The sequence below is a fragment of the Asterias rubens genome, chromosome 6 (assembly GCF_902459465.1).
Source record: "Asterias rubens chromosome 6, eAstRub1.3, whole genome shotgun sequence".
NCBI lineage: Eukaryota > Metazoa > Echinodermata > Asteroidea > Forcipulatida > Asteriidae > Asterias > Asterias rubens.
The window spans coordinates 10,687,935-10,800,739 of NC_047067.1; the positions used below are offsets into that span (position 1 = coordinate 10,687,935).

General features: G+C 38.3%; 3 protein-coding genes across 10 annotated transcripts; all 3 read right to left on the reverse strand.

The window, feature by feature from the left end:
- Window positions 1–2,639: 2,639 nt before the first annotated feature.
- LOC117291487 (bcl-2 homologous antagonist/killer-like) lies at window positions 2,640–23,882 on the reverse strand. Of its 3 annotated transcripts, none has more exons than XM_033773222.1 (5): window positions 23,756–23,882; window positions 5,801–6,146; window positions 4,784–4,927; window positions 4,432–4,609; window positions 2,640–3,704 (listed from the first exon to the last, which is right to left on the reverse strand). In XM_033773222.1, exons 2-5 carry the CDS (start codon window positions 6,082–6,084, stop codon window positions 3,594–3,596), a joined length of 717 nt encoding a protein of 238 aa, XP_033629113.1. In that variant the 5' UTR covers window positions 6,085–6,146; window positions 23,756–23,882; the 3' UTR covers window positions 2,640–3,593. The 3 variants fall into 3 exon arrangements, with proteins under 3 accessions (XP_033629113.1, XP_033629114.1, XP_033629112.1); XM_033773223.1 differs by lacking the exon at window positions 23,756–23,882 and adding an exon at window positions 18,516–18,537; XM_033773221.1 differs by lacking the exon at window positions 23,756–23,882 and adding an exon at window positions 9,806–10,634.
- A 5,190-nt stretch (window positions 23,883–29,072) lies between these two features.
- LOC117291577 (titin-like) lies at window positions 29,073–77,214 on the reverse strand. Of its 6 annotated transcripts, XM_033773384.1 has the most exons (19): window positions 76,792–77,214; window positions 74,317–74,610; window positions 67,893–67,964; window positions 65,322–65,505; window positions 62,932–63,129; window positions 57,555–57,611; window positions 53,671–53,718; window positions 43,790–43,822; window positions 41,622–41,894; window positions 40,842–41,036; window positions 39,556–39,795; window positions 39,059–39,115; window positions 35,671–35,715; window positions 34,178–34,465; window positions 33,257–33,327; window positions 32,649–32,759; window positions 31,739–31,833; window positions 30,944–31,013; window positions 29,073–30,456 (listed from the first exon to the last, which is right to left on the reverse strand). In XM_033773384.1, the coding sequence occupies exons 1-19, from the start codon at window positions 77,008–77,010 to the stop codon at window positions 30,226–30,228; spliced, it is 2,781 nt and encodes a 926-aa protein (XP_033629275.1). In that variant the 5' UTR covers window positions 77,011–77,214; the 3' UTR covers window positions 29,073–30,225. The 6 variants fall into 6 exon arrangements, with proteins under 6 accessions (XP_033629275.1, XP_033629277.1, XP_033629276.1 ...); XM_033773386.1 differs by lacking the exon at window positions 57,555–57,611; XM_033773385.1 differs by lacking the exon at window positions 43,790–43,822.
- Window positions 77,215–80,781: 3,567 nt separating this feature from the next.
- On the reverse strand, window positions 80,782–90,841 carry LOC117291807 (ubiquitin carboxyl-terminal hydrolase 37-like). The gene is made up of 6 exons (XM_033773720.1): window positions 90,750–90,841; window positions 89,976–90,104; window positions 85,267–85,398; window positions 83,925–84,235; window positions 81,714–81,868; window positions 80,782–80,850 (listed from the first exon to the last, which is right to left on the reverse strand). Exons 2-4 carry the CDS (start codon window positions 90,074–90,076, stop codon window positions 83,941–83,943), a joined length of 528 nt encoding a protein of 175 aa, XP_033629611.1. The 5' UTR covers window positions 90,077–90,104; window positions 90,750–90,841; the 3' UTR covers window positions 80,782–80,850; window positions 81,714–81,868; window positions 83,925–83,940.
- Window positions 90,842–112,805: the final 21,964 nt, after the last annotated feature.

The window sequence follows — 112,805 nt, forward strand, 5'->3', positions numbered from 1 at the left end:
TTTTGTATATTAAAAGAAAACAGTTTTACAGTCGTCTCAGACTCAATTTTTTTTTTCAAGTACAATTTAAACCTAATTTCCATGTTGGCACCATCCATGCCTCAAATATTTGTAGACATAATTAGGAATTCCAGTTAGTCATATGTATGCAAGGCATCTGATGCATAACCACAGTACTAGTAGTGTAAATATCATATATACAAATATATACACACCACTCAAGCACAAGACAGGTAGAACTACAATAATTGGAAACAACAAAAAAGTTGACATACAATTAATTGACTCAATTGAACTTCACACACATTTCATCAATCCGTAGACCTAGACTTGTTTCCAACTCAATACAAAAAGCAGCATAGTCATTTTAAAAATAAGATCAAGTTTAAAAAAAAAAATCGTCCGTGGTTACACTTGATAGTCACAATCTTACCAGATATCAGTTCATATTGAAGTTTAAAGCCTTAAGAATTGTTGTGAAAAAAACTAAAAGTGTACACAAATTCAATGGATGGTGCTGTATAAACGGCTGTTAAGTGGGATACAAACACTGATCAAGGTAGTGTGGGTATACAATCAGTTTAAATGGCAGGTACACCCCAAGCGGTTCAGACTACACGGCAGAGACATAATTAGCAGCTATGGCCGGCTATGACTTTATCGCCACGTGAACATGTGTTGAAGCACAACACCCCTTAGAAACAGCCTAATCAACAGCTGTAGCCACAGCCGCCAACTTGTACACTTCCGAATGCTCTAAATTCCAAAACTTTAAAGTCATGTCATTCAATCAGACATTTGTATTTCACCTTTTGCACGTGAAGATATTGGCCAGACAAATCATTTCTTTGTAATCAGTGTTCGCATCAAGGAAATCTCGTTCGAAATAGAAACTTTTTTGCTTTGTGCTTAAGTACATGTGTGTGATGTTATGCGTCTATTGCAGAGATGTGACGGCGAGAGATGCAACAACCTGCGATTAGAAGCTGTTTACGGTCCCCAAAACGCAAGTGCCAACACAGGGTGCTTGAATAGACTGCACATCGAGTTGTGCTACATTTGGACCAGATAAGGCATTTAGCAACCATATGACAAGAGAAAACTGGTCCCTCCATGTTGAAAGGCATGGTCTATTAAGCAACAAGTACTTGCAAATAGCCTTAAATTTAAGCAAAGTAAATGTTAAATGGGTTAATAAAGACTGCACTTTCTGGAATAAATGGAGGTTTACTGCCTATGATGTGTAAATATTAACACATAAACTTATAAAATTAGCCCCGTGTTTTTCAATACTCTGTTTGGAAGTTAGAATTGTTCACGGGTTGATCTAGTTGTGTTGAATATTGAAAAGTAAATATACTGCGTACAGGGATGTGATTAGATGAATGTACTAATCAGGGGGGTTACAGACCTTAAACATCACTCGAAATACAGCACTACATGTTTGGATTCAATGTGGACTAGTACTTTCTCCCTTAGGTGACTGTTTCACTTCTTTCAAGAAAAAATGTTAAAGCTCAAGGTGTTTTTTCCTGAGAAATCACATATTCTTCAAAATGGACAGCAAGATCCCATTCAGATTTACTTTATTTAAGCTTTGATTCACGAGTAATAATAATGGGTGGTAGCTCTCTCTTCCCCCCACCCCCTCCCCCAGGTCCGTATGCTGATGAACAGATATGTTGCTGCATGCAACAATTGGGTTGCCTGGCTAAGCAGTTTCACAAATCACTTGTGTAGGCTGCCATTGCTGAGATCAAACAATGGCAACGCACAGGCAACGCACAGGCATTTATGTGCCGTGCAAAGCTTTCAGCCAATGATAGCTTGTCACTTATCTCAGTGAGGGCGCTGTTTGGGTCTTGCGACATCCTAAGCAAGGGGCCTTTTAACTCCAAAAATGAACTTGCGATCGACTTAAAAGAATTAAAGTTAGTTGATGTTCAACATATCTGCAATGATCATTTTTACATTTTGTGTTTTTATTTATTTAAATATTTATCACACACACATAACCTTAATCAAATAAATATGAATATTCGTATGAACCTTGGGGTAGCTTTTTCCAAACATGGAGTATATATAAAAACAAGTGACATACAATGTATCCAAAGCCAACAAAGACAATACAATTTTCACATGACTATTGTTGCACAATTCACTTACTCTTACCCGACAAAAACTTTTAGTGCTGTTGTGATAAATACCAGTAGTATGTTAATGCTAACGCCTATGCTTTCCACACTTTGTTTTCCCTTGCAAAGAGAAACAAATCCCAATTGGAATGTAAATGCACATTGCCAGCCCAGCTTCAGAGCAATCAAGCACCGTTTTGCAGAATCAGTCTTAGAACCATACCACGTCCACAAATACAGGGGGTACATGAAAATGAAATAAATTTACACAACAGGAAAAACACAAGTCTATAATTAAAAGCTGCAGAAAAGTAAAGATATACAAAAAACAAAAAAACAACAACAACAATGAAACAAAGTTATAGTTATTCAAAATTTCACACTTTAAAATACGAGGGCACGCTCATCAATCTTACCACAATCAAACTTCTTTCATGTGGCCTTTGAAAAGCTTAAAGATAATTTACGCTACAGAGTGCAGGATATCACGGGACAGTTCCCCCCCCCCCTCCCTCAAAGTCATTTCAATGTCAAGCTTCAAGTTCTTCTGCGATTGCAAATCTATTCTGTTTAAATATTTTTGTTTAAAACCGACAACATGTCAACTTTTCGTATTGCATGAAAATTTACTTGACGATTAGTTTCGAGAGAACGTCAGTTAATTAAAAACATTTGCAATAGATTATTACTGAATATGACAGAGGCATGCCCACTTCATTTACCAGCAGTGTACACAAAATTAATGGCAAAGTTTTCAACTCCCGGAGCTGCATGTTGTAAAGACGCTAATCGATTGACAAGTATTCTTCCTGCTGTTTATTCCCCTTAAAAGAACAGAGTATCAGGCCTGAGCACATATAAAAGCAAACAGTAAATTTCAGATTTGTTTTTCTTCAAGATTTCACAACATAATAATCAGGAAGTTTCATACATTAGAGCCTGTACATATGTAGGGAGTCACTTAACTATTTTACAGACAGAAGGAAAAAGTAAGTATAGCCAATCTTTTGTTATAAAGGACCGTGGATATTTGGTTTGCAATCAAAGACCGATGTTAAGATTTTGGTGCAAACGTGCTGCTATATAAAAATCCTTAAAAAACTACTGCCCTCCGATTTCATTTCTTACATTTTCACATATTTGACACTTCTAGCTGGTTCTCCAATGGGATCTGAACTGATCTGGCTGTCGTAATACATTGCTTTTGTAGCACTGTGGTTGATCCACACTCTTAAGTCAAGTAGTCGGTACATTCCTTCCAGTTTTGCGGTTCATTGTGGCTCACACGAAGACAACGGAAATCCTCTCAATCATTCTCAAATGTCTTTAAACCCAAACAGTGTCCCTCTTGCAAGTTGTCCATCATTGCACTACACTTTCCTTGGATGTCACTTGAAGTACGTCGGCGTGTTTATTCACTTTTATGTCAAAGTCTTTTTTCTCTTTACAAGAGTTTATTTATTTCCTGAACCAATAGAGGATTCCTGCGGTGGCTGCTGCTGTCACACTGATGACGACAAACAGACGAAAGCTCTCTGATGTTTCCATTTGGTAAGTGAGGGCCGATCTCTGGAAAATACAAACGATTTAAAATGACGATGAATATTTTGGGAAAAAAGTATGCAGGGGTGAGAGTCATTGCTGACTAATAAAAAAAAGGCTGAAACTTTGATCCAGATCTTAGGAGGTATGTTGAAACAATTGGCATTTCCACCTTTCGATAGCCACTGGAGTTATAAATTTCAAGGAACTGGTATGGAAACAGTTTCCACAGTGCTAGGGAAATAGTATAAAGCGCAGGATTTTATTTTTACGAGAAATTATCACAATTTGCCAGGCACACATGAAGAAGTCTAATCACCAGTTATAAGTCTGACAATCTGAGATTTATGCTTTAAGCATTTTTCTCCTAAGCAAAAATAAGCAGGATACCAGTCACAGATTGCACAGTATGTTACATGGTACTTTGGCTGATAACTTTATTCTGGTTAGCATCATTTTGTTGTGCTTAGCTACTTCAGCTCTACGAAGTTGGAGCCAGCAGCCTTCCAATGGCAGACTTCTCAGTTTTTAATTAAACAATGTGACTTTCCCCGTTCAAATGGGGCTTAAAGACACTGGACACTATTAGTAATTACTAAAAAATAATTATTGATGACCAATTAAGCTCAAATTTTCACAGGTTTGTTATTTTATGTATATGTTGAGATACACCAAGTGAGAAGACTAGAATCTTTGACAGTTACCAATAGTGTCCATTGTCTTTCAATAACCGAAATGTATCAAGATTTCTTACCCATCCTCCCTGCTCTGAAATCCACTGTGCAATCCTTTCACTAGCAATGAATCGGACAATACTGCTGATGATGTTGCTGAAGAACTCCCCAATACCGGCCTTGATGCTGATAGCCAACTGGTAGCCGAAGGAGAGTAGTGCTGCGATCCGACCCCAGTTGATGCCTTGCGTGAATAATCTAAGAAGAAAGAAACCAAAACAAAAGTTGTAAAGATGTGGCACAGTATTTAGGCATAGTATTTTAGGCCTGATACTTCACGGGGGAAACGAAGGCCATTGCCTGTACGAAAATAGCCACAAAAATTGTCTAACTATGGAAGGGCAATTCCAGTTTACGAGGGAGTCCTCTTACCTTCTTGCAACTCCAGCGAATGCTTCGTAGGCTGTGGCGGGTGTTATTCGTAGGTTGGTTATCATTTCTCGGAATTCGCATTCATATTGTGAGTTGATTTGGTCGCCTATTTGGGCAAGACGTCTGCCGATTTGTGAAGTGGGACTGTCAAAATGAAAGAGAAACAATCATTTATTATTTAATCAATACATTTAATACATTTGGGAATTGTATCATTGAATTATATGGAAGAAACAAGAAAAGAAAAAAACCCAAGAATTTGGAAAGGCGTGTGTTGCAAAATGTACACATTTACATACATACCTGCTAAAAATATACAATATGTACAGTACATTCCAATGCAATCACAGTGTACGCTAATGTATGTAAGTGGCCCATTACTAAAAATTTGCTTGCATTGAAGTCTCTCTGCATACTTGGTGGCTGCTCTACTGTACATGTACTGACAACCAAATACACTCTACAGCATGTATAGTTGGGGTTAGGGTTAGGGTTAGGAAAATACATTCAGGGTGTCAGAAAATATGCAGTGACTGATTTCCCTTGCATTAGCAAAATGCTACACACCAATTGCTACTATAAAAAAAAATTGCTATTCTGTATTAGCATTCAGTGTGTAACTTTTTCAGTTATTAGGGGACCAGTAATGTTGTCATTTCACAAGTTCGCCAGTTTGTTCACCTGTCCATGATTTATGGTTCCCTCTCAACTCTGTGGGACTTATAAGTTGAAGCATTTTGAACCATCACTGATTTACATTGATAACTCAAACTTCACTAGCCGGCCGAACTACTCGGACAGAACTGTGAGTGGTCCTTCGATCTTTTAACTGGCAGTTTAGCCAGCGCCCAATTTCACAGTAATATTGCTTAACAATTTTTGGCTGGTAACCTTTTTCTAGTTATCAAATTTTTGTTGTGCTTAGCTAATTTTGTGTGTGCTCAAGCAGCTCTATGAAATTGGGCCCAGGGGATCACCGTTATTAGGGAGAACACTGAACTACATCTACACTCTTACCTGAGAGGATTGTCCGTGAAGCACTGGAAGTCAGGAATTCTGGGGGTGGCTATGGCCAGCTCACTGTCCTCCGATTGCAAATCAGTCTGGTACCTCTGGTACATATAATTCCGCACAATGGATTCAGTCTGTTCGGTCACACTCTCCTCATTGTGTGGGGATAGAGTCTCTTGCTGGGTCTCCGTCAGGGAGGACCGATAACTGGCCATGTCTGGGGCCGTCGTTGATGTCCTACTCAATCTCCTTTTGGCTAGGTCTGCTGTAGGGGTGTCATCCAGTCTCATAACAGGGTGGGCGGAAGGCAATGGATGCTGCTCTTGTTGTTGTGTGTTCTCCTCGTCGGTTTCTGAGATAATGAGATCAAGAAGGAGTATGAGAGTTACACGAAGCTCTTCTGGTACGATGGGTAGTGCCATGTCTGATGTCGAGTTAATACGCCAAGAATTCAGCACTCTTTGGAAATACAGTAAAAAGATTTTAGTTCTTTCAAGTTGAATTCTTATACTACGTACAGGAGCACAGTCTGTGATCAAAACTGGACGAGTAGATGAGGTAACCCGTCTGCAATGACAACAAAATATTTGATGTCTTGCTTCGTGTATGCGTACATTCCTGGTATCAGCTTAATGTGTTCATTAGACAATAGGTGCTTGACATGTACACAATGTCTGGTTCCCAACACAGAAGCCCAAGATAACTGGCAATGATTATAATCTTCAAACAAGCGACATGTGTAATCATCAAAATGGTAATCCCATTCACTCGCCGTCTCTTTAAATAGGCGAGGAGCGGGGAACTAACGAGTTCAGCTAGTATGCCAACTGGTCACGGACACCTGCTACGGGCCAGCCACAAGCACTTCATAGCCACACTGGCGTGGCTAACAACGTCCTAATGAGCATGCTCAGATCACCCCGTAGCAAGCACATCCGGCTAAGCGAAAGTTTAAGGACTTATTTACTGACCGGCCAACATTGATTACATGCCTACCTACATAGGTTAGTGTCCTTGCCGGAGCACACCGAGTGGCGAGATGCAATTTGCCATCCACACATGTTCAACATTCTTAATGAGATATGGATCGGAATAAGTTGATTGTTTTGGACTAAGAGCCACTGGACGGACAAATCAAGGACGGCTAAATGAGATTGGACCCTTGATCCTGGAGTCTAACTCGGAGGAGGGCCAAGGTTGGGTCAGGAGGAAGTTAAGACTACATGAGATGTAAACATTGTGTCATTAATTGGAAATTGTTAAGGTGAAGGTTGGGATCATTCAGCGGTCTCTGTGTTGTTGTTACACTTGGTGACTAAAATTGATTACACGTTTGATAAGAGTATGGCAGCTTATGATTGGAGTTATGGTCAATTAACTCATCAAAGGAAGTCGTTGGGAAATATAATAACATCGATACCTGAATTTTTAATAACTTTACATGAACCTTATCAATAGATGAACTCCTTATGACCTCACATGGACTTTATCAATACATGGACTCCTATAAAAAGGTCACACGGACCTTATCTTCACATGGACCTTATCACAACATGGACTACTAATGAAGTCACATGGACCGTATCAATACATGGACTCCTAATAACTTCACATGGACTTTATCAAAACATGGACTCCTAATAACTGTTCATGGGCCTTATCTCTCACATGGACCGTATCAATACTTGGACTGTTACATGGGTCTTTTTCATATGAAGTCATCAGCTGCATGAAATCATTTTGAGCATCACAAGACAAGGTTTGAAATTGGCGGTCGCCTGGTCGCCAAAAGTGTCACAATAAATGAGGGGTACCAAGTATTGATGTGCTAGATTTAAAGTTGCCGTGATCGCAATCGTTTACCACGATCAATTATCAAGATCGTTCATTTCAGGATACAAAATTTAAACATGCATGCACATACATTATAGAGCTTGCTCTCTGTTCCATATAACAATACGCAGGCAATTTTTTATTAAATTATAACCTCTTACTAATATACACATTACTCATGTCGCATAACTTTTTTCCCAATTGGCAATGTGCGTGGTCACCAGATCATTCAGATTTTATTTCAAAAGAGTTCTCTAAAACCTATCCTCAAGTCATGAACCCACAAAAGTGTTACTAAATGGCAAAAATAAGGGGATAAGATCGTCAAAAAACACAAGTTTGCGAACGCGCATTGGTTAATATATCAAATTGGTAAAACAGATAAGTCTGTTTGTTTTGACGATGCCTGTAAATTATAATGTATACATTTGTACTTAATTTATTTAATAGTCTGTATTTATTAACTGCTTATCAATATTCTGTAATTACGTTGCACAAGGTTGTAAAATAACAATGATGCAACGAAGCAAGCAGACCCCCCCTCAATACAAAATCCAAAACAAATAAACAAACAAACAAACAAACAATCAAACAAAATTAACAAACAAATTCAAAAAGTAAGTACCATTTAACAAATTGTTTGCACTAACACTGCCATATATAAAAAAATCATAATTTCACCCAATGCCAACACCCCGCATTTAAAATAAAATCTAACCGAAAACAAATAGCATCACAAAACAAATACAATCCTCTGGTTGCAAATCTACATCTATGCCACCAACCAGTCTGCAAGCTTCCATTACATGTATAAACACAAGTGTCCAACCACCCAAAAAAAAGAAATACAGTAATTGTTTTCGCTCCGCAATTATCATGCAAATTGCAGTCAGTAGAAATCTCATTAAAAAAGAGAGAATGGAAATCAGTGAGTTCAGGGTGAGGCCACGAGGTGACACAGATGTCAGCAAGATACAAAGTGCGGCTTACCCCCTAGGGGCAATGTGATGGCTTCATTGTTATGGTAATGAGTTACTCTACCAAATGGAGGATGATCTCATACCACATTGTTTTGCTAACGAGGGTGTCAACCATCAACAACTACGCTCCAGCCAAGATGGTTGGAGATAGGAAGTTGACTTATGGATGACCCTCAAATTGGATGATCAGCATGCCAAGACAAACAATTTTAATATGGGGACGAAAAACTATTACTGCTTGCCGAGAAGATTTCTAAAAAGCAGGGTCCAATTTCGTGTTTTTCAGTTTTCTGCTAAGATGAAGCAGGATACGAGTTACAGATTGTACATGCGACATGATATTTTGGCTGGTTACGTTATTCTGGTAAATGAAATTATTGGGCCCAGAGTGGCAACAATAAATTATAGCTTCATTTGAGATGCACTATTAAATTAAATTTCAATTTCAATTCAATTCAAGTTTGGTTCATTTTAAAAATACATCACCAAATAAAAAGTCACAGACTAAGAGAATTTGGTTTACAAAATTACATTAAAAATATATATAATTTATGTATGATAATATTAGGTTAATTACAATATTTATACTTCATTGTGGTATAGTAAATGTATTAAAAAAGGATTGTACAGTAGTGCAAAGGGACCCGCAATCTACAGTCTAAAGTCCGCAGCAAACTTCAACGCATGTAGTTGTGTTTAACATTTGAGGGAACTACTCAGTGCCAAGGTTGGAGCAATTCCAAGTCACTGATCACTATGCAACAGATTGCTGCAGGGTTTTTATTTCAACTGTGATTGCGTTTTGGGTGCCTTGAGGATCACCTACATTACATCTGTACATATAGTACATGTGTTCATGGTGTATTTTTGTAAATTGTTGTTTACATACTGTAATTTATGTGCAAAAGTAAAGATTTCCTTCACCTTGTTCTCTAATACATGAAGGACAGTATAAAAATTGGCATTTCAGCCACAATTATGGCTGCGATTGTAGCTAAGGGCATCAATTGACACACATGCATTTCAACACAGGACTACACGGCAATCCAGCCGTTACCCGTAAATTAGGACTTTGCTTTTATTCAGTGCAGTCTCAATGATTACACTTAACATACACTGTACATGCAGGTTGTATTGATTTGAATGAGTAAGTACATGTATTATGATTCATGTTTTATAGACACAAGGATAAACTTACCCTGATGTCCACTTAAAACAAGCCGTGCACTCGCACTCACAGGTGATGAACACAGACACACACACTGGGGTGAAAAGTGACCCATGGTTTGTTTCATTATCGTTTGAGTTTGACGACCACAGGTTACAGCTTCCTCCTCACGACCTCAGCCAAAGATGAGGTTCACCTTAATTCTCAGCAAATTGAGAACAGGTTTGACTGATTTCCAGTGATTTCCAGAACTCCAGTGAGCCGAAAGGGAGTTGGATTTCTCTTGACAGATGGTAGAGATTCAAAACTCCCACTACTATCGGAACTCAAGGTTCTGTTCAATTGTTCAAGTGCTGTTAAATGTAGTTTCTAACAACAGGTGACAACAAGTGTTATGCTGGAAAAAGGATGGGCGGTGGAAAAGGAAATCCACAAACACTTCACCAGGGATGTCAACTGTCCTGGGAATACCAAGAAAGAGGCACAAGTTCTGTGTAAAAACTTAAAACACGTCTTGTGACGAACTGGAAGACAGTAAACTAACCACAAGATCTCGACAAGTTCACTTGAAAATATGTTTAAACTGCCAAGGTTGACCACGATCTTTCTTCAGTTCATGCGAATAATATAATCCAGAAACTGTAGAATTTCTTCAGAGATCTGCAAATGGGTGCAGGAACTTTATGGGATTCTATGTTGTCAAAAAGTACTGCTTGATTTCAATGTATTCATGGGCTGTAGTAAGGCTACTGCACCCTTGATAGTGCTGCACATGTGCTGCCAGAATAAGTACTGAAGTGAGAAGTTGTAAACACGGATTATTATGTTATGCCTTCGGCTGGTGCAGTGTTGGCAAGATCAAAGTCATCCCTATTCTTAAGTGTGGTGACACATTGCACCACTAGACGAACGAACAAAGGACCACTGGATCCTATTTTGGGCGCCGACTCATCTGTTGTTGTGACTGGTGAGGTTAATGCTCATGAATTATGCAAGAGGTTCAGTGGTGGATGATGAATAATGCATTGACTCACTTGACTAGCCTGTTGGTTTGATATGGTTGGTACAATAGCCTTTGCTCTATGGTGGAACAGTGAAACCACTGAACTCTGAATCTGTTTACTCGGGGAATTCCTGTGGCAAGCAAAATACAAACCCTCATGACTAAATATTATTATGAATGCTTTCCAAGTGTACACACTTGAAGAATAGTCAAAAACAGAGCACAGAAGTCTAATGTAGTTTATCTGGGGAAATTCCTGAGATAAAGTAAAATAGCTCATGGCTAAATATTATTATGAATACTCTTCAAGTGTAGAATTAGTAAACACCGATGAACCACTGAACTCTGACGTGGGGTATTTTGGGAAAATTCCTGTCTTGCAAAATAAAAATTTTCACGGCTAAACAATGCTCTTCAAGTACACTGCACATAAGAGGCATCCCTATTGTCCTTCAATTTGTCAGGTTTTTTATACTGTAAATATATTAAATATAAGCATTTTGGGTAGGTGAAAATTGCTTTTTTTTTAAGACAACATTTTTCAACACTGATTAACCCAGGCTTGCTGAAAAACTATGTGTTAAAGTAAATAAACCTAGGTGGAAACTAATTCACGTCTTAACAATCACAGTTTCTGCACAAGTTATTCTGCCCCAAAATAACAGAATTAATCTAAAATAAAAAACACTGGTCAGTGAGTCCACTTTTAGAAACTAATCATCATGGTTTAGACTTCAACTTGCGCTTGTGTCGGGTACGCTGACAGACATGCCACATAACCGATTCCATCATCACTGTCCTGAGTTTATCAGCAGTTGACCGCACTGTCAGGCCTGATTCTTTACGGAGATAACGCAGACGATATGCTTTATGCCCATGAAATACTCCAGTAGAAGTTTACAATTTTTTTTCTAAAGTGTGCAGGGTGTCCTTTACCAAGGAAAAAATGCCTTGGTGCCCATGTCCTTTCAAAAACAAATTATATAGGCCTGCACTGTATGGCACTACTCAGGGTCTTAAAGTCAGTGGCACTATTGGTAATTACTCAAAATAATTATTAGCATAAAACCATACTTGGTAATACAACATTGTGAGAAACGGCTTCCTCTGAAGAAATATAGTTTTCGAGAAGAAGTAATTTTCCACAAATTTGATTTCGAGACCTCAGATGTAGAATTTGAGGTCTCGAAATCAAGCATATGACAGCACACAACTTCGTGTGACAAGGGTGTTTTTTCTTTCATTATTATCTCACAACTTTGATGACCGATTGAGCTCAAATTTTCACAGGTTTGTTATTTCATGCATATGAGATACACCAAGTGAGAAGACTATTCTTTGACAATTACCAATAGTGTCCACTGTCTTTAAACCATGAATTTGCATACCTGTTTGAGTTGAGGAGTATGTGCGGTTTCTTTCCATTCGACAAAACATGTAACAGTGTATCACAGCTTGAAGTAATCAAACAGAAACAAACTTCTCTGGTAATTTTTAGCTTTAGTCTTAGTTTTTTATACATTTTTAGCAGCCTACATACGTATACAGGAAGTACACAAACAAATGCAGACCAAATTTTCTGGAAATTCAAAAACGCAATCACATACAGAAAATTTTGAAATACGAGAAGTGAAAACCCAAACAATCGATTTTGATGTCAGTTTATTATTAGAACTGTAATCTGGCATGGAACCATGGGAACAATCTGTTCTGATGTGTACCACTCATTGAGGTTTTGCGTTTTGAGGAAGTTGGAAAGCACTGGTCACTCAAGATTGGAACAAGGGCCTTCCCCTTTTAACATCATGTACAGACACGCTCAGTAACAAAGAGTATTCCAAAATTGGTAGGCCAATCAGGGGAATTTCATTATTTCAAATATTAAGGGGATTCAACAGCATATGGTTACATCATGAAAGTACCAGATATGGTGACATCACGAAAATACCGATATCCCTAACAATTTAATATTTTACCGACGGACACGCCTGTACTTGTCCAATGCATTGTCAGTGTTTTGAGTGTACTGTACTACTACTACTACCAGGCCTGGAATTACACAGGCACTATTGAACCCAGTCTTGGCCTTTGTGCCCCTTGGAAAGTTCTCCATAGACTAATGTATATCCAATGCAAGTGCCCTTTGTAAAATGAAAATGGCCTTGCACACTCAAAGATGGAATCCTAGGCATGTACTACTACTCAATGTGGGTGACACCCAAGTCAGATATCTGGGTATTTTCAGTTAAAGTGATGTCATTAATATTGGCTCTGGTTCAAAAATATTGGCTGTGTTCCAAGCTGGACTCTAAAATGTGTTTTCAAAAAGAGAAGGTATTACCCCCAACCACTCCCAACACAAACAAGTTATCTTGTGCCAAGATAAACAAACATCACAATTGTGTTGCTTTGTTTACTACATGGAGGATTTTTTTCATGGTACTTTTTCTTCTTCTGTAACAACAACATGAACAATTCTGTAACAACATTAAAATGAACAGAAAACCTCCTTAACTAAGGCCTAAAGGTTTTCCCTTTTTTTATACTAGAATTGTGATTTTATGAATATTTTATGCTCACAAAATGGTAGATTTGACACAAATATTTATTTTCGGCCGACTACTTACTGTCGACAACAATAATTATCCAGTGCAACCATGGTGCAACACTGTCGTGGTATTCAACGTTCACAAAAGCGCAACGGATATCGATTTCCCTCTCACACATATCAAACCGCACGCCCGTTTATCCGATGTCACAGGGAACCAGTCTAACAATCGATTGAACAACAGAGGGCGCTGTTGCCAGTAATGCCCTTATATGGTATCGCTCGTTTATTGAATGGACGAAAAACATGGCGAATGAAATGACTCTCGGAAATATTTGTTGAAGGATTTTGCCAAAATAAAGACGCAAAAAGAGCGCTTGAAGCGAGAAGATGAAATACCTTGCTTGTTTGACAAACGGATCTTTCATAAAATGTTTATGCAGTTTTGGCAGGGCATTCTTTGACATCTCAAAAAAAAAAAATATATATATCCTGAGGGACCCAAGCAAAAAATCGGGTGAAAGGGCAATCCAACATATTTTTTTTTCGGGGGGGGGGGGGGGGGGGGGGCCTAATTGTCATGCCTTTTTTCCTACAAGTTGTCAATCATTAAACAAACTTTTCTACTAAACAAAGGAAGCCAGCAGTTTAAGTTATCCATAGAGCAAGGTCTCAGATGCTATGAGAATGATTGACACTCCTATTGAGATCCAATTACTTCTTATCTTAATCCTCTGTTGATTGTTATACATTGTTTCAGTTTGTTATATATTTGTAACACTTTTTTGTTTCACATTGTTTCAGTTTAGTATACATTTGGAATACTTTTGCTGTCTCTATGGTTTGATGACCTGGTTTTGTGACCTAACATGGGAAGTGTATTAAATTTGACAGCTGTTGATATGTATTAATTTCATGCATTTTCTATTTAATACATTTTTGGCATTGGTGTTATAAAATAAATTAGTATCCAATATTGAAATGAGATGAGTCCTTTTGATAAAAATAGTGACAAAGTGGTACTGATAATGCTTTGCAAAACAAATAATAATTTAAGTCTCAGGACACCCATACAAATAATCCAATAGTAGCAAACCCATATTTGGACCCCAGTTCCTGAAAAAGCAACGCTCTATTTTTATTTTCATAAATTAGCCGGCACTCGGAACTTTCTAGCTACATGTATTTTGTAGCTAGTGAGAGTGATGAATACTCTACACTCAAATGAGAGAACAATTATTGATGTTGTTGTCTACACGCATGTCATGAAATGAATCCCTGAAGTACACAATAATAACTGCAACCAAAGCATGTGCCCTCTGTATTCATAATTCAATTCATTTAATTAATAAATTCTGGTTGTAAAAAATTTGACTCTCAGAAAAGCAAAATTATGTACTACTGCACAAGCCAAGAACTCTATGGAGAGAAGACAAGGAAGGAAGTTCCTGTTTAAGATGCTGGAGGAAAACCCCAAAGAACTATTCAAGGGAAAACCTTCGCAGTCAAAATTTAGGGACTAAAACCCAATCCACAGCGCCCCAAATTGCTGAATTCATCAAGCTGCTGTGGTCTTTCCCCATTTTGTTTTGTCTTAAATGGAGGGGATGAGAAACGTTGAGTTTAAAAAAGGTAAACAATCATGAATTATTTAGCATTTCATATTTTAAACGTTGCCGAAATCACCCTCTATGATGTTGTAATTTTACACGTTGGCAACCAGTATACAATTGTGCCCCTTCTTTTAAAATACGTTCAGTCAGTGACGCAGAAACGTAAATTCGATCTTGAATACCACTTTAAAGGGCTTCCTTTCCCTTCCATTTAATGCATCACTGCCTGTTAGAAATAACAATACCCTACAGGCTGGTAGTATTATAGAGTATGGTAGTATTTCCTGCAGGCACAGTATCCTGGTGATTAGCAAAGATCACCCCAGATCCTGTTGAGTTGGGATTACCCAGTTTCCAATGTGTACTGCGAAGTCACACAAAAGGAAAAAAAGCTTCCGAATCTTCGTACACGTGTTCCGTGTTCCGGCAAGTTGGACACAAAGGAAAACACTTCACAGAAAACGGAAAGAAACTCGGGTTTATGTTGAGCATTTAAAAATGTTGGTATTACAAATTTGGAATATGATGATTAATAGCAGGCAGCCCATTTTTTTACTTTGGGTTGTTTAGATAATTTGTCAGACATGTGGTGCAATTTTTATAAGGAGGTTTCTAGAAACGCTTTGCTTTCAGGCATTGCTCATAGATACAATACACACAATGTGTAAACAATGGTGTAGACTATAAACAGATCTTGCTGAATTTATTCATGAAATTGCAAATTTGATAAAATCCCCTCGTTCAAACTTTGTATTGCAACAGAAAAACAAATAAATACAGGGCCCATCCCAGGTGCTTTTTTTTACTTTTACTGGGGGCCTTCCGAAACCAAATTTTTTCAAAACAAGCTTTATTAAAACAAGGTCCTTGGAAAATGTTCTATGTGATGTTTATGTAAGTTTTTTTTTTTAACTCTAACTTTACAATTTAGAACACTTCTATACTCAACGTACATGTATTTTATTTCATAATTTTGTGAATTTGATCTTATAAAGAATAAAAAAACAGCTTTATTTGCTTCAATTACAATGCTACGCATGTAATTTGCAATGTGCATACATGTAGTCTAAGAATATGTAGAGCTTTGACAAATTGTTCACTGAACTAACTGGCTTCTAGTATTTCAGTGAAAATCACTGTCAATAACAAACATCTTTGAATGACAAATGAACAATTATACACAACTATTTTATTTGTTTGAAATTAAAACTCCTAAAAAAGAACTAAATTTATTTTTATCACAAGTAAAATCTTCTACACACATACATGAACTGTATGTCAATGTAATGTGCAAAACCAAATCTTGCGTCAGATTCTAAATCCCACTAAATATTTCACACAAAAACGTGAAATAGGCCTCAATGCTCTCGCGCCACCGAAAAAAAACAATTCACTGAACGCTTTATTTGTAACGGCACCAAATTACTAAGTCGGTAAAAAATTGCACTTGACCAATGACGTCACTTGCACAAGTCATATATTTCTAGACACACACACAATGTACATGTTACATGTGTACACGCAGAACAATGGATGTGCATGTACATGTACAAGTCTACCATGTACAATCGTAGTTCCCTTACTAATAAGTGATGATGTCATCAAACACAGCATCATCACTGACTGTACCAGCTCTCAGCCACTAGCCAATATTGACTTATTTGGGCGTTCCCTGTCAAAAAATTCTCATGGTCAATTGTAATGATGAAATTAATTTCCATCACTTACTTAAGAATGTGACACACACTAAAAACGTGTAGTAATTTCGAAAGTAGCATTGTGTATGTGTAAGTACAAATAGAGGCATGCACAAAAGAATGCAGCTCACCCAAAAGAGGAAAGTGCCAGACACAGCAAGACTTTGTAAAACTGTACTGTGTTTTGAGACTTTTAATGGCTCGGCTGAGCAAACAAAAAACAAGGAAATCACCTGATCAGTTTAAAATTTGCATACTTGTGTTCATGATTGTATCCGTATGGCATGCAGTGTTCTCCCTTAAAGGCAGTGGATACTATTGGTAATTATTCAAAATAATTATAGCATAAAACCTCACTTGGTAACAAGTAAAGGGGAGAGGTTGATAGTATAAAACATTGTGAGAAACAGCTCCTTCTGAAGTGACGTAGTTTTCGAGAAATAAGTAATTTTCCACGAATTTGATTTCGAGACCTCAGATTTAGAATTTGAGGTCTCAAAATCAAGCATCTGAAATCACACAACTTTGTGTGACCATGGTGCGACAAGGGTGTTTTTTCTTTCATTAATATCTCACAACTTCGACGACTGATTGAGCTCAAATTCTCACAGGTTTGTTATTTTATGCATATGTTGAGATACACCAACTGTGAAGACTAGTCTTTCACAATTACCAATAGTGTCCAGTGTCTTTAACAGTGGTCTGCGGCTGGCCAAATGCCAGTAAAAACACCTGAAGACCTGTCCAATTCTCTCCAAGTAGTCCAGCTGGCAAGTACACTGTTGAAAAGCTTCCCTATTTAACATGAAATGGTTACTTACATGTATGGCCTAGTCAAAAAGCTGGTGGCCCTTGTAAAATAACAAGTTGGTTAGTCCTGCTGGCTAGTCACTAGAAAGGTTAGGGAAAAACCCTGACATGCACTTTGCAAATTGACTTACATGTATGTATACACAAGTTCATTATTAGAGAAATTTGACAATTTGTTTTCATAATTACCAGTTACCACACATGTACATGTACAAATGTATGTACAGGTGAATGTAATGTATTCTAGTACAGTAGCCTTCAACTTCATACCACATAATTAAAGTGTTTCTGTTATAGAAAATTCTTGTCAACACAAAAACACTTGAAAGACCTTGAACCAAGTGCTTTTGTTTGGAATGGAATAAAAAAAACAAATCTTTTCCTGTAGTGCGTCAACAAAACACCGGGTAATTGTTATCGTATACAACATGGCCAGGGTTTACGACGTTTACATGTTTATTGTGTGAAAAGGAAAGTATCATTTCTGAAGAACAGATTCATTCAAAAACTTTGTTTTCAGCTAACATCCCTCCTACCAAAAATTTCAGCAAATTTGGTCCTAATGTCATGGCAAAAAAATATTTATAAAAAATTAATAATAAACAAACCACAAAAATAAGTAATGTTTCGAGATAACCTCAATGCATGTTTTATTAGTCCATTTTGCATTTCTGCAGTCACAGTGTGAATTTTGGTCAAATGTGACTTCCGACAGTATTTCAGATTGCTCAACAAGTTAACATTGGCAGATTGGTAAAGGGGTTACACCCCTAAAACTATGTTTCAAATCCCCTTAAATCCGACTCACTCCTTTACAATGTATGTTCCGACACTCCATTTTTTGGGGGTATTTAATCCTAAACCTTACCCTAGTCCTAACCATGAATGTATCCCAAGCGTGAACAAAGGGGGGTTATGTGTCGGAACAAACAGCAGTCACATACGATCTTTTCAGATCATTTTTTTTATGACTACCAACTAACTTCAATGAAAAGATTGCATACAATTGCACAAATGAAAAGGTAATTTTCCCTCTTTTTTTCTGTCTAATTTGTCCCGCAATTCTTACCTCTGGTACTCTAGCAAGCTTCCCCCACCATCCAACTCAACACTCATCAGCCTACTAACTCGGCAACTTTTTTTTCTTCAAAATCATCAAACATGCCAAAAGAGGCAGAATGTTAAAACTAGAGAGAGAGAGAGAGGCCCAACCAACCTATTCAAAAACAAGTCCCAACATGTTTTTCTAACAAACTCCAAGTGCAAGGTGCTGGTTGGGAGGGAGGGAGGGAGAAATGGACGTGATGCAAAAAAAAAAAATGAATGGAATATTTTCTTTGTTCACAATTCCTCTAATAAAAAGATGCCAGGAAAACATTAAAAATAATCAATACTAAACGCGCAACATCCTCAACACAGTTTTTAAAACCAACGTTTATGATAAATACATGGGAGGAGTTAAATACACATTTGTGCACAACATGTAACAATCCATGTTATAGCTACATGTATACACATTCTCTATAGTAATTAAAATACAATGGTTGTTGATGTTAGAGGCTTTTGCATTGCAGTCTGATTAGCCTTTTGTCAAGGCCTTCGTGGCTTTGACAGCTTCATAGAGCCGCTATCCCAAGCGACTGGAAGGGGAGACCACGCACCGAGTGGCGCAGCACGAGGGCCTTTTTCAATCTTGATTCCGGTTTCTGATGTATTTCTATTATAAATCTCAACTTTTGCTACCACCAATCGGAAGCAACAGGGTTCAGTGGGTCAACACACGTTAATTATGCACACTGCCTGGGAAAACAACAATCATCCACCTTGGATTCGTTCGTTAATAAAACGTTTTGGGGAAAGTCCACATTTTGATTGGTTTCAGGGTCCAAAGGGTTCGATCAGCAGGCCTGTATGCTTTGTTTTGAAAGGGCAAGGGCACCAAGGCATTTTCTACTTGGTACAGGGCAACCTATGAAGAAATTGTAAATTTCTACCGGGGTATTTCAAGGGCACCGAGGCCTTCATTGCCTCCCTGCAGTATCAGGCCTGCAGCTACATGTATGACATCATCACTACATATGATGACTCATCATTGTTTGGGCTCTTCCAGTGCACACACTCAAGTATGTGTGGCAAATGCAATTGGAATGTTCAACCATAGCTCCATGGTTCAACCATTGAGAAAGGCCGGTCAAACTGTCTGACAGTTCAGAAGAGAGAACTTGGTCATGGAGGTGGCCTGGTTTTCTCAGAAATATTTATAACCCTGGAAGTTTATCTATACATACATCATGTAGGCCTACACATTGTAAATGCCTTTAGGAAACTGGCATACAAATTGCATGTATAAAGCCACAGCAAGGACTCTGTCTACTCTTTGATTGCAGGCCTTGAACTTGGCTCATGAAGGGGCACAGCAATTTTCATCTCATAGATCATACATGGAAGGAAAGTTTAACATCCATGGGTAGTTCTTAACAAAACAAACATGGTGTCGCTATTTTTATCGAGCTTAAAAATAATACTTTTCAATGTTTGACTGACCATGGACTGGCTACCAACCTGCAATGTCTCTAATCCAAATGAATTGTGTCATGTGTGAAATAGGTTTGTCTCTTTTTATTAATGACAGTATAGACACAAAAGCACTTTCTTTCTTCTAAACAAACAGTAATAAAACTATTTCAAACCATTGGTTTTGCTTGAACCAGAACTCCCCCAGGTCATTCGTATTGAAATGATGTCATTAGTTTGGAACTTTTTATCCACACACCCTCATTTGTAAACAAGTTACGGGGGCTTTCTATTGTAGTTCTATTATTAGGCATGTCTTCTTAAGTCTTTGAGTTGTATGCATTCTATACAATACAGTTTAAAAATTAAAAATAACAAGTTTTTATTAATAATTAAAGTGTAACCCCTCCCCCACCCGCTTCCCCAAAATAAAAATAAAAAATTAACAATGAGGAAGAAAACAAAACAAGAATCAGGCCTGAAAACAACTGAGGAGAAACCAGTGTGCAAGCCTGTATGCTTCATTCTTGAAAGGGCAAGGGCACAGGGCATTTTCTCCTTGGTAAAGGACACCCTATGAGGAAATTGTAAATTTCTACTGTAGCATTTCAAGGGCACCAAGGCAATGACCTGGGGGCAGCTGCCTGGGGGGCGTCAAGGCAATCGCCTTCGTTGCCTCCGTGAAGTATCAGGCCTGAGTGTGAAGAACTCCTTAAATGTGTCCTTTTAGCACAAAAAGGGCAAAATAATATTTGATTCAATAGTGATGTAAACACTGTGTAATACATGTAGTTGCAGCTGGTCTGTGTTCAAACGCAGCACATGTTACAAGCAACTCGTTTGCATCACAATAACAGTAAAGGTCACTTGTTTCTTGGACAGAGTCCAAAAATGAGAGCATCACCTGCAACAGCGTGGGGCTTGATTTCACTTGGCAACCGTGGTTGACAACCATGGGTTTGAGAACTGAGAGGGAAGTACGGGCAAGTCCTAACATGTCCTGAAATTTACCGTGCTATTATTTTAACTGGAAGCAGGAGCCAGGAATTTTGTACTATGCGAATCGGGTGCCTAAAACGTTGTGGATTTCCTCTTAACAATTTGTTTACATCATGTGTTTGCATTGTATGCATATTATATGAACAAGAAAATGAGCATGATTGTGCAATAAAAACAAATTAATTGGCAATTTGCCCAATAGTGATGAGTTTTCTAATTTGTTGAATGATTCTAATACATGTGTACACATGACTAATCTGGATAAATTGAACAATTACATGTACAAACATGTGCAACACACACAAACATATTAACAATGAATAAATCAACAATTTGAATAAAAATTATAATATTGCCAACATTTAAAAATCTTTATGGTTTGAAGATCTTAAAATAGTATTTTGGGGCAGATGTCTGAAGTGTCGTGGCCGAGCGGTTATGAGCACCGAATTCAAGTTCTGGTGTTTCTGATCAGCAGAGTGTGGGTTTGAATCCCCAGCCGTGACACTTGTGTCCTTAAGCAAGACACTAAACCATTGCTTCGTCCTTCGGATGGGACGTTAAGCCATTGGTCCCATGTGTTACGTTACGCATGTAAAAGAACCCAGTGCACTTAACGAAAAGAGAAGGGGTTCGCCCTGGTGTTCCTGGTCCAATCGGCAGCAAATTGCGCCACAGCACCTTGTAAAGCATGACATGGCGCTAGCAGATTAGGTCTCATAATTCAAACGTTTATGTAGTCCCACATCTGGCAGGAAATATTGTACGTACAGCGCCAGGAGCATCACTGGGTGACGGACTGACGGACATGTGCACTATATAAGAAGCCACATTTATTAGATATTTTGAAAACAAAATCAAGAGTTAGGCCTATTTTTTTTTAAATATTGTTTTTAGTATTCCTGTAGGCCCACAGTTTACACGTACTGTCATACTCCAAACGTAGTCTCCTAAGTCTAAACAACATGTGATCAAGGTTGCACTTGCAATTTGCATGTAATCAGTTATTATCAATCATGCATCAGTGTTTTCCTCATACATACATGTAATTTGGATGAGAAATTCCGTCTACGATGTACGTGCATCAAACGTTCAGTGCAAATGTGATAACTCAACATCTAGGTTCTTCCAGGCCCCATGCACAAGCTAGCATTATCGGGCCAATATGCGCAACTTGTGAGCCGATACTCAAAAAGTTTGGCTGGTACAGAATTATTTATTATATTATAATTCCACAAAAAACACCAAGAGAAAACCAAATACGTAGGGCACCTGGCCTCCTATATACATGTATAGAATGCTCCAATTTGCACACATAAGGGCTTATAAAACCAAGATCACCAAGTTGAAAAAATAATTCCAAAGACTCTCGTTTCAATTCAGTGTAGTACATGTACACTTCAACCAAACATTCATAGAATGCCCCCTCCCCCACCCCAGTTCTGAAAAAGCCTTGGGGAACCCTTATATACAAACAGTTACATGTAATTTACATCCATGGTGGTACATGTTGCTTCGCCCCATGAAAAACACTCTGTCTATCAATGCCTCATTTCTCGAATAAAGGATATTTACCAGTAGGTCTATGGTACTGAACTTACAGACTAGGCAGTTTGGCTGTACAATGTAGCACAGTAGCTTCGGCATAGTTATGATTTAATACATTTCGTTCTTTTTTTTTTGGGGGGGGGGGGCTGTGTGTGCGTGTGTGTGTGTGTTGGTACACAGGAAATAAACTTGATGAAACTGCCTTCTCTATGTCTAATGGATCCTTTCCTAACACCATTGAGAAAATATTTGTAATAAAAGGACAAAAACTTACCAGATCCCGGAGCGAAACAGTCACAAATTTAAAACTTATCAGATCCCGCAGCGAAACAGTCTGTTTCGCTGCGGGATCTGGTAAGTTTTTGTCCTTTTTATTCAAAATATTTTCTCAATTGTGTTTTTGAGTGTTATTTATTACACATTGAGGATTAAGTTCGTGTTCCCAGAATTTGTGTCATGATTTTTGAAAGTGGTAAAGTTGAGCAAATCTGTTGACTAGCCCTGTTTGTTATGAGCATGGGTCTTTTTTTGTTGACTAGCCCTGTTCGTTATATGAGCATGGGTCGTAACCCTCCGGCTTCGCCATCAGGCGAGGAGGGTTACATTCGTGAATGGTTGCAATACGTTTGCGCAAGTGAAACACACCCCACCCAGGTCTGATGATTGTTACGTCTCCTGTGTAAGTAAAATATCTACTGCCAAATCAAAAATCGTTCGGAAAATGTTCCGTAGTGCGCCACCACTTTCTTACTCATTTTTACAAAAAGAGATATCTCATTGTTTGAGGTAAATTAGATACTTTATTATTTCACATCGAATGAAAAAGTGGTGGCGCCATATGGAAACTTTTCCAATGGTTCTCCCATCAAAATGTGTTATTTTTATTTAAAAAAAAAAAACAATTTGTGGGAAAGAAAATATCCTTTTTTGGTAATTCTATACAAAATACAACGGTGGCAGTCGGCATCACTCCATCAGCTCCTTTTCTGAAAGTGTTTCACCAACTGCATCAAACTGGATGCATTTTAATACCAAACACCAAAAAGTAAACTTTGACCTGGGAACAATGGTCGAGTTGTCTTCCGTACGTAGCACGTATAATACAGAATTAGGAGAGCACGCAAACATGTATCCACGGCGAAGCAAGTTCATGATCACTTTTTTTTGTGTAAAAACAAACTGGGAAGAGATCACGAGTAACACATTCAATTTTTCACACAACAGTAGCATAAATAAAACAAAACTTACCAAAACAATGCACTTGTAAATGGATCACTATCTGTAATTAGGGGAATTCCTTGATCATCATGGTGTAACTTTCAATCACATTTTTCGTAGTCCTCGTTAACATTCATACAAAAATGGCGTCAAGCAAAATGACGTCATGATCAATGTATTGTACCTAGAAGAATTATACAAGTACTGCACAGTATAAATGTTACGCGCACTTAGTACCAGACTATTATTATATTTTGAGTTTCACTCCTGACGACGACTGTTTGATGGCTGGCTAATCAAACCACGAAATTTAGGGGCGTGTCCTTGGGTACTTTTTGTCAAAATAAAATGATGTAACTGCTATTTGTATCCGTCAAACTTTTAAAATTCACCATTTACCAGTTTACTATCTCCTGGCATGGGTCAGTAAATTAAGTGGAAAGGGGTAAACAGCCCAGGCCCAAGTGCACCAGCGCCAATAGGCATTTTTATATATGCTGACGTAGAGGGCACGCACACGATAGTTGCAGCTAGCTGGGCGGAACGGCCGCAAAAAACACTACAACAAAATTCAAAGTTTGCTGTAAGAATTGAGCGAACCACAGGGAGGAGGCATACCCCGCAGTGGGCATAGCCGTTTCTACCTTGACTCTGGGCCGCGCCCGCGAGTAGATATATAGGCCTACTCTTTGCTTAGGTCAGCCAATCCCACTCCATCCAAACCTAAAACGCTACCTCACAGTCACAGTCCGGCCCCTCGTCCGTCCGCAAACTTATTCATCAGTAGTCTGCATCATGCTATGTGTAAAAAAAAAAAACGGTTTTAACTTTATTTATTGAAACAAAATAATAAACGGTTTTGCACGGGGGCGGACACAACTGCATATGCACATGTGTCCGGGCGGACACAAATTGCATGCAGCAGCGTCCGGGCGGACACGATTGCATAATGCAAAACCGTCCGGCGGACATTATTGCATATGCATAGTAATGCATAGAGAACATAACTGAATGTGACACCGGCCCAAACACGTGCATTTTTTTTTTTATCGAAGTTGAATTAAGTGCGCGATTTTCCTCCACCACACGTTCGCGCCAGAAGTTATAGGGTGCTCGAGAGAGACTTTCCCGTTTGGAGTTCTTGGGCGGCTCCCATAGCAATATATTATATTTAGTTTCCGGTAATACAACCATGTGTGCATATTGCCAGGTATCTTCTTTTGAGAACTTGGGGAACATGGATTTGTATTCTATTGTAACGCGGAGTAGTGGATGATTCGGGAGCTCTGAGACCTCACACATTTATGTGCTGAAGTCCTGAGTTGGAACATAAGCTGCAACGGGCCGGGAGGTGCCAGGTGCCATGGGATGATTTTGGTTGTGGAGGATTGATTTATCTTTACGGCCCAGACCACCTGAGATGGAGCATTTTGAAAGTGGCGGCTGTGCGGTTTGAATTTGCATTCGGGTCTTAAAGGTAAAAAACAAAAACAAAACATGTGTGAGCAAATGTCTCTCATGAGCAGCTTTTTGTTGATAGAGTGAAGGATAATTTCCCAAGTCAACCTATGCGGGGCCCCACGACCGCTGGTATCTGTAATGTATGTGTGTCCAAAATTGTTTTTTTATCTGCCACATTTGGGGAAAAAATCCACAGAAAATGGCTCCCGGTCACCGTGACAAAATAGAAACAACAACTGATTATTACTTCCATTAGTAAGTAGACAGGTATCTCTCAAACCAGAAGTGTCAAGTTTCTCATCCAACTCTTTTGTCCTCATCACCTGCATCTAAGGGTTTCAATTCACAGTTATTGCCAGGCTAGTTCTTTACACTGTTTAACAATCAATTGTTTGAGGCTGCTGCGTATTTGCTGCGTTTTTCCAGCCTGACAAAGACAAAGCGGTGGATTTCTTTAGGAAGAATCTTAAAAAGCCAGAATTTCTGCCATAGAAAGAAAAAAAAAACTGGTATCCCTGAATAAAAAAAAAAAAATAAAAAAAAAAAAAAATCCACTGGCCATGCTATTTCAGTTTAGCCTGTACCGAGGCATCTGTCAACACCTCAAAGTGGAACCGAAGACTTTGGCGCCCAATTTAGCCTGGGGTTAGGAAACTAAAGCTAGTTAGTCTATAAGTGCGGGTCTTGGAGGTTGCTGTCACTATACAGTTTTTGTATGGTAACAAAAATACCACCCACATCTATTCAGGATTTTTATAGCATCCATAGAAAGTTAGAAAAGGCATACACAAATTAATTTTTCATATTTCTGAACTAAATTATTATAATGCGCAAAACTCACTGAGCCACTCTTGCGCGTTGAATTAAATGGAAGGAGCAGATTCGAGGGCAGGGTTCTTGGATAAAACTATGGATCATATCAATAGTAGTTGAACTGTCTTTAGTTAAGTGGTCTCAATAATTATTTGAATGTACTGGACGAAGCCTTTATAATATGAGGGTATACCAAATTATCAAGTTTGGCAGAACAAAAGCTACAGACATGTCCCAGGTAAACTACCGATTTGTTGACATGTTGTCAACCGGTTCGTCTTCTCTTCTTTGTGGTCGTCAACTACTCCTGCTGTCGACCCGACAATACTACGAATAATACCCACACCCTACCCAGAAAACTTGCAACTTTGTTTTGTTTTACAGTTTTGTGTTAATCTCAAGTTAACAGTGTGGGAGCGTCACTGAATGGGACAGCGCCATCAATTATTATCGGTAAATTAATTGTGTAACTAAAGACGCTAAGATAACCAAAAACAAAGCGAGGCATGGCAATATAACAAATTATTTTTATGTTTCGGTATGTACTTTATTTATCCAAATTGCTTTTATATTTACATATTGCAGAATGTGACATAAGAAAACTGTAGTATAAAACAACCCATTATAAATAAAAGCTTTCATCAGCAGTTAAAAAAAAAGCTTACAATAATGATGCAATGGCACATTATTGACGTCATATTGCTTCATATTATGTGCTTTTATAAACTACATATGTGAATGTGGCAGCGTGTTAAATATTGGCCATTGTCTCATAATGATTTCATAAAACTTCAACGTATATGAAAACGTGAATATAAAGAAAAGCACAAACAGTGCTTTGCAAGCTGAAATTTAAAGTAAAGAACATGTTAATTAAATATGCAAATAAAGGGAACTTTATTAAACCGTAAAGCAAGGAAGAGCCTTGCTCTATGATTAAACAATCTGGTGGACCATTTTATATGGGCACCAAAGTGAAAAAAAGAGGCAAAGTTCATGTTCAAAATGTTATTTTTTAGGTAACATGCATACCTCTGAAAAGTCATAATATTAGTATGTTGTGGTTCTATAGACGTCTGGTGTAACCATTTCGATCACTTTTAGTAGAAAATATTGCAAAATTTTCACGCTTAGTGTTTTAAACCAACTAGTAATGTAGACATGGCATTTTCTGGCAGGCAATAAGACACTACACCAGTCACAATGAGAAATTCTACATTCATATGTCATGCTACCACCATCAAAAATAAAATAGTGCTAGAAACAATGTAAAAGCTGAACCAGTTTCGAGTTTTGCCCCCTTCCCGGAAAAAAACGGTAACTCTATAAAAGTAATATTCATTTTGGTTTTACCCATATACACCGATGTGTGTTGGCACTGTATACAAAAAACAAAGGCATATTACTCGGGTGGGATTCGAACCCACGACCTTTGCATCTAGAGCAGTGTCAAAAGTAATTTATTGTCTTCTTCCATTGAACTGTGTACAGATTGTGACTGAAGTAAGACAACGCTCTTTTGTGACATTTTTTGTACCCACATACAACAGGGTTACAAGTAAATGTTCTTCAACTAAGCAAAAAATCCCCTTTAATGTGTGAAGAACTTGCTGGAGTCTCAAATTTTAAATCCATACCTATACCCCAAAACAAGTCTGTGTATAGTGTAGTCAGAAGAGAGAAAAAAGTATTACAACATTCTATTCAAATATTGGATGCATTTGTCCCAGAATATAATCATGAGGTGAAATCTAGAATATTCTTTTTCACAAGACAAAGTTTGGTATAATAAAAATAGAAGACTTCGGTAGTGCTTATATTCTTTGAGCCGAGCGAGAGCAAGCTCAACATGATGATGGTTATATTCTGCGATAGGAATTAAATGCATTCAATATTGTTTTTGTTTGTATAACTCACACATAGATCTTTGTCTTTTGATTTCCCCCAACTTTGGCCAAACTTTGTAAAAAACTCCAGTGCTTCACAAGCTGAATATTTTAATAAATACTACATAAAACTTGTATTCTCAGAATAATGCAAAGCCAAATTTGGCACATAAAATCGTGTGTGAGAGGCATTTGCCAATTTGATAAACACTCTATTGTGAGCAAAGATCCCCTTATAGAAACTGGCTTTGATTAAAAAACTAATCAACAACATTTCTGGTCATAAACATGGACTTCTGGACTTTCATTTTTGAGGGGGAAGGCATTTTCATTTCGCAAAGGGCACTTCTATCAGACAAGCTGAGCAAGTCTGTGTGAAAGTTTTGAAGCAACAAAGGCCATTACAACATTTCATGTACTGTATCTCTTTGGAACTTCTTTCCTTCATCCTACAATCTAGACTGTTTTAAGAAGAATATCAATTCCTAACTTCAGCTCCCCTGAGTTATTTTATTCTTTAATATTTACCCTCTTGTAGGAAGTGGCTTTTAGGCTTGTTTTTGGCAAGCTCGCCTAAACAAATTTATAAAAATTTCTTTAGTGTAATTCCAGGCCCAAGAACAAGTCAACCCTCCCCCACTTTCTGATGCTCATTCTAAGCATGATAAAATTAAAATAACACATAATTAGTTTCACTCTACACTTTATATTTCTCCTTAATAAAAGTCCCGTTTTCTTTTAAATTCTTTATGTTTGAAGAGATTAGATTAACATGTAAGTTTAAAACATTAATATGGCCACAACTCTCCACCACTCCAGAAACAAATCTCAGGAATTTACAAAATTTGCAAAATATACTTTCTGAATTTCTTAGAATTGATGCTGTACACTATAAATTATCATTTACACCATTATTATACATCAATTTACATTCATAATACAGATGCTTCAAACTCATTGTTCAATGGGCCATATTTTTGACCGTGTGAGGGCGCTCTCAATCACTTCCGGGGGTATATTCATTCATACCCAAAACAGTTTTTAAAGATTGGAACACATTACCACCACAGACATCTAATCCATCACAGACAATAAGACTTTTAAAGGAGCCGTTATAATCCACCTCTAAAGCAAATTGAAACTACGGCGCAACAAAAGTGACAGAACGCCTATTAATTTGTGCAGGGCGAATCGCGTGTACCCCGGAAGTGATAAAAATACTATTTATAGCGCCCTCGCGCTGTCAAAAATAAGGGGCATTGGCAAAAACTCTCATGGTAAATTTCATAGTTCTTGAACTTGTTTTAGGGTAAACCACTGCTCAAAGAAAGCATTGAAAAGGAGTAAGGGTGTCTGGGTTCCAGACTTCAACCCCTGACCTCCTCCCACTGGATCCCATGTGTCATTCTTAGTTAGTATAGGTGAGGAAGTCTCTTTTGAGTAGTGTTGGTTTTGGGTTCTAAAAAGAAATGGTGGTTGACAACTCAACGTTCCGATCAGTATATAATCTGATCGTCTTCAATAGGTTTCAATCTCAGCGACTAAGATCCGTAGGGTCATGATGTGTCCATACCACATTCTTTCACACTATCTCTTATCTCTTGGTCCATCCATTCTAAAGATCTTATCGACCTTCAAAGATTTTGGCCCAGGCTTGGACAGTTCAAGGTTCATTTATTTTCTTAAGGTTTGCTTCAGCTACCATATAGATTATTTCAGACTTCTCCTTTGGCTGTGTATAGATTTTGCAGTGGCTGTGGCTATCATTGCCATGTAGCGACAAGTAGACAAACACAGCAATGTAGATATACATTTTAGCTGTAGCCAAAGTCAACCAATCAGAAACTCAACTGGCTGTTTAAACGAAGATTCATTTTATGTGCTTGGCACAAAATTGTTAATAAAATTGTCTGTTGAAGCTGCTCTATGAAATTGGGCATCATTTATAAGTATGACATGCCCACATCATCGGTTACTAAGGTGAACAGAAGCCTATTGAAAATGCTTGGCGGGAACTATCTTTTGGTGCTTTATGCAAGAATCTATAGGATGACTGTCAGCATGTCTGGCAAACCCTTCAACAACCAGAGGGATACCAATCAAGAACATGGTGAAAACGCTGAAAGAAGATACAGGGTTAGAGACTAGCTGGCTGCATGATGGATTGTGATGTGTGGTGTGTGTATCATCGTGCTCCTCTCAAGTAACTTGGGTCAACGGAGCGGTTTCAGGAAGTTTGCTCATTGAGAAATTGATGCCACTCCGTTGTGAATTACATCTAAGTGCAGTCACAGCCAAAAACATCCCCCGACGGCCTCAAAGGAATGACACAGAGTGTGATCATTTATCTCTGATATTGTTCAAGGGATTGAACACCACCGCCTCGTGCGACATAATAAACAGTGGAAGATACGCCAAGAAGTCCAGAAGGTCCAGCGTCCCGTGCTCTCCAAACTTCTCCTTGACTTCCTCCAGATGTTCATCACTGACTCCTCCTGCTCTCAGTTCAATCAGGAGGCGGGGAACGGAGATACGATTTGTTGATTCATCCACACACCACTTGAACAGCTCCTGGGAAATAATAATAGTTAACAGTTTTCATATAGCGCAAAATTACAGTGAAGTCTCAAAAGCTTTTTTGGAAAGTCAAGAGAGAAAAACCAGGACAAAAATTACGACCAATATAGAAAGACACACAAAATGCATACAATGAAAAATATAAATTATTTCACAAAGAAGATGCGTCTTCAAAAAACACTTAAACTGTTCCAGAGAGTAGCTTTCTTTTATAATATTTGGGAGTGAAACTAGTAATATTTCTAATGTGCCATTTCTGTCATAAATGACACACCCTAGGATTCAACAAGCCTTTTGCAAGTTAGCTTTGAGTAAAGTCTTGTATTATGACATGCTCAATCACAAGTTACTGCTTACATTCAAATTCATCAGAATATAGAGACGGTTGCATCTTATCAGATGGTTGAAATTGTTTGAAAGGGAGTGTCAGCATGTGCATAGATTCCCTGATGTCGACAAGGGTTTTAATTAAATTGCTCACCTTGGCGCGATACATCTTCCAGTCCAACATCTGAAGATCAAACTTCTTAATGAGATTTCGAACCCATTTGCTATAAAAGAAACCGAAGTTATTGTTTATTAATAAAAACTGGTCATTGTAGCTGGCACAGGTTGAATTAAAAAGAGTTTACATACAAAATAAATATCAGGATTAAAACTGGATTTTTGAATTAATAGTGAATAATAATGTAGAGACATGGGAAGGAATCCTGTCCTCTAATTAAAAAAGACGAGCATTCGCCAAAATACAATTTAAAAAAATGCAATTTTAAGCCTAAAAAGTCTAAAATATAAAATAATCTCTTGTGTACAGGTACTGATTTTAATATACTCCAATACAAATACACTAAATACTCTGTACACAAAAAGTCATCATAAGGTCAGCACACATGAGACCCTGAATGTCATTACACATAGTTTACAACAATTTCATCCAAATAGAGCCCTACAAATCACAGTATTGCAGGTATACAATGATATTTTAAATATAAAACAATACTTACAGATATATCAAATGACCCTACTGCTCCCATATGATTTTGGAACATGGCCAGATCCATGATCCCTACAAATAATTATAGCAAAATACAGGGAGAACTTACGGTGCTCTCTCATGTATATAAAGCTACAATGGAAAAAGAGCATTATCTACATGTGATGACCCCAAAGTAATTCTTTTACAATGAATTCGACAGTTGAACACTGAGGGCGCTCTTGTGCTCTCTACAATTTTAATAATTATAGTGCATTTGTCAAACTTTTATACAATACTTACTCAATGGATGTGAGTTTCTGGGACAAAGCAGCCATCACTGAGAAGACTCTGAAGTCTGAGCCTTCCAGTATGTTGTAATTCGCAATCTCAAGAATCTACAAAACAAGAACAACCATATTGTTCACAAGAGTGACGTAATTCCACTAGAGGCCACACCACTTCACACAAACTGGCTCGACCATAGAGTTATATATAAGAACTAGAGGGCGCACTGGCCTGTATACGAGCCGGCATGCGCGCAGGCGGCCATTGTCTAAGTTGACAAAACAGCCATCTCACAGCGTGTGTTTGTGCGGCCATTTTGTAAGTTGAACAAACAGCATCGCGTGAGCGTTAAATAAAAAAAACCTCAAACGTGTATTTCATATTCAATGCGCGTACAGAATGGCATGCTTGTCATCTTGCGGTCCCGTCGCGTTTGTGCAAGCAGCATATCCAGTGCGCCCTTTAGTTCTTATATATAACTCTATGGGCTCCACTGATTACCAGAACCAGACTAAAACAAAACTAACATCTATTAAGTCGTTAGTCAGTACCTACTGCTAAAACATAAGATTGGAACTGTCTCTAGCCATTGGGCTAGCTTGGTTGTCTTGTGGTAAGACATCTTGTAATTTTTAACATTTGTATTTTTTATGAATCTCTGTATTTTAAACTTAATTCAGCTTGTAGCTGCGATGTTTGAAAGTGTTTTAATAAACCAATAAAAATAATTTAACAAAATTAAAAATCTGCTCTAGCAAGGCAATAAACGCGAGTTCTAATCCCTGTGTTTTTTTTCACAGAACATGGAAAGGACCGAACACGCAGTGGTAAAAACGCATCAATGTTAGGGTAAAAACAAATTTTGTTTATCCCTTACGCAAAACTAACATATTATATTAAAACAGAACTTGTTAAAAACACTTACCCTACAGATGTATTCTTCTTCTTTTTCAGTTAAGTTTTGAGTTCCAGTTATTCCTTTCAAAGCGATGAGTGTATCAAAGCATGATAGCAGTCCATCCCCATCCTCATCAACCTGTCAACAGAAAATCAGTTTAAACCTCAATTCTAAAAAAAAATTGTTTTGTTATATCTCATGGCAGACGCTTTTTATTATGCTATAGTGACCAACATCAGTTCTTTCAGGACTCTTTTACCACTACATTGTGTAAGTAATTTATTCTGGTGATGAAGCCAATGACTATCAGAAAAGCAAACTTAGGCCGTGTCCGAAACGACGACTTCGGCTACAGCTACGTCTAGATCAGCGCGTCTACCAGTGTTGAAGAATAGGCAGACGCGCGCGATCTAGCCGTAGCTGTAGCCGAAGTCGCCGTTTCGGACACGGCCTTAATCACTGTACTCCCAAATGGGGAGAAGACCAGGAAGGAAGTTTCAGTTTCAGATGTGGGAGAAAAACCCGAAATATTTATTCCAGGGACAACCACGTAGTCAGGTAGGAACTGAAAATACAATTCACATAGTGCCACAAAGTAATTGGAACCCGGGTCCAAGAGTTGGAAGCCTACTCACCGTATCAAATGCAAGTCTGTACATCTTTAACTTGTCTGGTTTAAGGATACAAAATTGAGCTAACCATCCATCTGTAAAAAAAACGAGACAAGGACGCAGGTGATAACAAATACAAATGTTGGCAATATTGTGCATCATCATGTCGGTTTTAAGGCCATTGTCCAGTCTGTTCTGGGTTGGCCTGCTTGCTCCATATGGCTATCCGCCACTTGACCCTGCCCGTCGCGTCCCTTGCATCAACTCCAAGCAGTTGCATGTCATTCGACAAACAGCTCTGCCACCTCTTGCGCAGTCGGCCAACCGGTGTGGGCCAACCCACAATTATGTACAAATAAGTGCATTTCAAACCAGATTTCTTTATATTCTGCCACAGTACATGAACCAAATGTATTCAATATTTATCTCTTAACTCACACACAGATCCTCAGTTGAATCAAAATTTCCATGTGGGAGTATGCAGGTTAGGTTTGCAGAAGCACTATTTGTAAATCTCTTTTGAGTTGGTTCTGAGTGTTGGTTCTGAGAAGAACTGGTGGTTGACAACTCAACTTTTCAATCAGTATGCTCTGATCGTAACATTGGGTCGTAAACAAACGGTTCTTTTAAGGACCAACACTACTCAAAACTGGTGTACACATGGTGTTACCGCAATCCAGCCACTTATCACAGATCCTTGTCGAATTTCAACAGGCATATTATTTTTTACATTTCTTACGTACCCTGAGGGAACCTTTCAGTCAGTGAGAATACTTATTTTCAAAGGTGCCCAGTTTTAAAACACCCATTAATTTTGTTTATATATAGTAACAATAAAAACCTGAGAAAAATAATTCAAGTTACACGAACGCAATAAAAGTTATTGCAATCTGGAACAGCCAGTGCATGCGAGATCTGCAAAGATTGCTTTTCGCTTATACTTACATTCCTTGAAGCTGTCCGCCTGTTCTAGTTTGGCCACAGGTATCGGCTGTCTGCTTCTCAACTTCTCATACATCAAGAGAGCTTTCCTCTGCCTCTCATCAGCAAGTCTCTGTCTCTCAAGCTCCAGGGCATAAGACATGTCTTTCTCGATGGGCGACCTCCGCAAAGGGGGCGAGGAAGGAGAGGCTGGAATGGGGCTGGAAGGCGGGGTGGATTCGGCGGGCTCTGGGGTTGCTTGGTCTGGCTCCGGGGAGTCTGCAGGAGGAGCTTCACTTATCTCAGATTCAGCTGAGGGGAAATATCAACAAAATTTAATACTTCAACTCCATTTTATTCAGAGATAATATTCAGATTTAAATTTGGTTGGTTTAAATTTATCTTTGCTAATGAAATACTACAATGGGAGTTTTGCCCACTGCCATAATGATTTAATTTAAAAGTCAAAAGTATTAATTTTATATAAATTGTAACAAGTTACTCTTTTTTTCTTGTGAAGTGTGCAGGAAATGGGTGGGACCCGGGTTTGATCCTGGTTTGGGTTTCAATTTTGTTCTTCCAAAAATTATTATAAAAACTTGCAAAAATAACAAACAGTTACTTTTTTTTTTTTTGAGAATTTTGTTTTAGTCATGTATTTGATTCTAGGAAAAAAATAGGAGCATCTATCCAGCTCAGACCTAACCTACATTTACATATGTTGTAGGATTTAATAGAATTTTCAGGTTATTTAATCACATTTTTTTCTGAAAACAATCATAAATCAGCAAGAAAGAATTTCATGCCTGTTGTTACCAAATCCCCTTTAAACTATCTGTGACTTAAATAATTCAAATTTGAACAATATTTATAGAGGTGGCCCACTTTTCGACACAAGGACAATGATAAACATCATCTCACTAGATGATATCTCTGTTCCTAGCACAATATTTCTTTGACAATAATTTTTTTTAAATGACTTTACTGTAAGAAGTAACAATAAATACTAAAAAAATAGTAAACTTGCGGGTATAACCATGTATAAGATCTCTTTTGAGGGAGTGTTGGCTCTGAAAAGAGCTGCTGTGGTCTCACGCAAGATGTAAATGCGCATGACAAGTAGAATAGCTCCCCAGGAGCTTTTCTACTTGTCATGCACTTTACGATTGTGGTACTGTTTGTACACACACAAGAACACAGCTCTCTTTACTAGGGGCATCCCACACATAAACAAACGTGTACCATGTGTATCATGTACATTTTTTCACAGTTGTCATTTTCTCTTGCTCCAAATCATGTTCTGGTAACTGAATATGTATGAAGTATAGTAAAACAAATATAGCATGGTTTATTTCGAATGACTAGTCGCTCTGAAACCATGTTATATTTGTATATTACATCCGACATAAAAAGGGGAAAAGTATCCACGAAGGGAGTTTTTTTCCAATTTGTTCATCAGAACATGAAAAGAGTTGGCAGCTCTGCAAGATGGCTATTGTAAGTAAACACTTTCTTACATTCTTCGGGCTCCGGTTCTGAGACAACTGGAAGGGGTGGTAGCTCTAAAAAGTTGAGAAAAAAAAATGACATTCACTAGACAGTTCAAAACAAACTATACTACTTAGAAAATGATGTGCAAACTGTGGGTGAAAAAACCTCTCTTCAGCGTGCTTCATTCTTGTACACTTAAAGGAACGTTACAGAATTGGTACGAAACAAAAATCGTAAAGATCACAGATTTACATAAAACTTACACGGTCTAATGATGATGATAGTAGAAAACATCCCTTGAAATATTTCTGTCTGAAATTTCATATTTGATGAGAAATAAGTAATATAATTTCGCGCTTGAAGTTTATCGCTAAGTGAGCGTTTTGTTCATTTTTGTTTTGGCATCAATGCAATGCAAAATTTGTTATCGGTTTTTCACTATTCTTTTGTGACCCAGATGGCCGATCGATCTAAAATTTCTACAGGTTTGTCAGTTAATGTATATGGTGGATTACATAAAATGCTTATGCATGCCAGCAACTTTTTTTGCTAGCAAAACCAATTCTGTAATGTTCCTTTAAGCCGTATCCAAATTGGCGGCTACAGCTACAGCTAAGACTGTTGCTAAGGATATCCCATACTTCAATGCATGATGATGCGGTGAACCAGCCAAAGCCATAGCTGTAGCCGCATATTCAAACATGGCCTTAGACCCTTCTCAAGCTGTGACCATAACCATAACTAGTTGAGCATTGTACAACCCAAATGTCTTTAGCATGATAAGGGTCTGCTACAAATTCAAACAAAAAAAACCACTGCAAAGCAAGGTAAACATATTTCAATACGACAGCAATTTACAATCCGTGCATCAAATACATGCATAGCATGACGTTCCGGGACCAATCTCATAAAGCCAGTGGTTTGGATGCAATCCTTTCCTGCTTTTGGAACGGCTCTGAGCAAAGTTTCTTCTTCAACCCCTGCTTACCATAAGCAAGTAACTTTCCATGCCAGTGGTTCTTGTAACGCAACAATGCAAATCTATTGTGTGCCCACACATTCGCTACCAGAATTAGTACCAATAAACGCTGTCCTTCAGTTAGCAGAAAACTTCTGCTTAAAGGCTTTTATAAAATTGGCCCCTGGGGTCTCTTCTGGTTGCTGTTAACGCTCAAGCAGAATCTTAGTTACTTATCCTGTCCTTCCATAAGGATGACAACGAGTTAGGATTATGCAAAACACCCTCAACAATTTTTTTTAAAGATGCTATGTCAGATTTTTGACCCTAAACATTAAAAAATTGATTTCTTTTGAGTGAATAGTATTTCAACTTTTACTTTTAATGGTCAGGAACCATGACAATTTTTTTTAAACGTTTCTTATAAAACACATAAGAATTGGTCACGTGATATATTGTCAGGATCCCGACAAAAACTAATTTTGAGCACTTTATTTCACTGCTACTCATAATTGGCGGACTTTTTCGAGCAATGGCTCAAATGAAAGCTTGTAACTTTCTCGACCCCCATCAAAATACCTATTGAATTTTAAATCAAAATTTTGGGTCAAATCGGCCAAAAATCTGACATAGCATCTTTAAGCACTAATACTCTAAAAAACTGGACCCTATGTTTTTGTTATCAAGTTAATGCCCACAAAGTAGTTCGGTTTTAAAAACATATACATGTATAATCTATTAACTCTTTGAAGCCAGAGTCTTAGCTCAGGCAAACCATCATCCTAAAATGCAGTCGCCGATTGGTTTGGTCATCGCAAGGTCAACTTGAGGACTGCTTTTGGTGTAGTTAATTAGCTTTATTATTTGTTAATTAGATCATTATTTTATTAATCGATGGCTCTTAGGTTTAATGATTACTTACATGCTGACAAAAATGAGTAATACAACAATTATTTGATCAAAGTGCAAACAGTTTCACCCCACCATGATTTTGAATGCGAAAATATGGCGGACAGGAGAGGCGTGTGAAAGTGTGCTGGGCATTGTGCATGGGTTCATGATCATGATAGTCCTTTGAAATGTCATGTTGTTTTAAAACATTTCAAATATTTTAAAGGCAGGTCGCCTGATTCAGAAGGCTTGAAGGCCACTTCAAGGTATGGGCTACAATCAACTTTTTTTCCAGGGGCCGTTGCCACCTACTCTTTGGGCTGAAACAGGGATACCTCCTTTACAGTCCACGCGGATGTAGGCTTGGGTACCATCCATCAGAAGCCTGACTCGTAGAACAGAAAGCACTACCTTCCCAAATTTACAAGGCAATCATGGTTTTAAGTGTCTTGCTTAAGTACACAAGTGTCACGACCGGGACTCGAACCCACACTCTGCTGTGATCAAACACCAGAGCTCGAATCCGGTGCATCCGGTGATCTTAACCGCTGGGCCATGACACGCCACATGTAATTCTGAGGCGAGCTCAATTCATTGAGGGCATTTAACCCTTCTGAAGGTTAGATAATATCAGTGGTTTTGATTGGCAGTAACTTGAATTGAGGTTAATCACCTGTTAACCTGTTTTGAGCTGTTTTGTAAAAATGTGTTATTTATGCAATCAATATTGAACTATGGGTAATACAAACAGGAGTTAATGGGATACTTTGGCACTTAGTGGCAGCAGACATACATGTACCAGGGCCCAATTTCATTAGCCCTGCAAGATCAAAAACTTGCTAAGCACATACACAAATTGCTAAGCAGAAAAATGTTACCAGCCGAAATTCCATTAAGTTTACATTTGTTTTCACTTGGGTTAACTCATTTTTAGGTATGCAGTATTTTCTGCTAAGCAGCATTTCTGCTAACCAGCTTTATGAACTTGGGTCCTGGTCAATTTATGTCACTTAGGTATAATTCTGAGCATATTTCCGAGAGCAACGGATTTACCCAAGTCTGCTGCCATCTATTGTTCCCATTAATCTCACATTAAAGTGACACACTGCCTTGGATCGGTCGAGTTGGTCTATGAAAAGCGTTTGAAACCGGTTGTTATATATGATCCAAACATATGCCTCGAAAATGCATGTTTTCCTTAACACGGCACGCCATTTTGTGGAGCCAAGTTTTTGACTTCATAAAATGGGCGACTGTGTTAGTTCGCAAAGTAAAAGGAAACCCACGCAATTTCGAAGCCTAGTTGAGTTGATCATTATATTCTACTTTTTAAACATCTTTCTAACCATATGCTTTTCATAACAAATGGTTTAAATGCTTTTCATGGACCAACTCGACAGATACAAGGATCCCTTTAATAGCAGAATCAAAAATTATAGACAACACATCAATAATTAAAATGATAGTCGTGCTGATACAACTGTAAGGTTAACTCCAACCGGGTGGTCATGCTGTGGGTTATATTACCAAAGGTCATGCTTAGGGTCAAAGGTCAGCTGACTTACCGATAACCCGCTTGGGTCGGATTGGTTCTGGGGTCGGGGCTTTAATCACCTCTGGTTCTGATGAGCGATCATCCGCAGCAGAAAAAAGGGGATTATTTTGACAAATTTATTTCAATGATTTATTTTAATGCTGTATTTAATTAGACGAGTGCAAACAATAAGTGACTGATTCTGTTTCACTGAAAAATTGTTTCAGTAAATTTTAGATTAATAAAACTGTTGCTTTTTATCACATTTCCGAATTAATATTGCATAATCAGAACTGAGCCAATGTCAAAGCAAAAGGTGCTCTTTTATAATGGTAAGCTTGTGAACGAAAATTGACAAAAGCTGCTCAAGGCTGTTTCTGCCCATAAACAAAAAAGCTGGCAGTGGTTTATTTTGATGCTGTTTGCGTTTGTATTTTTGTGGAGTTACAAAAAACCTAGATTTCCGATGAAAAAAATGGAGAAATCACATCCCTGCACATATTTTGTGTAACTGCAACTTAGACTTACCAGGTGGAGTTGGAGGTGGGGGTGTAGGTGGCAGGACAACAGGAGGGGGTTCTGGTACTGGTGTGGGCTCCTTCACTGGGGTTCGGACCTTTTTCTGCACCTTCATCTTCTCCTTCTTTGGAGGTCTCTTGGGCTTGCCGGGCTTCTTCTTGGGCATTTCGATGGGGGGAGGGGTGGGTGTCTTAGGTGGAGGGGGTGTGGGCTCCATGGGCGGTGGTGGAGTGGGAGTAGGGGTGGGCACTGTCAGTAAATAATGGAACGGAATGAATGTAAATCTGTTTAGGTGAACTGTTTCACTAATTAATTCAAAACCATTTTTGTTGCAGAAAGTTTAACATTAGCAGAGTCAAGGGCTAATTAAATTGGCTCATTTTCCCCCCAGAAATTGTGACGCTAAGAAAGTTTGGGATGTCACCTTAGAACAATTGTAGTCATTGTTTCTAGGATTGTTATTTGCAATTTCTAAAACAGAGATGTAGTAAGTGCAGGACAATGCTAGGATTAATAACATAAAATGTCCATATGTAGCCAAGCACCTAATTTCTTCTGTGTGATTAAATTCAATTCCAAAACTTTGAAACTATTTCTGTGTAACACTGTATTGATAAAAGTGTGGATTATTGTTTTGTTTTTTATCTATGCTCAACTGTTGATTTGTTGTGAAGCTACACTCAACTGTTGATAATTGTTACAAACAAAAATGAATTGTTCAACTGGAAACATGAGTACATCAAACACAGCTTGAAATCATGTTCTTTTTTAATTTACAGGAACATTTTCCAGTTAAAATATTCACTTAATATAAGTATAACACAAACTGTAAAACTGTTCAAAACATTGAACTTGATAATGTTACAAGCATACATGTAGGTATGCATTCAAGTTTTGCAAGATAAGTTTGACCAAATGTCGTTTTACAAAGTACAAAAATTAAGCAAATTTGTATAAAAATGTTTAAAGCACCCTAGAAAAACAATTTCTTTCTGGCTTTGGGGAAGTAGTCCGAGAAAAGTCAGAGAATAGACTCTAAAGTGAGATTCCTGACTACAATTACTCGCCTTTGGCTTGTACTTTTGACTCTTGAATCTACACATTTCTTGTTCGTTCTCCTTGATTGTATCGATCTTATCAATAATTAACTCTATATTTCATAGTTTATAGGGAGGGGGGAACCCAGACAATCATGCAGGTACATGAAACTTAGGGACTGAAATCTGGACCCACAGAGGTTAAAGGCAGGCACAAGTCAAACATAGAGGGTTATAACAAAATATAAATTGACAAACCTTTAGGAGGAGGTGGAGTGGGCAGGCTTGGTCTCTCGCATATAGACGACTGTTGGACAGCAACTCTATCCACATCTGCAACGTCTGGTCTTAACGGCTCTTCTAAAGGGTAGGGATCCACCAATGTGCGTAGGCACCCGGGCACTCTTATAGCCTCCATTAATTTAGACATGTCCTCTATGGGTTCACAACTCTCTGAGGGTAGTAAGAAGCGTATGGAATACACATAGGTCATAGAGGTCAAGTGGATAGACTGCAGGATCTGCAACCACAAGGTTGTGGGTTCAAATCCCCAGCTAACTGCTAATTTCACAGTGACTAGCATCTAGTTACTGAATCACAATTTCTTGATTATGTGCAATTCATAATCGTAGACGACCAATGTTTGTGAGAGAGATTGGCTATGGCCAGCTTGGTATTTATATCCCCCTGTGGGAGTTTGCTGAGTTCCCTTGATGGGAAACAAATCAATACTGGGCCCAATTTCATAGCTCTGCGAACTGCTGAGGTCTGCGCTTGCAATCACAACCACCAGCTTACTGTCCAAGCGTCAAATTTCTGCGCTAGCTGTGCAAGGAAAATATTTATAATAATGTAAAGCCCAGTTCATACGAATGCAAAAGCAGAGCAAATTTTCACATCACATAGCTGTTTTCTCGGTGAATGTTTCGAAGCAGTTGAGCACAAGTCAACTAATGCAAATTATTCGTTGTGAATTTGTGAAGTCAAAACTTGCAGGAAGCCTATGAAGCGGGCTTTATCCTCGGAACAATCACCTACCAAAGACAACAGGCTCCAAAAACACAACATGGTCATTGTACATGTAGCCAGACTGGTCTACTTTACTGCTCTCCAGCGGACCCATGGCAATCTCCTTGTACTTCCTCCTCAGACGGCCGTCTTCATCGTCGTCAGTGTCGCCATGACCACGATCGACATCATCCTCAACATCCCCGCCAACGTCTTCAAAGTCTGCCAAGAAGCTGTGCATGTCCCAATCAGGGATGGACGGAGGACAGGGAGGATTCTCTAGCTTGTGAAGCTTCAGGGGTACTGTTGGAAGTACAAATTGATCAATCATTACTGAAAAGCATGAACAGTTTAAGTGTCGCACAGAGCAATTTGTTTATAGCGCCCTCCCGCAAATTGTTTACTTGTTAAATAATTAATTCTCTTATTCCTCTTTTTTCAATTACTGCTTTTGGGTCTAAATGTTTAACTTTTTGTTATGCTCTTGTATGCTATAATTTTGTTTTTGATTTCATGTTTAATTTCTACGCGTTAATGTTTAACTGATTAATTCCTGTTCACGTGTGCAGTTCAGTTTTTAACTGTCTGTGGACATTGTGTTTTGTGTTACAAAAAGTACCCAAATCTATGAAATTGGGCCCCATACAGGTATATTGACCACAGATACTTTTTCAATACTTTGTATATTGACCACAAATACATTTTTGTGCTTAACGCCAACAGTACATGTAAGACCATTTTAAGCTGTAAATTAATACCTTTGTTGTTTCTTTTCTGAAACTGCAAATAAAAATCAAAAAAAACTGCAGTCAAGCAGTTCACTCTTAAAAAAACATTGGTTCTAAAAGAGGAATGAGCTTATTAGATATTAAGCATGATATTTAATATGTATGTTAATTGATTAAAATGAAAATTAGCTGTTAATGAATTAGACACATAACAGAAGGATGAATAACATTCAAGGAAGTTAGTAAAACAAAACAAACATGAAACATGAAAACAAATAAAATGGTTCATGAAATTATGTATTTCATGATGCCACAAAAAATGCAAATACCACTTATAAAGTTCATGTGTTATACGTTTTCCCAGTCATTTCAATACAAATAAATTAAGTTGCCCTAACAAATAGTTCATCTTGTGCAAGATTCCCTATTACCAATATACAAAAAAACTGCAATCATCTATTATGTATGTCTAGGTTTTCCCAGTCAATTTCAATACAAATAAATTTATTTTGTGCCAGTTTCCCTATTTAAAACAATCAAACTTGGGTTTATAGTTTAACTACCCATTGTATACAATCTCGTTTTTCTGTTGTCTTTCTTGAGTTTTCTTGAAGACAGCAAAAGGTTCTCAAAGATGATCAGAACCGGTGACAAGATTAAACCCCTCAGGTTAATGAGAGACTCAAGATCAAAAATAGATAAAATTGTTAGGAACAAAAGAAAAAAGTTACACGTCTCCATAACCTCACAATCAAATGGTGTAAAGAGGACCATTTTAGAAATTCGGATGTTTACATTTTTTATACAGCGGCGGTCCGAAGGTTTACAATGCATATATATCCAAATTCTGCTTGCAGAAAAATGAAATGAACTTTTCAGTCCAAAGCCAATGTCCATTTTCGCTTTCCATAGTAAAATGGCACCGTGTTTTATATACCCTTCAAGTGTCAACATAAATAAAATGTTCAATGATATTATAAAATAAAAATATACCTAGCGAGTCATATAAAACGCAGTCATTGGATGGGAGCTATTATTTTAAGAACAAAATATTTCAAAAACAATATCCATTTCTAAGTACATGTACATGTAGGTCAATAGACCTTTATCACACTGTCACCATCTTGGTCATGTTCCCTGTTTCCAATAACAGCAAGGAATGCTAACATTCATTACGCATGGCACCAGATTATTCTTTTGTCCAGCCTCTGTTTGGTTACAATGAGTTGGAATGGAGTCAAATTAAGATGACCACACCGTGATAAAGGTCTATGGTGAAGGAATGGGGATGATTGATGAAGGCGTTCCTAGAGATATTTCAATGAAGTGTTTTTATGCCATCCAAGTTGAAATAAGCATGAACACCTTCATCAATCATTAATAAACATCATTAATGTGTTTATTTGAAAAGAAAAGAAAACAAAAAAGTGCATTCCTAAAGCCATAATGTGCGTATCACAGCAACCTTACCCCGTAGAGGCTCTGTATCCAAGGACTCGATGCCTGATGGTTGTGAGGCATTGAGGGTACAAACAAAATCACAAACAGTAATCAGTCAATGTTGCATAAAAGGTCACCTCTTGCAGTACACCATAGACCTTTTCCGCAAACAACCCATTGCACAAGTGCAAACTGTCGAATGAGGTTAATATCGGTCTACCCAGCTTAGCTACAAGCTAGCTAGGAATTTGATAAAATTCCCGCCTGTTGCACAGAGCTACACACAACCAATAGTTGCTAATTCAAAAATGAATTTCTCATTGCCTTTAAGATGGTTGACTTTACTATTTGTGGTATCCAGTATATCTATTCTTGTAATAATCATAACAACTTTTTATATATAGTGCTTTTCACACCGGAAGGGTGCTCAAAGGGCCTACAACATTATTACCCCTGCAGCCAATTTCACGAAACTTTACGCAACTGCGTAAGTCCACTTGCGCACTGATTATGGCGCAACTTACGCCATAAACGTTGCGCAAGTGGACTTCCACAGTTGCAAAAAGTTTCGTGTAAATCGGCTGCTGGTCTCTGGGCCATTTAATTCATTCCCTTAAACCATCTCAGCTCCCTGTGCAATATTATATTATTGGCTACTCTGCTTAATCAATTACAAGAACCATTTCTGCCCCACTCCTGGGTGGAGAGAAGCATGTAGTTAAGTGTCCTCCTTTTGGACACAAGTATCATGACTCTCGAACCCACACTCTACTGAACAGAATCATAAGAGCTTGAGTTGGGTGCTCTCCTCTCTTGTACCACCCACGTATGAAATTAAACAAGAAACATTGCACTACATGTATAGACCAATCCGACGAAACAAAATGGGTACTCCCTCTATTGAAAATTACCAACTGTGGTGTCTTTTTGTGCACAATCTAGGCATTGAAGACACCGCAGCAAATGGCGCGCGGTGCTCAACACTTGCGTGCCCTGCTGCGCGTCGGATTGGTTTATAGGAACTTGTACCAACTGTCAGCTTACAAGGAGTCAAGTTCACTGGCTGGTACAAGAATATGGCACTGTAAACTTGAGCTATCAATGTTTTAACCTTGAGTCATGGTAAATATGAATTTTAAAGGAACATCACAGAATTGGTTTTGCTAACAAAACAGTTGCTGGCAGTGTAATCACTCTATGTTATCCACCATATACATAAACTGACAAACCTGTAGAAGTTTGAAATCGTTTTCTTTCCAATTCTGTAATGTTCCTTTAAATTAATGAACAGTTGATTGAATTTGCCGACCAGCTCAAGATAACCTTTTGCCATGGTAACATATCTCATTAAAAGATGCTGCAATACTAATAATGTAATTAACAATAAAAAAACCCATAAAAAAACAAAAACAACAAGAATACAAAACGGGAAAAAATTAATAGGCATTTTGGCCCTCTCCTAATTATGAAACCACTAAGCAAGTCATCATCAAACCAAGACCAATTGAGAAGTTATCGATCAACATCCCCAATATTTTATTAACGGTCATCAGATAATGAGTTAGCTGGTAAAAAAAATTAAACACAGCTCACAGCCAGTATTTTTTTTTTTTTTTTAACTTGTATAGAAAGGCACAGACACAGTTCGGTAAACATCATCGACATTAATTCTCAGCTACATGAAGCTCTGCTTTTACGTAGAAAGAAACATCTGAGATTTTGGGAAAGTATTTTTACATTTCTAAAAATAATCTCCACCATGCATTACAAGTCAATTGATAATTTGGTGGCTGGGTGTCTGTTTGTGATGCTTAGTCATTCGGTGGTCAGAGCAATTCGCTCCCTCGGCTGTCGCTACGGTTGGAGGCAGTTTGATTAGTCATGCTACAAGTGGATCACTGATACACCACTCAACTGGTATCAAGCCCGTCAGGTATGCCTGGATGCTGGAAGTGAACTTGCTGTACCAAACTCAAAAACCGAAAACGATTTTGCTTGGAATTTACAAAAGAAAACCATGATGAATAATATGTGGTTGGGCTGCACTTATGGCATAGAGGTTCCTGGACAGTTGAAACGTTACAATGATGATCAGAATGAGTACCAGAACTGGAACCTGAATAATGAGGAAACAAGAAACAACACATGCATAACCATCAAGAAACTAGCTGGATATTGGGGTAATGCAAAGTGTAATGAGAAGAAGCCTTTCATGTGTGAGGGTAACATTTGCCTTAGTCGTCTTAGCTGCTTCGATGTCAACATCAAGGATTCAGATCATCAAGAGACACTCTACTGTCTGCTCGGCCACACCTTCAAGGAAACCATCATACAAAACCCCATACAGTGCTGCCTGGCCTGCTCCAAGGATCCCAACTGCCACTCCTTCAACCTGTCTGGGAAGATGTGTCAACTCAACAATGTCACCATCTCCCAGGTTGATGCTGACAAGTACTCGAAGCAGAACTGCGTCTACTATGAATACCAGTGAGTTACAGATTGTTATCTCTGGTTGATTGCTTCATTGTCTTCTGTTTTGCATGAAAAATACCTGAACCTACAAACTGACAGTCCAAAAAGCAATGTCTCTCTAGTAGATAAACAGTCCCATAAGAACACTTTCTTAAATCTCAAAATCGTTACAGTCTTGCTCACGACGAGACAATGAAAATGTTTTTTTCTTTTTTTTTCTTCTTCAGTTTTGTGAAATTTGAAAAAATGTTTCTTTACCAATTATTTATACAATGAACACCCAGCAGGGTGGATATGTGCGCATTACAAGTCTTATTATTATTATTATTATTAATGTTGAGAGGGTCTAGCACACTGTAGGTAGCGCTAACGTGGTGAAGGGGGGGGGGGGGCCCTTTGGCAGACATAAATATCAAATATCCTTGTGTCACTGCAGACCGGCGACGCTAATACCAACATACATTTTCAACCCTACCCCTCACCCCCACTGAAACAAGTTCGCCCAGGATTATCATTAACCACAGTTCGACAAAGTTTGCCCGAACTTTGTCTAGTCGACAAATAAGCTACATGTTATCAACTATATGGAACCAGCTAACTAGGCATTGCTGTGTTAATACACCATTTGTGTTGACAAGGCTTGACTAGAGTCGTTCAAACTACAACTTCTGTGCGCATTGCCTACAATGTAACTCAAACAGTCAATCATTAACTATTGTCCTTGCTCTTGGTTGTAATAAGGCGGACCTAAAATGAGGGTAATTTATCAAAAATTGGAGTATTGATCCTCACACATTTACCTTCCTTCAAAATAACAACCATAACAATAAAAATGCATGATATAACCAATGGTCTGCATATTAGGCATGATTACTATATCAAGGTTATAGTGAAGTTAGCTGCAGAAAATTTCACACAACTCATACCTACCAAGTTGGTATTTATTACAATTGTATACAACTCCACAGACAACGTTCATCATCTACATTTTATTCTCAGCTACATCAAGCTCTGCTATTGCTTGTATAGATACATCTAAGATTTCAGGAGAAAATATTTCAAAATCTTAAAATAATCACAGCCATGAATTTCAAAACATTTTATATGTTGGTGGCTGGGTGTCTGTTTGTGATGCTGAGTCAATCGGTCGTCAGAGCAATTTGCTCCCATGGCTGGAAGCAGTTTTGTCATTCATGCTACATGAAGGTCACTGATACACCACTCAACTGGTATCAAGCTCGTCAGGTATGCCTTGATGCTGGAAGTGACCTGGCTGTACCAAACTCAAAATCCGAAAACGATTTCATTTGGAATTTTCACAAGGAAATTCTGCAGAATTATGATAAAACAGTCAACATGTGGTTGGGCTGCACTTTTGGCAAGGAGGTTCCTGGACAGTCGAAATGCTACAATGATGATCAGAATGAGTACCACAACTGGAACCTGAATCTTGAAGACCCCAATAACAACACATGCATAACCATCAAGCAACTAGCTGGGTATTGGGGTGATGCAAACTGCTATGAGGAGAAGCTTTTCTTATGTGAACGTAACATTTGCCCTGGTCGTCTTCGCTGCTTCGCTGTCAACATCAAGGATTCAGAACATCAAGCCACACCCCACTGTCTGCTCGGCCACACCTTCAAGGAAACCTACATCCAAGACCCCACACAGTGCTGCCTGGCTTGCTCCAAAGATCCCAACTGCCACTCCTTCAACCTGTCAGGAAAGATGTGCCAACTCAACAATGTCACCATCTCCCAGGTTGATGCTGACAAGTTCTTGAAGGAGAACTGCGTCTACTATGAATACCAGTAAGTTCCAGATTGTTATCTCTGGCTGATTGCTTCATCTGTTTTGCATGAAAGTTACCAGGACCATCAAATTGACCAACCCATAAGCAATAATTAGGTCTCAATATCAGAAAAAAAATCCCACAAGAGCAGGTCTTGAAACACAGAATTTATTTATTGCATTTTTTTAAGGGTGGGGGATGTTTTGGCATTAAAAGTATAAATGAGTAAGTTCGAACACTATGAAATTTGAAGAAAAAAAAAATGTAATGCACAAAATTAACCTAGTTATACTCATTGCAAAGAGAAGGTGTTTGCATTTATGGTAGTGGCTGCTAGTTGCACCACAGCACCTTGAAAACCATTATTATGTGCTACATAAAAAGCTTAAGCTAAATCTGCAAAAGACTGGTTTTGGGTTTGAAGCCCAACTAAGTAAAATGCCTGTAGAATAGTATTTCTTCTTCTTAGAACTTAAGAAATTCATGAGCATACAGTGCTTAAAACACATCAGTGTATGATTAACGCAAATACTTTTACTTTTATTGCTATTTTGAAAGGAAATGAAGAAGTCGGGATCAATACTGTAATATTTGTTGAGTTACACTCATGTTTTAGACTCAACTATCTACAACTGAGCTACACCACTTTACCAATGATCACTGGTAAAATAAAATCATTTAACTTCTGTATTCTGGTTTCCTTGATGGATGATTTTAAAACCCAACAAATAATTGCTGCTCATAAAATCAGTAGTTAATAATTGAAATCAAGTATTGAAGGCATGAGTTGTGCTCATTATTGGCTTTTACAGTATTTTCAGAGTTCCGGATCATTCTTTCTAGTTGCTGAACCAGCATAAATTAAAACAAATTGTTTCGTCTGTGAAACTCAACAGGAAATGATAACACTTCACTAAAATAAAAAGAACTATTCCTCTTATTACCACCCTGGAAGTTTTTTCAACCACTTGACCACATCTAGGATGAAATTTCACATTTTAGAAAACTAATATCCTTGCTGAAAATCATGATGTGATTACTAAAGGAACAGCAAGACACCTGGGCAATGAGCAATTTAATCATCGTGTTCCATTTTTGCGGCAAAACATCATACTATTTCACAATTTACTTTCACATGCATACCCCAAATTAAACAGTGTGCAAGTGACCAACTGCGTCCTATTGTAAAGGCTCTTCCGCTTCCACAAGTTTCCATGGTGATGAAGACGCAAGCAAGGAGGGCCTTTTGACATCAGAATATCCGGTTTAAAAAATCAATACAAAAACATGGTTATGTTGAGGAGTATTTATTGTAAAGATAAAGGTTATTACTCTTCAGAAAATTAAAAGCAACTCACACCCAGTCTGTATTCATTATTTGTATAGAACTCCACAGACAACATTCGGTAAACGTCATCGACATTAATTCTACATCAAGCTCTGCTATTGCATGTAAAGAAACATTTGGGATTTTGGGAGATTATATTTTTTATCTTAAAATATATTCAGCCATGTACTTCAAAACATTTGATATTTTGGTGGCTTGGTATCTGTTAGTGCTGCTCAGTAAATCAGTGGTCAGAACAATTTCCTCCCTTGGCTGTTCCTATGGCCGGAGGCAGTTTGATCAGTCATGCTACATGATGGTCGCTGATACACCACTCAACTGGACTCAAGCTCGTCAGGTATGCCTTGATGCTGGAAGTGACCTGACTGTACCAAATTCAAAAACCGAAAACGATTTCATTTGGAATTTACACAAGGAAATAAATTCAGCCATGTACTTCAAAACATTTGATATTTTGGTGGCTGGGTGTCTGTTAGTGTTGCTCAGTAAATCAGTGGTCAGAGCAATTTCCTCCCTTGGCTGTTCCTATGGCTGGAGGCAGTTTGATCAGTCATGCTACATGATGGTCGCTGATACACCACTCAACTGGACTCAAGCTCGTCAGGTATGCCTTGATGCTGGAAGTGACCTGACTGTACCAAATTCAAAAACCGAAAACGATTTCATTTGGAATTTACACAAGGAAATTCTGAAGAAATATGACGAGCTATTCAACATGTGGTTGGGTTGCACTTCCGGCATCGAGGTTCCTGGACAGTTGAAATGCTACAACGATAATCAGAATGAGTACCAGAACTTGGACCCGAATAAAGAACACATCAACAACACATGCGTTTCCATAAGAAAATACAGTGGCTATTGGTGTAACCCAAAGTGTTATTTGAAAAAGCGTTTGATGTGTGAGAGAAACACATGAAGGATTCAGCTTATCAAGCTACACCCTACTGTCTGCTCGGCCACACCTTCAAGGAAACCATCATCCAAAACCCCACACAGTGCTGCCTGGCTTGCTCCAAGGACCCCAACTGCCACTCCTTCAACCTGTCTGGGATTGATGCTGACAAGTACTTGATGGAGAACTGTGTCTACTATGAATATCAGTGAGTGACAGATTTTTATCACCGGCCGATTGTCGTTTGTTTTGCATGAAAGTTACCTACAAATTGACATTCCAAAAAGCAATGTCTCCATATTAGATTTAAAGAAACCATAAGAACGTTATCTTAAAACTCAGAATTGTTACTGCCTTGCTCAAAGAGAGAAAATAAAATGTTTTTTTTTTCTTTTCTTATTTCAATTTTGTGAAATTATAAAAATGTTATACACCCAATATGAATACAAGGGTGAAGGGGGTCAAGCACACTGGACTCAGGCAGTGTAAATGTGGGAAAGGGGTGGGCCCTTGGGCAGACCAAAATATCAAATACCCCCTGCGTCGCTGCAGACTGACGGCGCTAATGTGCCAATATACATCTTCTATAACATTCAACCCCACCTCGCCCCCACCGAAACAAAATATTTATTCAGGCCCCCTCCTAGTTCGTGCCAGCACATTCATTAACCACAATTTTGACAAAGTTTGCTCGAACTTTGTCTAGTCGCCAATAGTTGGACTACGCTAGTTTGACTATCCTGCAGGCATTGCTCAGGTGATCAATAGCCAATTCAATAGCACAGTGCAGAGTGGACGAGTTAAAACAGAGTAATTAAGTGTGTTAATACACCAATTGTGTTAAAAAGACTTGATGAGTGGTTCAAACTACACTTTTTGTGCGCATGCCCTACACATTGCTCTTGGTTGTAATAAGGTGACTTAAAAAAAACCGAGTAATTTATCAAATATTAATCAGTATTGATCCTCACACCTACATCTTCCCTCAAAATAACAACCAAAACAAAAAAAATTATATTATCAAACCACTTTGCAATTCACCTTCACATGGTAGTGAGTATGGAAATGATAATTGAGGGCCTGCATATACGTAGGGGCACAACTATCGATTACTCTATCAAGGCCATAGTTGAGCAGGCCGCATACAAATAAAAACAACTTGACCCACAGCCAGTCGGTATTTCTGAATTTTATAAAGCTCCACAGACATCTTTTGGTAAACATCATCTACATTATATTCTCAGCTATAAACTCTGCTGTTGCTTTGAAAGAAATATCTGAGATTTTGGGTGTAATTTTCTGTAATCTAAGAAGAATCTCAGCCATGCATTTCAACTCATTTGATATTTTGGTGGCTGGGTGTCTGATTGTGATGCTTAGTCAATTGGTCGTCAGAGCAACTTGCTCCCTCGGCTGTCCCTATGGTTGGAAGCAGTTTGATCAGTCATGCTACATTGTCATTGGTACATCACTCAACTGGACTCAAGCTCGTCAGGTATGCCTTGATGCTGGAAGTGACCTGGCTGTACCAAATTCAAAAGCTGAATTTGTTTTTATTTGGGGAATGCAAAAAACAGAAGTTTTTAGGAATCATGATGGAACAAAGTCGATATGGTTTGGCTGCACTTATGGCCAAGAGGTTCCTGGACAGTTGAAATGCTACGATGATGATCAGAATCAGTACGTGAACTTTGATGAACCACCGGACAACAACACTTGCATATCCATCAAGAAGCAAACAGGAACTTGTGGTTTTCCAACATGTGATCAGGAAAAGTGCTTCATGTGTGAGAGAAACAGCAGCCCTGGTCATCTTCGCTGCTCCAAAGTCAACATCAAGGATTCATCAAGCCATCATCAAGCCACACCCTACTGTCTGCCCGGCCACACCTTCAAGGAAACCATCATCCAAAACCCCACACAGTGATGCCTGGCTTGCTCCAAGGATCCCAACTGCCACTCCTTCAACCTGTCTGGGAAGATGTGCCAACTCAACAATGTCACCATCTCCCAGGTTGATTCTGACAAGTACTTGAAGGAGAACTGCGTCTACTATGAATACCAGTGAGTTACAGATTTTTATCTCTGGCTGATTGCTTCATTGTCAAATATGTTGCATACAAAAAACAAACAAATTGACTATCCATAAGCAAAAGACTTGTCTCTACATTAGAAAAAAATTCCCACGAGAACAGGTCGTAAAACTCGAAATTGCTAACGGACTGGAGAAAAAAAAACAATGTCAAATGATGGCATTACTTTTGTTTTTAAGGTCTATGTACTTTTTTCTAACTCAAAACACAATGTCCACAGACCAATATTATTTTGTGAGTTGTTTTACTCATTTCTCAAAAACTACTGCACCTCAATAAGTTATATTTGAAGGGAAGCTTTCTACCATCATTATCTTCATCAATTTAAATCTGTGGACATTTTAAAAAAGTACCCGAATCCGAATCCGAATTATTATTAATATTATTATTATTATTATTATTATTATTATTAAATGGTCCAAAGAAAGCTCTGCATACCCACAAAAACACTGAATATTTGAAGACATGCCGGGTATTCAAATACATGCCGGGTGGTTAACGCTTTGCTTAAGCACTAATTGTAGTGGTTCATGTACCATAGATCTTAGCATGTACATAATGCCCTGTTTTCAATCTCAAAAGTAATTATATACAAACAAAATATTAGTTTTAGTAATTGATGTTTTTCCCCCTTCATTTAAACAAGCATTTAGCATTTGTACATGTATAGATATTTGCACTTTATATGACACAATATACAAAATGACTATCGAAGTCACAAGAAATTAGTGGTAAAAAAACCAAGGCCAAGTCACACTGCAGCGATAATGAAAATGATAACGACGCAAAGAGAACGCTTTCTATTGGTTGAATTGCTCCACGCAGAATACGCCCATGCTCATTCAACCAATCGAGGGCGTGCATTTTTATCGTTCTCGTTTTCGTTATTGGGGCTTGTGTGACCGGGCCTTTACGCGTTGTTTCGAACATCAGAGTATAGCATATTAATACTTCCATGAAAATGTTCCACTATCATGACTATGACAATCTATAACACCATGGAGGTAGAAGCACGTATGTTACATATCTGCAAATCTGTAAACATTTATATTTCAATTTTAGCAATGTTTTAACACCTCATAATATTTGATTTACATCCCTCAGTAATGTATTTTCACTCCTTAGCACAGGATACATTAATTCTATATAAAGAAGAAACACAATAATTGGAAACACATTCATAAAACTGTTTGCATAAGGGTGAGAAGACTATCACGGGATAACACCTAAGATCAAAACAATTAGCCTAAAAATTGATAACGATTTTGTTAACATCTTTTGAAGATTAAAGGAAAGGTTATTAGATCTTACCACTGGTTACTGTATGATGTGACTGGAAACTGAGTGGACTGGAAGCTCCTTTAAAGTTAGCATGCATTCAATCCAAAATAAAGTTTGGTTAAAAATTTGTTGTGGATATGATTAAGAATTGCGATCATTTGGGAGTTGGATTTGGATGATGTCTGGTACATTGCGTTGTTCAATTTCAAATAAATGCTCAATTTGAATTCCCCAGACTACATCAAGTAGGGGCCTATCGCTAGATATGAGGTTTAGAGGCAGGCATTTTCTTTACTGTATAAGAGACCCAATTAACGATAAACAACTCCCACTGAAATTGTGCGGCACAAGTACATACTTGCCACGAACCATGTGACATAGTAACATTGGTTTAGCACCCTGAGGCCAGGTTTCTTAAAGACATTGGACACTTTTGGTAATTGTCTAAAACCAGTCGTCTCACTTGGTGTGTCTCAACATATGCATAAAATAACAAACCTGTGAAACTCAATCGGTCGTCGAAAATACAAGATAATAATGAAAGAAAAAACACTCTTGTCACACGAAGTTGTGTGCTTTCAGATGCTTGATTTTGAGACCTCAAATTCTAAATCCGCGGTCCTGAAATCAAATTCGTGGAAATTTATTTCTTTCTCGAAAACGTCGTTACTTCAGAGGGAGCCGTTGCTCACAATGTTTTATACTATCAACAGCTCCCCATTACTTGTTACCATTTAAAAGGTTTTATGCTTATAATTATTTTGAGTAATAATTAACCAATAGTGTCCACTGTCTTTAAAGCCTGTAAGCAAAAAACTTGCTCAGCACAGAATAGTATTGCTAAGCAAACACAGGTTACCAGCCCAAATTACATTAAGTTTGCATTGTTGTGACTGGTGCTTGACTCAATTTTTGCTAAGCAAAGAAAATTGTCAAGCAGTATTTTCTGCGTAACAGCTTTATGAAATTGGGCACTGAACTCAAGTTATGGTGTTCCTTATCAGCAGAGTGTGGGTTCAAGTCCTGGTCTTGACATTTGTGTTCTTAAGCAAGAAACTTTTTGCTTCATCCTTCGGATGGGATGTAAAGGCTTACATCGTGTGTGCTGCGCAATGTACAAGAAAGAACCCAGTTACACTTATCGCTAAAAGGAAGGGGTCTGCTCTGGCAGTGGCTGCGACACAGCACATTGCCAACAATTAGAAGGTGCTACTTAAAAACAATTAATTTACCAATAGGGTTGTGATAAAGCGCTAAAATATAAGAACCCATTATTATTATTTTTTTTATTAATTCAAACTGAGCATTTAATTGAGAAAAGGCGAGGCATTGTACCAGACATCATTCAAATGTGAATCACAAAAGTAAAGACAAACTGTAGACCCTAAGACAAGTCCTTTCAATTTAAGCGAAAAAAAAAGTTGTGAACTGAAAAAAAACCTGTAACCCCAGTCAATCAAACAATTCCCATAACGTAAGCAATTTTTAGTCAACATTTTCTAAAAATAACTAGAAACTTTTGTTTGTCAATGTGTCAATTTCGTCATACATGTATATCCTTTGGTGGTAGCGTAAAAACAATAGCTATTATTAGGTTGTGTTATGTGATCTATGTAGATTAATAAGCAGATTTTCACCTTTAATGATTTGAGGGGGCCATTCACAATAGTCAATGTTTTTTTCTTTGAATTCTCGATGGGTCAAAAGAAATAACTGAAAATCAAATTCAGTTTTCATTTTCATTAAAACAAAAGTAAAAAATATATTGATGACAAAATAACCAAGAAGAAAAAAAGATACCCATTTGGCCAAGGTCCTTCATTTTATTCCTGATTGAACTACAAAGTTGTTTATTAAAGCCAGGTTTAAGCCATGAAAAACTACTGACCTTAATTTTGGTATTACTTTGAGGCATTACTTTCATCTTCAGTGTATTAATTATTTTATGAAGCCACTCAATATTAGAAAATCGAAACTTAGGGAGATGGGCGGCCCTGTTTTGGTAAAACGATGTATCTCAAAAAAGCTAATTTCAAGAAAAATAGGTTTAAAGTTGAAATAACTGCCTTTTTGTTTCAGAATATTGGATTGTCATTTTATTAAAAGTTTTTCACTAATGTAATAATTGAAAATAAGTTTCCATATTTTGTTATAAGTTTTTGAACATTATTGAAGAAACTGTGACAGTTTATTCAAAGATACATCATTTCACCGGAATAATGCACACTCACAGGAAAGCGTATGTCGTCAAACTGGTGCATAACAATGGTATACTAAAAAGCATTTGGGATGTTGATTAATTTGCTCAAATGGTGTATGTCAGAGAGATACACCATTTTACCATATTTTTAGTTTGTAAAATAAGTGTAAGTGTGACATACATCTTTTTTGTGAATTAAAGTCACAAACTTTGAGTTGTACAGGTCAACATACAGTTTGTATCTTCTGAACCACTCATCCGTTGACGATAAGATTTTCAGAATCGGAAAGAGCGCCCTCACTTTACTGGGAAATGGCTTTATCTCAAAATTTCAAAAAAACGACTTACATCGTTTAACCAAAACAGGGCCGTGGGGGTGGATGATTGGGTTGGTAGGTCAAAGCAATTTAAAAAAAGGAAAAATCTAAAAAATTGATTGACTATTCTAAATAGCCCCTAATGTGTTTGATATACCGCTCGCATAAATCCTTGTCATTTGATTGGTGGAGTACGCGTCACGCGTCATCCACTACTTTGCCATGTATAGAGCTTTCTATCCCAACGTCACAGACCAAGTTTTTGCCAACTGGGGTTGGAAAACTATGGAAATTAGCCATAAATGCAAAACAAAAACAGATTTCCACCGTTTGAAACAACGTCACACAACTGTGTTGTATACATGTATATACAGATGTTGTATCCGTGATATTAAATATTTTAACATGTGTACTTGTAGAATGTACGATTAGCAGAAGAAGGAATGAGTTCACCCTTGCCCTTTGATCACTGTTTTATAGTAATCATTTAAGTTTGTCAAGTGCCCGGAAGAAGGACGTAATGAAAGTGTGACCGGAAAAAGCTTATGAGAGATCTCTGTCAAAAATTAACGGGCATGCAACTGTAACTTCACCCAAAAAAAAAGGAAATTACAAAATTTTAATGATTTTGTATTGTATTTTCCAGTTTTGAATGGTAAAACTGAGATTAAAAAAGAGGAAATCAGCTGATACATGGAAAAGTTGCATGCCTTGAAGTAATAAACTACAAGGGAAAAGTGACTGGATACATTTTTAAATAAATGGGGTTGAACCATGAAATTTTTTTCCCCCAATAATTTTAGGGTCGAACCGTGACTAGAGGGGGATTTGAACCAACGAATTCCTGAATAATGTGTCAGCGCTCCACCAACTGAGACGTTCGGACCAGACAGCTCCGTTTGCAGGTTCAAATCCTGCTCTAGTAAATTTGTTGTTCGATTCAAATTATTCAAGAAAACTAATTGTGAAAGTTTGGGTGATTTTCTGCCATTTAAAAGTCATTGCAGAAAAATTAAATTCTGAGTGGGAATGAAAAAACTCAGCAACAAAAGAAGCAACAGTCATGCCCCCTTTTTTTCAAAGAGCCATTTTCTTGCTAGAGCGACCTTCTGCTGAGGCACAAATTGATTGAAAAAGGTTGTACAGCCTTCCGACCTTCTTCAGGGCAATTGGCTAGACCTTCACATATTTCCGATAAATGCACTTAAAATTTTAAATTTTTAAATGTTGATATTGTTAAATATAGTTAAGCAGTGTGTATTTAAACAAAAAATAACAGCAAAGCGTTTTGTGCATGCATGCATGCCATGCAGTGGATGTAGCCAAGCAAGTAACACATGAATGTAAATGTTTAAATGATGATGTCATTTGTATGCTAATTAGGAGGCAATCCTTACCAGATCGTATTGAGCCGTAATCGCTGTGTTCACTGCTTTCCTCTATTTCGGGTAAGACTGCACCGTTGTGAAACAAAAAAAGTAACAAAATATTTAATGTGTGTAGATTAAGATGTGACGCTACATGTCAAAACCAAGCACTTCCAGTGAACGATTTCGCTAGTATAGCAGAGCAAATTGCTACACAAAATGTGTCTGTTGTAACTCAAAAAACACCATTTGCTACTCAATTAAGAGTGTTCAGTGTGCATTCTAAAAAGAAAATGTTATGCAAAATTGCTGCTCAAAATTGTATCCCCGCTTCCTGCCGAAACTCAAAGCTGGGTTAATTTGCACAACGAATAGAAGAAAAGAAGTGATTTCAGAAACTACATAATTAGGCTTACATAGAACTTTTAAAACATATTATCACATTGACATAAAGACAAATATTTCGCCGTCTACACTTCTTGAAAACTAGTATCTACAAGAATTGTCTGATTTTGGCATTTAGCGTCACATACACTGTACATTTAAAAAAATACTTAATATTAATAAGCATATTTTCTTAAAATATTAAAAGGAGATTTTAGTGTCGATTTAAGTGAAAATAAGAAAACTTCATAACAAAAGTGGATCAACATTTTCACAAGTATACGCTCGAGGAGGGGGGGGGGGGAGGTGGAGGTGGGTAAATACGTACGTAATTTACGCCTTTTCTGTTTGTGATGAAAATGTCAAACATTGCCTGCATCATATTGTTAATCACTGCCAAACAGGGGTAAGAATCATTGCTGATAAAAAAAAAATATGAGGCTAGAATCCAAATTTTGAGGTTTGTTGAAATAATAAGCATTTCCATGATTGATAACCCCTGGGGTGTAGATTTCAAGGAGCTTTTATGAACAGAGTTGTCAGCACGAGTGCGGTAGGGTGTCATTGCAAAGTGGATTAAGAGCACCGAATTCAAGCTCTGGTGCTTCTGTTCAACAGAGTGTGGGTTCGAATCCTGGCTGTGACACTCGTGTCCCTGAGCAAGACACTTAACTACATTATAATGGCTTCTCTACACCCAGGGGTAAAATGGGTACCTGTGAGGGCATAGATTGTTCTTGTGATTGATTTAGCCGAGTAGTGCATATTAATGTTGCACAGGCTGTATACTCCCCAGAGAGCTATTGGTTTAACAAATGAAATATGTGGCCCCTTGACCAGGGGTAATAATGTCAGAAGCGCTTTGATACCCCCTTCGGGCTGTGATAAAGCACTATATAAAAATCAATTACTATTGTTATAACCGCTGGGGTGTAGATTTCAAGGAGATTTTAGGAACAGAGTCGGCAGCGCGAATCAAGTAGATAAAACGCAGGATTCCTTTTTTACTTAAGAAATTAACTGCTACCCTTTTCTTTTTTTACAATTAAGGCAGACATAAGAAAGTCTGAAATACATTGCTATGTTGGGAAAACAAATTCTTTATGATTATAAATGCACTCTTTTTGGGGGGGGAAGGGAGGGGGGATTCACGCAGAAGAGTATTGCTTGTGGAAATGTTGAACCACCCATGACCAGACATGATATTTGAGCCCTTTTCACACTACTCTATTCCCCTGGAGGCAACCCCAGGAATAAAGGTGGTCCTTTAACACTTGGATTACTTTACCCCTGCTTCTACCTCCCCCCTCCCTCCCTGGCAAGTGGGCACACCCTGGGGAATAGCCAACTCTGCTTTACACAGGCGCGCAACTGGAACTTCACAAAAAAAGAAGAAATCAGCTGTTCCAAGGAAAAGTTGTATGCCTGTCTACAGTAGGGGGCTGACGGTAAAACCCAGGAGGTATTCTTGAAACAAGATTTCTGTGGAAACGGCGGGGAGAGTGTGAAAGCCAGGCGTAATAACCTTGGGGTAAAAAAAAAAACGCTCTCAGGCCTCCCCCAGGGCTGACTTACACAGGATAAGAGATACAATGTGAAAGGGGCAATAAACTCTTGGGGAATTTTTTTTTTTAAATTCTTGAGCTACTTAGCTACCTAATAATGGTATTGGCTTTCAGAGTTGTTCTATGCCATTCAAAAAATTAGTTTTTAAATAAGAAATCAAATTCAGATTTATGAAGAATATCATGTCTGGTAAAAAAAAATAACTTCTATGAATATTTCTGTAATTAATGTAATAAGTTGTTAGCTTCAATAAAAACAGTGACTTGTGCAATGTAAAACTAATCAAAGTGGATTCACGTTTCAAGTTAGTTTTGTGTGACTGTCAATTCCAAACCGAAAACGTGCTTCAAAATTAATAAAAACTACATTCATTTGAATCTTTCTCAATCCTGACCAAGCTTTGAGTCTTTTACTGGAAACAACAAATGCCAAATTCAAAGGGTAATTTTAAATTATATTTTTCCCCCATAATAAAATTGTTTGGTATCATTCAGGCTATGCCAAACATACAATTTTTTGTAAGGCAAAATCAATGAGCAAGTACAAGTAAGTGTTAATTAATGATAAGGGATAGGCCAAATAATGTTATGTTTGGTGTAAGCCAACTGATCCTAAAAATGCAGTCAACAATAATTTTTTGTTAAAAAACATTAGGGGGATTTCTAAAAGTTAATTTTGCAACAAATAAATTATATTGTACAAACAAAACCAGAACTAGACATTGAGAGTTTGTGAACAAACTCCAGGTGATCAGTTTCAGGGAGTAAAAGCCTGGTGTAAAAAACAAATATTGCACCTTGCTTTGTTCTCAAGATTTGTTATAAATAATAAAAATTGCAAAACATTTCAAAACATTGTCAAAACATTGTCATTTCGAGTTCCCCCAGTTGAACTTCAAGCCTGGTGGACAATAAACAAAGCGACAAATCCATGAAGTTAAGCCTATTCAAAGCATTTTACATGCACTTCTGGTTAAGACAGCTCAAAATGTCAAGAAAAGGCCACCCATTTTTGTGAAGTACATAAAGCCCTTTCATATGATGTATAGATTGTCAAAATAGCTTTTGTAGTTGAGGGAATAGGAACTGATGAATAATGACTACTGGAGAAGAGACTAACCAATCGGAAGGGAAATGTTTGTTGAAAACGCCTTGAAAAGAGACTACGTACGTAAAGCCCTTTCATATTATGTACAGATTGTCAACTAAGACTGTGGCTAAAGGCAACTGAGATACCACCGACCAATTACTGAGATTAATACAAGCAGATCGTCTAAACTAAGCTTAGGGCCCAATTTCATAGAGCTGCTTAATAAGCATTTTGTGCTTATAATATTTCTGCTACGCAGAAATGGGCAGGAAACCAGTCACAAATTGTACTTGTAACATGATTGTTTGGCTGGTAATCTTATTCAAGAAGGCATGCAGCTCTATGAAATTGGGCTGGTTATTAATGTAAGCACACCAGACTCAAGCTCTGGCGTTTCTGATCAGCTGAGTGTGTGCCGGAGTACCTGTTGTGGCATTTGTGTCCGTGAGCAAGATACTTTAATACCATTGCTTTATAAATAACTCAGTCAATATTCATTGATGTAAAATGCAGTCAACAAGATTTGAAAAAAAAATTAGAAACACTTCAACAAGTGCGCCACAATTTTTTTTTGAAATCTGCATCAATCAATTGAGAAAAAAAAAGAGATAAAACACTACATGCACAGCAAATAGACAAACCAGTGTACATGTAATTGTGCAACTTTTCAACTTTTGGTCTCAAAGAAAAAAATCAACATTAACTCAATGCTTGATGGAAACAAATGAATCCTTCACATCACAGCAAAAAAAGAAAAACTCCTGTGACACTTTGTGAGTGAAGTTTTCATAAGGTGCATTTCTCTTACCAAGGGGCTCGGGTATTTTTGCAACTTCCCAGCGTACCGATTTTTCTATTAAAGGCAAAGGGGGGATACCACTTAGTTACACAAAAATGTTTCATATAAACTTCAAAACCTCTCTTCAAAAATGTCTCTCTTTGTTTAAAGGCAGTGGACACTATTGGTAATTACTCAAAATAATTATTGGCATAAAACCTTACCTGGTGACAAGTATGGGGAGAGGTTGATGGTATAAAACATTGTGAGAAACGGCTCCCTCTGAAGTGCCATAATTTTCGAGAAAGAACTAATTTTCCACGAATTTGATTTCAAGACCTCAGTTTAGAACTTAAGGTCTCGAAATCAACCATCTAAACGCACACAAGTTCGTGTGACAAGGGTGTTTTTTCTTTCATTCTTATCTAGCACATTCGCTGACCGATTGAGCTCAAATTTTCACAGGTTTGTTATCTTATGCATATGTTGAGAAACACCAACTGTGAAGGCTAGTCTTTGACAATTACCAATAGTGTACACTGCCTTTAAGCGCCTTGAGCACATTATTGGTGGAATAAATGCACTATAAAATGCTACATTATTATTATAATTAACACAAGGTCACGCACCACCAAGCCTAGTATTTAAGCAGCATCCAGCAACAGAGTACAGCATTCTCCTGAAGACGATCAGAGCATACTGATCGAAACATTGAGTCCTTTAAACACCGGCTCTTTCAGAACCAACACTACTCAAAAGAGATTTATTCACATGGTGTTACTGCAAACCTAACTTAGTAACACATGTTCGGGCAAAAATAACCCCAATAAAACCAAAAAACTTCTAGGCTCACTAAAAGTGCACAATAACAACCCAATCCAATCTATAAAGCAGCACAAATGTCAGGAGATGCAAAAAAACATGAGCATTTCTCAACACTTTTTCCATCAATCTCTACTACTGACATACAAAGTAGCTCGATTATGTTAAAGTTAGTAATTTTACCATAATAAACACCTAGAAAATGTAAATAAGCACAAAAGCTGAACAAACATTTCAACCAAACTAAACACATGAAATACACAGGATAAAGCAAAGAACACAAAAAGGGGGGAGGAGAACAGAGCCACCAGCATATCCTTCACCATGCAAAATTAAAAGCTGACACCAACGTTAGCATAATCTTGTAGCAGGAGATTCCGTCCCCATGGAGATTCTGTTCCCCTAGTTGGTGACCTGTGAACAAACTTCTTCTGATAGCGCCCTGTTTTGAATCCTCCTCCTTCAGACCATGTTCACATATGGGGGACGGAATTTCCGGGCGACAGATTTCCTTCTAACACCTGCAGCCGATTTCACAAAACGCTAGGATTAGGATGAGTTAGGACGAGTAACTCCTCCTATGTAACTTAGGATGGGTTCAATGCATCCTAACGTCTATGAATACGGAACTTAACTCTTCTTAAGTCCTAAGATTAATCCTAAAGTAGTAGAAAGAGTTTGGTGAAATCGACGGCTGCGTGGTAAGCTTGAATTATTGCTTCTTTTTTTCATGAAAAACAAATTGAAATTGAAACGATAAAATTCTACCTTGATCCACTGGAGACCTGTCAGGTGATACCCCCCTCAGGGAAGGGGATTGGTTTGAAAGAGAACAAAGGTCAAAGGTTGGAGTTGAAGAGAGACTCTCCTCAGAGTCCACACTACAGGTGGGAATATCGACTGTCAAACACTGGACACTAGAGGGCGGTGTCACCTGGACGGAGGTGAGACTATTACACAGGTAAACTTGAGAGTATAGTCGAGAAGGAACATGGAAAGTAGAAAGAGAAAAACAAATAAAATAGAGTGGAAATGAATGTAAGAATTTTTTTTTCTAATGGACAAAATTACTGATCGAATATAATCAGCTACATTCTTAAGTATCAGGCCTGCATAGACCAAATTAGCTGATAAAAACCATTTCCATTTGTTGGAACAGCAGAAAACAAAACAGACTTTCTTTCCAACGTTTTAGAAAGCCAAACAGAGCTGTTTAAAATCCAATCATAACTACTTGAACACTGTACACTGTGCAAAATAAAAAACAAACTCTAAACTCTCTAAAATGTGTCTCATTCAACCAAGTAAATTGTGTGGCGGAAAGGTTTTTTCACAAATTAAATATGAAGAGTAGGCTACCTTAGAAAATGAATGTTATTACAATGTACCTAAGCCCGGTTTATACTTCCTGCGAATGCGAATGCGATACAAATTTGTTAGCAAAGTTCGTATTGCATTTGTAACGAAAAATTCCCATCAGTTGAATTGTGCTCAACTCGTCAAGCGAGACATTCGCTGCGAAAACAGCCATGTGACATTTGTATCAGCCAAAATTCGTATCACATTTGCAGAAAGTATGAACCAGACTTTATGTACTACGTGTATGTAACATGGTTTTAGGGTGGACAGTTGTTATTATATGTAGTTCACCGAGGTATTGGAAGTTGACAAACTTGATCCTGTGGCAAAGTTATGTGGAGCTAATATCGACTGTCCGACCGAAATAAACCATGTAATATTTGTTTTACTAAACCTCATACATGTACTCTGATTTAGCATTTTTTAGTCGGGAAAACGTGGAGTGACATTTACATGGGTTCACCATATTTTCATGTGTACAATGTATGTAGCATCGGCAATAATGTTGTACTACACTCGTGCGACAGTGCGACGATTGCTTTGTTAAGAGTATATTGCGTAAAACTTGGTATTTGTTCTGTGTGTAAATACTGGCGCACACATTCGGTTAAAAAGGAACAATAGCATCTGGCACGTGATGGTGAGTGGATCAGTGAGAATTCTGCTCTGGATCATGAATATGTATGAGGTTATAGTAAACAATGGATATCTTAGCAAAATGGTGTCTCGGACTCTCAGACTCACAGAAAGGTGAAATATTAAAACTTCAAATTAGACACACAAATCAAGTTGTTAATCACATCAAAATAAAATTATTCAAACTGTGTATCATTCATTAAATTTGAGCTGGTACAGCATTGGGAAAATAACATTTTTTTTCCATCTGGTGCTTAAAAATCAAGGCAGTGGAATATACTTCAGGGAACAATATTTTGTATTCAACCAAGGGACCTGCCAAAGCAGCTAGCACTGTGACCCCTAGGCCTGAAAATGTGTAGAGAAGTTGATGAAGAAATGTACATGTTTTAGATTTGACATTTGACACAACACAACGTCAAAGCCCGCTTGATTGGATAGGGACTGAAAACCCAATCAACCCAATCAACCAGCAACCAGCAAGGCTGTGGTCCAGCTCAGAGACTTGCAATAAGTGTTTCCAATTTCATAAATACTGGAAAAAAAGTGCATATCACAAATTTGAATTTGAGCCCCTCTTTAAATAACCGTCCTCAACTCCCCTGAATCCACATTAAATGAATTGATTGCACAATACAGTTCTAAACTGGCTGCTGACGGAGGCTTAGACCCATAGTAAAAATAACAAATGACTGCTTTAATTTTCATTTTCACTTTTACACCCAAATGCCATACCACATCTTGATTATTCCAAACTCAGGATGGGAACCCTTTTTAAGAAATGATTTAACTGTACAATACAGTTCTGAAAAGCTTACTTTAGTATTTCCAACAGTAAAAATTACAAATCTGATTTAATTTCCATTTTTAATTTACATTCAAGCAGACCCAAATGCTGTACCACATCTTGATTATTCCAAACTCAGGATAAGACCCCTTTAAATGAAATTAATTTACTGTACAATACAGTTCTCATGCTAACTGAAGTATTTCCAACAAGTCTGTAAAAATTCCAAATCTGTTTTAATTTCAATTTTTAGTTTATATTCAAGCACACCCCAATGCTGTACCACATCTCAAATATTCCAAACTCAGGACCCTTTTTTAAATACAAACGGTCACTGTTACAATCCAGCAGAATCTATATACACCATGCATCTTACCTTTCTTTCGGATCGGTCTCGATTTAGGAATCTTCGGCGAGGTCCTCCCTTTCCATGTCCAGAACTCTGGCTTCTGAAGGCTCTTCGTCTTCTTGTCTTTCCACAGGGCCTTAGGGGCTGGGATGTGATGCATGTGCTCGAAGAACCTGGGACATGGCAACGACGGTAGCTCTTCAAATTCCCGCTGGGTTGACAAACACAGGACGAAGGATATAATTAAGCCTCGATTTTATAATCCCATTATAGCAGCCTTTTTTTTCTTAGGAACCTGTTTAGGCCAATTTCCGGACACAAGATAATGTATGTAGACAGCGAGTGAATAATACTTTGAGTGCATGGAAATTACTTTTCCAGAGGGAAATAAATGTAGCTAAGATGTGAACAAAAAACTACACAGTGTTTGAGTATTTTATGCACATCTGATTTTGGCTGATTTGCCTAAAGATATTCAGCACAGTGGCAAAATAAATAAAATCCAATTAAAACCGCACTGAAATGAGAACTGACATCCTATTTTCAATCCATTAGAGTTTGAAGGGTAGGTAATGGAGATTGATGTGTTCTGAGATAAAACGTCATGCCCTAAGACTCCTGGGTATTGCTGACTCAAGCTTGTATCTGATCTGTCAACCCCCCCCCCCCCAGTTGGTCATTTTAAAGGTAAAAGAAATGACTAGGTAAATTTTAAATGATTTGGGTTTGAACAAAGAAAAAAATTAATAGAGTGGGATTTGAACCAAAGACCTCTGGACTAATGGCTGCGCTTGACCAACTGAGCTATAGTAGACCTATGTTGGCGGTCTCCCTATTTCAGCAATATCTTTTTTTAATTGGGTGCCAGTCAGAAGCCAGTTTCTAAGACATACACAATGTACTCAAAATTAATAATCCACAAAGGGAAACTGACTGAATAAATTTGAAATAATTTGGGGTTGCACAAAGAAAAATTGATGGAATGTGATTAGAACCAATGACCCACAGAGTAATGTGTAGACACGTGACCAAATGAGCTACATGTATCTAGTCCTATAGACTGCATTTAATAACCCCCTTTTTCCTATGAAAGTCGCCATCTTGTAGGGCAAACGGTATGCACGCCCATCAATGAAGCACGTAGCACTCCCGGTTTGATTTCTACGGCACATGCACTTACACACACATGCGCACAGGCGACATGTTTTAGGGCAGATATTTCAACGGTGACGACATTTTCAATACGGTCTATATTGGCGGTCTCCTTATTTTGTCAACATCTTTGATCGGGTGTTATTGAGAATACTTATTCAGATTCAGATTTAGGTCAGAAGCCATGCAGCCACTTTATTCAATTTCTCTTTGTTCAACGACTTATCTTGGCCTTCCTCTCCGGTTAGTTAAGTTAAGCCCCTTTCACACCAGAGCAATTTAGCAAGGGTCCCTTGCTAAATTGTAGAAAGGTTGTAACATTTTACAAAATGTACCTCGTGGGAAAGGACAACATTTTTTGGAGTGCCCAGGGTCCCCGGTAAAAAACTTGACCAACATTGCTACATTGTGTCAGAGGTCCGGACCTACGACAAAATCTGTCGCTAGTGGAAGTTTTGACCAAGGACGTGCGCGAAATCATACTGTGAATACATTGCTCCTCCGTTCCATCAGTTAAACAACTCCCTACTCTACTTGTTTGTGGACACTTTCATTAACACAAAAGGCTGTTTCTTCCAAGAAGTTCATTCATGACATCTAAGAAAATCAATAATACCTGACTACAGTGAACACACAACCACCATCTTCACATTCCAGAGTCAAGTCATCAATTATGTGTGTTATTAAAAATACCCCAATGTGCAGGGCCCGATTTCATAGAGCTGCATAAGAAGTAACTATTGTTTAAAAATTTTATGCTAAGCAGAATTCAAATCGCAAAATGTGCATGTGACATGGCAGTTTCGCCAGAAACCCTGTTCTGGTAAGAATAATGTTACTGTGCTAAGCCACTTGCCCACTTCTTGTGCTTAAAGCAGTTCTATGAAATTGGGCCCTGGTCTTTTGCATACTCAGAACATAATGGTTTACATTGTGTATTGTTATAACACGATCCAACAGCACAATTAACACCAATAAAAAGATGAATTGGAATCGAGAAGAAATCAGAATTAAGATGTGAAAGGAAGACCCATGCAATCAGGTAGTGGCTGAAAACCCAGTCCACATGCAATGCTCCATTAGGATGGGGGATTCGAACCAGGGTCCACGAAGATGAAAGGCATGAAAACTGAGCCAAACAAGGCCAAACTTCATGGCTCTGCACGCTTATCGTAAGCAAAATATCGGCGAGCATATTTCACAAGTTGGACATTTTTGCTTGTGTGTGTGCATACTCCACATTACTAGGCATTCCACGCTTATACATACTAGTGCAGAAATTGCAGCGATTGCCCTGCAAGTGGAAAATGATGATTGTAAGCACAGAATTCGGTGGTATACAAGCAGAGACATGAAATTTGGCTTGATCCCCCAAAAATGTATGGAAAGTGTCCAAGCTGGTAGTTGGATCAAAATCGTGCTTAAGATGAAATAAATTATTCTTACCACATAATGGTACCTCCCTCTGTCCTTCAGTGACATGGCTCCGACAAAGCTCACATAAGAATTGGAACTCGCCTGTAAAAAAAGAAGATTTTTTTTTTTTTTTTTTTTAAATATTAGCAACTGTAGGAACTTTCATACTTAAAACCACAAAGTCAACAATTTTCCCACTACTATGGACCTTAAAAACACTGGACACTATTGGTAATTGTCAAAGACTAGTCTTCACAGATGGTGAATCTCAACATATGCATAAAATAACACACCCGTAAAAATTTGAGCTCAATTGTTCGTCGAAGTTGCAAGATAACTATGAAAGAAAAAACACCCTTGTCATCACATGAAGTTGTGTGCTTTCAGATGCTCGATTTTGAGACCTGAAAGTCTAAATCTGAGGTCTCAAAATCAAATTCGTAGTAAAAAAAAAAGCTTTCTCGAAAACGAAAACTATGTCATTTCAGAGGGAGCTGTTTCTCACAATATTTTTATCAACCCCTCCCCATTACTCTAATCAAGAAAGGTTTATGGTAATAATTTTGTTGAGTGATTACCAATAGTGTCCACTGCCTTTAAATAGCAACTGGACTGATAGTGTACAAGGTGGTCAAATTAGAAAAGAAAACTTTGTATCTAACTCATACAATTTTACCCAGCGCTCTCCCTTTTAATTAGTGGTTCGCAGGGTGAGGGAAGGCAATTTTCTCCTTGGTAAAGGGCACCTCTTTGAGGAGACTGTAAATTTCTACTGACATTTTTCAAGGGGCACGGAAGAAGAAAATTGTCTTCCTCCATGCAAGGGACACCATGGCACGAGACCAGGGGCATGGAGGAAAATGCCCCTATTGCCTCCATGGAGTATCAGGTCTAATCTGAGGATAAACAGATTGGCCTAGACTTTTTTATTACTATTAAGTGAGGCTTTTAAGTTATTGTCACTATTTTGTATGTAATGATTTCCCAATTTTCTTTTGATGTATAAAATGGAAGCTAACAAGTTTTGAAAACATTAAACTTTATTTTTGAATGTAAAATAAGCCTCAAAAAGGGCTATGCATCTTTTAAGGCACTGGACACCTGTTTCCCAACATATTCATAAAATAAAAAATCTCTGTGAAAATGTGGACTCAATTGGTCATTGAAGTTGCAAGAGAATGAAAGAAAAACACCCTTGTTGCATTAAATGTGTGTGCTTTCTTTCAGATTCCTAAAAAAAGGCCTAAAGTCTTTTAATGTTCGAATGAGAAGTTACCCCTTTCTCAAAAACTCTTTAGAGGGAGCTGTTTTCCATTGCTTGTTCAAGTTAGGTTTTTTGAGCACTAATTATTTTGAGTACATGTAATGACAAATTGTGTCCAACATCTTTCAAAGGAATGATATAAACAGTGTATTTGTCTTTCCCATGTATTCAAATTTACATTTGCCCATCATTGCCCACCAACCGCTTTACAAACAGTAACTTGACCACCCGTGGTGAATATAGGGAACAGACAAAATCTTAAACGGTTCCTTGTTAAACATGTACATGTACCAGTAGTTGGCAATAGTTGAAGCATCAGCAGTATAGCTAGCAATGGTCTATTTTGTTAGTTCCCCCAACACCAGTCCAAACAAACAATTGCCAATCAGTCTTTAAACCGTTAAAATCCTGTTTACATTTATCCTGAATTTCAGACTCCCCCCCCCCTTTCCTTCAATACCTGAAACCGATCTATAAAAGCCCCTGTTGAACCATAGAGAAAACGGGCCCCTAATTCAAGCAAGCGAAACACCCAGAAAGACGTCACCCCCCCCCCCCCCCCCCTCCAACCCAATCTCCTGAGTTACTTTTGTGTCTGTTCACAGAGTGTTTAACGACTGCTACAGAAGAAACACGCATGTTTATGAATGCAAGTTTCTTTGTGGGGTTAATTCCTTGACTACATTCATGTAGCCCACTGGTGGCCTGTGGGTATATAAAGATGAGTATTAAAATAGCCTCATAATGAAGTGGCTCAAAGGACCGAATACATCTTAATAATTTAGAGAATCTTAGAGATACATGGGGTACATGTATGTGAAACCATTTATTCCTCCATGGTGAAACTCACTATAGTAATTTATTAATGATGTTGCTGTAACATGTTCATTCAAAAAAAAAAGTTGATGCATAAAGGAACTTGATTGAATAAATCATGGGCAGTATTCAATTGCAAAAGGAACTACTGCATGTGCTGCACAAGGGACATAATGCAACTTTTATGCAACTACATTGTGTATACTGCAAGAGGCCGATTGCACAAGTACAGTAAGAAAATAAATAAAGCTGCCAAGAAGATGGATGCCATGCTGTAGTTTACATGACCGCTTTGCCTCAAAATCAACGTGCCATGATGGTTGCCAGTGTTGCTTGGACTCGGATTTCACCTTCACGCATGTCGATCATGCCCATCGACACACACATGGGATGTTCCGCATGTTACCTCATCGAGGCAACACAGGGCATTGACTAAATGTCCTAGTTTTCCTTGTACCTGCTGCCCTAGGTCAATGAAAATACTGTTGCCCCTGCAATTCTCTCAGCAAAATATACGCTCCCTGTAAACAACAGGCAAACACATTAGGTTTACACTCGCTCAACTTATCATTCATCCCTTACTGCAACACTTAATAGTCAGCTTATTGACAATCAATATCGCATTGTGTTTACCACAATAAGCGCCTTTATGCTTTTAGTTTACACTGTTTAATGATTTAATGTTCCAATACACAAAAGCATTCATCACTAACAAACTTGCAGGTCTTTTTGCCTGCTACCACCATTTACACTAAACTGTGTACGGTCAATACTGGATGTAAATGTATCCCATTAACATTCAATCAGTAGTTTTTTAGTTTACTATGCACTGCTAGATTTCACCAATTGAGGGATGAGTGGGGATGGGTAAGGGTAGCCAAAGATAGTTCCACTTAGTGTGGGGGAAAATCCTCCATCTACAACAGATTTTGTTTCACTATCCAGATTCCACATTTTTTTTTTTTTTTTTTTTTTTCTAACACAAAACTGTGCGCCAAATTGAAACTGATTTTCAAACTTGCCATGGAAATATATTTTAGTCTTCTACATGGACGAAATTCTCGACATATATGAACATCAGTCAGCTTGTAACGGATATAGCCTGAAATATAATTTGACTTTATATCAAAATGGTGCACCAATACGAGTGCATAATTACATGGAAACTACTTGTTTGTCTTTGAAATAAATTGACCTTAAATTACAATCAGTTAACAAAGTTTTAATGTGCAATATAAATTCATAGAGTCGTTTTTAGCACTGTTTTCACAAACCTTGTTCAAACTTTTGATTTGTTTGTTTCTCTGGCACACGCATCATATACTGTGCATACATGTATTAGTTAGCACAAAATGGTCAACACTGCAGGGTCGTTTTTATGTCGAGGGGGACCCATTGTTGTACAATGAAACCGTATTTGAGTAGACGATTGCACCTATTTGCAATGGTTTGCCGCAATCAAAGTAATAAAATGACACTTTGGTACCGTTGGATGATCATTTGGGAAAAACAAGAGTAAACAGCGTTGGAGTGGGTCATTGAGACCGGGTGAAAGCTCAAGTGTATTAAATAACGGTTTTTCAGGACAATACTAATCAACGACTGGCAAACTTTGTACTTCAGAGTGTGTTTGCATGCGAGTGATTAACAAGATCTATCGCTTGTATTATTATTTCCAACTACCACAGACCTAAAATGGGTTTAACAAATTGCGCTCACACTAATCATGACACCACTTGAGTTGAATATTAAAACATTTAGTTTAAATTCAGATTTATTAATAAGTACAGAACTCATGTTCACATGAACAAATCATTTCTTATTTCAAATCTATTGCCAGTTTTGTTGTCTGGGAAAATTCTGGGAGGAGTCTTCTAGTTTTAACTACATAGGAAAATGGGCTTCCTTTCAAATATTTAGGTAAATGAAAAGTCTCTTTTAGTTCACACTAGAGAAGTTTCTTGGCAAATTACTTGGGAAAACTTGGTTGATCTGTTCAAATTTAAATAGCCATTTTCCCTGGAAACAGCCCCTGTTTTGGAGTACGATTTAAGCAAGTTAACCCTTGGGTTGGTGCACTTGTTTGGTGGGTGTTCATTCTTCCCAGGAAAACTTGGACCAGGTGTGAATGGCCATTCCCTGGGAATTTCCTGTATTGCATTTCTATTTGAACTTGTTCTGACCCACCCACCCCATATTTCGGTATCATAATGTAATAATACACTGAAGAAGAAGTGATACCTCAAATTACAGATATTTTAGATTTTAGATACATGTAGGTTTCATTTATTTATTATGAGCTGATCAAATCACAGATTCAAAGAAAATACAAAAAAAAACATTTTTTTTTAAAACATTGACTTTAGACCGTATTGCATATTTTCACGCTCAAATATCTGCCCTAAAACATTGCGTATGTGCGCGTGTTCGTGTGTGTGTGTGTGCATGTGCTGTAGAAATCAAACCGGGAACGCTGCGTGCTGCATGTTTCATTGATGTACACATTTAGACGCGCATAAGGTTTACCCTACAAGATGGTGACTTTCATAGCAACAAAGGGGTTATTCAATACAGTCTATTCTGAATGACCTTTTAGTATCAGATAATTTGATTGTTATACAGCAAGACTCTTTTTTGGGGGGTTAACACCAAAGTGCAGATCCCCATTCAGTAATGTTTGCAGTGTAAGCGTGAAGTGCTAACACATAGTCCTTTTGAGGGGGGAGTTCCCTCCTTTTTCTCTCCCTAAGCTTTTCAAACATGGGGAATGCTCCAGCCAGTGTAATACTTTGGCTAAACATTGCCTTAGGGGTACATGTAAATATACACACCAAACAGCCAGTGAACAAAAACTGTCTAGTCTGTCTGCATACATCTGGATTTAGTCTCTTCCTCCTTGGTCTCACCATGCCAGAACAAGGAGATAGATTTGTACAACCGATTCAAATACAGTAATCGGATTTGGTGTGGGGATTATGTTTGGGGTAAATATGTATACTGTGTACATGTACACATTAATTCTATTAAAAACCAATTTTTATAAACACACTTTAGTGTCTTATCAGATTACTGTTATCATTACAAGGCCATAGGTGGAAAATCTAGTACATGTACAGTACACTTAGGCCAAGTAAAAAAAAAAACATGTTCCGCCCGCTTCCTTTTTACAGGCCGCCTCCTTTTTTATTTAATTTTTATTTAATTTTTTTATGCACATTTTTTTTTTTTTTTTTAAATAGGGTTATTTTAAATGATCTCAGCAAAAACAATCTGAATGTCTTGTCTGAATGCCTCGACTAAATTGTTTCATTTATGTTTTGTGTATTTCAGCAGTAGAAAAAACAATGGATATTTGACATTTTAACAAAGAAGGGCGGCCATCTTGAAATAAAAAATAAAAAATAAAAAGCCCCTCTTCCTCCTTTTTTTGAAAAACCCGGACGTGAAACATGTTTTATTTTTTTACTCGGCCTTATAACAACATGTATTGTTACACCTCGGTAACAAACTCTGAAGTTTGATTGGTTCAGAACCAATCATGTGACGCGCAACAAAACCGGGCCGGGTAACATGAAACGTGATGTACACCAGTGTACATCACCTTGATCGTTCCCAGTGTTGGTCGATTTCCAGCGCTCGAAACAACCGCGGGTTCGAGGGAATTGTTTCCCTATTCGTCTGCTTATTAAACAATGAATAGTCCGTCGCAATAATGTTTGAAGATGACAACAGAACTTCGAGAAGAGGAATAACAATTATACAAAGGTACAACAAAACAATTGTTGCACGCTGTGATTGGGGTCCATGGGACCCTCGAGGGGAAATGACACCCTCAGCTTCACCTCACCTCGGGTTCCATTTTCCCCCTCGAGTGTACAAAATGCCATGGACCCCGTCACAACGTGCAACAATTGTATACACGTACTGTCACATGTAGGCATCCTCTGTCACATGTAGGCATCACATGTAGGCATACTATGTTCGCTTTAACCCCTTCTCCCCCCCCCCCTATTTCTGAAAAGAACCAGTTGTTGATAACCAACACTAATCAAAAGAGACTTCCATACTGTTGCTGCAAACTTATTTCTTGGTTTATTACCAGCCAAGTTTACATTGTTGTGTCAGGTGCCCCACTCAATGTTTGCTTGTAGCAAAGAAATGTTCTGCTTAACAGCTTTAGCATTGGGCCCTGATAAGCAGAAAATTCTGCTATGGAAATTTATTTACCAAGCAAGAAATGGCTGGTGTACCAGCCACAGCGTTGGTGACTGTTTGGTATTCTGGCTGGTAACCTATTTTTGCTCAGCAAGACTCTATTGTGCTTAGCAAGTATTTGTGCTTACAGGCTTTATGCACTTAAGGCCCTGGTCTTACCTGTTTGCCAGACACCCATGCACTCAGGTACTCATTCCACTCAGGATCTTGCAAGAGCTCCGCATTGACTGTCATACTAGTCTCTCCAGCACCTCCCTGACGTAACATCGGCAGAGAGAAGGCTGTAGGTGCTGTACGAGCACGCTCAGATACATTAGGAGGTGGCTCTGAGAGACTCCGATGGTGGGGGTCATGTGGACCAAGGGCTGCCGAGGAGCTATAAGTACGATCGGGGTATAGGAGGTCATCCTTCGAAGCTTGAAGACTAGAACTTTTTGAAGAGCTGTATCGATACTAAAGGGAAGAAAACAAGAACTTGTAAAGACTCATTGCACTTTGAAAGTCCACTTGTTGCGACATTTTAAATTCTTAAGTTTTGCTCCACTAATGCAACTTTGAGAAAGTAGACTTTTACAAAGTTGCGTACTTGCCTTGGTCATGGTGCCCTGTGCTTTGGCTGTGGTACCCTTCGCAAAGTTCCCAATACAATTTTACATTTTTCTCATAGACGTGCCCCTCACCAGAGGAAAATTGCTTTGCCCCTTCAAGAGCAAAGATCAAGGTCTAGGAGCATGAACTTTTGCGAAACTGGCTTCAGGCCGGCAACTTTGCTGTAGTCATTTGCTGAAATGTTCCAAGCGCAAACGTTTGTTATAACTTTACAACCAGCCTTTTAATCTTTTTATTTAATCTTTCCACATCAAATGTTTTTTAGTGGGTATTTTTATGAATCTTAACTGCTAGAACTGATTTTCCCTAACAAACAATAGAGAGCCTCATGTAAATGTAAAGCACCTTTCAAGCACAACAAAGATCGCATTCCGGTTACAAGCGTTAATCCCACAAATCAACAAACAACATTGTGAGTCCAGTGTAATTTATACATTTCTACAAAGTTGTTTAAATGGCGTCGTTTCTACAGGTCAACTTGTACTTGTAGCATAAATAAATAGAACAGTCCGTAAACTAAACAACGTTGAACTTCAGGATTTAGTGACAAGCTTTATTCGGGATCATGTAACTGAATGAATAACAAGCATTACAATAAAAGCTTTGACCTAAATATTCTCAAAAGGTCATGTGGAAACATTAATATCCCATTTAAGTAGTTTTCAGTGAGAAATTTGTCAATTGAAAATAAGAAGTCTAGTAGTTGTACTGAAGTTCATGAAGTTGGTACATACATGGTTAGAGCTTGGGACCTTGTTTGCACATAATCATTCATAATCATTCATATATTGCAATTTTGCATATCCTGGTGTCATGTGTTTTCAGTAGGATAACAGGAAAACTGTTCACAATCAAAAACTAAATATTTTTTTCTTCAAATCATCTATCCAATTTTTTAACAATAACACTTACACTTCATGGTGTGTTGACATTTTTAAAGTTTTGGTTTTTCGTTGCGAGAGACAGTCCGCCATTAACAGTGCTTATGCATGCACGCCATTGGAGCAACGTAATATGTTTTCACACCTTTCATTGATTGGTATTTTATTGAATATTCAGAAGCTAGTATGACGTGCAAAATAAATCAAAAATATTATTCAATTACTACTTAACAAATTTAATTACATTTTTGTCCCAATGCATTATGGATACTATATTATTAGAATCCAGAGATACCATAAGGCATGAAAGTAAAACACCCCCCCCCCCCCCCTTGAAGCACACACACTTCATAACAATCCGTTTTCCCCCATTTCAGACCAGTAATGTTTGATTTCAGGAGATAAGAAACCAATCTATGATATTTTCTCTTTAATTTAGACTTAATATTTATTATGCTTATTGGAATTTATTACAGGGATAACTTTTCGTATGGCGCCACCACTTTTTCACTCATTTTTACAAAAAGGGATATGTCAATCAGGTAAATTAGATACTATATTATTTTATTTCGAATGAAAAAGTGGTGGCGCCATACGGAAACTTTTCCTATTACAGTATGCAGTAAATAAATAAAAATAAAAATTTTGTAATTTTCACTTAAAATATTTAAATTGTTTCCCCACATTTGCACACCATAGAATCCCAAATAGTAACCACCTTACGTGATCCATCTAGTGACTAAAGCAGAATGAAACTCAATCTAGCAGATAGTAATTTTGTTTTGAACTTTCGAGGTTGGATGATGTTTCTTTGACTCATTTGAATGTTGGCATAATAATGCACTTGTGATTAGTACCAAAAATCAATCATTTTATAAATGTTTGAGCATAACCAACGACAGGAAACTTTATTCTCGGCATGATTAAGCCTAATGAAAATACAGACCGTGAGCAAACTGCGTAGCTTCTGTCACCGGTGCAGCTTGCACAATCTCGCGGTAAACGGGAATCAAAGTTGGGGACCGAAAACATATGAGGGTCGATAACGTATGACGCTACGATAGTATTAGTTTTGCTTTTGTTGAGTGAGTTTTCTTTTACTCCTTAGTTATTGAGGACTTCAGACATCATACATGATACTTACAGGAGTTGTTAGTTGTATTTTTCCACCATGATCCCCAGCTCCGTTGACCCCATTAGCCAAGGACTCTAGCTTTCCACGCACCTCTCCCCTCGGGTAGGTACGGGACCGAGACCGGGGCCTCCGCGGCTTGGGCAGGCGGAGCCCAACGGTGGTCGACCGTGGTTTCTCGATGTCATCACGGTCGTAGTGGAGAGCGCAGAGAGTCGGGAACTCTGTCATTTCGGTGCGTTTACAGCCACCACTTCTTGCCAACAATGTGGCATTTTGTTACCAGTACTACCTTATAAATAGTTCATCCATTGGTGATGTATTAAAGATGTGCTGATATTCTATCCACGAAGGAAATAAACTAGGTAACAGAAGACATTTTTTGTTGAACTTCACATCACACGATTAATTTAACGGGACGGACATCGACGTCGACAGGAGGCACGATGGGCACAATGTGTACACGGAATCCAAGTGACTCGTCCATATTGATAACGGGGTTTCAGCAGTTGGTTAGAACCAAGATACATTTGTTTGTAATTATCGGTGTTTTGTTTGTGTCAACCAAAAATTCGCTAGAAAAGGATTTGATAAATGGACAAAATTAAATGTCTTAGGACTTAGTATTGTCATAAATTCGCTGAACACGATGAACTATCATACATTTGAAAATAAAAACACCCCTAAATAATCAAAATAGAATAGTCCCACAGCAACGTTTCCGCTCTGCTGCTGACTACATACTGCTGCTGCGGAGCGCCGCGTAGCATTTGCGTTGAGTTATCTATCTTGCGCCGCTACGCGGCGCTATACGATCTTTGGCTGTCACATTAACAAGATATTTTTTCATACAACACGACAGATAAAATGCTCTCCATTTCAGTGTACTTCTACATTATTTATGTCAATACTTTTCAGATAAGGCCGAAAAAGACTGAATTTCAGAAGCCCTTTCGACTAATTAGTATTCAAACCGAGGTCACGCATGAAAAATCACGCCAACTCGCGCAGAAAAATCACAAAGGAGACTTATCATTATCATTATTAACTGCGGGTAGACTGCGGTGCCTCTTTGCTTCTGTTGGTTTGACCCCGGCCCAATTTCTTGAAGCAGCTGATAAGCACAAATAAATAAGCTTACTAGACAAGGTTACCAGCTAAAATTGTATGCCAAAGACGTGTACAATTTGTGACAAGTACTTACTCTATGCATGGAGCAATAAACTAGATGCAAGTACTGACCCTGTTCAGTTTTGCTAAGCAGTAAATTTTGAAGCAATATTATTTTCTGCTTAATCAGCTCTATGAATAAGCACATCATAAATTAAATCTTTGACATTGTATTTATTCATCTTTATTGATTAAAACTTCATCAATTCCATGGCCACAATTAATTCAAAAGCAAATAAAGAATGGTGTATTATGGTTTGTCATGGATTTGATACTGTGTAGACTGCAGGTATACCTTCAGGAATGCTGGTCATCATCTCGCCACCCAGCAAGCTCGCCACCGCCCCCTGCAAAGTCGCCCCCTAACCGGCTCATCGCACGGGTCGTTACAAAGAAGCCCCCTGACAATGTCGCCCCAAACAATGTCGCCCCCTGGCAAAGTCTCCCCAGAAAATAAGTAAGGATTCTTGCGGTAGTACAATGTGTATTCAATTAATATTGTATTGGAAAGAATATAAAGTAGAGCCTACTGACAATGTCGCCCCCGGCCAATGTCGCCCCTTACGAAGTCGCCCCCAGAAAATAATTAACAAATAATATTAATAGGCTAAATAGCAACTACTGAATTACAGATAAAATCGTAAGACTAACTGTTTCTATGGTGGATACTTTGTGGAAATTAAATATTCTTTCGGTAATGGCTTAATTATTGTATTGGAAAAAATGTAAGTTAAAGTCTGCTTGAGGAAAAAAGTCATCAATAATAATAAACTCCATGCACAAAGTTCAAATTTTTGGTAAATGATTTTATTAACGTCGCTCAATTTAAATTTTAACACCAAACAAATACTTAATCTGTTTTGGTTTTTTTAACAAATAATATTAATAGGCTTAATAGCAATTACTGAATTACAGATGTAACATTTTACAACAAATCGTAGACTAACTGTTTCTATAGTGGATACTTGGTGGAAAGCTTAATAATGAGTTTCTAAGTGCAAAACTAAAATAACAATGAGAATGATTTTTGGACATTATCTCAGAAGTTAATAATAATCACCGTTTAAAAAAGACATCTTTCTAAAGCATAATTCAGGTGAACTGAAACAAAATGTTAGAAAATGAACTTTCCTTTGCAGTTTGTGTAAGAAAATTTCTACAATTTATTATAGGGGAATTTTACTTGTATCTTATCATACCTCTTTTTTAAATATAATGATAGCCCAAACATATTTTTATGGTTCTTAATTTTTATGAAATATTTCTCATTATAAGTATTGCTTTACTTGATTGGCTTCGCCTCGGATTCCATTTCCCCCCTCGGGTGTACAAAACGCCATGGACCCGTCACAGCTTGCAACAACTGTATAATGTACCCAATTCAATTAGAAGGTCAGGCTCAGTACACAAATCAAAATTTGTCTTGGTAAAAATTCATCACATCTCAATTTTCAACAATAATATTATTTATTAAAACCTTAAAACACATTGCTTTTATATTTGGCTCTTTGGACTGTGAAGTGTTTGTGGACATAAATCTAATTGGGAAACATGTTTTAAAATTATCATTCACACTATTTGCCTCAAAACTGCAAAGTTTTCCATTTACTTTGTGAACTAAATTGTCTGCTAATTTGAGGAGTCCAGAATAATCTTCAACAAAATGGCAGACTGTACTGTTAGCTCAAGAAGGGTATAACAAGAAAACCAAACAATTTTAAGGTATATTTATGTGTGGGTCATTTTTTTTCAAAAATCAAAAAATCTTTCCAACCATGTAGGCCTATTCTTTCCATAGCAAGAACTTCCTATAGCACAAAACACCAAACCCAAATGCAACATATCCCTTTAAGCATGTGAGGTAATTCAACATTAAAAAGTCAGGCTCAGTACTTATTATCAAACCTTGTTGAAAATTCATCACATCTCAAATTTCGATCACATTGTCATCAAAACCTTCTCCAAGAGAAACATTGCTGTTAGATTTAACACTTTGGACTATGACATTATTTGTTACATGTACATGGGCAATTATATCCACACTAATGGGCAAAAACGTGCGACATGGAAAGGGAATGTTGGATAGTCACAAAATTAAGTTTGTTGCCATGTATTTTGGTCTGTGTACATTCAGAAGCAGATGAGGATTGTGGTTAACAAAAAAAGATGCATGTCTTACAAAGTTATCCCTTTGGTCCATTAGTGTGGAATTATTGCCCACATGTATGATATGAATATGGGCCCAGTTAAATAAAGCATAAAAGCAAAACAACTTGCTCAGCACAGAAAAGTATTGCTTAACAGAAACAGGTTTCCACCCAAAATAACATAGCAAATAAGTTTGTCAAGAGGTGTTTTCTGCATGCCTAACAGCTTTATGAAATAGGGCCTTGGTTGGAAACATGTTTTGGAATAGTGTATAATTATCAACACTAAAAGGTGCTTCAAATCTGTGTGGTTTTCCTTACACTTTGTGTTTTGTGGAGTCAAAAATTCTTTTTACTTTGTGAACTAAAATAGTCTGCCATTTTTAGGAGTCCATAATTTGCTTCAACAAAATGACAGACTATGTTACTTCAAGAGAGTATAAAAAGAAAACCAAACAATTTCCAGGTACATGTTTATCTGTGTGGATCATTTATTTATTTATTTTAAAACATATTTTCAACCATATCCATTTCACAGCAAGCACTTTCTAAAGCCCAAAACAGTAACACCCAACTCAAAAGCGACGTGTCCCCTTTAGGCATGTGGGATAATTCAACAATAAAAAGTCGTACTCGGTACTTTTTATCAAACCTTGTTGAAAATTCAGCAGCCATTTCAGGGGAGGCCTTGCAGGTGGGCTGCCTCCCCACACATCTTCCTGCACATCTCAGAGTGTCATCTTCTCAAGGATTCCTACAAGTAAAACAAAAAAAATATTGGGATTGAGCAAAGAAAAAAATGCCCAGTCTGTTCACCTTGAGGTTTATTATTTGATAAGTAAAATAAATAAAGAATACAACACATGATAAAACAACTTATTGACCCAAACGACATGATGTCATAATAATATTTGTAGTAATAACTAGTTCTTATATAGAGCACATTTCACAATAACCGTCTCAAGGCGCTTTACATTATTGCATTGGTCAATTGGCCATAACATTCTTTTAATCTGTCTCAGCTCCCTTGGGGGTATACAACCTGGGCAACCCTATGCTCTAAGGGCTTTTCATACACAGTATCAACCTCTACCCTAGCTGGTACCCACTTATAGTGTCCCGACCGGAATTTGAATACACACTCCGATGACCTAACCATCAGAACTTAAATTTGATGATCAGGAAAATCTTTGTTGCGCCATTTTGAGAGTGTTGTACAATGAATTTCTCCATGATTGTGCAGTTAGTGAACATATTAGGTGACACTCAATCCATTAAACAGATTTTTAAATGCCTACCATAAAATTCATATGTAATTTTACTCCCATAATGGCAAATGCTGCAATCAGCAGCCTTAAATGACAATGACGCAGTGGGTCAAATACTCATTTTCATTACTAAAATTATTTGAAATTTTTGGCAATCTCAAATATTAGTAAAATGTTTTTCAAGTAACAGAGCCTTATCCCAAGCCCAGGTGGGTTGCTGGCAAAAAATTAATGTCCACATAAAAACATTCTGACTTTCTAAAACAGATACTTTCTTCCTATTCAAGGTATTAAACCTGCCTTGCTAACACAAAAAATAAACTTGGAGGGGGGTGGGGGGACATCAAACCTTTTTCAATTCTTCTTCCTCAAGCCGCAACCTCTCATCTGCTTCTCGCTTTTTTCTCTCCGACTCTTTTATTACTCATCTCTAAGACTTTTTTGTTCTTGTCACCGTCTAAGTCTGTGTTACTTTCCAGGAGAATGGTTTGGCTTGGTTGTTTACTGCCACAAAGAGTGAGGAGAAAAAAAATCAATTAACAAATTGTCACATGTTTTGTTCTCAATTTATATTTGGTTTACCGTAACACCATGTGTATAATCTACTTACTGGTTACATGATTACATTAAGTTGAGAAATTGTCTTGCTATATATTCTACTACCGCAATTGTTTGCATATTGTCAGGTAAGGGTTGAAAACAAATATATTAAACTCCATATTATACATATTTAACCTATTTATCATTTACAAAGCGGCAATAAATTCACCAACAGTGACACCACAGGCCAAAAACAAAAATCGGATATAGTATAAAGGTATTAAAAGTGAAGAAAACTTAATAAGCAGTGGTATCAATGTAATGTGACGTCTAACCTTACACTCTAACTAGGCCTAATTGGGGGATAATGATGTAAAAGCTCCTATTCTAATCTAATTGATGAGCTAATACACCCAAACTATAGTATCAATAATAATACCAGACATTTATATGGCAACATTTGCGCAACACAAAACATAAAACAATAAACAAATATACACAAAGCAATTGTTACAATAGAAAGCAAACTACGTATACGAGTCTCAAAACAACATTGATAAAGAGGCACAAGACATACCAGCCGTCGATTTCACAAAACTCTTCCTAACTTAAGACTAATCCTAGGACTTAGGACAAGTCCCAAACCTGCACTGTAGCATGCAGACCTTTACATTTATCCTAAGTTAGGACGAGTTTCGTACTAACTCGAGATAAGACGAGTCCTAACTCTTTGTGAAATCAACCCCAGGCATGTTAGTATTAACTATCCATGACAAAAATGAGGAAAAGAGAAAACCAGGCAAGAAAAACAGAAGAAAAGATAATATTCCTGTACTTTTGTACACAGAAAGTGAAATATAAAGGAGGAAAATCAAAACCCCAAAAGAGGAAGTCATCTGAAAGGACAAAACTTAAACATGTAAGAAGTCTGCAATGGGTTTTGAATTATAAAAATCATCTGGAAGATAACAATGAATGAAAAATGCATACATGTTTCAATATGAGGGTGACAGATAAAAACAAACAAAACTTAGTCTGCAATGGGTTTTGAATTACAAAAAAACATCTGGAAGATAACAATGAATGAAAAAAGGCATACATGTTTCAATATGAGGGTGGCAGATAAAAACACACAAAACTTAGAAGTCTGCAATGGGTTTTGAATTTTAACACAATAACCTGGAAGAAAATAATGAATGAAAAAAGCATATTTCAATATGAGGGTGACAGATAAAAACATCCATTTAAATAGTATTGAGGGAAAAATATGTTTATAAATTTACAAACCAAAATAAGAAACATTTCATAAACAAGAAATCAAAAACGTTCAACAATATTCAAACAAAAGTATACAATATGAACAACGATCAATTAAAACCACAATTTTAAGTCTTGTAATGTACATGTATAATATCAAATAATAAACCACAAGGGAAACCAATCAGGTAAATTTTTTTAATGATTCCGGGAGCAGGATTTGAACCAACGAACTCCAAATTAACGTGCCAGCACTCAAGGCCTTATACTTCACGAAAGGTAACGAGGGCGATTGCCCCTCTGGTCATTGCCTTTGAAATGCTCCAGTAATTTACAATTTCCACATAAGGTGCACCATTACCAAGGGAAAAATGCCTTGGTGCCGGTGCCCTTTCACAAACAAAGCATACAGGCCTGCTAACCCTGTGTTGGCGGGCTCTCCATTTTGTCAATATCTTAGTTCAGGGTGCCATGTATTATTGTTTCTACTATATTACCTTCCAGTATGCACTAACAATCCAATCAAACCAGAGTGTGATATCAGGCGATAACCCAATCACAGTTTTCATATTGCACTCTGAGTATTGTGAGTGTCAATGTATCACGCTTCGCATACGGTCAGTGCAAAAGTTACATTCTGAACTTTGCATGGCAACACCAAAAACAAAAACCCAACCTAACCTCATTGACTTGATTAGGCTGGTAGATAAATAGTTATTGAGTGACATGAAATCACATCGATGATGAGAAAATATTTAAGTACCTGTTGTCGTCATAGTTCAGCCTCTTCCTTGAGGGCGCAGTGGGCGTAAAACTGAAGCGGACCAATTAGATTCCCTCGTCGACGGGGCTGTGAGGGACAACCTTTGAGTTCTCTCGGCATTGAGTTGTTGTGGCCTTGGAGATGACGTCCCGTTGACTAATGACTTTGGGAGAGAGGTTGGACTCTGGGTTTCCTTGGTGCAGTGGTAGTGGACGGACAAGTACCTGGGTATGAGGATGCGACGACGGAGCTTGGAGTACTGGAAGGCGTCAGCGTCAAATTTGTAGCGCTTAAGATGAATGATAATTACCCTGAAAGAACAAGATAAATTGCCCCACTATCAAGTCCAGAAAACTCATTTGGTTTGACAGGTCGGACAGAGGTGATGAATGATCAAATAATCAAACAAGGACAGGAGAATACATGTTGGGAAAATGTTTTCTGTAAGCTGATTGGTTTGCTCTGCGATTAATTGGAAAACAATCAGTCACCACTTATAATTTATAACAGTTGCAGAAATTAAGAATGACTCGAGACATAGTTCTTGCGATCTTCAGTGTCCGTTTGTAAGGTTGCGGTTTTTGGAAAGGCGAGAATGAAAGACATAACATCTGATTGAAAACCATTGGACCAATTTGCATTCGAAAGCTTTGTAAGTGACAATGATGAATTTAAACAGGTTTACGAAGACAAATTTATCAATTCTTTAGAAAAAAAAGTGAAAATGAAAGACAGCACTACCTTTGATTGAGCACCATTGGACCAATTTGCCATCAAAAGCTTTGCAATTGATGATAAATTGAAAAACTCTTATACCAATTTATCATTACTATTGACAACATGAAATTCTCAGCAAGGAGGAAAATGAAGGTAAAAAAACAGGGTTTGCTGTTCTGTTACTTCGATTACCTAGGATTATACTAGGATAATTGCACAGTGGTAACAGTTGGTGAAAAAAAAACAATACACAGATGGACATCAGGGCATGAAAAAACATGCACAAACACCAATGAACAAAGGTATTTAAAAAGGCAAGACATATATATATATAAATCCTCAATCTAGGTACAAAATAGGGCTACTATAACCCAATATAAAAACAATATTTTGTAACTGACAAAAATAAATAATTCTTCAATATTATCAATCTTTAAAGACACTGGCACTCATATTGGATTTTGTCCATTAAATGCTGATTTATAGGCAAAATTATAAAGAAATATACATTATAAGTCACATGTAAAAGTTCAGCTGAATGCACTGCTTAGTTGCTAAGAAAACAGCAACAAACAGCTTCCAATCGGCATCACAAAAAACACATCCCAACAAAAACTTCTATTACCTTGGTAGCTTAGTGAACTTATGCGTGACTATAGCCTGCTTGCAGTCACATTCTCCGCAGGCATACTCTATACCCTCCTCTCTGAAGAACTGCTCCAGCGCCGTCTGGATCGACCCGATCGGGTTAGAATGACTGAAACATGGACCAATAATAACAATCGTTAAAAGGAGTCCCTAACCACCGGTTCTTTTCGGAACCAACACTAGTCACATAGAGATATTCACATGTTGTCACCGCAAACCTCTCTAAGTTAGGCCGTGTTCGAATTGGCGACTTCGGCTACAGCTACGGCCATTCTTCAACACTGACAGACGCGCTGATCTAGCCGTAGCTGTAGCCAAAGTAGCCAATTTTGACACGGAATTATACCACAACCTGGATCGACCCGATAGGGTTAGAAATACTGAAATATGGAAAAGTTTAAAACAATTGATACAAATATTGAATTGTGACAATTAACATTTTAAAATTTAAAAAGTATGGCAATGAATTTACTTTTATAGAGAAGGAAACTTCTCCAAAAATCACATTATTTTTGTTTCCTTTTGGTTTTATTAAAAAATACCAAACAACAAGTCCGGTAACAATTATTAAGTTTACAAAAAGTGACATCAAGAGTTTATGATGTATATTAGAATAATTTAAAGATAAAACATTAGTCATTAACAATTAAAAATTATAGAAAAAGTGATAGATAAGATATATAAATGCATTCGCTAACACAGAATTATTGAGGTGCAGTCGAGTCTGAGTGAAGTCCAGTCTACCTTGTCATGTGGGGAAAAAAATTCTGACATTTGAGAACTTTGAGGAAGAGCCGAAAGTAATCCAAAAAGGAGAACATTCTCAATACATGTACAGATTACAATAGATATTGCCTTGGATCTCGTGCTTAAAAAGACATTCAAAATACACAATATATCGTTCAAAATTAGGGAATACATTATGACATTAACAAGATCTCCTGTACTGTTTTTAACACTCCAGTAACATAGCACACAATTATAAAAATACAATGCACAATACAGGACACAATAAAACAGTCACTTAAAGACTAAAGGAAACAAATGTCAGCACAACACCCGCACTAGAAGCAGCCCAACAAATCACATTGTCTCAGGAATAAAATAAAGGTTTATATACAAGATACGAGAGTATCTTATATACAAGAGTTCTAGAATAATATCATAGCATAATATCAGAACCCTCCCAACTGAATGTTATGTGGCCACAAAACGGGGAGGAATACAAAACGGAAAAAATATTTTAGAACTTTGTTGAGCCAGAGCCGAAAGTAAAAAAAAAAAAGAGTATTCTCAAGAGAATAAATGCTGATATGATGATGATATGATGATATGATGAGAGAAAAAATAATTGCCAAACCTCCTTCTGGGCATGTCCAGCGAGAGATCGTAGAGTGCATGACTTCAAATTCAAAGTTCTTGACAATCGGGCAGTCGTGCGGATAGCGAGACCTCAGTTTAATTTTATCATCATCCGTCCCTGGGGTCTCGTCCAAGGGGGAGTTTAGCGCCCTCTTGTTGGCCCTTTCGGTGCCGTCTTTGAGTTGATCCAGGCACTGACAGAGGAACTCTTGCGCATCCTAGAAATGCAGAGGTTTAAAGACAATGGACACTATTGATAATTGTCAAAGACCAGTCTTCTCACTTGGTGTATCTCAACATATGGATAAAATAACAAACCTGCGAAAATTTGAGCTTGATTGGTTGTCGGAGTTGCGAGATAACTATGAAAGAACAAAACACCCCTGCCATACGTAGTTGTGTGCTTTCAGATGCTTGATTTCCAGACCTCAAATTCTAAACTTGAGGTCTCGAAATCAAATTCGTGGAAAATTACTTCTTACCTCGAAAACTACGTCACTTCAGAGGGAGCCGTTCCTCACAATGTTTTATACTATCAACCTCTCCCCATTACTCTTTAGCAAGTGAGGTTATATGCTGATAATTATTTGGAGTAATTACCAATAGTGTCCACTGCCTTTAAGAGTTAGTTGGATTACTTTGTTGTAGTGCATTTCCTTTTGACAAAATTCTATTGTCACGCAGAAGTTTTGAGGCAGTTAAGTATGGCACCACTGCTCATTTAACAACAATATGGCAAGATGCATTTCGCAAATACCACTGCTAGCAAGCGCAGACTGTTGAATGAGGTGCATTGTGCGATAGATATGGATAAAATTTGATCACCAGCTAGACCACTATGCACCTAATTCCAAGCTTTACGCACGCACCCCAGTATTTGCGAAAAGGTGTTTTACTCTGATATTCATATCGACACTCCGGCAACCAAATGTACTCTGAGATATTAACAACACTCTAGCAAGAAACAATGTAATACTCAGCAATATTAATGGCTCTTAAATATTAGCCTTGCATAAGCAACCTTTACAAAAAAACAATACAAGTGGGAGTGGAATTCATATACCTTATTAATAAAAAATGGACAAGGTTGGACTATATCTGCTCTTCAATAACCTTGCCGGCTAATCTGGATTATACAAAGTAGGTGGAACCTGATAGAGCTTGATTGATTGATTGACTGATTGATTGATTGATTGAATGATTGGCTGATTGATTGATTGATTGATTGATTGTACAATAACCCAGGTCAGCTTGATTTTCTCTGAAGCAGCACCATTAACATAATGCAGATTTGATTACTTACGTGTTGCATAAATCCAGAGAATCGAGCTGCCGTTGTGGAGATAGCTTGCTTCACTTTACGTAGATACACCCCAATGCTCTCCGCTGAGTGATTGCTCTGCTTGGCGCATAGCAATTGAGCTAAGGCCCTGTAACAGTAATCGATATATCAATACTTATGAGCAAGATCACAACACCTAAAACAAAAGAATTTTGACAGGGAGATTCATAACAGTCACAAAACTTTTCACAAAACTGTCCGTGTTAACTGCTTTGCAGAGCAAACAGGGGTTGCCCTCAACTTTTTTTTCAACTGGCCAGCAGGACCAGTTGGCTTGATTTTTCACTGGTCCGCCAGGTTTTTGACTGGTCCATCAATTTTTTTATGTTATTTTTTTTTTAACTAATAGTATACTGTTGTATACCAACTGCTCGATTTCCGATCGTCGCTATTTCAACATTCAACATTAATTGCAACGTAAACTTAACTGCACTGGAAGCCATACTTTATTTATGTGTACCAAGTTATTGTGTTCATAAGAGGGCTCAATGTTAGAGTATTTTATCCTTAAAAATGTAATAACAATGTTATTAAAATTAATTTAAAAACAGGTCAAATTTAAAATGTCTTTATTTAGGTAGTTTTTTTTAGTCCACAGTTTATTGTAAGCACTCTACATAAAAGTATTCCTAAGTAAGAAGAACTTTTTATGAAGAAAAAAAAATAGTGTTTTTACTATAAAAAAAACACCCAAAAACACTTTAAAACCGACTGTTAAAATATCATTAACTTTTTATGTACTGCCTTCAAATCTACTGTGGGGGAGGGTTACGTGCGATCGCTCGAGTTGTTTTATCATGTATAAACATTGCCTATTTGTAGTTTTAATAAGTATTCATAAACATAATACATCGTACCGAAGTTCCCAAAATCTTCCCACTTTCGTCCAGAAAAACCCCCAACAAAAAGTAAACATCAAAAAAGTTGCAACATCCATGATGAAGCATACTAGTTAGACAGTATTTTTTTTCAATTATGTGTATGGAATGGTCGGTGCCGGCGTCTGTTTTGTGAACAAAAGCAGCAAAAACAGCTGCGCCTTTGTTTAACACATGATTGCATTCTAGAACCCAGGTCTTTCTTGAAATCAACCCGCAAAAAACCCCAAACAACCGCGCATTATATGTGACCCAAAAAAAACAATGGGGAGGGGGAGGGGGAGGGGGAGGGGGAGGGGGAGGGGGAGGGGGGGGGAGGGGGACACGGCGGAAATGTGCTAACTAATAAACATCAGGGTGTCCAAATGGAACCAATAAGACCTGGGCAACATTTCATAAAGCCTGTTATGTTAGCACAAAAATATGCTTAGCACAGACCAATCTTGCTCAGCAGAAATTGGGTACCAGCCAAAATTCAATCAAGTTAGGATTGTTGCAACTGACGCCCCACTCAATTTTTGCTCATCAAATAAACTTGCTAAGCAGTATTTTCTGCTTAACAGCTTTATGAAATTGCGACCACTTTTAACATTGATTTAGAAGTATCATGGCTGAGCAGTATAGTGCACCGAACTCAAGCTCTGGTGTTCATTGTCAGAGAGTGGGTTAGAGCCTCGGATGTGACGATAAGCCATATTGAACCCTTGCAAGCACGTCACATGCAGCAACTGCATGATGCCACGCTCACCATGTTGGTGGTCAATAGAATTACGTGTAAGTGCCGCATTGCCTAAAATGCGCACTTCACTGAATAACACACGTTTACATTGACCACCAAAATGGTGCATCCAAGATTATTCTGATGATGACGTTAGGTGAATTGGGTTAAAACTCATGTACACTACATAACAAGAGTGGACCTGATAACAAAAGTCCACATAATGTAGGGGATTGAAACACTGTGTGAACTTGCACACATTCACACAGTGTTATTTGAAAGTGTTGAAGAATATGATGCCCCAACCCACCCACCCCAGTTTTGCCAGTGTTTACGCCACATCTTCTCTGACAAGTCTCAATCGTGAGGGGCCCAAAATGTCTTACCAGTAGAGACTTGATTTCTGCATGAGTGGAATGATGTCTTGATTCTGCATGTCTGCAGTGAAGCATTCCAGACAGAATAGCGACTGGAGAATGGCGTTCATGTAACACGTATTACCAAGATTTGAGAATCTGGCGGAAAAAGTGCACAAATCAGACAAATCGTCACCAACATTACAAACGGACACACACAAATACAAGTAAAAAGTAGCAATCCGGGAAAACAGCAATGAACATTTTTAAAATCAAGCTCTGTAAAAAAAGTTATGGGTATTTTCAACTAGCTTTCTAACAATGGTTTCTTGATGCTTTGAACTTTATACATGCGTCGAAGATTGCAAAAAGGCATTTTCCGTTTTCACAAACTGACACCAGATAATACAACAAATAAGCAAAAAATAAAAAGCACATTGCACATTGAGACATTTGAGATAAAAACTAATTAATGTTATTATTGTTATAGATGGTAATGTTACATTGGTGCTAAAGAATATTAATGCAGTACCCGTGTTAACATCTATTATATCGTTGTGGTACCCGCTGCCAAAACATAGGATTCAAACTGCCTCTAGCTACTGGCAGTCACGGTAGTCTTATTGGTAAGACACTGCTCTAGAATTGCAAGGGTTGTGGGTTCGAATCCCACCCGAGTAACATGCTGGTGATATTTTTTCACAGCAATCGGGAAAGTACTGAGTATACAGTGCTAACACACATCGGTGAAAGGGTAAAAAAGTAATAATAATACTTTTTTTTTTAAGTGTGTGAATGACCTACCCTTGTAGACTGATCTGAGACGTCTTGACTGCTGTGGGGATGCTCTTCTGCCTCCAGCCGGGTAGCTTGTGATCGGGTACAACCTCTTTGAGTTAGAGACGCTCAGGAATCCAGGGGTACGCTTTACCGTGACGTTAGAGTTGGTTTGCCTGAGGGGACAAACAACATTAAGAATATGGGACTTGAGGCATTGCACGGTGGGGTATCAATAACCTAGGTATCAATGTTAGCGATAACAACATGCGTATCTACTTGCTAGGTAGATTTCCTACCTTCTGCCTAGGTAGTATTTAAGAAGCAGGACAATTCTTTTCAGAACTGAGAAGTCTCCCCAATAGACCCTTGCCATGAAATATGTAAATTGCACATAGCGCGTGCGCACTAACGTTTTGGTTGGCAAAATGAGGGAGCATTGCGCTGTTTTTTTAAACGGCTAATGGGTGCGTGACGCAGACGCGATTGCGCGTCTGCAACCAACAGGGTCTGTACGCATGCATGAATGTAATTAGCATATTTCATGGGTAGGGTCCATTCAGAGAATCTAATCTGAGGTAGTAGAGAAGTCTCCCGAATTAAAAAAAAGTTGTTGTGCTCTAAAGAAATCAACATCAGGTTGTGAGGACAAATAGAACTAATGCCATGTAAAAAATAACATGTTTTTTTAAGGCCCCACTTTAAAAAACCCACTAAACTCACCTTGATTGTAGCAATGCATCCGTGGCAGAGTAACCAGCAATCTGGCGCCCTCTACTGTAGAAAGCTGATGCATTGGAAACCGGCTTGGGGGCAGCTGCAAGTCAGGGTTTAAAAAAAGAATTCACTAGTATTCTCATACTTTGTATTGTTACTAAAAATGACACTTCATCTAAGCCCTAAGCGGATATAGGCACGGGAAAATTCTGCATTTTAGATGCTCTGTGGTGCAATCTTTGGTAAATTTTGAGGGGGGACATTTGATATAGTGTCCCCCACCCTTCTAAAAAGTTGTGTCATCCTTAGCCCCCAGGATTAATGTCCATGGCGAGACACAGGGTTGGTCTTACACAGTGCAATACTTGGGCTTCATGATTAAGGTGGTCAAAAAGATGGGGGGACATTTGATATTGTGCCCCCCTCCCCTTGTCACCCCCCCACCCCCACCTATTTGAAGCCCACCACCATTAGTAGGATTTGAAACTTTGTATGGTGGAATTATAACTATAAGAACATTTTGCGATAACACTATGTGAATCTCTTTATGAGTAGTGTTGGTTCGGAAAAGAAATATTGGTTAAAGACTCATGTTTCTATTAATATACGCTGATCATCTACAGGAGAAAAATCATACGAAAGACTGTACTTACTGTTTGTCTAGACGCTACTGCTCGTCGAAAGTACTTCAGTAGGGTTCTCTACGCAACCTAAAATAAACGACAAATATCGGACAAATTTACATCAGCTGTGTAGTTGCACGTTTTGTGTGCATTTGATCACTAGGCATAGTTAATTTTTTACAGTATTACATTTGAGAACCACCAGTTCCTTAAAAGCTCAGATATGCCTAGTTCATTTTGATGGGTCATAATAAATAATTTGCAGAAAATAATTAACTATTTGTCTTTTTAACGACAAATAAAGCATCAAAGTCTTTTGGGAAAAAAAAAGTTACACACAAATTTCACAAGTACCTACATGTGAGGTGAAACTAAACATGGATTGGAAATCACTAACAAGGCAATTATTTTTTTAGAAACCTCTTTCATCAGTGAAAAGGGTACAAAAGAATTTAGGCATTGCATGGTGAGGTATCAATATATATTTGGTTTGCGGTAACACCATGTGTCTTTCTACTTGCCAGGTAGAGTTTGTTCTTAGAGAACTGTCTTTCTTTATTCTACTACCACAAAGAGTAGATTATCAGATTTTTGAGAGACTTGTTCTGAAAAGAACTGTCCTGCTTTGTAACTATACCCGGGCGGAAGGTATAGAAAATTGGCTGGGACAACTACTTTAGCTTTATAGGATCATAATTAACTGCACTACCGCGGAGTCAATCTCTTGACGATGACTAGAGCAAGCTAGTCAAAACGTTGATACCAATTCAAGAACTGGATAGTGATTTGGTTCCCTATTGGGCAATCCCTATAGGCTTCTGCTTGCTTTTTGTTGATATGTCTCTAATTATTTTACTAATAATGTAAAAATTACACATTTCTACTTATTGTTGCTGTGTGTTTTGAAGTTTTTAAAGCCTAAGTGAATAAATAAATAAACAAATAAATAAATTACTTGATGGATTGGAATTGGACCAAAATTAAGTACAGTTTCAAGAAAAAGGACAAAGCTTTATGGAAAGATTTCTCCAAACTGTAATAACCTGGTTGTCTCTTCGTCTTTTATCCATATGCTTCAAGTCCTCTGCATTTTTCTCACTCAGCCTCTTCCTTGATTCAACCTCTTCCTTGCAAACAGTCAATCAAAACAAACAAAGCTCGGTAAATAACACCAAACTCACAAATCTCAACTCATGTTAATCCGGCATGGGTAGGCCTATCGTCTTCTTGATACTCCAAGAGTTTATGAAGACGCACCAAACTTTTCAATCCATACTCAGTGATACCGCCTCTTGAAATACATAATTCTAAAAACTCCCCCTTTCTGGAGCTCCAGCCCTGGCCCCACGCGTCGACCTGGTATTCATTTAAAACGTAAGAGCCCATAATTTAATAACAACAAGTATGCTAGTAGTAGTACAATAATTTCGCTGCATTGGCCTGCAACCCCCCCCCCTCCCCCTGGGTTAAACAACAGAGGAACTGCAGTTGAAATGACCAGATAGAGAAAGGACCAATAATACTATAATTAATACCAGTATCAGCCGCCAGACTTGAGATTTGCTGAATTGGGCCCGCCAGACACCCCCCCCCCCCTCCTGGGTTAAACATCTGAGGAACCACCTAAAACCAAGTTGAAATGACCACTGATGACACTATTCCCAATACGCTTGCCCTATACACAGAATTCACTGCTTCCATAAGCGCTGATTCTTTGCTCACGGTAAGCAGTGCCATGAAATTGGGCCCAGCCGGAGCTGTTTATAACCGGCTTTCTGTGCTAGCCTTTCAAGCGTAGAATGCCTAGAAACGTGCAGTAGGCACGCACAAAAGCCAAAATTCGCCGCTAACCCATGAAATACGCTTGCCGTATACAAAGAATTCCCTGCTTCCGCAAGCGCTGATTCTTTGCTCACGGTAAGCAGTGCCATGAAATTGGGCCCAGCTGGAGCTGTTTATAACCGGCTTTCTGTGCTAGCCTTTCAAGCGTAGAATGCCTAGAAACGTGGAGTAGGCACGCGCAAAAGCCAAAATTCGCCGCTAACCCATGAAATACGCTTGCCGTATACACAGAATTCCCTGCTTCCGTAAGCGCTGATTTTTTGCTTACGGTAAGCAGAGCCATGAAATTGGGCCCAGCTGGAGCTGTTTATAACCGGCCGGCTTCCGCGTGTCAGGCCTACGTACGCCAATATACTCATGCCGAACGCGCAATTCATAGCTTTTAGTAACAGGGCGTAATCTATTTCTAAGCGCGCGCGAATATCTATTTCTAAGCGCGCTTTTTAACAAAAGGGCATTTATGAATGGGAATAAAAGAGTAGTGACTTGTTCTTAAACGTATGTTGCCGTGCGATATAGGCCCTCGCCTTCTGCTCGGGCCTTTATCACCTGGCAACGACCCTGCTGGTTTTAAACAGCCAATAAAGAACTCGTCGCTTCCCTTTTGTTCCCCTATCAAATGTCCATCAATTGAACAGATAAACAGTTCTTGAACTTGGTTCATGAACTGCTCTAATGAATATGTTGTGAACTGTTTAAGGCATGTTCATGGACTGATCATGAACCTTCTTGAAAGTTCATCGAGTCAAATTCCATCTTACCTGATGGGGTAGATTGGTTAGATGCATAGAGCTATATATACATACGTATATACAGCTGATGACAATTAGTTAACAACAGGGTGGACCACGTGAAGGTTGTCATCTCCCACCCCACAAAAGGGATCGTAATACATCTGAGTGCGTAACCATTACAACAATTGCTTCTTTGTAATGTTACCCCCTCTAATTATTATTTATTATTATTATTATTTTATGTTATTATTATATTATAAAACCTTGTTCATGAGTACTCTATACAGCTAAGACAATGGCATGACCTTTGTATACATACAACCTTGTTAATGAGTACTCTATACAGCTCAGACAATGTCATGACCTTTGTAATTATAAACCTTGTTAATGAGTACTCTATACAGCTAAGACAATGTCATGACCTTTGTAATTATAAAACCTTTTAATGAGTACTCTGTACAGCTAAGACAATGTCATGACCTTTGTAATTATAAAACCTTGTTAATGAGTACTCTATACAGCTAAGACAATGTCATGACCTTTGTAATTATAAAACCTTGTTAATGAGTACTCTTTACAGCTAAGACAATGTCATGACCTTTGTAATTATAAAACCTTGTTAATGAGTACTCTATACAGCTAAGACAATGTCATGACCTTTGTAATAATAAAACCTTGTTAGTGAGTACTCTTTACAGCTAAGACAATGTCATGACCTTTGTAATAATAAAACCTTGTTAATGAGTACTCTATACAGCTAAGACAATGTCATGACCTTTGTTATTATAAAACCTTGTTAATGAGTACTCTATACAGCTAAGACAATGTCATGACCTTTGTAATTATAAAACCTTGTTAATGAGTACTCTATACAGATAAGATAATGTCATGACCTTTGTAATTATAAAACCTTGTTAATGAGTACTCTTTACAGCTAAGACAATGTCATGACCTATGTAATGATAAAACCTTGTTAATGAGTACTCTTTACAGCTAAGACAATGTCATGGCCTTGTATTTATAAAACCTTGTTAATGAGTACTCTATACAGCTAAGACAATGTCATGACCTTTGTAATTATAAAACCTTGTTAATGAGTACTCTATACAGCTAAGACAATGTCATGACCTTTGTAATTATAAAACCTTTTAATGAGTACTCTATACAGCTAAGACAATGTCATGACCTTTGTAATTATAAAACCTTGTTAATGAGTACTCTATACAGCTAAGACAATGTCATGACCTTTGTAATTATAAAACCTTGTTAATGAGTACTCTATACAGATAAGATAATGTCATGACCTTTGTAATTATAAAACCTTGTTAATGAGTACTCTTTACAGCTAAGACAATGTCATGACCTTTGTAATGATAAAACCTTGTTAATGAGTACTCTTTACAGCTAAGACAATGTCATGGCCTTGTATTTATAAAACCTTGTTAATGAGTACTCTATACAGCTAAGACAATGTCATGACCTTTGTTATTATAAAACCTTGTTAATGAGTACTCTATACAGCTAAGACAATGTCATGACCTTTGTAATTATAAAACCTTGTTAATGAGTACTCTATACAGCTAAGACAATGTCATGACCTTTGTTATTATAAAACCTTGTTAATGAGTACTCTATACAGCTAAGACAATGTCATGACCTTTGTAATGATAAAACCTTGTTAATGAGTACTCTTTACAGCTAAGACAATGTCATGACCTTTGTAATAATAAAACCTTGTTAATGAGTACTCTATACAGCTAAGACAATGTCATGACCTTTGTAATTATAAAACCTTGTTAATGAGTACTCTATACAGCTAAGACAATGTCATGACCTTTATAATTATAATTATATTAACCTATTAATGAGTACTCTATACAGCTAAGACAATGTCAAGACCTTTGTAATTAAATCACCTCGTTAATGAGTACTCTATGACATTGTCATGACCTTTATAATTGAAATAACCTCGTTAATGAGTACTCTATGACATTGTCATGACCTTTGTAATTACATCACCTCGTTAATGAGTACTCTATGACATTGTCATGACCTTTGTAATTAAATCACCTCGTTAATGAGGACTCTATGACATTGTCATGACCTTTGTAATTAAATAACCTCGGTAATGAGTACTCTTAAACAACCTCCATATTCACACAACACAATGTCATGACCCCTTACATTAAAAGCTTTAAGAGTTACGAACAAAACAACATGGTGGCCACCATGTAAGCTACCCCAGAACAAATACCATGTAAACAATTAGACTAATAAATAAGACAAATTAAGTAGTAACAATACAAAACTTAATGTCTAATCAACACTTAAACACACTCCTTAAACATATTGTTTTCTTTTTATTTGTTATGAATTTACTACAAATAAACTTATGTTGTTTCGTATTTTGTAATGAGCAAACTGCATTACAAATTAACTTAACTTGTTTCACGGTTGTAATGCGGTACTTCATTACGCACATGAAACGTTTACATACTTGCAATAAGGTACTTCATTGCAAGCATGTTATAATTACATGATTGTAATGAAGTGCCTCATTACAAACATGCAGTTTTTGTATGTGAATACATGAACTTGTATAGTACCTCGATACAAGTTTAACATGTATTCTGTCTACATACTTGTAATGAAGTACCTCATTTCAAGTACGTTGACAACAATTCGAAAAGCACATACTTCCAAGAATGAATTAAACAGGCCAACGAAATGTGAAATCTTCACAAATCTTGTTGTGGCTTGTAGTCAGGCACCCTCTGGGATGTGGCTTGTAGTCAGGCACCCTCTGGGATGTGGCTTGTAGTCAGGCACCCTCTAGGATGTGGCTTGTAGTCAGGCACCCTCTGGGATGTGGCTCGTAGTCAGGCAACCTCTGGGATGTGGCTCGTAGTCAGGCACCCTCTGGTATGTAGCTCGTAGCCAGGCACCCTCTAGGATGTTGTCAGCAGCAGGTAGCACCACATCCCCAGCAGAACTGCAGACTCCTGAAATATATACCAATCGAGTCAAATCAACAAGTGTAACACTGCATGTCTCTATGTGGGTGTGTACATAAGCCCTTTTGATTAATTATGATCAGAATTTGGAAATTTACCCGTGTTTGGTGCGCTTCAATCACTTGGGATGATGTCCTCTAGGCAGGCACCCTCTGGGATGTGGCTTGTAGTCAGGCACCCTATGGGATGTGGCTTGTAGTCAGGCACCCTCTGGGTTGTAGCTCGTAGCCAGGCACCCTCTGGGATGTTGTCAGCAGCAGGTAGCACCCATCCCCAGCAGAACTGCAGACTCCTGAAATATATACAAATCGAGTCAAATCAACAAGTGTAACACTGCATGTCTCTATGTGGGTCTGTACATAAGCCCTTTTGATTAATTATGATCAGAATTTGGAAATTTATCTATGTTTGGTGCGCTTCAATCACATGGGATGATATCCTCTAGTCAGGCACTCTCTGGGACGTAGCTTGTAGTCAGGCACCCTCTGGGATGTGGCTTGTAGTCAGGCACCCTCTTGGATGTGGCTTGTAGTCAGGCACCCTCTGGGATGTGGCTTGTAGTCAGGCACCCTCTGGGATGTGGCTTGTAGTCAGGCACCCTCTGGGATGTGGCTTGTAGTCAAGCACCCTCTAGGATGTAGCTTGTAGTCAGGCACCCTCTGGGATGTGGCTCATTGTCAGGCACCCTCTGGGATGTAGCTCGTAGCCAGGCACCCTCGTAGCAGGTAGCACCACATCCCCAGCAGAACTGCAGACTCCTGAAATATTTACCAAACGAGTCAAATCAACAAGTGTAACACTGCATGTCTCTATGTGGGTCTGTACATAAGCCCTTTTGATTAATTATGATCAGAATTTGGAAATTTACCTATGTTTGGTGCGCTTCAATCACATGGGATGATGTCCTCTAGGCAGGCACCCTCTGGGATGTGGCTTGTAGTCAGGCACCCTATGGGATGTGGCTTGTAGTCAGGCACCCTCTGGGATGTAGCTCGTAGCCAGGCACCCTCTGGGATGTTGTCAGCAGCAGGTAGCACCCATCCCCAGCAGAACTGCAGACTCCTGAAATATATACCAATCGAGTCAAATCAACAAGTGTAACACTGCATGTCTCTTTGTGGGTCTGTACATAAGCCCTTTTGATTAATTATGATCAGAATTTGGAAATTTATCTATGTTTGGTGCGCTTCAATCACATGGGATGATATCCTCTAGTCAGGCACCCTCTTGGATGTGGCTTGTAGTCAGGCACCCTCTGGGATGTGGCTTGTAGTCAGGCACCCTCTGGGATGTGGCTTGTAGTCAGGCACCCTCTGGGATGTGGCTTGTAGTCAAGCACCCTCTGGGATGTAGCTTGTAGTCAGGCACCCTCTGGGATGTGGCTCGTTGTCAGGCACCCTCTGGGATGTAGCTCGTAGCCAGGCACCCTCTAGGATGTTGTCAGCAGCAGGTAGCACCACATCCCCAGCAGAACTGCAGACTCCTGAAATATTTACCAATCGAGTCAAATCAACAAGTGTAACACTGCATGTCTCTATGTGGGTCTGTACATAAGCCCTTTTGATTAATTATGATCAGAATTTGGAAATTTACCTATGTTTGGTGCGCTACAATCACATGGGATGTGGCTTGTAGTCAGGCACCCTCTGGGATGTGGCTTGTAGTCACGCACCCTCTGGGATGTGGCTTGTAGTCAGGCACCCTCTGGGATGTGGCTTGTAGTCAGGCACCCTCTGGGATGTGGCTGTAGTCAGGCACCCTCTGGGATGTGGCTTGTAGTCAGGCACCCTCTGGGATGTGGCTTGTAGTCAGGCACCCTCTGGGATGTAGCTCGTAGCCAGGCACCCTCTGGGATGTTGTCAGGAGCAGGTAGCACCACATCCCGAGCAGAACTGCAGACTCCTAAAATATATACCAATCGAGTCAAATCAACAAGTGTAATACTGCATGTCTCTATGTGGGTCTGTACATAAGCCCTTTTGATTAATTATGATCAGAATTTGGAAATTTACCTATGTTTGGTGCGCTTCAATCACATGGGATGATGTCCTCTAGGCAGGCACCCTCTGGGATGTGGCTTGTAGTCAGGCACCCTCTGGGATGTGGCTTGTAGTCAGGCACCCTCTGGGATGTGGCTTGTAGTCAGGCACCCTCTGGGATGTGGCTTGTAGTCAGGCACCCTCTGGGATGTAGCTCGTAGCCAGGCACCCTCTGGGATGTTGTCAGCAGCAGGTAGCACCACATCTCCAGCAGAACTGCAGACTCCTGAAATATATACAAATCGAGTCAAATCAACAAGTGTAACACTGCATGTCTCTAAGTGGGTCTGTACATAAGCCCTTTTGATTAATTATGATCAGAATTTGGAAATTTACCTATGTTTGGTGCGCTTCAATCACATGGGATGATGTCCTCTTGGCAGGCACCCTCTGGGATGTGGCTTGTAGTCAGGCACCCTCTGGGATGTGGCTTGTATTCAGGCACCCTCTGATACTACAACTGATGCTACAACTGATGCTACCACTGATACTACAACTGATACTACAACTGATACTACAACTGATACTACAACTGATACTACAACTGATGCTACAACTGATGCTACAACTGATGCTACAACTGATGCTACAACTGATGCTACAACTGATGCTACAACTGATGCTACAACTGATGCTACAACTGATGCTACAACTGATACTACAACTGATACTACAACTGATACTACAACTGATACTACAACTGATACTACAACTGATACTACAACTGGTACTACAACTGGTGCTACAACTGGTGCTACAACTGGTGCTACAACTGGTGCTACAACTGGTGCTACAACTGGTGCTACAACTGATACTACAACTGATACTACAACTGATGCTACAACTGATGCTACAACTGATGCTACAACTGATGCTACAACTGATGCTACAACTGATGCTACAACTGATGCTACAACTGATGCTACAACTGATGCTACAACTGATGCTACAACTGATGCTACAACTGATGCTACAACTGATGCTACAACTCATGCTACAACTCATGCTACAACTGATGCTACAACTGATGCTACAACTGATGCTACAACTGATACTACAACTGATACTACAACTGATACTACAACTGATACTACAACTGATGCTACAACTGATGCTACAACTGGTGCTACAACTGGTGCTACAACTGGTGCTACAACTGATGCTACAACTGATGCTACAACTGATGCTACAACTGATGCTACAACTGATGCTACAACTGATGCTACAACTGATGCTACAACTGATGCTACAACTGATGCTACAACTGATGCTACAACTGGTGCTACAACTGATGCTACAACTGATACTACAACTGGTACTACAACTGATACTACAACTGATACTACAACTGATACTACAACTGATACTACAACTGATACTACAACTGATACTACAACTGATACTACAACTGATGCTACAACTGATGCTACAACTGATGCTACAACTGATGCTACAACTGATGCTACAACTGGTGCTACAACTGGTGCTACAACTGATGCTACAACTGATGCTACAACTGGTGCTACAACTGGTGCTACAACTGATGCTACAACTGATACTACAACTGGTACTACAACTGGTACTACAACTGATACTACAACTGATACTACAACTGATACTACAACTGATACTACAACTGATACTACAACTGATACTACAACTGATGCTACAACTGATGCTACAACTGATACTACAACTGATACTACAACTGTTACTACAACTGTTACTACAACTGATGCTACAACTGATACTACAACTGATGCTACAACTGATACTACAACTGATACTACAACTGATGCTACAACTGATGCTACAACTGATACTACAACTGATGCTACAACTGATACTACAACTGATACTACAACTGATGCTACAACTGATGCTACAACTGATGCTACAACTGATGCTACAACTGATGCTACAACTGGTACTACAACTGGTACTACAACTGGTACTACAACTGATGCTACAACTGGTGCTACAACTGGTGCTACAACTGGTGCTACAACTGGTGCTACAACTGATGCTACAACTGATGCTACAACTGGTGCTACAACTGGTGCTACAACTGGTGCTACAACTGGTGCTACAACTGGTGCTACAACTGGTGCTACAACTGATGCTACAACTGATGCTACAACTGATGCTACAACTGATGCTACAACTGATGCTACAACTGATGCTACAACTGATGCTACAACTGATGCTACAACTGATGCTACAACTGATGCTACAACTGATGCTACAACTGATGCTACAACTGATGCCACAACTGATGCCACAACTGATGCCACAACTGATGCCACAACTGATGCCACAACTGATGCCACAACTGATGCCACAACTGATGCCACAACTGATGCCACAACTGATGCCACAACTGATGCCACAACTGATGCCACAACTGATGCCACAACTGATGCCACAACTGATGCCACAACTGATGCCACAACTGATGCCACAACTGATGCCACAACTGATGCCACAACTGGTGCTACAACTGATACTACAACTGATACTACAACTGGTACTACAACTGGTACTACAACTGGTGCTACAACTGATGCTACAACTGATACTACAACTGATACTACAACTGATACTACAACTGATACTACAACTGATACTACAACTGGTGCTACAACTGATGCTACAACTGATGCTACAACTGATGCTACAACTGATGCTACAACTGATGCTACAACTGATACTACAACTGATGCTACAACTGATGCTACAACTGATGCTACAACTGATGCTACAACTGATACTACAACTGATGCTACAACTGATGCTACAACTGATGCTACAACTGATGCTACAACTGATGCTACAACTGATGCTACAACTGATGCTACAACTGATGCTACAACTGATGCTACAACTGGTGCTACAACTGGTACTACAACTGATGCTACAACTGATGCTACAACTGATGCTACAACTGATGCTACAACTGATGCTACAACTGATGCTACAACTGATGCTACAACTGATGCTACAACTGATGCTACAACTGATGCTACAACTGATGCTACAACTGGTGCTACAACTGGTGCTACAACTGATGCTACAACTGATGCTACATCTGATGCTACAACTGATGCTACAACTGATGCTACAACTGATGCTACAACTGATGCTACAACTGATGCTACAACTGATGCTACAACTGATGCTACAACTGATGCTACAACTGGTGCTACAACTGGTGCTACAACTGGTGCTACAACTGGTGCTACAACTGATGCTACAACTGATGCTACAACTGATGCTACAACTGATGCTACAACTGATGCTACAACTGATGCTACAACTGATGCTACAACTGATGCTACAACTGATGCTACAACTGATGCTACAACTGATGCTACAACTGGTGCTACAACTGGTGCTACAACTGGTGCTACAACTGGTGCTACAACTGGTGCTACAACTGGTGCTACAACTGGTGCTACAACTGATGCTACAACTGATGCTACAACTGATGCTACAACTGATGCTACAACTGATGCTACAACTGATGCTACAACTGATGCTACAACTGATGCTACAACTGATGCTACAACTGATGCTACAACTGATGCTACAACTGATGCTACAACTGATGCTACAACTGATGCTACAACTGATGCTACAACTGATGCTACAACTGATGCTACAACTGGTGCTACAACTGGTGCTACAACTGGTGCTACAACTGGTGCTACAACTGGTGCTACAACTGGTGCTACAACTGGTGCTACAACTGGTGCTACAACTGGTGCTACAACTGGTGCTACAACTGGTGCTACAACTGGTGCTACAACTGGTGCTACAACTGGTGCTACAACTGATGCTACAACTGATGCTACAACTGATGCTACAACTGATGCTACAACTGATGCTACAACTGATGCTACAACTGATGCTACAACTGATGCTACAACTGATGCTACAACTGATGCTACAACTGATGCTACAACTGATGCTACAACTGATGCTACAACTGATGCTACAACTGATGCTACAACTGATGCTACAACTGATGCTACAACTGATGCTACAACTGATGCTACAACTGATGCTACAACTGATGCTACAACTGATGCTACAACTGATACTACAACTGATGCTACAACTGATGCTACAACTGATGCTACAACTGATGCTACATCTGATGCTACATCTGATACTACAACTGATGCTACAACTGATGCTACAACTGATGCTACAACTGATGCTACAACTGATGCTACAACTGATACTACAACTGATGCTACAACTGATGCTACAACTGATGCTACAACTGATGCTACAACTGATGCTACAACTGGTGCTACAACTGGTGCTACAACTGATGCTACAACTGATGCTACAACTGGTGCTACAACTGGTGCTACAACTGATGCTACAACTGATACTACAACTGGTACTACAACTGGTACTACAACTGATACTACAACTGATACTACAACTGATACTACAACTGATACTACAACTGATACTACAACTGATACTACAACTGATACTACAACTGATGCTACAACTGATGCTACAACTGATACTACAACTGATACTACAACTGTTACTACAACTGTTACTACAACTGATGCTACAACTGATACTACAACTGATGCTACAACTGATACTACAACTGATACTACAACTGATGCTACAACTGATGCTACAACTGATACTACAACTGATGCTACAACTGATACTACAACTGATACTACAACTGATGCTACAACTGATGCTACAACTGATGCTACAACTGATGCTACAACTGATGCTACAACTGGTACTACAACTGGTACTACAACTGGTACTACAACTGATGCTACAACTGGTGCTACAACTGGTGCTACAACTGGTGCTACAACTGGTGCTACAACTGATGCTACAACTGATGCTACAACTGGTGCTACAACTGGTGCTACAACTGGTGCTACAACTGGTGCTACAACTGGTGCTACAACTGGTGCTACAACTGGTGCTACAACTGATGCTACAACTGATGCTACAACTGATGCTACAACTGATGCTACAACTGATGCTACAACTGATGCTACAACTGATGCTACAACTGATGCTACAACTGATGCTACAACTGATGCTACAACTGATGCTACAACTGATGCTACAACTGATGCCACAACTGATGCCACAACTGATGCCACAACTGATGCCACAACTGATGCCACAACTGATGCCACAACTGATGCCACAACTGATGCCACAACTGATGCCACAACTGATGCCACAACTGATGCCACAACTGATGCCACAACTGATGCCACAACTGATGCCACAACTGATGCCACAACTGATGCCACAACTGATGCCACAACTGATGCCACAACTGATGCCACAACTGATGCCACAACTGATGCCACAACTGATGCCACAACTGATGCCACAACTGATGCCACAACTGATGCCACAACTGATGCCACAACTGATGCCACAACTGATGCCACAACTGATGCCACAACTGATGCCACAACTGATGCCACAACTGATGCCACAACTGATGCCACAACTGATGCCACAACTGATGCCACAACTGATGCCACAACTGATGCCACAACTGATGCCACAACTGATGCCACAACTGATGCCACAACTGATGCCACAACTGATACTACAACAGCAACAGCAACAGCAACAGCTGTAATAAATAATAATAATTAATAATAATTAATAATAATAATAATTAATAATAATAACCGAATTTATAAAGCGCCTTTTCCAAAGGATGCAAAGCGCTAAAATGCGTAAACCGCGGACCGGCGGAAGAGTTGCATGCCTGGAGCGCTATGTTTGAAATATGAGACCCAAGGACGCCTCTCATTGAACAGACTTACAAGAAACCTCAAATATTTCCACACAGTTTTAAATTGAAATGGATGTCCACAGGCCAATAATGAAATTGTAAGATACAACAGACTTTTATTATGGTGGGGCCATCTTGATTTTCTTCCATGGAAATCAATGTAACCAAACCAAGGCTGGAAGATGTATGGTCTGGTTCCTTTTTGTACAATGAGTATTAGCATTCAATACTGTTATTGGATACATTGAACATGACCGATATGATGGCAGTATGATGCAGGTCTCTACTTACTGTTTTCTTTCCTCTCCTCAAGTAGCAGTTGTTTCTCTTGGAATGAGGCCATGAAGACCGACCCCCCTTCCTCCTTGCGCATCTGGAAGGCGCTCTTTTGCCGTTCACTGTACTTTGGAATCCTTTACGAAAAAGAGCAAGACAAAACAAAAGATGGAGAGATGAACTAAGTACATGAAGGGGCATTGCTTGCCAACCAGACCATTGCTGTGCACTAGCGGGTCGTGTGCAGGCGGCAGCGAATAAACCCGAAGAAACCACACGTCCAGACACGTCACTATTTTTTGCAATATGTTTGCTGCCACCATCGGTGAAAGGTGCTCGTGTTTGGGGAAGCCCTTATGTTGCGAATTTTGTTTTTTCTCAAATACAAGATGAGTGTAAAAATCTAGGAATAAGGTAAGGTACTAAAATACAGATCTTTTAAATGTAGATGGCTGAAGGGGGGTATTTTGTATGGTCTTTAAGCACAAATTATTATGCTAACTGGACTCTGGTTACCAGCTAAAATACCATGTCACACGAACAAATTGTGACTGGTTTCCTGCTCATTTCTGCTTAGCCCCTTAGCAGAAAAATTGTTCAGCAATATTTTCTGCTTAAGCAGCTCTCTCTATGAAATTTGGCCCTGGTCTGGTAAGGGTCACTTCTATGGGGAAAATGTACTTTTGTATTGGAACCTTGAAGAGTGAGGGCACCACAACAAAAGCACAGGGCACCATAGCCCTAATTAGGACTCTTCCTCTGTACACAGATACAGAGTCCTAATTATTAAGGCCCGTTTCTGGGGCGGAAAATTTTCAAAGCTTCATAACTAAAAATCTTACCTGCAACAAGCCATTTATTTCAACAGATTCACATTCCATTGCGGCATATTTCATATCGAATGAAAAAGTGGTGGCACCATACGGAAACGTTTGTGTATAGTGCCAGTGCAACTGCCACAACTTGTGCCAGCACTTATTAAATTTTACCCTCATGATAATTTTCCGCATGTCGCCACCAATTTATCTAGCGTTAACTAACTCCAAAACCACTGAATTGTTTTCTTACCTGAGAAGAAGGGTTACCACATATGATATGGAAACGTTTCCGTATAAACCTTGTTTTCATCAATTACAACGAGTTAAAGTTCCGTCTCCACCGCTAGCGATAAATCCTTTACTTCAGTGCTTGGTCAGCCTTTTTGAATTGGCGCGAAATTGCTATTTGTAAATGAACGTTGAGGGAGACAAACAAGTAAGTCGGTCGTCGAAGAATTAAGTCTTGTCGGTCAGTACAGTCTACCCGCAGGAGTACACTAATCTCCTTTGTTATTTATCTGCAGGGATATGCATCGTTTTTTTCATGCGTGACCTCTATCATGTGTATACTAATTAGTCAAAACGGCTTGTGGAATTCGGTCATTTTCAGCCTTTTCTGAAAAGTCTCAACCAAAATATTTAAATGTACCAGTAAATTGAAACGAAGAGCATATCTGTCGTCATGTATAAAAACAAGCGGTTCAACTCAAACGCAACAAGATATTTGTTCATACAACACGACAGATATGCTTTCCATTTCAGTGTACTTCTACATTATTTATGTCAATACTTTTCAGATAAGGCCGAAAAAGACTGAATTTCAGAAGCCCTTTGGACTAATTAGTATTCAAACCGAGGTCACGCATGAAAAATCACGCCAACTCGCGCAGAAAAATCACAAAGGAGACTAATTAATGTACTGCGGGTAGACTGCGGTGCCTCTTTGCTTCTGTTGGTTTGACCCCGGCCCAATTTCTTGAAGCAGCTGATATGCACAAAAAGTAGCCAAGCACAAACAAATAAGCTTACTAGACAAGGTTACCAGCTAAAATTGTATGCCAAAGACGTGTACAATTTGTGAAAAGTACTGACCCTGTTCAGTTTTGCTAAGCAGTAAATTTTGAAGCAATATTATTTTCTGCTGACTCAGCTCTATGAATAAGCACATCATAAATAAAATCTTTGACATTGTATTTATTCATCATTATTGATTAAAACTTCATCAAATCCATGGCCACAATTAATTCAAAAGCAAATAAAAAATGGTGTATTATGGTTTGTCATGGATTTGATACTGTGTAGACTGCAGGTATACCTTCAGGAATGCTGGTCATCATCTCGCCACCCAGCAAGCTCGCCACCGCCCCCTTCAAAGTCTCCCCCTAACCGGCTCATCGCACGGGTCGTTACAAAGTTGCCCCCTGACAATGTCACCCCAAACAATGTCGCCCCCTGGCAAAGTCTCCCCAGAAAATAAGTAAGGATTCTTGCGGTAGTACAATGTGTATTCAATTAATATTGTATTGGAAAGAATATAAAGTAGAGCCCGTTTCTGGGGCGGAAAATTTTCAAAGCTTCATAACTAAAAATCTTACCTGCAACAAGCCATTTATTTCAACAGATTCACATTCCATTGCGGCATATTTCATATCGAATGAAAAAGTGGTGGCACCATACGGAAACGTTTGTGTATAGTGCCAGTGCAACTGCCACAACTTGTGCCAGCACTTATTAAATTTTACCCTCATGATAATTTTCCGCATGTCGCCACCAATTTATCTAGCGTTAACTAACTCCAAAACCACTGAATTGTTTTCTTACCTGAGAAGAAGGGTTACCACATATGATATGGAAACGTTTCCGTATAAACCTTGTTTTCATCAATTACAACGAGTTAAAGTTCCGTCTCCACCGCTAGCGATAAATCCTTTACTTCAGTGCTTGGTCAGCCTTTTTGAATTGGCGCGAAATTGCTATTTGTAAATGAACGTTGAGGGAGACAAACAAGTAAGTCGGTCGTCGAAGAATTAAGTCTTGTCGGTCAGTACAGTCTACCCGCAGGAGTACACTAATCTCCTTTGTTATTTATCTGCAGGGATATGCATCGTTTTTTTCATGCGTGACCTCTATCATGTGTATACTAATTAGTCAAAACGGCTTGTGGAATTCGGTCATTTTCAGCCTTTTCTGAAAAGTCTCAACCAAAATATTTAAATGTACCAGTAAATTGAAACGAAGAGCATATCTGTCGTCATGTATAAAAACAAGCGGTTCAACTCAAACGCAACAAGATATTTGTTCATACAACACGACAGATATGCTTTCCATTTCAGTGTACTTCTACATTATTTATGTCAATACTTTTCAGATAAGGCCGAAAAAGACTGAATTTCAGAAGCCCTTTGGACTAATTAGTATTCAAACCGAGGTCACGCATGAAAAATCACGCCAACTCGCGCAGAAAAATCACAAAGGAGACTAATTAATGTACTGCGGGTAGACTGCGGTGCCTCTTTGCTTCTGTTGGTTTGACCCCGGCCCAATTTCTTGAAGCAGCTGATATGCACAAAAAGTAGCCAAGCACAAACAAATAAGCTTACTAGACAAGGTTACCAGCTAAAATTGTATGCCAAAGACGTGTACAATTTGTGACAAGTACTGACCCTGTTCAGTTTTGCTAAGCAGTAAATTTTGAAGCAATATTATTTTCTGCTGACTCAGCTCTATGAATAAGCACATCATAAATAAAATCTTTGACATTGTATTTATTCATCATTATTGATTAAAACTTCATCAAATCCATGGCCACAATTAATTCAAAAGCAAATAAAAAATGGTGTATTATGGTTTGTCATGGATTTGATACTGTGTAGACTGCAGGTATACCTTCAGGAATGCTGGTCATCATCTCGCCACCCAGCAAGCTCGCCACCGCCCCCTTCAAAGTCTCCCCCTAACCGGCTCATCGCACGGGTCGTTACAAAGTTGCCCCCTGACAATGTCACCCCAAACAATGTCGCCCCCTGGCAAAGTCTCCCCAGAAAATAAGTAAGGATTCTTGCGGTAGTACAATGTGTATTCAATTAATATTGTATTGGAAAGAATATAAAGTAGAGCCTACTGACAATGTCGCCCCCGGCCAATGTCGCCCCCTTACGAAGTGGCCCCCAGAAAATAATTAACTGTTTCTATGGTGGATACTTTGTGGAAATTAAATATTCTTTCGGTAATGGCTTAATTATTGTATTGGAAAGAATATAAGTTAAAGTCTGCTTGAGGAAAAAAGTCATCAATAATAATAAACTCCATGCACAAAGTTCAAATTTTTGGTAAATGATTTTATTAACGTCGCTCAATTTAAATTTTAACACCAAACAAATACTTAATCTGTTTTGGTTTTTTTAACAAATAATATTAATAGGCTAAATAGCAATTATTGAATTACAGATGTAACATTTTACAACAAATCGTAGACTAACTGTTTCTATAGTGGATACTTGGTGGAAAGCTTAATAATGAGTTTCTAAGTGCAAAACTAAAATAACAATGAGAATGATTTTTTGACATTATCTCAGAAGTTAATAATAATCACCGTTTAAAAAAGACATCTTTCTTAAGCATAATTCAGGTGAACTGAAACAAAATGTTAGAAAATGAACTTTCCTTTGCAGTTTGTGTAAGAAAATTTCTACTATTTATTATAGGGGAATTTTACTTGTATCTTATCATACCTCTTTTTTAAATATAATGATAGCCCAAACATATTTTTTTATGGTTCTTAATTTTTATGAAATATTTCTCATTATAAGTATTGCTTTACTTGATTGGCTTCGCCTCGGATTCCATTTCCCCCCTCGGGTGTACAAAACGCCAGGACCCGTCACAGCTTGCAACAATTCCTTTTATCACCCTAAGGATAAAAGGCCTTATACTCAGCGTAACCTTCATTGTACACAGTCTGTTCCGGGCATACCCACAGCGTTTTTCTTACAAGCAATATTTAATTGTTTTTCCCTGTGCATCCATGGCATAGTTTGCAAAAAATCACTTGCTGGGTTTCTGGGTCATGCTGTGTTGCAATTTAACAATGTAGCAAATCAGTGTGTTACATTTACTTTTGTTTTAACCAATCATGGTGATTCCCCCTATCAGGATTTTTTGTTTTGGCTTCAGACTGTGGCAGTAATTCAAAAATTTGTGTCTTGTTTGTTTTTATTGGAGTCTGAGTATAACTGTATAATGTACCCAATTCAATTAGGTCAGGCTCAGTACACAAATCAAAATTTGTCTTTGTAAAAATTCATCACATCTCAATTTTCAACAATAATATTATTTATTAAAACCTTTAAGAAACACATTGCTTTTATATTTGGCTCTTTGGACTGTGAAGTGTTTGTGGACATAAATCTAATTGGGAAACATGTTTTAAAATTATCATTCACACTATTTGCCTCAAAACTGCAAAGTTTTCCATTTACTTTGTGAACTAAAATGTCTGCTAATTTGAGGAGTCCAGAATAATCTTCAACAAAATGGCAGATTGTACTGTTAGCTCAAGAAAGGTATAACAAGAAAACCAAACAATTTTAAGGTATATTTATGTGTGGGTCATTTTTTTCCAAAATCGAAAAATATTTCCAACCATGTAGGCCTATTCTTTCCATAGCAAGAACTTCCTATAGCACAACACACCAAACCCAAATGCAACATGTCCCTTTAAGCATGTGAGGTAATTCAACATTAAAAAGTCAGGCTCAGTACTTATCAAACCTTGTTGATATTTCGATCACATTGTCATCAAAACCTTCTCCAAGAGAAACATTGCTGTTAGATTTAACGCTTTGGACTATGACATTATTTGTTACATGTACATGAGCAATTATATCCACACTAATGGGCAAAAACGTGCGACATGGAAAGGGAATGTTGGATAGTCACAAAATTAAGTTTGTTGTCATGTATTTTGGTCTGTGTACATTCAGAAGCAGATGAGGATTGTGGTTAACAAAAAAAGATGCCTGTCTTACAAAGTTATCCCTTTGGTCCATTAGTGTGGAATTGCCCACATATATGATATGAATATGGGCCCAGTTAAATAAAGCATAAAAGCAAAACAACTTGCTCAGCACAGAAAAGTATTGCTTAACAGAAACAGGTTTCCACCCAAAATAACATAGCAAATAAATTTGTCAAGAGGTGTTTTCTGCATGCCTAACAGCTTTATGAAATAGGGCCTTGGTTGGAAACATGGTTTGGAAGTAGTGTATAATTATCAACACTAAAAGGTGCGTCAAATCTGTGTGGTTTTCCTTATACTTTGTGTTTTGTGGAGTCAAAAATTCTTTTTACTTTGTGAACTAAAATAGTCCGCCATTTTTAGGAGTCCATAATTTGCTTCAACAGAATGACAGACTATGTTACTTAAAGAGAGTATAACAAGAAAACCAAACAATTTCCAGGTACATGTTTATCTGTGTGGATCATTTATTTATTTATTTTAAAACATATTTTCAACCATATCCATTTCACAGCAAGCACTTTCTAAAGCCCAAAACAGTAACACCCAACTCGAAAGCGACGTGTCCCCTTCAGGCATGGGGGATAATTCAACAATAAAAAGTCGAACTCTGTACTTTTTATCAAACCTTGTTGAAAATTCATCACATCTCAAATTTCAACAATTTCAATCACAGAGTCATCAAAACCTTCTTCAAGAGACACATTGCTTTTAGATTTGTGTGTAATTATCAACACCAAGGTGCCTCAAAACTGTGTGGTTTTCCTTTTACTTTGTGTTTTGTGGAGTCAAAAATTCCATAATACTTATACTGTGCACTAAAATAGTCTGCCATTTTGAGGAGTCATGAATTTGCTTCAACAAAAATGGCAGGTTGTGTTATAGTTCAAGAGGGTTACAAGAAAATACAAACGATTTCCAGGTATCTTTTTGTGGAAAATTATTTTCTAATTTCAATCATATTGTCAGCAATTTCAAGAAGGGCCAAAAAAGCAGCAAAATATGTCTTTTTCGAGAAAACCACGTTTTAAGTTTAGCTAGTTTTGAAACTACTAGTTGGTAGACTATTCAAAATTTAATCTCGGAATTTTTTACATGTCAGGGAAGAAGTGATCCTAAAAACTGTGAGGTTTTCCAAATACTTTGTGAACTATGATGGTCTGCCATTTTGGGGAGTCAAACTAC

Bases quoted from the DNA above. Each gene is read 5' to 3' on its own strand.
- LOC117291487 (XM_033773221.1), bottom strand. From the start codon at position 9,902: ATGAAACAAACCATGGGTCACTTTTCACCCCAGTGTGTGTGTCTGTGT. The intron at 4,928-5,800 runs GTAAGAGTGTAG...TCATTTTGACAG, and splicing joins TTCACGGACAATCCTCTCAG to TCCCACTTCACAAATCGGCA. The intron at 4,610-4,783 runs GTAAGAGGACTC...CTTTCTTCTTAG, and splicing joins TTCGCTGGAGTTGCAAGAAG to ATTATTCACGCAAGGCATCA.
- LOC117291577 (XM_033773384.1), bottom strand. From the start codon at position 77,010: ATGACAGAGTTCCCGACTCTCTGCGCTCTCCACTACGACCGTGATGAC. The intron at 41,037-41,621 runs GTAGGTGATTGT...TACTACCCTCAG, and splicing joins TTTGGAGCCTGTTGTCTTTG to AGAGTTGTGAACCCATAGAG. The intron at 31,014-31,738 runs GTAAGTATTGTA...TTTCTTTTATAG, and splicing joins CAGAAACTCACATCCATTGA to CAAATGGGTTCGAAATCTCA.
- LOC117291807 (XM_033773720.1), bottom strand. From the start codon at position 90,076: ATGAACGCCATTCTCCAGTCGCTATTCTGTCTGGAATGCTTCACTGCA. The intron at 85,399-89,975 runs GTAAGACATTTT...TCCATGTTTCAG, and splicing joins CAGAAATCAAGTCTCTACTG to TCATTCTAACCCGATCGGGT. The intron at 84,236-85,266 runs GTAATAGAAGTT...TTGTTCTTTCAG, and splicing joins AAGTTCACTAAGCTACCAAG to GGTAATTATCATTCATCTTA.